General features: G+C 45.9%; 1 protein-coding gene and 1 long non-coding RNA gene across 14 annotated transcripts; one reads left to right on the forward strand and one right to left on the reverse strand.

Annotated features, from left to right (window-relative positions):
• The first annotated feature begins 10,422 nt into the window (after positions 1 to 10,422).
• On the forward strand, positions 10,423 to 70,947 carry Bin1 (bridging integrator 1). 13 transcript variants are annotated; one of them, XM_048345715.1, is made up of 19 exons: positions 10,423 to 10,648; positions 44,641 to 44,721; positions 49,636 to 49,690; positions 49,824 to 49,918; positions 50,359 to 50,454; positions 51,213 to 51,320; positions 51,918 to 52,010; positions 55,497 to 55,582; positions 55,685 to 55,760; positions 57,555 to 57,637; positions 61,500 to 61,647; positions 62,850 to 62,978; positions 65,650 to 65,757; positions 66,185 to 66,208; positions 67,387 to 67,494; positions 68,435 to 68,530; positions 68,776 to 68,886; positions 69,139 to 69,240; positions 70,341 to 70,947. In XM_048345715.1, the coding sequence occupies exons 1-19, from the start codon at positions 10,565 to 10,567 to the stop codon at positions 70,446 to 70,448; spliced, it is 1,791 nt and encodes a 596-aa protein (XP_048201672.1). In that variant the 5' UTR covers positions 10,423 to 10,564; the 3' UTR covers positions 70,449 to 70,947. The 13 variants fall into 13 exon arrangements, with proteins under 13 accessions (XP_048201672.1, XP_048201673.1, XP_048201674.1 ...); XM_048345716.1 differs by lacking the exon at positions 62,850 to 62,978 and having other exon boundaries at positions 10,424 to 10,648; XM_048345705.1 differs by lacking the exons at positions 51,918 to 52,010; positions 66,185 to 66,208 and having other exon boundaries at positions 10,426 to 10,648.
• Positions 52,498 to 65,255, reverse strand: LOC125350819. Its single transcript, XR_007210820.1, has 3 exons — positions 65,121 to 65,255; positions 60,010 to 60,013; positions 52,498 to 52,510 (listed from the first exon to the last, which is right to left on the reverse strand). It is a non-coding gene; the product is annotated as an uncharacterized LOC125350819 (long non-coding RNA).
• Positions 70,948 to 143,526: the final 72,579 nt, after the last annotated feature.

Consider the following 143,526-nt stretch of genomic DNA (forward strand, 5'->3'; position numbering starts at 1 on the left):
CCCAAAATCTGGAGGATCAAGGGGAAGAGGAATCAGCTTCAAGTAATCATTTTCTTCCAACTGAAGGTATTTAAAGGTCAAAGATCTGTAAAATGCTCTAGTCAAAATTGGGCTGAGACTAGAGTCAAGTACTGGGTGGGCTAAGTCCTACCTAGCTCAGGGAACCACCTCCCAGCTATCTTCAGTAGAAAAGTATTTAGTGTGCTAAAATGTCTTGCTAAAACTAACAAGCCCTGGTAAATGAGGCTGGAAAATACTAAAGTCATTTGTTAAAAGTTTTGTCTTAAATCTTGGATGGCTTTGCAAGAGTAAGATTGGCATAAATACCTCTTGCCACTGGAAAATGTATGGCCAATAGTTATTTTGCACGCTTTAAGATCTTTTACCTGTGTATGTGTGTGAATGTGTGAGTGTGAACATGTTCAAGATTAAAACTGTCAGTATAGTGTAAAAATGGGTGAATTTATGTTTAAACTCAAATGTCATCAGATTTGGGCCTTACCAAATGTTTTAAAGAATTAGTGCATAGTTTAAAAAAAAAACCACACAGTTAAAAGATATCTAAGGATTCTTTAATTTGCAGTTAAAAAAAATCTGGTATCTTAATGCATAAGGGTATTTACACTGTAATCAAGTTATTTTGTTTAGTAAAAGACATTGGAAATGTAAAATTTATTTTCCTCTACTGTTAAAATTCAGGGCTAAATGTCAGAAATTTAGATATTAATGTTTGTTTATCACTGTTAAAAAATTGCTTGGGTTTCTCAGTTAAAGATGGGGGGGGGGGCGGAAAGGACATAAAAAGTTAGGACGAGCCTGTGTGCCTATCCTTAGGAGTGAGGGGTGATCTGTCAAAGGTGCAGCTTAGCCAGTCCATGTCGTGGGACAGGCCCTGGGGGGAGTCCACACATGGTGAAAAAAGAGTAAACTGGCACAGAGGCAATTCAATCAAGCCCCAAGGAATAGGATGGGTAAATAGAGGCTTTTCTTTGTCCTGTATCTTTCCCTTACAGGTAGACATAAAAATCTGATGGTAAAATAGGTGATATGATGATGATATTGAAATCTAAAACTGCCCCTTGGGAGGTTTAAAAAAAATTTCAAAAGAGAGTTAAAAGTTTATCTGTACAATGTAATTTGATTTCTAGGCTATGTTGCAATTTGGATGTATCTTTTAAAGGGACAAAAATGCTAAGTCTAGATTCTTGTGTTTGTAATTCTGGTACTTGTAATTCTTACATTAAGGGAAAACTGTCATTTGAGTGCAGAGGTGTACTAGGCAGTAACTCAGAATGCAGGAAAAAAAAATGGCCCTTTTTAAACGGGCCACCCTGAGGCAATGGACTGTTACTAGTGCCTCTAGATTTCAGAGTTCTTCAAATACAAATGAAAGCTAAAGTGTAATTGTTAAAACAGAGGTTAATGTTAGACTTTAAAAAAATCTGGAATGGATTTCTAGATATGAGATTTAAAAATAAAGTGTCCTAAATGTTTGTTTTAAATTGGACAAAAATAATTAAGGCTGCCAAAATGATTGTTTAAATTGCTATTCCAGTTTGCCTTGCAGGTTTTATAACAGATTCCAGGTAGGACTACAGTAAAGGACAGATGATTCTTACAAGTTTATCAAATGTAACTTTGGCCTTTAATAAGTTCCAGGTAAGATCATGCTTAAAATCTACTTCTGTGTGGACCATCTTGTTGCTTTAACTGAAGTAAAGTGGCCTTTTGTAAGACTCATTGATCTGAAAACTGCGGTTCAAAGCCAGCCCGGTCAGGGAAAGGTCCCTGTGAGAGTCTCCATCTCTAATCAGCCAGCATAGTGCTGGGAACAGAGTTGTGTGGAGCTCAAAGTGGCAGAGTGCTAGCCTTGAACTGGAGAGCTGAGGGATAGCACTTAGGCCCTGAGTCCAAGTCCAGTGACAGATCAAGAGAAATGCTAAATGCATTTACCTCAGAATAAAAAAGTCACTCCTGGGACAAAAGTGATGGAGCATCCAGAGGCAGTAAGCCACTCCTTGGATGGCAGAGATGGTGTCAGATCCTAGAGTCATGTGTGCTTGGCCCTTAAAAAGTTAATCAGAGCCAGGAGGTCCTAGAAGAATAGTTTGTAAGCATGCCTTTCTAATACCCATGTCTGTCTACTGGGCAGGAACTTGCCAGTCATCTGTGATAGTGGGCAGTACAACTAAGATTGTCAAATGGGGGCATAGTTTAAAATCCCAACACCCTGCATCTGCTCAAAGCCCTAACTGGCAGTGAAAATTCTGAGTTGTCATATCTGTTCAGGAAAGGAAACTTGTGAACCTGAGATTGTGTCCTTATCGAGACCTACCTGAGGCCTACAAAGGTAATTTATGCATTGTTAGGTTATCAGAGATCAGTTTCCCCAGCCAGTGAGGAAAATGCTTTTGCAAACTAAAATGTTAAAAGGCTACATTGATGTAGCCCCCAAAAGTCTGTATAGTTGTTAAAAGTTAAATGTTGAATGTAATTTCCAGTTTGGAGTAAAGCTCCTAATAGACATCTAATCCTGCCACCTCTTGGTAAAGTAGACTAAGGTTATAGGTTCCTGGCTAGGTAAGGTCAACGCCCCTCAGCCAGCCTGAAGAAGTTACAGAAGATGAATGATCTTCGCCCATCAGCTCCCTTTAAAAGATGAGGCAGGATAAAGTAGGGAGCCCCCTTCTCCTCCTGCTGTACTCCCACTTCGACCCTCCTTTCTCAAAGAAGCCTCAGGCACTAGACGTCCTCTTCCCCACTGAATTCGTTGGCAGATAGGGAGTGGCTAAAGGTTTATCACCAGGCTCTTTTGGGGGGTCTCTGGGCCACTGGAAAGCGCCCAATCAATTTGTCTAAGGTGCTAGCTTTTGTAGACACTTTTTCAGGATGGACGGAAGCTTTCCCAACCAAGTGGGAAACAGCACAGACAGTAGCGAAGAAGCTGCTAGAGGAGATAATTCCCAGGTTTGGACTCCTGGTAGCCATAGTCTCAGACAATGGCCCCTCTTTTCATCACTCAGGTAACGCAGCTATTAGGTAAATCATTGGGGATTAATTGGAAATTACATTGTGCCTTTCACCCCCAAAGTTCAGGTCAGGTAGAGAGGAAAAGAGACCTTAACCAAATTAGCCCTTGAGACTGGTGAAAAGTGGATGGCCCTTCTACACCATACTTTAAGGGCATCACACCTTATGAAATAATGTTCAGGAGGCCTCCTCCCTTATGCCCTAAGCTTGGTTCTGAAGCAATAGCTAAATTGTCTAACCAACATTTGCAAAAAGGCAACCAGGAAAATATTAGGGGATTTCACTAGTCAGGCCTTAGGATAAACTTCTTTAACCAGTCTATGCAGAAAGTTGCAGGCAACCCAGCAGAAGGTGTGACATTCTACTGGAGCCACTGGGAGCCACTGCTGCCTGTTTCTGCCACATCCCCTCCCATACCATTTGGGTTAAGATCAAAGACAGTTTGACAATCATCTGGAGCCATCTATAAACTTCTCACTGCTCACGTAGATTTGGACATCAGGGAATACATGCACCCATTGATAAGCTGAAAGCATGAGATGATATGAGTCTTTGTTTAACTAGTCCCCTTGGCTGACATCGTTAATAACCTCAGTAGCAGGACCTTTGATGTTGGTAATATTTATTTTAATGGTTGGTCCTTGTATTCTTAACAGGCTCACTACATTTGTAAGAGATTGTGTCAGTACGGTACAGCTAATGATGCTCAGGTCTCAGTATTGGCCCCTGGACATGGAAGACATAGAAATGTATGATAATGAGGCCATGACTGGCCCCCTCAGTAACCAGTAGAAGAGGAGGAATGTTAGGGCTGACTTGAAAACTGGAGTAACTAAATATAAGTTTTTGTGTTAAAATTATAACAGCTTCTAAACTCTGGTGATGACTCCATGATAGAGGACTGCACCCCCACCTGTGAGACTAGTTTCTTATAGTTTGACATTTAAAAATGTAGGGAGCACTTGTTCACCTCTATACCTGGGTAACAACCATGGTAACAGACAGTAAAAAATGATCATAGTCATAGACTATAGAAATAACCATAATAGTAGTAGAAATGCCATGGTAACTGTTGGGTTGGTTTACTTATGAATGAGTACTGGATTGTTTTAGCCTGCTCAAGCTTGCTTAGTGGTAATGGGAAAACATGGTCGCAATTGTTAAAATAAAGTTGGTACTAGGTCATCCTGACTGCAATATTTTGCTTCTGTAAACGGCTTGCTTAACCCATTTGTGACTTGCTCTACCCCCTGCACAAACCCCCTGCATCAGTGTTACGTGACCACCTGTTGTCAATTCCTGATATGGAGGCCAGTTCCTGATATCAAAGCCAAAATAGATAACTGAACGGGTAGATAGCCAATAGATAACTGAAGGGTAGATAGCCAATAGAAATAGGACAAGACTTGCTTGCTAAATGCCGTCGAATCAAGTATCTGCCAAGTTGGAAATACCCTGCCCCTGTTGTAATCACAATAAAAACCCTGCCTATCTGAGGGTCAGGACTCTCAATCCAGATCCGATGTGTCAGTGACAGTTAGGAGTCCAGGCTCGAGCTTGCAATAAATACTCTCGTGCGTTTGCGTCAGTATCGGTTCTTTGGTCGTCTTTGGGAACCGGAAATGTAGGCATAACACAACAACCCAATAGCAGACTGAATTGCATACTTATGGCCTGTATCCACAAGTTTTCTCTTTACTTCTACCCCTAGCCCGAATACTCTTGGTTTATGCTTACCTTCTTTGTGCAATCATTTTTCCCTTTCACTCCCTATCTGTATAGATAGGCAAGATAGACAAGCTTGAAGCTATCTGTAAAATTAAGGATATGTTAGGGTTTTCTTTCAGAATGAGAGACCATATACTAATAGCGTATTGGTCCTGTCTCTTCATTACAAGTGTTCTCAAATTGGATTTAGCATAAAAAAATACATGATGTGGCTCAAGTGGTAGAATGCTAGCCTTGAGCATGAAAGCTCAGGACAGCTCTGAGGCCCCAAGTTCTGGTCCCAGGACCAACACACACACACATACACACACACACACACACACACACACACACACACACACACACACACGAGAGACTTGACAAATGAAATTACATCAAAATGAAAAGTGTCTGCACAGCAAAGGACATAGTTACTAAACTACAAAGATAGCCAACAGACTGGGAGAAAACGTTTACCAGCAATATATCTGATAAAGGCTTAATAGCCAAAATAGACAAGGAACTCAAGAAAATACACTCCCCTTCCCCATTCCCTAATAAATCAATCGATAAATGGGCAAAGGAGGTAAGGAGAGACCTCTTAGAAGAAGAAATAAGAATGACAAATAAACACATGAGGAATACATGAGGAAATGCTCAACATTCCTGATCATAAAGGAAATGCAAATCAAAGCAACTTTGATATTCCATCTCACTCCAGTTAGATTGGCCAATACTGAGAATTTGAAAAACAAATGATGTGGGGTAATGTAAACTAGTACAACCACTCTAGATGGCAATATGGAGGTTTCCCAGATAACAAAACAGAACTTCCCTGTGAGCCACCCATACCATTCTTGGGCATCTACAGAGAACATTGTAAGTCAGGAAATTGTGAGGACACTTGCACATCTATCTATGTTGCTGCACTATTCTTAATAGCCAAGTTATGGAAAAAGCCCAGATACCCTATAATAGATAAGTTGATAAAAATGTGGTATGGATACACAATGGAAATTTACTCATCCATTACAAAGAATAATATTATGACATTTGCAAGGAAATGGATGGAACTAAGCCAAATCATGGTAGGTGAGCTAAACCAAGCTCAGAGAGATAATGGTGTAGGTTTTCTCTTCTATGTGGAAGTTGGATCTAAAATACAAAACTGGACATGAAACATAAATTGACAACTTATACAGGGCATTAGGCATTCACACACAGACTAAAGGAAGAGACTCTGAGGGAGGAACTTAAAGACATAAATCCTCTGAATATCTAAATACTATTGATCAAAATTGAATTCTAAGAAATGGAAACATAATTTTTGTTATTTTTATTTTTTAGTGCCACAAAAGAGGGGCATGGAAATGGAAGGAAGAAAGGTGAACAAATGTAGTCATGGTATTCAAAATACACTATATGAAAAATGAACTATGCAACTTGTGGGCAGGACAGGTGGGGAAAGCTGGAGCAGAGCAAAGGAAGGGGAAGCATTGCCCAAGAACTGTACTCATTACTCAACTTATGGAATTGTAACTGTCCTGTGAGACATCTCAATGATGACAATAAATTATATTGTTTTAAAATCAAGTGTGTTAAAAACAAGCAAGTAAACAAATAAGCAAACAAACATCATTTCTTTCTTTTCTTTTTTTTTTTTTTTACAAACATCATTTCTTCAAAGCAGGCCTGCTCTGAGGCTGAGCTTTCTCTTTCTATTCTATCCTATATGGTTTCCCTCATAGTGTCCTAGAAAAATGAGTTTCCTCATTTCAATTTGCATTTTTAATACAATACTAGGTTTGTGTTCTATTTTGGTCTATTTTATTTACTAATTTTCATTAGCATACTACGTATAATTTACATGGACCCTCTTCAGTTCCTAGTACTCTCTGCCATCCCCCCTCCTCCCTTCTGCTGTTTCTTCTCTTTTATTAATATATTGTTTTCTTTGTATCTGTACTGAGGCTTGAACTCAGAGCCTGGATGCTGTATCTTAGCTTCTTTGCTTAAAGCTAGTGCTTTAACCACTGGAGCCACATTTCTGCTTCCAGCTTCTGGGGGTTAATTGGCCATAAGAGTCTCACAGACTTTCCTGACAGAGCTGGCTTTAAGTCTTGATCCTCAGATCTTAGCCTTGGAGTAACTAGGATCAACAGCCTTGAGCCACTGACACCAGGGTGACAGTGCCCCTTTTACACTTGTGTCTCATCAGCATCCTCCTCTTCCTTCTGTCATCATCATTTTAAGGTGTGCCTTAAGCATCTAGGCAAAAACATGTAATACTGTAGATTACTTTTTGAACACATTTATATCTAATGACAAAAAGAGGTCTATAATAGTTTGGAAAATTTAAAAAAGACACAGAAAAAGAACAAAAAGAAACCCTATTCTCACCTGCTCCACTCAGAGATGACAAGCACATTTTGGATAGTAGCTGGCATTATATTCTTATGTATAATATCTGGCATTATTCTAGGAAGGCCATATTTCTCTATCACCCAAAATGTCCCACACAGTATTATTTGATAAATATCCATAAATAGCAATATTGTAGTTTAAAAACTTAGCATTTAGATGGTAATATTTAGGATATTTTCATTGTTTTAAATAATGTGATGGACATCTTGGTGGTTAAAAGCTGAGCACCGGTGGCTCATGCCCATAATCCTAGTTACTCAGGAGGCTGAGATATGAGGATTGTGGTTCAAAGCCAGCCAGGGCAGGAAAGTCCATGAGACTCTTAATCTCTGATTAACCACCAGGAAACCAGAAGTGGCGCTGTGGCTCACTTTGAGCAAAGAAGCCCAGGGACAGTGCCCAGGCCCTGAGCCATGACTGACCAAAAAACAAAAAAGTTTGTTAAAAATTTAAGATTATTTCCAGAATTTGAGTTTATAACACTATAAGCACATAAGTGTTTTTCTTTTCTTTTTTCTTTTATTGGTGATTTTGATCCTTTTTGTTATTGTGCCAGTATTGGGAATTCAACTGAGTCTTGTACTCACACTTGGTTTTTGTTTTTTTTTTTCCTCTCATAAGTAGCATTTTTCCACTTAAGCCACACTTCCAAGTCTAGTATTTTTGCTGGCTAATTGGAGATAGAATCTTGCAGACTTTTCCTCAGGTTTGCCTGGAACTGAGAGGTTCAGTTCTCAGCTTCCTGAGTAGTTAAGACTACAGACATTAGTCACTGGTGCCTATCTTGACTACACTGATTGAATTTCAAAAATTTAATTTTTATGTACTTCAGAACAATCATTAAAACATTTCAATCTATCCTCCAATGTGTTTGTGCTTAGGAAATTATTCCTAACCTAAAAATCAGATCAAGAATCACTTTCTTTTAAAATAGTGCTTTGGTTCTTTTTATGAGGGCAGTGTGTCATATTATGGTACATTTAGGAAATTAAGGGGCAAAATCAGCCATACTATCTTGACCCTAATACATCTACATCCTTTCTTGATGTATAATTCCTCTGAGCCATTGAGCTGGAGCATTCAATTTATTTTCATGTGGCTGCACAGATAGTTCAAGTACATGGTCCTGGCTTCCCATCATTTACCACATTATGTTCCTATTTCTGCATAATCTTTGCAACGGTTGCTTTAAATGATTATGCCCCTCAATCCCTATGCTATCATGGTTGACTTTACCCTGCTAATGAACATTTCTGTTGCTTTCAATTTTTCTGTCAAGCATTTTATTTTAAGACACCAAAGTCCAGCATAGCATAGTCCTCTACTGTTCCCAGAGACTGACTGTAATAGGATTGGACGTCTGCTCCTTTCTCATTTTTCTCTGAGGGATGTTAGAAGAAATCGCTTGGAGATGATGGTTGACAGTCATAAAATAAGGAGTAAATTGTGGGGGTAAAAGCATGCTTAACTTTTAGGAGAAAGCTACATTAGAAACCCAGGGTATTTGGGGGACTCACAAATGGGACATGAGCGTATGATAATATTTTGACAGAACGTTTTCTATTTATGGAGTACTTAGTGTTTACAAGGGCTAGTTCTCTGCTTGCCATTCATTTATCCAGGCAGCTCTCAGTATTGACTGACTGCTGAGTATCAGCCTATCTTTTTACAGAATAAAAGAACAGGCCAGTAAAAAGTCCAGAGTAGACAACCCAGGAGTAGCCAGAGGACATACAGGGGGCCCTCCTGAGGAGGAGAGGGGAGGACTCCCAGAGAAGAGATAGCAACCTCTGTGAATTCAAGCTGGACCTGTCATTTTGAGGCCTCAAGTTGCTGGTTGCACTTGGAGCATGGTGGGAGGTCTGAAAGAGACCTTGTTCCTGTAAGAACCTTTTGTCCCCAGGTTGCCTCTGCTCTTCTGGATGTTGTGGAGGTCCTGCAGGTGACAGCCTTGGCTTCTGCATACATGCTAGACAGGGGCACTAGGAGAACTGGGAGCACTGTGCCTCAGCTGCACTCACTTCTTTTCAGCACAGCACACAGCTCCCAAGACACTTCCAAGGCATCCAAGCTCCCTAGTATCCTTCACCCCAGATAGGTTTTTGGGTGGTGGGGATGGGGAACCGCACACTGTTCACACCTATTAGAGTAGGCTCTCCTTTTCTGCCATTTTGTATTCCAGGATAAAACATATTTAGGGTGAAAACTTCACCTGTATTGCATATGTGTAAAGTTCTTCTTGTTAAAATCCCCAGAACACCACAACTATTTACAGAGAGCATTTGCATGTAAACCATGTACGATATGTCATCGAGAGACGATTCAAAGTACACAGGAGGCTAGGTGTAGGTTATATGCATATACCATGTCTTGTGGTATAATGGAACTTGAGCATCCACAAGTTTGGTATCCACTGGGGTCAGGAAGCAGAATTTATGATGCGTCATTGGTTTGTTCGCCAAGCTTCTCCTGTAATAAGGAGGAGAAGAGGAATCAGGAGATGATGCCGTGGTTTGTGAACAGCAGCCTCATGCCGGCCTCTGGATCTCATTTGTAAAATGGGGCTAATAGTGACATGGACCTCACATGTCTGGCTGTCTGCACAACAGATGAGATAAGGCATATACAGTCACAGCACAGTGCCAGGCACTCGCGCAGTGTGCGGCCCTGTGAGCCGGTTGTTGTGATAATTACAGGCTAACTAGAAAAGCCAAAAGCCGAGCTGGCACGGGGTGAGCGACGTGGGAAAGGACGAGGAGCCGCCTGGGGTGGGAGTCGGACTTGGTGCGTTGGCGGAGGTCTGGGCTTCTCCCGCAGCCCTCCAGTATTCCAGGGCCGCGCGACTCTCCCTCACGTTATCTTTGATTTTCAGAGTCTCCAGAGCCGCCCCTGGCCTCCACTTGGTTCCCTTGGCGTTGGGGAGGTGACTGGGAGGAGGACCCCGGCCCCGTCGGGTTCGGAACCAGGACTGCCTTACAAGTCCCCGCTGCCGGGCGGTGTGGCGGGCGTCTGGGGAGACCCGCCCGCCGTCGCCCGCGGCATCCGCGCGTGCAGTCCTCTCCCCCAGGGCACCGTGGACGCCCGTCCCGGGACTGGCCCTTTAAAAGGCAGGGTCTTGAACCGAGGGGGCGTGTCGGAGGCGCTGACTGCAGCCCGGGTCCCGCCCTCCTCCCGGGTCCCGCCCTCCTCCCGGCCGCCTCCCCGGGTCCCCGCGTCGCTCGCTCGCTCGCTCGCTCGCTCTCCGGCGCACGCTCCGCCTCCGCCAGTCGGCCGGGCTGTCTGGTGCGCGGCGCGGAGCGGGAGCCCAGGCCGGACGCGCGGCGGGGCTGGGGGCTGGGAGCGCGGCGCGCACGGCCTCCCCGTGCCAGGTCCGCGTCCGCCACCGGGCGAGACGGTCGCCGCGATGGCCGAGATGGGCAGCAAGGGGGTGACGGCGGGGAAGATCGCCAGCAACGTGCAGAAGAAGCTCACCCGCGCGCAGGAAAAGGTGAGCCAGCCGCAACCCCAGTCACCTGTCTCTCACATCCAGGGGCGGGCCCTGTCACCTCCGTACGGCAGCTGCCAAGGGGTCTCCGGGCCGCGTCCTCCCGCGCCGTAGACGCCCTCTCGGGTTCGCGCCCTCCGTCTCCCCCCCTGGGCCCCGCGGGGCGGGCGCCGCGGTCCCCTCCCCCAACCCGGCTGCTTTGTACGGTCGTCGCTCCATTGCGGACAAGTGGCGGCCCACGCTCCCGGCTCCTCCAGGGCCAGCGGTCCGGGCCAGGCCCACTCGGTTGGCCCGAGTCTGGGAGGAGAGGTGGCAACCTCGGCTTTCCTGGCCCTCACTGGCAGTCCGGGCGGGGGCCCGCGCCGGGGTGGACGGGAACCTCTCATTCTGGGGCCATCTGCGCCCGGGACTCCCGAGGCGACTTCACCGCCCACCCGTGCGGGCGCCCACGGCCCTGTCCTTCCCACTGCCTCTTCACCTTCGCTGCCCACAGGCTGAAGGAGGGATCGGGTTTCCTTTTCCGAGCGGTTCCTGCGGCCTGGAAGCTCCAGTTGGGGCTCCGCGTTTCCGGCGGCGGGGAGGGGGTGGCGGCGCGGACTTGGGGAGCCCCAGGCTGGCCATGTGGGAAGCTGGCCCACTGGAGGGGCGTGGAGGGCGCCGCGAGAAACCCGAGCTCTCCCAGCCCAGAGTGACTCTCGGCTGGCGAGGGGGTGGGGAATGGAGCTTCCTGGGACACCCTGACTATGCAGGAAATACAGGGATTGGGGGTGTGTGGGGGGGGGTCCTCGGGTTGGCTTTTTATCCCAAGAACCCACAACACCTCTGGTTTATTGAATTGGATCACGCCAGCTGCTGACGCCACTTCCCCTGCCAATTCAGACTCTGAAATCTGAGATTGCAGAATCTTTTAGGGTAGATCCCAGTACCCCTTGGAGGGGCTGGGTGGGGGCTTGGGGGTGGGGGTGGGGATAGGCCCGTCCTCCTCCCCTCCCTGCTGGTTTTGTGGTTGTTTATAAACAATGACTTTTGCAGCTGAGACCTGCCGACTCTCTAAGGATGCGGCCACGTGATGGGTGTGGGGGGGTTCCCCAGAGCCTCCCTCCCAGTCCTCTGCCTTGTGGTTTCTGGCTAAGGAGGTGGGTTAGAATGGTGGAAGTACTTTTCTTCTAGCTCCAGATCTGGTCAGATTTCCCCCCACCCCCACCCCAGAAGGAGGGATTAGAGCCTCACTAATAACTGGCCGGGGCTAGGAAGGATTCATGCATCTAGCTTGTAGGGATAGCAGCAGATGCGGACCCTTGCTCCTTATCTCCCTATAACTGGGTAATCTTTCTAGGTGCCTGGAGCCAACAGCCCTGGCCTAAGCCTGTTTCCTCCTCCTAAGGAGCAGAAGGAGATGAATGAGAACTCACAGCTAGCTGATACCAGTTCCCTGCCCCCAGTCCACCGATGCCCTCCTCCCTGCTCCTGGTGTGTCTCTCTGCCTCGTTGCTGTGTCCTTTCCTTGTAAGTGGTCAAGTATCACTGGCCTGCTGAGCTATCATCTCTTTCTTCAATGCCCCTTTGTGGCCTTGGACAATTGGCTGACAGCTGGTAGTGTATGGATGACTTTGGCTGACAGCTAGCCTTCTCCAACTTCATGAACCGCAGTTGCTTAGTGTCACAGCTGCTCTCTCATGGATAGTAGTTAGGGACCCTCCCACCATGGGAAGCCAAGGCAGCATGACAGGCCTCTGGCTTTGAAAATTGCCTTCTTACCATCTCTTCCCTTCTTGGCCAGCTTCTTCTGTTCCCAGGAAGCCGGTGTTTCCCCATCCCTTCCTCTTCTGCTCTGCCTTCTTAGAATCTGCATTTGCAGTAGCCTGGGTATAATAACCAGGCTGCTTTCTCAGCATCTTCTGGGGGTGCTCAATACTGGTTGAACTCCCGTTGCTAATGGGACCTCAGTCCCACATCTTAAAAGCGGTCCTGACATTTTACCCATCCTGCCTTGGTCGAATCTGTGAGTTTCTGTTTCCCAATTGTTATAGGAGGCATTTTTTTTTTTTAACCAAGGAGAGAAGGAGCTTTCATAGAAGGCCTAGAGAGCATTTAGAGGAAGGCCCAGAAAACATTCATGAGGAAGAAGTGTTTTCATCCTTTATCATTTTTCTCCCCCTATCTAACTAGATTTACACTCAACCTCTATGAGATTCAGAGAGTGAAGCATGGTCAAGGGCACCTTGGGGTGCCACAGACCCAGCTCTTGCATCCCTCCATGGATCCTAAGTTGTTACTTGTTGATCCATCTGCTTCAACCATTGGTCTGAGCAGGTGCATGTGTGTATACTTAGGGCTTGCACCTGTCCCCAGCAGGGGCTTAATGAACAAAGGAGGGCATTTGGGGCCTGGGCTTTGGAGGTCTGGCACAGGCCTGTGGGTGGATGTATTTGGGTCCCGTGGTAGTCCACTCTCCCTTGTTCATCAGCTCCTGTCTGGACACTTTCTGAGTGCCTCATCCTAGGCCTGGCCCTCCCTTGTATGCTGTCTCAGGCAGCAAGCATGTTGCTCTGGCCTATATAGTGCTGCTTCTTGTAATGTCTCCTACTTCTGCTGTGGCTTCTCAGCTGCCTCCAGAGCACATGCCTGGAGCTTGGGCCTGTGGGTGCTATGAGATCATCTTCTCAATGCGTTTGGCTCATCAGACCCTCTATAAATGACTGTGTCCATTTTTGGGCCTTAGAAGGGTGTCTGGGCAAAGCCAATTTAGGGTGGAGCCTGGGTCAGATGACAGAGAGGATTAGAGGTTGATGAACTGGGCCCCTTGGGGGATGGAGTGGCTATGGGGAAGGACAGCTGTGATGGGGAGGGATTGGAATCTGGCCTGTGGCTTCTGAAGTTCCACAGCCCAAGAATCCTTGGGGGAGTGTGTAAGAGAGTCTGGGCCTTGTTCTGGTGGGCAGGGGCTGAGTATGAGAAGGCTCTAGCAGAGGTGTAAGTGTGCACTTTGTCTCCCCCTGACAGCTGTCTCTGAGCATGCTGAGTGCTTCAGGCTGGACAGTGGGAAGCACCAGCTGGGAGAAGAGGACCCAGGGCTGTCACTGCATAGCACAGTACTGACATGCTGAGCAGTCACTCAGTTAAATAATGGGCAATGCGTTTATTTATAGGATACTGACACGTGGCCATGAAGTTCACCATGTTCCTCTGCATAGCCTAGAGTCTAGGTCTCCTCACGAAGCAGCAGTTTGAGCCTCCTAAGTTTGAGCAGGGCCTGTCTACAAAAATCTATCCTTGTAGCCATTTTAAGAGTACCTAGGCTACACTGAAGAACAGTGCACAATGCTTGAACAGAGGGGGCAGCTTGGGTGCCAGCCTTACCACGTGCCTTTCTGATGGAGCTAGGAGCCCACCTGGATTACTGATTTTGTATGTGCCTCTCACTGTTCCCAGGCTGTTCCATCCTCCTCTCTCGACCTTGGTGGCCACCTCTGACCTTAAAGGTCTTAGAACTTTTCCTTGCTGCTCCCTCTCTGCCATTGAGTCATCTCTACCATTCTATGTATCTCTCAGCTCTAGGCCTTTCTCTGTGAGCTTTGCCAGGCTTTGCTATGCCTTCTAGCCTGATCTTTGGTTAGCTTTTTTACTCAAGGCTGGTTTTTACCACTTGCATCAATCAAACCCCCACTTCTGACTGTTTTGTTGGTTAATTGGTGATAAGATTCTCTTGGATTAATCTGCTGGGCTGGCTTGGAACTACAATTCTCAGATCTCAGCTTCCTGAGTAGTTTGGCTTATAGGTATGAGCCATCACTAGTACCTCACTTCTGAAAGTTTTTTTTGTTTTAATGTAAAATGATTCCTCTACCTTTTTGGAGGGAGAGATCCTGAGACATCTTCCTGTCTCTGTTTGTGTTCAGTGTCCATGAATGCTCTGTTGATATTTGACCTAGGGAGGTAGGCCTGGGTAGCTTAGAGGTGGGTCTGGGTAGCTCCCCGGGTAGCTTAGAGGTCTGCTGGCTTGTGCAGGTGCAAGCCAGGCAAGGGCTGCTTTGTCCATGGAGTCAGACTACAGGGAGCCTACAAGGGTTTAGGGAGGGAGAAGGTTTCTAGGAGGCCAGATATGGGCCAGGTGTTTATAGGGAGATATAACAGTGAGGGTGCCAAGTCTTAGAAAAAGAAGGGTGGTGGGGCTGGAGACAGGCCAGATTTGACAGTCTTGAATAAATCAGCACCTTAGCAATCTGAGAAGCCAAGGCTTGGCCTCTTCACAGATTACCCATTCAGGTGTCCTCTCACTTTCATTCTGAAGCACCTCACTTTTGCCTTGCCACTGGGTCATCCTGGCCTTCTGGTTTCTTACAAGTTGGGTGGTTGGGACAGAGGGAGGAGACTGCTTCCCACCCCTACTCCTGCTGTGACAGAAGGCAGGGACTCACATAGCTCTTCTGCCATGAGGTTCTAGAATCCTAGCATTTCACCTACTTCCTTGGGTCTTGTGTTCTGCACGTAACCATGAATGACAGGGACTAGCAAGGACTCTGGGTCCCCTGACTGGCGGAGGGAACTGAACTGAGATAGTGATGGCGTCTCTTCATGTATGTGTTGGGCAAAGAAGTGTTTGACAGGTGCCTGGAGCATAACAAATGCTCACCAAATGCCAGCTGTGTGGGCAGACCAGCACCATAGAGCATCACCCTCACATGTCTGCCTCTTTAGCTCCTTTCCCTGGGAGTGTCCATTACAGGCCTCTGTAGACAGCTAATCCCCGCTGAGCCCTTAGCTGATCAGGGCTTAGGATGTTGTCATAGCTCCTGGTCGAGCATGTGTATCTAAATGTATGAGTGTGTGTGTGTCCTCTGTGTGTGGGAATATACACATGTATACTATATACTATATGTATGTGTATGTATGTATGTATGTATGTATGTATGTATGTATGTATCTATCGTGGTGATCTGAAGAGGTGAAAGACTAGGACTTGAATCAAACTTCCTTGGGATGAATCTTGACTCTATGCACATAGGTTTCCTTCCTTTCTAGTTTTCACCTTTCACCCCCTATAAAGTGGTGGTGGGGTTTGTTATGTATTTATTTATCCACACAAGTGTTGGGGTGGGGATACAGGGGTGAATAGAGCCATACTGTGGTCCTGGAATCTGGCTGGAGGGCTGGTCAGTCCCCAAGTTACTATGGTGGCAGGTCACTAGAGGAGTGGGGAAGCAGGGGTGTGTGCTGTGTGTGAGACCTGTGTGGAGCTGAGAATTCAGATGTGATCTCAGGCATGGGTTGGTAGTCTTCGAAGGTCTTGGTCTCCAGGTGAGAAGACTCTGCAGTGGAAGGGAAGGCTTTCTATTAGATGTTAGTATGTTGTGGTTTTCTGCACTTGCTTCTTGGCCAAGTCTCTTTTGGTATTGAAAATGTAAGAACAACAGTTACTAACCCTAACACCATCATGACAGCATAGGCCTGGGCAGATGTGTAGTATCTTAGTGCAGGGCCAGGCCGGCAGGAGGCTCCTTCCCAGGATGGAGCATGGAGGAGGTGACACTGCTAAGGAACTGGGAGGAAGGTGCCCAAGATGGGCTAGATTGGAGATGGCCACCTGCAAGATTTCACATGGAGCAGTGACTCCTGGACATGCAATGGCACAGTGTGGAGAATTGGCAATGAATAATATTCCCATACATTCTTAAAACATAAAAAGAATATATAATTTATTTTTGTCAGTTACGGGGCTTGAACTTGAGGCTTTTTGCTTAGGACTAGTGCTCTGGCACTTTGAGCCAGGGCTTCACTTCCTGTTTTCTGGTGGTTAACTGGAGATAAGAGTTGCACAGACTTTCCTGCTTTGAATCTTGGTCATTGGAGCTTATCTTCCTGAGTAGCTAGGATTATAGGCATGGGCCACCAGTGCCTGGCTTCTATTTTTTAAAATTATCTTTAAGTAGTTGTACAAAGGGGTTTCAATTCAGAAAGTCAGTTTCTAAGTACACTACATCTTGATAAATGTCACCCTTTCCATCATTCCCTCTCACCTTTCCCAACTCCATCAATATCTTCAAGTTATACCTTCCCATATATTATTTACTTTGGGCAAATCATGTGGCTTCTCTGAGCCTCAGTTTCCTCCTCTGAAATGGGTCCTAACACCTGCCAACTAGGACCACAGTGAAGATGAAAGAAAAGATGCAAGGAGGCTGCCAGCCTAGGCAGGGCCCTGGAGCCACCAGAGGATCCAGCCTGGGCTGTGCTCTATCATGGAAAGGCCACGCCTCATGGGAATGCCTGGCATCTGCCTTCTGCCCCTCCCCAGGAGGCTACCACTTCTAAGTCCACAAGGTTGTGTACATGCCAAGGATTGGCAGGGGTCAGGACTGGGGAACCAAGAAGAGAAAGGTAGGCTCCTCCTGTCCCCAGGGAAGCTTTGTCAAATATTAACTGAATAATAATAATAATAATAGCCTTGGGTTACTGCATGCTTATCTGTTGTGTGTTAACACTTCTGGAAAGAGGTGAGCCCCTTTCTGCCCAGGAACCAGTGGAGTGACTCTTCCACACACTGTTAGGGTTACCACCTCTCTTGTGATTTGGCCTCAGGGAAAGTCCAAGGATCTCTCAAGACTCTTCCTCTCCAACAAGACTTGGGGATTTCCCCCACCCTCCCCCAAAAAAGCTATACCCATTTTACTTTAAAGAAGGTTTAAAAAAATAATAACAATTATTATTATTTTTATTATGTAGTACAAAGGGGTTACAGTTCCATAAATCAGGTCATACTTTTTATAAAGCAGGTGAGATTGATTGGAACACATTATAAATATGGAAATGCAACAATGAGAATCCTCCTTGTTTAACCATCATAAGTTAATAAAAACTTTTTTTTAAAAAAAGAAAATACATTTTCTTTTTCCATTTTGTACATGCTGGTACTAGGGCTAGAAATCAGAGCTTCAAACTGTCACTTGGCTTTCTTGCTTGTGGTTGATGTTCTACCACTTGAGCCATGCCATGCCTTCAGTCTAGCACTTTGTGCTAGCTAATTGGAGATGGAGTCTTGATAACTTTTCTGTTGGGATGGCTTTGAACTGTGATCCTCAGAGATCAAATATTCTTTATTCTGAAATTATATCCTGTCTACTTTCGCTTTAGTGTTTTGCTACAATATTTATTTTATGAAATTATGGTAATGCTAGATGTTTAAAAATATTCTTAGGGAGGAAATAGCCTTGCTGCCAATCACACACATAGGGAAGACTTCCTGGTATGGGTTCCCTGCTCTTATTTCTTCCCAGCCCACCCTGTGGCCTGAGGGCAGAGCCCTGCCTTCTGCAATCTGGGACACCCACATCTCCAGCTTGGCACACAATAGGTGCTCTGGGTGCATAGTCATCTATTGATATCTTGAAGATATGAAAATCCTCCAGTGTTCAAGGGCCTTATATAAATTGTGTGCTTAGAGTCATCTCTTTTTTTTTTTTTTTTTGGCCAGTCCTGGGCCTTGGACTCAGGGCCTGAGCACTGTCCCTGGCTTCTTCCCGCTCAAGGCTAGCACTCTGCCACTTGAGCCACAGCGCCGCTTCTGGCCGTTTTCTGTATATGTGGTGCTGGGGAACCGAACCTAGGGCCTCATGTATCCGAGGCAGGCACTCTTGCCACTAGGCTATATCCCCAGCCCTAGAGTCATCTCTTGATGACTTATAATACCTTATATACTATGACCACAATGAATGCAGTTGTTATACTATATTGTTTAGGGCATAATGATGAGTAAAACAGTCAGTCCACCTATTCAGACACAATTTTTCCTGTTGAATATTTTCCCTGTGCATTGTGTTGAATCTATAGATGTGGATACAACAGGCTGACTATACTTGCAGGCACCCTGTATGGCTTCTTCAGGCAGAGAGACACAGTGCTAGTGACTGGCAGAGGCCTCGGAAACTCTAAATTTCAGGATAGGAGGGAGGGGGATTCTGCAGTGGCAGGATTTGGGTTGGGGTTAGCCTAGAGAGAGTGTGATTCTACCCTGAGGTGATCCAGTCTCCTCCCACCCACCAGCTGTCTCCCCAGTAAGATAGTGTGATAAATACACAGCCCAGGGCTGTGGTAGGGCTTAAACCTCCTGCTAGTAGCTGTGCATTTGGTGCTGGAGAATAGGATTCATGTGGTTGGCCAAGGGCCTCCTGGGGAGTGCTGCCTGGATTTAGGCCAGCTGACTAAAAGGGCTTGGCTTAGGTCCTCTGCAGAGGGTTGTCCCTAATTGACAGTTATTGGGGTTCACTAAGGCTTGGGGACTCAGTGTGATTTGCTGGACCTGAGAAGATGTCACTTTTAGAGCCAGTGAGTGTCTGCCCACATACATTGCCCTCAGATTCCTTGTAGAGTTTCTTTTCTCTTCTTCCTGGGTCTGCACCTTCACCCAAGTCCCTGACCCAGATCCTGTGTGTCAGAGCAGATGGGGTGGGATTGGAGTCATGGCACAAGCTGAGGGATAGTGGGCCTTAGAGCCAGCAGGGACTGGGCTTGGTGGTGATGAAGAGTGTCCTGGGTGTCCCTGGGAGTGGGTGGTTGTGCCTCTGCATCTCTTGGAAGAATAGTGAGCTGCTGACATCCCCCTCTGCAGCCTGAGGGCTATGTGTGGCTGAGCTGGCGGCCATCATGGGGAGTGAGTGGGTGGCGCAGGCCGCAGCTGCCTCAGTAGGCTGGGGAGGAATTCTGCTTGCCAGACCTTCCAGAATACTGCAGGCTCCTCTCCTCAGAGCATTCCCCACCCCCCTATATCTTGTCAGGGCACTGTCCCTTGTTCTGTTGGCTGACTTAGACACCCTGGAGGATTGCATTTCACTTGGGCATGGGCTGTGGTGGTTTTATAATCTTATTAGTCTTTTCATGTAGGGCACCTGTGTGGACAGGATGCTGAGATGTTGATGCTGGTCCTGAGCAGAGACGTGTTTTCCCCTCTTGTCTCTGCCCCCTCCCTTTCACATAGTGCCTATCCCAGGTCTGGGGGCCCAAGAGGCTGTGTACCAGCTCAGGCCTCATACTCCCTCATCAGGGTGGCAGTCATGTTTTTGGTAGTTGTGGGGCCCCTATTCCCAAGGTCTGTTTTGGGGCTTACAAAGTGTGTGTTAGAGTGGGGGGTAGGGTGAGGGGTTGAATCTGATTGGAATATCAGCAGAGACCAGGCTATGGGTATAGCCTGTGTCCTTAGGCCATGTTAGGTGGGTCAGGCTCTTTCTTCCCTGAAGCAATCTCCTTTGGTCTCCCAGTTTGGGTCCAACTGTCTAGGTTCTGAATATTCAGACTGGGAAAGAGAGTCAAGCTCTGATCCCCAGAGGCGGTGGCCTGGGCTAAAGTATAACCTACCCATTTCCCAGAGGACACAGGGCCTGGGACAGGGTGAGGCAACTTTTCTAGAGTCCACCTGTCAGCCTTGGGGTAACAGGGCTGAGTGATACTTGTTGGAAGGACTGGTGAACACAGCATTTTATAACTGTTCTGCCTGCCTGTTTCCCTGCTTCATGGTCCAGAGTAATATGAAGAGAAGGTGACACTGATGGGCTGGACAGCAGGTGTGTCAGCTAGGAGGGCTATCTGTGGGTCTGTTCTTCCTAGAACCACCTCCTATGGTGTTGCCATGGGCCTAGGTGGGCATGGGGCATACATCCCTTTCTCCTGGGTCAGAGTTCAAGAGGGTGTATAGGGATCAAGTGGTCCTGCAGATGTGGACACCTCTAGCTGAGGCTTAGACCACTGATGAGGCTGTTGGGGTTCCCACTGTGGCCTGTGGCCAGGAACTTTGCTGGGCCTTTGGGATGGAAGGGGGATGGGATGGCAGGAGAGCCTTTGCTAGCCCAGCCCCTTTTTCCAACAGCTGTCGTTGCTTTTTTTGGACCTTTTGCTCAGCTCTCCCTCACCCTGTGGCTTTGGTCAAAATGCCTGAGCCCTGGCTGGGTCTGGACCCACCACTGAGCCCTGGAGTACAATCTTGTACCCAGGATGCCTAAGGCTACCTCTAGAGGCTCCATACATCCCATTTCTTTACATCCTGCTCAATATGGCTCCTGTTTTGCTGTCGCTCTCTTTTTCCATGTCACCACTATGGACCACTATCAAAGCATGGTCCACTATCTTAGGGACTAGATACCAGGGCTGAGGTTGATGGGGTGCTGTCCTGGGCCCAGGACCACTGGCAAGTGGGCTAGGGCCATGGAGACTGAGTGGGAGGAAGGGGAAGAAAGCTGAGAAACATCTTTAAGGGAGCTAGTGGCTTTAACTTCCAGAGAAACTGGAAGTTGTCCTGTGGCCTGGGCAATTCTCTTACCTTCTCTGAGTTTCTTGAGTGAAAGTGGCAGGGTGAGAGTTCCTGCCCCAGGGGTGTGTGTGAAGGTGAACTCATCCTGAGCCTGCTGCCTGTTGGAGGCTAGGAGAGCTTGTAAAAAGCCTTGACAGCCCACAGGCACATACCTTGTAGCTTTGTGTGTTTAGTTTGTGTGTATGACAGGTTTCTGGAAACTAAACCACAATGACCTTTCTAAGGTATGTGTGTATCTCTGCGTGTGTTTGTTTAGACTGAAAAAGCTAAATTGGGAGGTGGTGGTATCGCCTCCCTGAGGACGGAAGTTAGCTCCTCTGAGCTGGACCTGATTGAATGGAGGGGAGAGTGTCTTTCCTGGTGGGGATACAGATACTAGGGGCAAATTGAGGGGCAGGGATTCATTCATTCATTCAGCGAATGAGAACACAAAGACTTGAGGAAGCTCTGGGATTTCTTCTCTTTTGAGCTTCCTTTTACATTGCAGGCTGGCCTGACTGCTGTCTACTTCCCAGATGCCAGGGAGTGAGGAGGGGGAAGGGGATGTAACTATTTGAGCTATTACCTGCATTGGCTTCAGTGTTTGAAGATGAAAGCTGGGCGTGGGTTGCCTTTGTCACTGAGCAGCTAGTATGGATTTTGGGAATGTAGGTGGCAATGTTGGCTGACTGTAGGCTAGAACTGCAGTGGAGAAGGTGACACCATTGGGCTGGGGCCTAGGATCATGTTAGGGATTTTCCACTCCAGAATCCCCAAGCAACTCCAGGAGAGAGGTCAGGTGTCTCAGAAATCAAGGGGCTCCAGAGAGTTAGGAGTAGATAGGAACAAACCTGGTCTGATGGTGATCCCAGAATCCTCAGTGTGGTGGGGAGAGCTGGGGCCAGATTGTACACCCACCACCTCCCATGAAGAAAGGACTGGGAGATATTAGCAGCCTGGGAGGCAATTTAAGGACAAATTTATACCAAAGATTATGAGCTGAATCTTGTTCTAAACTGAGAAACTATCCACAATTAATTGGATCGTTTGCTGACCCTGGGACAGGACCCAAATATTGTTCTTCTTCTGAAATTGAGAAGCTAAGCTAAGCCAAGAGTACATTTCTTGGTGTCCCCCCTTCCCTTCAAGGACAATGAAGCAGTGTGTCTGGGAAGCAGGCCTGGATTATCTGGAATGTCACCTCCTGTCCTGTCCATGTTGACCAGCGTCTCTGTCCTCTTGGCTGAGTGAACTGGGGCATCTAGAGGGGGCTGCAGCTTAGGGGTTCCTAGCCCTTCCTGAGAACTTTCTTGGTGAGCTAATTGGGGCTGATTCCAGGTTTACCTGGGGCAGAAGCATCCCTTTGAAGACATGTGGGCTGTAGGGCCTGGAGGGAAAGCTGAGTCAGTGCGGCAGGCAAGCTGTGCTTGCAGAGAGACACAGCCTCTACCCTTAAGGATCACCCTGCCCACTGCTGCTCCCAGAGCCCACTCCTAAACCTGCAGTGGCTCCACCTCCTGGCTTCCTAGCTCTGAGTACTACCTTGAAGCTTCTTGAGCCATTACTTCTGCAGTGGTCCCATGCTCTTGCTCCTGTTCTGCCTCTTCCATTCCCTGGGCCAGTTGCTAAACCCTCCTGGCTGCTTCGGGGCCTCTGTAAATGAAGTCATAGTCCACTCAGTCTTCAAAGAGGAGACAAGGCCTGCTATGTGTCTCTGTTTCTGGTATGGCTGCAAGGAGTGTGAGACTGGAGGGGCAAGGGACAGGGAAATGTGACAGAGTGAGACAAAGTGGACTGAGTGGGTTTTGAGTCTTGGAGCCCCTGGCTCAAATCCCAGCCCTGTATCTCCCGAGCCTTTACACCTTGTACAAGTTGCTTGTCCCCTGTGCGCCCTTGATTTCCTGTTTGGGAAATAGGGGTAATATCTGCGGGAGGGTGGCCGTGAGGATTCAGTGGGAGAACCAGTCTTTTCTCATAGTTGATAAAAACTGAAGGTTGAGGACTCAGCCCTGTTCTGGGGCAAGAAGTTGTGCCTTAGGCTGCTGTTGGGACATTAGAGCCGCACTATGCCCATCCTGTGTGACTTTTTGGTCATCATGCCCAGCTGGTGATCCAGATGGCAGAGCCTGAAACCTCAGTGTGAGGGAAAGAAGGAGAGAGGATGGTCCTAGACATCCTGTGGGACTCTTGGCCTTCCAACCATGACCCCTTTCCCAGTGGGATGGTTAGGGGGTAGCCTCTAGGACATGTGGGGTACAGATGCCCCCCTCCAGACTCACCCTATTTTCCTGGCCTCCTTTTGCTCATTCCTGTGATTGGCATACTAGCTGCCTGCTTGAGACCTCTTAACTGGGGTGCTGTTTGTGGTAAGAGGCCTTATGGGGAAGTTCAAGAAAGCTGAGCCAAGGCAGCAATCTCAGAGGACAGTCTTGGCTCTGCGTGGAGGTCCTGTTAGGGGGTCCTTGCCACCCCTCCATGAACTCAGCACTTTAGCCCATCTTCTGGAGTCTTTTGGAGAGGCCTGGGCTGTTGAGCAGAGGGTGGAGGATGACAAGAGGACCTTCCCTTCTCTGGAGGGCTGTGAAATGCCTATACTTTAGGTTAATGATTGTCTTTGGCTGCGCCTTCTCTTGGCCTGCCTCTCCTTCCCACTCCTCCAGCTGTGTGGCCTCCTCAAGGGCCAAGTCTTGTGGCTCTGGGGGCTCTAGACAGAACAGTCATCAGCAGCACTGTCCCCGTGCTAGGCAGCAGCAGGCATTGGTTGATCTCTCCAGAAGTATGGCCCAGAGAGTGGGTGCTGCAAAGTCACACAGGCTATCAGAGCCTCTCCTGCCCCACCTCTCTGCATCATGTCGATCTGGGAGGGTGGTGACTTCCCCTGTCCTCTTCCTCCACTTCAGTCTTCTTGCTTCAGTAGTGCTGCCCTGCCAGTAGCACGGGGATGCTGAGAGAGCAGAATGAGGTCTAGAGAAGCCACTCGTCTCCCTTAGACATTCAGCCCAACATCCAGGACCAGGGATGGGCAGGGCCAGGGGCCAAGGTGGGCTAGGGAAGGAGGGTCGATTAGAGGGCCAAGAGAGGGATCAGGGGCAGCATTAAGAAGGTAGGGGCCAGCAAAGGCTACCAGGCAATTCTTTCAAGTTCTCCTTCATTGTGTGTGTGTGTGTGTGTGTGTGTGTGTGTGTGTGTGTGTGTGTGTGTGTGTGTAATTTGAACTCTGGGTCTCCTTTTGTTAGGTTTCTTTCCTCAAGGCTGAGGCTTTGCCACTTGAGTTACAACTCTTCTCCACTTTCTGCTTTTTGCTGGTTAATTGGTGTTATCAGTCTGATAGACTTTTCTATCCAGGCTGTCTTTGAGCCTCAGTCATCACATTGAGTAGTTGTGATTACAGACATAAGTCATGGGTGCCCAGCTTGTTCTCTCTCTGTGTGTGTGTGTGTGTGTGTGTGTGTGTGTGTATGTGTGTGTGTGTGTGTGTACTAGGGCTTGAACTTAGGATTTCATACTTTGGTTTGCTTGTTTGCTCTACCACTTGACCCATACTGCCAATGTGGCATTTTGTTGGTTAATAGGAGATAAAATACTTTAGACTTTTCTGCTCAGGTTGGCTTCAAACTATGATTCTCTGAATCTCAGTCTCATAATAAATTACAGATGTGAACCATCAGCACTCTGCTACTTTTTTTCCCTTTTAATTTTATTGGAGATATAGGGATTTGAACTCAGGACCTCACTCTTGCTAGGATGGCCCTTTACCACTTGAGTCATATTCCCAGCCTTCTTCTATCTTGCTTTTCTTCTCCCTACTCTTACTCTCTCTGACCCCACCCATCCTGTTCCTTCCTAGCTCTCCTTGGGCCTCCACTTCCAGACTGCTGAGATCAAAGGCAATGGGACTAGGGTAGAATCAATGTCCCTTAGGGACAGCCCAGGATGGAGCAAGAGGCCCTGTGTCTGTATTTTGGTGATAGGGCCCTGGGCCATGTGGCTTCATGGCTTCCCAATGCCTGGAACAGAGGGAGAGCCACCATACCCACCCAAGTGGTAGCTATTTGAAGCCTTGTCTGGACATTCACTCCAAAAACACAATGACAAAAAACACAAGTAATACTCAAAACAGTAGCATGGTTGTGGGCTGGGAATATGGCCTAGTGGTAGAGCGCTTGCCTTGCAACAATAGCATGGTTGTGTTGGAAGTAAACACATCTTACCTCTATCAGGTCTCCCTCAGCAGTTTCAGTGTCTCAGGGTGGAAACCCAGGCCTCTGGTGAATGAGGGGATAACCTGGTCACACATCTAGATCAAGACTTTCTGATAGGAACTGACACAAAAACGGTTAAGGGCATTCAGAATGACCAGTGAGTCCTTATGCCTGGGCTGGAGTCAGTGGAGGCTGCCTGGAAGAGGTGACAGTGCTAGGGAGTTAGGGCTTCCTGGTGAGGGTGAAGGGGTGCCTATAGATTGGTGGCTTGTTACTTTTCCACCAGGCTTACACCTTTGCCTGGCCTGGAGGCAGGTGGATGCTGATAGGACCTGCCCCTGACCTCTCTGGGCCCTGAGCTCTGATACAGCTATAGCCACTGCTCAGCCTCTTAAGCCCAGCATGGAGGAGCAGGTCCCTCCTTTCCCCCACCCCCTGCAACTTCACTCCTGTTTATGGCCAGCATCCTGGCTAGGCTGGGAATAGCACTGGGCCTATGTGGGGGCATAGGTGGGGCAGTTCAGTTCAGCTGATGTCTCAGGACAGATGGTCAGGGCTGTGGCCAAGAATATCTATGGACATGGGCATGCACAGTATGCCCCATTGTGCATGATTGAAGAGGGCTGGGTGTGGCCTGGATGGCCCTGTCACATTCTGCCAGCTCCCATCCAGCTGCCAGCTCCGGGCTGTGGCAGTGGGGCTGGACTGTGTAAGCTCAGCCAGGTGCTCTTGTAGTAGTCATTGCCTCACCTATTTTGAATGGATATCTGGCTGATCTACCCTGTGACCTTTTTAATAAAGAAGACCAGGGAAATGGTACAGGGTGCCTGCAGAGCTCTAGCCTAGCAGCTGCTGAATAGAACCTGGTGAAAGCCTTGGGCTTGGTTGGTCTCTGTCCCCTTGAAGAAGAGCCCTCATGAGTCATAGGGCAGGTGCTTGAGCAGCAACAGGTGCCAAGGCAAGTGTTCTAGGTGTGGAGGGGCTGGACAGGGTGGGGACTAGGTGGGCTGGGCTATCCAAGATTTGTGGCCTGTGTGGAAGGGACTCTAGTCTGCGTAGGGCCAAAGGGACAGAAATGGGATGGGTCACCATTCCATGTTAGGCCCTTGTGTTTACCCACCCATACTTTATCCTACCACCCCCCTGGTTGAATTGGGGCTCATTTTACGGATGAGACCCAATGGTTTAGAGAGGTGGAGTTACTACCCAGGATTGTACAGCCTAGGCCTGCTGCCTGCATCTCCTGTCTTAACCCCTCCACCCCCAAGTTCCCAGATCACTCTCCAGATAAGTCACTCTAAGCTGGCCAATACCCTGAGCTGTTTACCTGGATGGGAGGGGTTGAGGGGCAGGTGAGTGCTGGGAATGGGAACATCCCAATAGGGTTGGTGTCTGTGGGCATTGTTACTGTGTCCCCACCTCACTCCATGGCATCCTTGGACACCCACCAGGTGTCCCCATCAAAGTGATGGCAACTCTTTTCTTCTGGTTGCTTAAACCTGGAGTTCACTGCTTTCTCTTTTGTGGTCTTGTGTTGGAGTATGTCTTGTCATCTCCTGTCCTTGCCCTAGTCTGTGTTGCCTTCTGCCTGGGACACTGCAGTGACTGCTTGAGCTGCCTCGCTGCAGTGAGCTCAAGTTGTGGCTCCAAGTTCTCTAGGGCCTCTTGCTCTATGCTGGATCTCTGTGCCATGTGTGGCCTGGCTGCCAAGTCTGGTCATGTAATGGTTACAGGGTTTCGACACTGGTACCAGGCTCCTGGGGGATCTGTGGCTCTGGGTGCTTTTAAAACGTTGCTTTGGTTTCGTTGTCTGCAATGTGGTGATAGAATAGTATTTCCTTTTTGAGGTTTTAAGGGGATTCATTCATGAACCCTGCCAAGGGCTCACCCCAAAGCCTGGCAGCCAGTGTTTCAAGGCCTCTTGATCCTACACTCTTGCTGACCTGTGAACACTCCTTGCCTATTTTGATCTCCAGACCTTTATGCTGGCTGCATTGTCTCTAGCATGTTCTTCCTCTGTGTGGCCTTTGTCCCCTCTTTCTACAGGTCTCTGCCTAGGTGTCACTTCCTGAACCCCTTCCTAAAAGTGTTTCTCCGTTGCCTGCTCTACACCCTCCATGGCCTCCTACGATGTTTTTCAGCCATATGCATCCTCAACATCCTTTCCATCCCTTCCCTTCCGAGCATTGGTTCCAAGCCCTGGACCTTGCTTGTACCCTACAGCACAGTATCAAGCACACAGTGGTCCCCAGGACACCAGGACACACTTGCAGTTTCCAGCTGCCAGCCCTTGGCTGTGGGGAGTTTTCACTGAATCTGAGACATGAGTCTGGCAGTAAGGGGTGAAATTAAGCAGAAGCCCTGGGTTGGTAAGATGGGAGGGCAAGTGTGGAGGGCTAGCTGGGCATCCTTCATTCTTTATATTCATAAACTGGGCCAACTGTCTTTGAGCTGGGTAGTCCTGAAGATGAATGTCAGTCACAACAGGCCTAGTCCCTGAAGCCTGCTTTGCTTTGGTGTTCCATACCTCTTGGCTGACCTCAAACTGCAGGTGTGTGTGTGTGTGTGTGTGTGTGTGTGTGTGTGTGTGTGTGTGTGTGCACGCGAGTGCGTGCGTGTGCAGCGCAGCACCCATAAGAACAGTAGATTTGGGAGCCTAGGAACCATATGCACAGGTAAGCTCATCACTTGTAACTGCTGAGCTTGTTTCCTCCTTGTAGACCTTCCTCTGCAGGATTTCGACTTGACTTTGGAATTTTTTTCAGGGAGCTACTGTCTTGTGCCCATCCATCTCACCAGCCCCTTTGAGTTCACTCCTGAGCCCTCTTCCCCATCCTGGCCCCTGGGCTCCCTGGGTACTCCCAGCCCATTCTGTCCTCCTTTGGGGTTCTCTTGGCTCCACCCTGTCCACCTCATCTGCTCAACTGGCTGGAATTTCAGTCACTCTGGGAAGAATAAGAGGAGAGAGGAGAGGAAGGGGCTTTCTGGCTCTCAGAACCAATGGAACACTCTTTCCTGGGATACTGAGGGTCTTTCCAGCTGAGGAGACACACTTGTGGAGGAGCTGACCCTCTAATTCCCCACCCCCATCTCCCTTCCCTGCACTGCCCCTCTCCCTTCTTCAGGGTGAGTTTAGGCTGCTGCCTTCTACTTTGATTTCTGCCAGGGCAGTTACATTTAATGTTTTAAGCTGCTGTTGGGGGCTAACATAGGTGGTCAAGGGGTTCTTCAGTCATTTCAGGACATGGAAAAGGCCAGCTATCACTTTCAGTTCTTGTCAGTGTCTCACTAAGGAAAGGGCAAGTCACCAAAGAGGAAGGAGGTGGTCATCCTAGAGTGACAGCCTCCCCAGAGAGGCCAGCTGGCTTCCGCAGTCAACAGCTCTCGTGTCAGAGATGGCAAGAGGTTTCTAAGGGCCAGGATTGGCTCAAAAGGCAGGTAGTCTCATGGGTGGAGAGATGCTGGGAGCTTCCTGGGGAGAGGGCATCCAGGCTCAGGTGGCCAGCAGGAACTTGGATGTGTTGTTCTGGTTTTGAATTTCATTGCAAGAAAATCTTTGCAAATCATGCATTCTAATCCATAACCAGTCTGTGCTGGTCATGTCACAGCAATGTTTTCTTTGCTAGTTAGATCCTCAGAATGTAGCAAGATGGAATGTGAATCATATGCAGTGGATCCCACACCCACTGCCCACTGCTCCCTGGTATCTGTGTCCTCCTACTTAAGAAACATAAGTTGAGTTTGCTCTGTGGGTTTAAATAGCATTAGGGGCCTGGCTATGCCAACAGTAATTCCCTGGGTCTCAGTTTCTTTACCTATATGGTGAGGTCAACAGTCACCCCTCTGGGTGACCTAGTGGTATAAGCCCAACTGTGGGAGGTGCCTAGGGTGGTGGGTGTCCCTTAGCTAGTCCTAGGTCCTGAAACTGCCTGGGATCATGCCTGGCACTGAGCACTTTGTGGAGCTCAGGGGGTGGGACTGAGTCTTTAGCTGGGACCCACATGGCTTATATATGGTTGAGGGCTGGAGTGTAGTAGGGAGGGGTCCCCCCACAGTGTAAGCTCAGCTCGTAATTATCACCAAGCCTGTGCTTCATGCCAGCCTGGAGAAGCAGGAGCTCTGAGAATGGGGACAAGGGACCCCATGGGAGTGGAATGAGGGGGTGAGACTGAGGTCAGGGCTTATGCCCTTCTTTTGAGCAGCCATAAATATATGGGTAGGGATGAGCTGCTCCTGCACTGCCCCTTCAGTGGTGCTGTGGGTTTCTTCTTGCTGGTGCTCAGCCTCCCCTCCCCCCCCCCCCGGCCAGTCTCACTGTTAATTTTCCCTTCCTCTGGGCTCTGTCTAGCTTTCTTTCCTCATTCCAAGTTTTCCTTCCCCTGCCCCATCTTGCCCAGCTCTGTGGCCTCTTGGTGGTTCCTGTTACTTTTCTACTGTGCCCAAAGGTGCCTAGAAGCAGAATTTCCTGCTGGGAGGGAGCACCTGCTATAAATGCTGCCCAATCTTTCACTTCCTGGGACAAGAGATCTGGAACCTTCTTGTCTCCTGGGGTGATTGTTGTCTCTGGCTCTTACTGATGGGCCTGTAGCTCTTTAGGGAGGCCAGGACCTCATTGGAGCCCCTCTTTCTTTATGGCTGCCCCTTCTTCTGATCGGGGCATAGCAGCAACTTGAGGTCTGCTTGCTATTCCTAATTTGTCACCATTGGAGTTGGAGCCTTGGACCGATCATTGCCACTCTATAGGGGCAGAGCAGCTGACACTCCAGGGGCTCTGAGGAGGAACAGACAGAGCTTTCTTTGGCTGAAGGATATGGGGAAGGTGCCCCTTGAGCAGTCACTGTCTGGGCCAACAGCCACATCCCTGAGCCACTCACTAACAGCTGAGAGAGTAGTGGGCTCCTTCCTTGGTCTTGGCCCAGGTCACTTCCACATGTGTGCTCTTGACCTCTACTTCCCAAAGTGGGTCTGCTTGCAGTCTTGTATATGTCTGAAATGAGGACAAAGAGGAAGGTTCTGGCCAGGAGCTCAGATGTGACACAGCCCAGGAGAATGCTGTGGTCAAGCCAATGGGCATCTGCAATCCAGAGTCTTCCTGTCCAAATCTGGCCAGGGCAGTCTTCTGATGCTCCTGTCTCAGCCCAGCATAGCCATGGCCCTGTGTGTGTGTGTGTGTGTGTGTGTGTGTGTGTGTGTGTGTGTGTGTGTGTGTGTGCACATGCATGTATGTTCACACATGTGTATGTGTATTTCACATCTGTCTTGGACAGATCTGACCAGCCCGTAGTCATGGACATCACAAAATAACAGAATCATGGCCCCCATTTCTGTTCTGCAGTATGCCCAAATCCTTTAGTGTTTTTGCCTAGCTTTCCTTATCTCTAGGGTGGGACAATACTCTGTAGTTTAAGATACAGAACCAGAAGCAATATGCTTACCCTTCCTCTGTTAAAGGGAGTTGGGGCTCCTAGAAAAAATGGCCAATTCCAGAGTGGAGAAAGGAGCCTGCAGCATCTTGTTCTATAAAGGAAGGAAGTATAGGAAGATTAATGGGGACATGTCCAGAGGCTCCCATGGGCCATATTTGGCATATTCGATCATCTAAAAGAATGATGGGAATAGATAATAATGCAAAAGAAAGGCTCATGTTCATATCTTTCCCATACTCCCTGCAAAGACCAGACCCCAGGGCTGGTGACAGAATGCCAAACACATGGGACAGGCTGGACATCAGTGGGGTCTGGCACAGATGGAAATGCTTTTCAGTTACTAGTGCCTGTGGCACACCAGGGGACTTGAAGTGGATTGTAATCCTGTAGATCAGGGCTGGAGCCTGGAATTCTTTTGTTGAGTAACAAAGTATGGATGCTTAGTGCATCAGGCAAAAAGTTGGCCTTGGACATGTATCCCACAACCACCCTGCTGATGACTAGTTACAAGAGAAAAGTTACCTTTATCTTAGGTGCTCTGTCAAACACAACTAAGACTAGGTGTCAAGCTGAGCCTCACAGGCAGGGACCTTCATGGGGGAGCAGTTGAAGAATTCAGTAACTCTGTAGTATTGTGGCCAAAACACAAACCCTCACCTCGAGACCAGGAAAGGAATAATTAGAGTGTATGATAGTTTCCCAAGGAACTATTTTTTTTCCTTCTTACAAACAGTCAAATTTGCTGGATGCCAGTGGCTCACACCTATAATCCTAGCTACCCAGGAGATCTGAGATCTGAGATCTGAGGATCATGGTTCAAAGCCAGCCCAGGCAGGAAAGTCCATGAGAGTCTTATCTCCAATTAACCACCAGAAAACTGGAGGTGGTGCTATGGCTCAAGTGGTAGAGCTCTAGCTTTGAGCTGAAGAGCTCAAGGACAGTGCTCATGCCCAGAGTTCAAGCCCCATGACCACCCCCTCTCCCCCGAGAAAAAAATCTGGAAGTAAATCTTTCTTTTACCTAGTAGAACTCAGCCTCCAGCAAAATAGCTCAGGGACAAGGCCCAGGCCCTGAGTTCAAGCCCCAGGACTGACACAAAACAAAAACAAAAACTTTAGCCAAAAGCAGGAAGCTGGTAGAGGGGATGCAGTATGTATTTCTCTATGTTGCCTGCATGTATGGAAATGTCAACCATGAATGTACAACTGACATATGCCAATAAGAGAGGTTTTATTTAGATATATAACCCATTTTTTATTTAGTTCATAAATTACAAGTCAAAAGTCAGGATCCAACTTCCTCCCTTCCTCCATTCCTCCCTCCCTTTCTTTTTTCCCCCCCTTTATTATCAAAGTGAAATACAGAGGGGTTACAGTTTCATATGTAAAGCAGTGAGTACATTTCTGTTCAAACAAAGTACATGATAAATAGGCATGTGTGTGTGCATGTCTGTGTGTATGTGTGAGAATAATCTGAACATGGCAATGAGGAGCAAAGTGTAAATCATGTTTGGATCCCTCATCAAAAAACAAACCAACTGTGTGGCAAATGTTTGTAATCCTAGCTATTTAGGAGGCTGAAGTCTGAGGACAGTGTTGGTTGAAAGTCAGCCTAAGCAGAAAAGTTCATGAGACCTTTATGTCTAATTAACCACCAAACAGTTGGAAGTGGAGGAGTGGCTCAAATGATAGAGTGCCAGCCTTGAGCAAAACAGTGTTCAGGTCCTGAGTTCAAGTCCCAATACAAATGGGCAATCAAACCACCCAGACATGAGGGTCATTTTAGTGGACAGCTTGACCTATCTGAATGTGGTATATTAGATAATGCTGAATAAATTACTAAAGGTATTGGACCTGCTCATGATATTTCATATATTTAGAAGAATGCTTTTGTTCTTAGGAACTAAGCTGAAGTGTTAAGGGCAAGTATTTTAGGGTGAATGGTCACTCCAGCTAACTTTACATTGGTTGGGAAAACATACAAACATATAGACCAAACTACTTTTTATAGACAGATTAGAAGATATGGTTCAGTGGGAGCAATCTTCTGAGGAGCTCAGGAAAAGCAAGATGGCTGGGATAGCTGTATGTTGTACTATTTGTGGAATCCTTTCAACTCCACCCCCCCCCCCGACTTTGTGTGTTGGTATTAGGGCTTGAATTCAGAGCCATTTGCTCTCCTTTAGCCTTTTTGCTCAAGGCTGGCACTCTGTCACTTTCAACTTTTCAATGGTTAATTGGAGATAAAGGGTCTTTGCTTTCCCTTGACTGGCTTTGAGATCACAGCATCCTAATTAGCAAGGATATAGCATTTCAACCTTTTTAAAAGAAGCTGGGTGGCTGTGGCTCATGCCTGTATTCCTAGATACTCAGGAGGCTGAGATCTGAGGATCCACGGTTTAAATGCAGCCTGGGCAGGAAAGTCTGTGAGACTCTCTAATCCCCACCAGAAAAGTGGGGAGTGGTGCTATGGCTCAAGTGGTAGTGCACTCGCCTTGAGCACAAAGGCACAGCATTACCCTGAGTTCAAGCCCTAGGAAAGAACTGTTTCTCTTTAGAGAGGATTTGAGAAGGACCTATGAAATGTGTCAGGGAGTGGTTGCTTTGAGCCCCTCTCTGCCCTCCTGGCACATACTATTTGGATTCCTGGAGGTTCACACCTCAGACCTGCTCCGGGGCAGTGTGGGAACCAGCCTAGGCCATTCAAGTGTCGAGCAAATCATAGGGAGATAGAAGAGAATCAGTCTCCCGAGCCAGTATAGCCAGGAGAGAGGAATCCAGGGAGCAGAGTAGCTTGTATGGGAGAGAAGGAGGTGGCTGCGAGGAGTTTGGGGATCCACCTCTGCCCTCCCCTCAGGCCTTTATGTGGGCTTGGCCTTCTGAATCCTGCATCTCTCTAGTCCTGTCCCTGCAAGTATTATAGCTGACTGCCTTGCAGTCTTGTATCCTGGGCGGTCCTTTGAGCATAGAGGTGGGGGACAGGAAAGGAGCCTACTCTCTTTAAGAATTAGTTCCCATCATAGACCCCAACACAATAATAGTGGGAGATTTTAATACTCTTCTCTTGCCAAATGATAGGTCAACCAAACAAAAGTTAAGCAAAGAATCCTCTGAATTAAATGTTACCATAACCCAAAGGGACTTAACAGATATCTACAGAGTATTCCACCTAACGGACCCAATTTACATTCTTCTCAGCAGCCCATGGAACGTTCTCCAAAATTGACCACATCATAGGACACACAAAGAACCTAAACAAATACAAGAGGATTGAGATAACTTCTTGCATCCTATCTGACCACGGTGGAATCCACTAGTTGTCAACAATGAAACATATTACAGAAAACACTGAAACACATGGGGACTGAGTAACACCTGGGTCATAGAAGAAATTAGAAAGTTTTTACAATTCCGTTAATGTTGAAAGTTAAGATTGAGAGATGATCATTTGTTCCTTTCATTATAGCTATCTTGTTAAAAGCTGTGTCTTCCCAATTCTTGATCTAATATTCTGGTTTTCTATTTAGGGTGCATTTCTCGGTCTGTATTGTGATCTTGATTATTTTCCCTGTATAGTACATTTTTGAGGATTTTCTGTAAAGCTGGTTTGGTGGAGATATATTGTTTCAGTTTTTCCTTACTGTGGAAGACTTTGATTTGACCTTTGGCTATGAATGAGAGTTTAGCTGGGTACACTATTCTTGGTTGGTAGTTATTTTTATTTAGGGTTTGGTATACCTCGTTCCAGGCTCTCCTTGCTTTCATGGTCTCTGCTGAGAAGTCTGGGGTAATTCTGATTGGTTTTCCGTTATATGTGATTATTTTCTTCTCCCTAACAGCTTTAAGGATTCTCTCCTTGGACCCTATCGATCCTGTTTTGATCACAATGTGTTGATGGGTTGTCCTATTCTGGTCAGGTCAGTTTGGGGTTCTAAATGCTTCTTGTATCTGTATAGGCCTATCCTTCTGGATATTTGGGAAGTTCTCGGCTTATATTCTGTTAAATAGGTTGCCTATTCCATTAACTTCTTTCTCTAGATTTTCCTCAATACCTATTAGCCTTAAATTGGGCTTCCTGATTGTATCTTGGAGCTCCTGGAGTGATCTGTTTTGTCAATTGGATTGGTTTTGTATTGAATTTTGATCTTTCTCCATAGATTCTAGGGAATCTTCAGCTCCTGAGGTTCGATCCTCTGCTTCAGCTAGTTGGGACTGTAGGATAGCTACTTGATTTCAAATCTCTTTTCCTTCTGACTGGTCTTTCCTGATGATTTCCATGTCCTTGGTATAATTATCTCTTAGGTCCTGCATGGACTTCTTTACTTCATTAACTTCATTAATTTGGTTTTGAGTGCTGTCTCTCAAATCTTTTAGCTGGTTAGCTATCTTTTCATTTGACTCTTGAAGTTCATTTATCTTTCTATTTGTCGAGGCCATGAAATCGTTTATTACTTCATGTATTGATTCAAACTTATCATTTATCATATTTATCAGCAAACTTTGTAGAGCATTTTGGGGGTTCTCTTCTATGTCTTTGATTGACTGCTCTGCTTCCTGCTTGTTTTAAGTGGGAGCTAAGACTCCATTGTTTGCCATCTTTCTTGTGTTTCTTCTGCCCATTTGGATTGGGAATGCCAATCTACAAACACCTGTGAGCACCGTTTTAGATCCAAAGCAGAGCTTACCAAGCACTGTTGTGTAAATCTTAGAAATTCACTATTATATATAGATACCTTTTATACCTGTATATAAAATTAGATTTGGTGTACCTAAAGAATGAATACAATTTCGATATAACAACCCATCCCAAGCCCTGTATTCAGTAGTTACTTATTAACTGTTACAAACCTATCAGCAATTTTTGTTCTTATATTAAGTTCTTTTGAGACTGGCTTTCTCTATGAACCCCTTTGATTCACTCTGATTGGGCAGGGATTTCCTCTCTCCAATAACTAGGGGTAAATGGAATCTGGAGGTCCTGGAAGTAAATCAGGAGGGTAGGTTAGAGGTAGTGAAGAGAATAGAGTAAAATGTAATGGGGGGGGTGATGATTTTGGTTTAGTTTCAGTGGCGTGGAAATGTGGAGAAGAGTAGAATCAGTCGAAAGAACAGGTTAAAATGATAGACAATGGAGAGTTAGCAGAAAAGAGTGAAGGTGTTATTCCTAGGAAAGTAATTTTAAAGAAAGAGAACGTGAAGAGAGAAACAAAGAAAAAATACTGGAAGACAAATGCACAAAACAGAGAGAAAATATTTTTTAAAAACCCAGAAAAACAAACAACCCCCCCAAAACCTGATAAAACAAACAAATAAAAATGGCAAACAGGAAACCAACGACGTCTCAGAAATGAAAATAAAAAGAAGTTTAAAAAATGACAAAAAAATGGAGTCTTCCTTGTTTGGGTGAACTTTCTATGGTCTCTGGTTTCCTTGTGATGGTCTGCAGTCTATTTTGCTGTTTGGCTGGTTTGATTTGCTTTCAGTTTGCAGGGGTGGATCTGCTTTGACCCTCCTCCCCTGTTAATGAAATCGTGGAGCTCTGTGGTTCGCACAGCTTGCAGGTAGGCCTTGGGTGTCCTCTGTAGATGGGGCACGTGAATAGTCTTGGGAACCATGGCACCTCCCGTCTGCTGTGGGGCCGCTGCTTTTAATGCCTGGCTTTGAATAGGCTGTGGACTCAGCAGGGCAGGGCACCTCTGACCTGGTTTACCCAGCTGAGAGTTGCTTGCCTGGGGGAGGTTCCTCCCTCCTGGGCGGGGCAGCGTCCTGGGCGGAGCTGGCTATGGAATTCAGCTCTCTTTCAGGCTGGGAACTGGCCTTCCTCTGTTTTTTTTGGCCAGTCCTGGGGCTTGAACTCAGGGCCTGGGCACTGTCCCTGGCTTCTTTTTGCTCAAGGCTAGCGCTCTGCCACTTGAGCCACAGTGCCACTTCTGGCCGTTTTCTGTATATGTGGTGCTGGGGAATCGAACCAAGGGCTTCATGTATACGAGGCAAGCACTCTTACCACTAGGCCATATTCCCAGCCCTGGCCTTCCTCTGTGATGGGACCATTTATCTGTCCTGCGAACTGTTTGTTCTCCCATTGGGTTGTTCCGTGCCGCTGGTGGCTGCTCGCTGTTTTCGGTTTTAATTTAGAAATTCTGGCAGGCATAGCGGGGCACCTCTGGCTGAGTTTATCTGAGTCTGTGAGCCTCGGCCTGGGACGAGCCTCCCGCCTGGGCAGGGGTCCTTCTTCTAGGCGGAGCTGGCTCTCACTGGTTGGTCCCTCTTGCCCTTTTCAAAGATGGCCCCTTTGTCTTTGCTTTCCCCAGGCCTGCTTTAGTTCCAGTCTGGTCTGACCCTATGCCAGTGTCAAAGATGGTGCTTTGCTCTGGTGGTGGGGGAAGGGCTACCTCCCAGAAGCTGCTTTGTGGGCATGAGTGAGAATGTCTTTTGTGGGATACTCATGCTTTCTCTGTGATTTCAGCCTGTCCATGCTCAGCCTGTGATCCGCCTCTGTCTGCTGCCATCTGGAGGATTTCTTCCTGGTCGCCACTGTGTGCTTTAGGTGTGAGGAGTGCGGGGCGCTATGCCAGTGCTGGCACTGGAGTGGCGGCGGGACGCCCCCGGAAGCTCAAATCTGTGTTTTTAGGCCAGCAAAAGTCGATATTTCCCTCCTGGCCAGAATCCCTGTAGTGTTATAACTTAGTTGGGCTGTCTTTCTAGGAGTAAAAGTTTCTCTGGAGTGGTAAAACTAGGATGTTGGAGGGAGCTCAGCTAGGGCTCTGCTGCTTCTCCACCTTCTTCCCGAAGTCTCCAAATTCTTACAATTCAATGAAAAAAAACAACACATCACAACAGAACCTCTGGGATACAGTAAAAGCAGTGCTGAGGACTAGCTTTAAGTGCACTCATAAGGGAAACAGCTCAAGTAAATAACCTCACGATGCAATTAAAACTGCTGGAAAAACAAGAACAAACCAAGCCCCAAACTACTAGAGAGAGAGATAGCAAAGATTAGGGAAGAAATTAATGAAATAGAGACTTGAAAAACTATACATAAAATTGATGAAACAAAAAGCTGTTTTTTCTTTTTAAAAAGTAATAGAAATGATGGACTACTGGTGAGATTAATGAAGAAAAGAGACAAGATTCAAATAAATAAAATCAGAGATGTCACAGGAAACATTACAACAAACATCCAAGAAATCTGAACAGTTACAAAGGACTATTTTCAAAACATATACTCAGAAAAGAAGGAAAGACTAAAAGAAATGGACAAATTTCTAGAGACATACAAACTGCCTAAACAGAACCAAGAAGATGTAAACCAGTTAAACAGGACAATACCATGACATTCCATGAGATTGAGGAAGCTATCAGAAGTCTTCCAACAAGGAAAAGCCCAGGCCCAGATAGATTCACTGCAAATTCTGTAAGATTTTTTTTTTGTTGTTGTTGTTGATCATGGGGCTTGAACTCTGGGCCTGAGCACTGTCTCTGAGCTCTATCAGCTTAAAGCTAGCACTCTACCAACTTGAGCCAAAGAGCCACTTCCTGTAAGACTTTTAAAGATGAACTAATACTAATACTCCTCAAGCTTTTCCATGGAATAGAAACAGAGAGCAATTCCAAACTCATTCTATGAAGCAAATACCACACTCATTCCCAAACCAGGTAAGGATCCAAAAAAAAAAAAAAAAAAAAAAAAAAAGAACTACAGATCAGTTTTCTGATTAACACAGATGCAAAGCTCTATAATAAAATACTAGCCAACAGAATCCAGAAAAAAAAATCATACATTATGACCAAGTAAGCTTCATCTCACAGATGCAAGGCTGGTTTAACCTATGCAGATCATACATATACATACATATTTATTTCACCACATCAGAAGAGCCAAAGACAAGAACCACATTGATCATCTCAATAGATGCAGTTGCCTTCAACAAAATATTACATCCATTCATTTAAATGCTTTGGGGAAGCTAGGAATAGAAAGAACATTCCTTAAAATAATAAATGCTTTATATGACAGACAAACTGCCAACATCATATGGAACAACTAAAACCATATCCCCTAAAATCAGGAACAAGGAAAAGATGTCTCCTCTCCTCTCCTCTTCAATATAGTTCCAGATTCCTAGCCAGAGCAATAGGGCAAGAAAAGGACAAAAAAAAAAAAAAAAAGAATTTACGTAGGGAAAGAAGAAATCAAACTATTCCTATTTGCAGATGACATGACTTAAAGGACCTAAAACTCCATCCTCAAGCTTCTAGAGCTCATCAACCACTTTGGCCAAAAAAAAAAAAAAGCAGGATACAAAATTAATCCACAATAATCAATAGCCTTTCTGTATGCTAACAGTGTACAAGTAGGAAGGGAAATCATGAAAACAAGCTCCCTTTGCAATAGTCTTAGAAAATAAACAGTCAAAAACCTAGCCAAAAGACATCAAAGATCTTGATAGTAAAAACTGAAAATCTGAAGAAAAAAATCAAAGAGGATACCAGGAAATGCAAAAACCTTCCATGTTCATGGATAGGTAGAATCAATATTGTGAAAATGGCCATACTGCCAAAAATGATATATAAATTCAACATCAAAACCCCAATGATGTTCTTTACCGAGATAGTGAAAGCAATCCAAAAATCAGGTGGAAAAACAAAAAAATCTAGAGTAGCCAAAGCAAATGAAAACCAAAGCAAAGAAAGTGCAAATCAAAACAGCTCTGAGATCCTACCTCATCCCAGTAAGATTGACTATCATTGTGAATTGGAACAACAAATGTTGGCAGGGATGTGGGGAGAAAGGAACCCTACTCACTGCTGGTGGGAATGTAAACTAGTACAACTACTTTGGACAGCAGTTTGGAGGTTCCTCAAAAATGAAACAGACCTTCCCTACCCAGCCATACCACTCCTGGGCATCTGCCCTGCACATCCATATTCATTGCCACACTATTCACAATAGCCAAGATATGGAAAGAACCCACCTGCCACACAGTAGATGAGTGGATCTGTAAAATGTGGTACCTCAACACAATGGAATTTTACACAGCCATTAGGAGGAATGTCATTTGCAGGGAAATTGATGGAATTAGAACAAATCATGTTAAGTGAGGTAAGCCAAGCTCAGACAAATGGCCCATGCTCTCTCTGATATGCAGAAGTTAGATCTAAAAGACATTGGGATATGATAAATTATATAGGATTCTAATACACAGCGAGACCAAAAGAGAATATTCTTAGGAGAGAAACACGAAGGTGCAATGCCTAAGTGCATACTTACATAAAATAATATACATATTTAAATGAACACCAAGATATGGAAACAAGAGACTCCCCCCCCCCCTTTTTTTGATGATTGTCTTCTTTAAGGGTTGGAGGGAAGATACACAACTTGAGGGAAAAAGGGTGAAACCTGCAGCAGTAGAGCTCACTGGACATTGATGAAAGTGAAACAGGAGGGAGAGACTGGGAGGAAATGGGGGAACAGAAGACACGATGAAAGGAAGAATACTCATTACCTGACTTATGTAACTAATCCTGTACATTGCCTCTACAATAACAATAAAGTTATTTATTAAATTGTAAGTAAATGTAAAAAGTCAGTTCCTAGCAGAGCTGGCCCCAGTCCTCTGTGATGGGGCAGGATGTGTGTGTGAGGAGTATGAAGTGTGTGTGGGCAGGGTAAAGAAGGTGGGAGGGGCACACATAGGGAAACCCCAGGATTGTGAAAGCCAGCCCCAAATCTAGAGGCACCAGTCCTTTGGCCTGATTCTGGGGTCCTCTTCTCACTTTTTCCTCTGAGATGCCTTCCTGAGATCAGGGCTCAGGGAGAATCTGACTAGTGCTTTACTGTGGCCTTTGCTTGCCTGCTGTGCATCTCAGTGCCTTGCGAAGCTGTGAGAGCTCAAGAGTGTGAAGGCTCAAGAGCATACATCTTGTTGCTGTGGTCCCCCAACCACAGCCTCTGCTGGGAGGAAGAATGTGGGGGGCAACAGCCAGCTGTTGGGTGTGGCTTCCTCCTTCCAACCATTCTTTCTGAGGCTGCAACTGGAAAGGTACAGGAAGAGATGAGGAAGGTGAATGCTGAGTGTCTTCTCTGGGGTCTTCGCAGTGGAATGGTGGGTGCCTGGGAAGGAGGTGTGTGTGTGTGTGTGTGTGTGTGTGTGTGTGTGTGTGTACGCGCATGTGTGTCAATGAATGTGATGGGTGCACATGCAATGTGAGGTGCTGGGAAAATTGATGAGATGTAGGGATTTCTGGCTCCTGTGAGCAGGTGGGAAAAAGGTACTTCATGGGTTAAGGGGCTTTCAGCTTTTCTGCTTGGTGTGGATCCTGAGATGAGGCTAACTAGCTTTTTGCCTGCTGTTCCCTCCCTGACTCTTCTCACTAGTCTTGGGTTCTGCAAAGTATTGGTCTCCATGTGAGTAGTAACAGACTGAGTCAGCTAGAGCCATCAGAAGCTGCTGGGGGATGGGGGTGGGTCCAAGGCTCATCTAGGTGAGCCACAGAGGTATGTGGGGCAGGGCAGTGCTCTCCTGGATGACCTCTGCCCCTCCCCAGTTCATGTCCAGTCCTGGATGGTGACTTCTGGTTCTGTGTCCTAAATTGTCTGGACCCACATGCCATCTGTTATGTGGAAGGAGTAATTTGTAGGGGTGGGAGAAATAGAAAGTGATGAGATTCCTGGCCTGGGGGACTTTCCTTCTCTTTGGGATGGTGGCTATGGGACTCACCTCTGTTGCAGAAGTTTGCCAGTTTCCTGCCTGGTCCCAGGGTTCCAGGTTCCAGGTTCCTGCCAGGTTCCAGGGTTGATAGTAGATTCTGGGTACCAATGGGACATAGGCTGACCCCAGCACCTCTATGATGAAGGGTACATTGTAGGTCAGGGAGAGAGCCTCCAATGCACACAAGACTCTCCCACCAAGGTCCTGCTGGCCATGGTACCCAGGGACATTGCTGTGTTTGAGAACCTCCTGCTTACCAGGGGGAAGGAGACTATCTCCTTCTGCAGCCGCAGAGAGCTTCTGGAGCTGGCCAAGTGGGCAGTCATTGTCAGGTACTTCAGCTCTGCTCACTTCTGGCCTTGGGCTGAGGACGTGGGGACAGGAAGCTGATATGAGGTGACACTGAGCGGCTGATAAGGCTGCCTAGACTTGTTGGCTCATGCTTGGCTGCCTCCCCCTCCCTTCCTCCCTATGCTGTCTGGGACTCCTGTGCTCACACAGCCTGAGACCCATTGTCTGTCCCACGTCAAGAGCTCCACTTTGTCTAGTACAAAGTGAGGCTTGGTTGGTTAATTGTGCGATAAGTTTGAGTGCTGCCATAGTCTGGGGCTTCCCTCCCCACCCCGTATGTAACACTGGACATAGTGTTACCTATGCCTGCCACCAGTCTTCCTCATCCAACTCCTGTTTACGCTTCTTCAGAGCTTAATTAAGTCTGAACATCCAATTTAGGTAGCTTACCTGTTTTCCCAGATTTTTATAGACAGATCATTAGGGTCACAGACCATCCTGGAAAAAAAACAGTTTATGAGATTCCATCTCAACAGAAAAATCTAGGCTTGGTAATACATTCCTCTCAGCTACAGTGAGAAACATAAAATTGTGTGATTGAGTTCTAAGGCACAGGCCCAGGGGAAAAAAGTGAAGCCTTATCTCAGTATAACCAGTGCCAAAAAGGGATAGAGGCATGGTTCAGCAGTAGAACATCTACTTAGCAAGTGTAAAGTCCTGAGTTCAAATGCCAGTACTGAAATAACAAAAATCAGAAACAATTCAGTTGTCCTCTATCTCTGGTTCTTCTGCTGTGCCAGGCCCTTCTTGGACTCCCAGTTTTCCACTTCCTCCAATGGTCCATCTGTCTGTGAGTTCAGCACCGGTGCACCCACTCACTTGCATTGAATGGATGGTGTGGATAGACCCTGTGTGCATGTAGTGGGTCGAGTTTGTATGCACATGTGCAGGCATGTGAGTATATCTCTTGCTTGGTAAAGGCTTCAGTGTCCCAACCCCAGATGAGGACAGGTGCTAGTGTGGCTGAACAACATTTAGGGGTGGGGAGGGGACAAGATGGGACCAAAGGTGCCAGGATGGTGAGGATGGCTTCTCCTAGCAGCCAGGTTATGGCAGGAATCTCAGTATAAGTATTATAAACAGGAAGCTGGCCTTGAAGTGATGGCTATTTTCTTAGTCCCTGCCCTGACTTGATTTGTCCTCTATAAGCCACACTTGTATTCCTTGAACATTCCTTGAGCTCAGCCATGTGCCCTGGTTCCTGCTTTTTTGAGATGGGAGAATGTAATGAGACAGAAACGGGGTAACTTCCCCAAGACTTTGGCATGCTGTTGACTACAGCATTGCTTGTTGCCTATCTCAGTGCCTGGGGAACCTCAGTGTGAAGCTATGGGGCACAGGAGTGTATATCCTGTCCCTGTTCTCACTGTAGTTGTGAGGTCTCGAAGTTACTGGTCGCTGTTCCTCAGTGCTTGCCTGCACCATTATTGCATACCACATATCTTCTGTTCCATCCTCCAGCCTTGAACCATTTGAAAGTTCCCTAATGTGCCCCTCTCTTGGGTCTTCTTTGTCTGAGCTGCTACCCCCCCCAGAAAGTCTTCCCTGACTGCCCAGCTGTGTATAGTCTCCACTCTAGCTCTGTCTCCAGCAGAGATGTCCAAGGCACAAAGCAGGTGCTTAGTGAGAGATGCTTATGAGTGACTGGCTTTCTCTGGGGGCCAGAGAAGGTGTGGTAGGGCAGTGCTAGTGCATGTGAGGGCAGTCAATGCTGGCTAGGGTCCTGACTTGGTTCTGTGTGTGCAAAGTTGGAATTCTAGGAAGCGTGACCTACAGGCGGGGTTTTAAAGGGAGGCCATGTCTGAGCATATGCTGCTGGACATGGTAGCTGCTGGTTGCTCCTTAGAATGGGAGTCCCTGACCTGCCTTCTCTCTCTCTCTCTTAAAATCTCTCTCCCTAGAGTGTTCTGGATAAGAGGGAACGGCCTGGAGCACAAGATCAGGGAAGACTTGCTGGGCCAGCCCTCTTGTCCAGGGCTTCCTCTTAGCCCCCTGGTCCAGCTCTCATCTTTTTCTAGGTTTTATAGGCTGAGAAGTCCAAGATCAAGGGGCTATAACTAGTGAGGGTTTTCTTGGTGTGTCCTAACATGGCAAAAGGTACCATGTGGTAAGAGAGAGTGTGTCTGAGAGCCAGAGAGGGCCACACTTTGCTTTTACAGTCTGTGTCTTTGGGTTCTACATGCACAGACGCAACCAATCTTTGGTTGAAAATATTTGAAAAATAAAGTTCCAGAAAGTTCCAGAAAGCAGAACTTGAATTTTCTATGCAATGAGTACTTCATAGAATCTGTGCATGATACTCTACTGTTGTTTCCCACCACTTCAGAGACCCCAGTCTCTTCAATATGTCTTGAGTACTGTTTATAAGCCTCTCTCTCATCTCACTCATGTACTCTGGCTAGGCCAGTGGTTGTTGTGTCTGTACTAAATATATGCAGAATTTTCATTGTCATTATTCCCTTAACAGTTCAGGCCAGCGGTTATTTATATAACCTATACTATATGTTGTATGCTGTAAGCAATCTAGAGATGATTTAAAGTCTATGCAAAGATATGTGTGGGCTATAGTAAATACTAAGGCATTTTATGGAGGAGATTAGAAATTTCATAGATTTTGATATCTGACAGAGGTGGATCCTGGCACCAATCTGATATGGATAACAAAGTACATCTATCTGTCTATGAATCCAACTGTTATGATGAACCTACTCTCAATATGATCATATTAATTCATCTACAAGGGCAGCGCTCTCTTGGTTGTCTCCTTCATCATGCCCCACTCCTCCGAACTTCCAGAGGCTGCATAGGGACTGAGTTTCCATCACAGGAACTGTGGGGGACACACCAGGACCATGGCTCCCTGCCTGGGGATCACAGAAGCTGGGAGACCTTCTGCTAGTTCAGTGTCCTGGGCTGGGTGATGGGGGTCACAGATGCTCCAGACCCTGCTGTGTGGTGTTGGGGACTGAGAACTCTTTCATTGGGTCACTTTGCTTTCCAAGGTAACTCTTTCTCTGCTTTGTCAGGTCCTGCAGAAACTGGGGAAGGCAGATGAGACGAAGGATGAGCAGTTTGAACAGTGTGTCCAGAATTTTAACAAGCAGCTGGTAAGTGTGGGTAGCCCTTGGCCCGGAGGCACTTGTAGCTGCCAGGTAGGAAATGTGGAGTAGGAGGGCTCAGTCCAAGCTGGGGATCAGCTTGGACTGGTGAGGTGGCCGAGATTCCCTGGAGGCAGGACTACATGTCAGGGTAGAAGGGGGACCTTGGGAAGAATGATGGAACGACAGCTCTACTTCTGGCTTTTTTTTTTCTGGGGAATTAGAGATAAGAATCTCACAGATATTCCTTCCTGGGCTGCTTTGAACTATGATACTCAACTCTCAGCCTCCTGAACAGCTAGGATTATGGGTGTGAGCTATTAGTGCCTAATCATTGTTCCTTTTTGTAGGTGAACCCATTGAGGCTTGGAGAAGTGGGTGATCTGAGCAAGGCTTTGGAAGTAGATTTAGAATCTATTTGTTTACTCCTCAAGCCTAGATACGACTAACAGGGCATCCTTACAAAGGCCTGAGTTACAGACTGGGGGTCAGTGACAGGAAGTGGCTTCCTCATGTAGTCAGCAGTCTGGGAACAGTGGTTAGATACAAGGGAGGGAGGTCCCTGAATATCTTGACTGGGCTGTCTCTGAAGATCTCCTATCACCCATCCAGAGATATGTTAAGTTTGGAATAAGCCTGCATCTGAGCACAGTGGATGAAGGAGGGTGAGATGACCCTGGTCATTTGCCTCTTACTGAGGCGGTCAAAGTAGCAGGAGGGAGGGAGAATAGACCATGGCTCCACGGCATCTACAGGCCAGTCACAATAGAGTGACAGATGGGAATGTGGCCAGGGAAAGAGGCCACGAGGGATGGGGTTGGGCATGAGAAGTGAGATCAGGGTCTAAGCTCTGCTCAGAATGGATCAGGGTGGGCCTAGGTTGGGGGCTCCAGACCTCTGGTTTCTCTTTGTCCATGTCTGAGGCTTTGGAAAGCACTGAAGGAGGCCAAGAAAGTCTCTGCAGCTAGAGTGGAGCCCTGGGAGGAGAGTCTCACTCAAAAAACCCTGATAGCTCCCCAGCTATGGAGAAGGGCCAGAGGGAGCTGAAGAGTACAGGGGAGCAGCTGGGATAGGGCTGGAGAGCATACTGAGAGAGGCTTCCAAAGAGACTTGGCTGGGCAGCAGTGGGAATCATCATGGCTACATGTCTTCCAGGCCAGCAATGAGAGGTATTTCAAGCCCTGCACAGGTCCCCTCACAGAGCACATCTACTGCCTCAGTTTCTTCATCTGGAAATCTCATTCTCTGACTGTCTCCTGGAAGCTCTGGGTCTATTTCTTACTCAGCTGGCTTCCTTTAGACTGTAGGCACCTCTGAAATCATTTCAGAAATTGCTGTTACTTGGGTATTACTCAGTGTGTTTTACATTAGATCCTTGAAATGGGTTCTGGTATTTTCTTCATTTTATGGTTGTAGCACTTGAGGCTCAAAGAGGTTAAGCACTTCTTCTAAGGACACATAGCTGGTTCGAGAGCTTACAGACCCTCCCTCCTCAACTGAGCCCTGCTCTCTACCTGCTGTCCAACACTCTACATGGATGCTGCCTTTTCAATATCACTACCTCCACCCAATGAGGAAGGAAAGAGGGCCAAGGACTATTTCAGAAACACAGAGAGACCCAGAAAGCCAGGGACAGTACCAGGAGCCTGGAAAGCAAGTGCAGTTTGCTAAATGGGTAACAGTGTGCCCTGCCCCCCGACCTAAAGAGCTGTCTATTGTGACAAATGCTCCCACCTGACAGTGGGGACACCTGGCAGTGAGGGTTTCAGAACAGCACATAAAGACATGTAATACAAGGAATAAAGAAAGCCTTCTCTAAAACACCTTCAGATACACATGCATACACAATCAAACTGACTAAACTATGGTGTATGCAGGGGTGGATTCCAATGGTGTAGCTGCTTTGAACACTTAACTGACAGTTTAACAAAATGAGTACTAGGGAAATAAAACTTGTTTTTGTCTGAGGGAGTTGGGGAAGGGCGGAAAAATGGAGAGGAAGGGTGGGCAAATACAGTCTTGAAAATAGAACCAGGTAACTTGATGGGATGGGTAGGATTAGGACAGATGGGGGAACATGATGGAAGGGATGGTATTGATCAAGAACCATTGTACTCATAGATTAGCATGCTGAATTGAAATCCTCATGTACAACTACTTAAAGATAGTATTTATTTATTTATTTAATTAATTTCAGTCTTGGGGCTTGGACTCAGCCTGAGCACTGTTCTTGGCTTCTTTTTTGCTCAAGGCTAGCACACTACCACTTGAGCCACAGTGCCACTTCCAGCTTTTTCTGTTTATGTGGTGCTGAGGAATCAAACCCAGGGCTTCATGCATGCAAGGCAAGCACTCTACCGCTAAGCCATATTCTCAGCCCAAGATAGTATTTTTTTAAGAAGGACTACCTCAAAACTCAAAAAATTAATTCATAAATTAAATGAAACACCTTCGGGTTTCCGAGTAGACACCTGTCCTTTGGGATGGAAGAGAATATTACTGGAACCCCCACAGATGCCCATATGTGAGGTCCCTTACATAAAATAACTTTATGTTGCATATAACCCACACACACATTATGCCCACTACTCGAAATTATGTCTAGATTATTCAACACCTAATATAAATGCTGTGGAAATAGGTTCTATACTGCGGTGTTTAAATTTGTAATGTTTGGTTTTTTTTACAAATGCTTTTGCTGTATTTCCCCTTGCTGCCACCTATCTTCACTCTGTAACTTGTTGAGTTCTCAGAATTCAAATAAGGAAAGGTGAACCATTCTGTATACAACCCTGGTCAAATACAAGTCTATGAATATTTAATCTATCTAAATAAGTCTATGAATATCTAATCTGGAGGCTCACTGATTAAAGATTAAAGGAAGAAGAAAATGGCTCACCCAGGCATATTTGGACTGAATTCAGCAGGGAATGGGAATCAGACACTGAAAAAAAGGCACTAACGGGTGTGGAAGTGGGGGTGTGTGCGTGCTGGTAAGGGGGCTTGAACTCAGGGGCTGGGTGCTGTCCCTTAGCTTTTTTGTTCCAGGCTGTCACTTTACCACTTGAGCCACAGCTCTACTTCCAGCTTTTTGCTGGATAACTGGAGACAAGGGTCTCACAGTATTTTCTGCCTGGGCTCTCTCTGAACCATGATCCTCATATCTCAGCCTCCTTAGTAGCTGGCATTACAGACATGAGCAACTGACACCAAACCTGAGAAGGGCATACTTCCTTTTTATTCAAGACTAGGACTTGAACTCTTGATCAGATACTTTTGCTCCACTACTTGAACCGTATTTCTAACTCCTTGAGAAGGGCACTCTTGACATAGTCGCTCTAGTCTAACAGTTAAATGCTTTATTGGTTGAGAGGCAATGCTACGGTATCAGCTGATGTCACAGAATCCCCCACACCCAGTTTCTCTCCCTGCCAAGCTTCCCTCATCCTGACAACACTGCTAGAACAGTCCCTCAGTTCCACGCTCACAAAGGGTGCCCGTGAAGTGGACTGTGTATTCACCCAGGCTGCAGGCCGTACCAAGGCCCCTTGTGCTTACCCAATAACACCAGGCACGTGGCACGCAGATGCTGGAGGGGCTACCCAGACAGAACTCTGCCTTCCCTGTGCCAGCTACAGCTGGGCTTCTAAGCCATGTCCCCCGGCCTGTGTAGACACAGCCATACTCTATTTGGAATAACATCCAGTTGCCCCTGAAGGTCAACAGTGAGCCAGCTTATACAAAGCCCTATGCTCGCTTGAAAACTTTTCTACCAAAGCAGGATACTAAAGAAATGGTTCTTTGGAAGTTCCTTGGGTCTTAAGCCAACCCTGCAGAGCCCAGCTGGGGGAGGATATTCTGGGCCACTGCCCAACTTGGTCCTTGGTGGTCAGTGAGGGCCTGGTGTGATGTCAGAGAGGGCCAAGCTCAGTGGCATCTCCACACCCTGTTGCACCTCCCTCGACAACAATTGCCAGCTTCCTAGTGGGACTATGGGCAAGGACATCTCCTCCCTAGTTCCTGCTCTAGCCCTTGCCCCTAAGCAGTCAAGGCCTGGGAGTGCATTTTTATCCAATAGCCAAGGTGCCCATGGTAAGCAGAGCCCCAGGTGGGCTTGGGAAAAGAGGGAAGCCGATCTGCCCTCACCCCTATTAGCCTAGGGTCCTGGGGGCTTTAGGAGCCCTAAGAGCAAAATGCCAATGTGAAGAACCAGGAGGGCTTCCAGGAGGGCTTGAGCTGGGCTTTCCAACAGAAAGCAGCAGAGGCCCAGGTTTCCAACTTCTTGTTCAATCTTTCTGGGGTGAAGGGCCAAGTGGGGCTCCAGGACCACTCCATGCAGAGGTAGAAGGCAAGGACACCAATGACCACTACCAAGTGAGCCCCAGAGAAGCCATGCACCTGGGTCATTTTGAGAGCAGGTGACAGCAAGGTGACCTACCCCCTCTCCTAGGGTCACAGGAAGGGCTGGCTCTAATGGCTGAGTCAGGAAAGAAAAGGTGTAATTTCAGCTCTGGTACTAAGACAAGGAGCTCCCACATCTGTGCTGTCTTCACCTCCCTCAAGTACTCCAGTGTACTCTGGGGACACTCTACCACCCCACCCTACCTCGGGCAGTGCACTTTCTTGCCAGTGCAAACAGCCAACCTCAAGACTCCAGAGAGAGAATGCAGGAGCAAATTAAAGGGTCCACAGTGAGTACATGACTGGTGTACTAGGGTTCAGGGCTTCTAAAGAGGACCAGTACTGAGAGCACAGTGCTGCTCAGTACACTGAAGCATGCTCCATGGTAGTTTGTGGGGAGGACAGCTGGCCTGTAACTGCTGTCATGGAGCAGCCAGATTTGTCATGCAGCATTGACAGGAAGGAAAGGGTCAGGTACTGGAACCCTTCAGGTTCTGATCTAGTCCTAATCTTTCTCTGCAGACTGAGGGCACCCGGCTGCAGAAGGACCTCCGGACCTACCTGGCCTCGGTCAAAGGTAAGGGGCAGGCAGGGGAGCCAATGCAAGATGCTGGTGTATGCGGAACTGCAAAAGGGCCATGCTGGCAGGGTGATGGTGGGAAAGGCTGTTGGTGGGGAGAGGCCACATAGACCTTTCCTCTGCCTCTCAGCTATGCACGAGGCCTCCAAGAAGCTGAATGAGTGTCTGCAGGAAGTATATGAGCCCGAATGGCCTGGCAGGGATGAGGCAAACAAGATCGCTGAGGTGAGTGTAGGGAGATGGTCATAGCCACTCCCAGAGGGCCCCTGTGGCTTCAATGCCTAGTCCCACCCCAATGCCTCAGCTTTGTGACAAACCCCCAGTGCTCATGTGCCCTTCCAGTACTTACATGCGGTGCACTTGCTGCTAACTTTTCTTCTCTCTGAGGTTCACGCTGCTTTTTATACTATCCTTATACAGTGGATTATGGCTGTCTCTGTGTTATGGCTATGGGTTACAAAGTCTCCCATGTTGCATGCCTTGATCCTGGCTGCACTGTTACCCCAGAAGAGTCTTCAGGGCAAGGGCTATTGCCCCTACTCTATTTAGGTGGGGAAACTGAGGCTTTTAGAATCCACTGAGCTTTGAGATGTAATCTAAGGGAGGAGTGCTGAGGCTGTGTGACCTGGCTCCCTGTATGTGGCACATGCTTGTTCCTATTTCAGAATAACGACCTGCTGTGGATGGATTACCATCAGAAGCTGGTGGACCAGGCACTACTGACCATGGATACTTACCTAGGCCAGTTCCCTGACATCAAGGTAAGAGGCTCCTGTAGCCTTTGGCAGGAGTGGGAGAGGAGGGAGTTGGGGGCCTAGCACCAGGCAGGCTCAGGTGCAGAGGTTATTGGTTGCCTAATGGGCAGACCATTTGGCTGGGCATCTTATTTATCCAGGTCTGCTTCCGCTGGGACTAGCCTGCCAGCCTTTCTACTCCCCAGAGCTGGGTTTCCTTGGACCTTTGGATCTGAGGGCTTTGGAGGCCCCATGTGTGTGTGACTGTGGAGTGAGTGGTTGTCAGAGGTGTGAGGGTGTGTCAGGGCCTGTTGTTGCCTGTATTTATGTTGTGTTTGCTTGGGAGTGCATATATATATAGTTGTGCATGTCATCTGTTAACTATCTAGATGTCTGAGGGAGGAATTGTGATGCTGTGTGTTTCGAAGCCAGCTGCCACTGCTGGGCCTGGGTGTGCACTTGGAGCCCTGTGCATGTATTATGGTCTTCACTGAGGCACACTGGGGAATTATGGGCTTGATCCTTATAATACCAGCTAGCAGATCCCAACAAATGGGGTCATGTTGCAAGAAACCAGGACACAGAGGGGTCTGAAGGGTGAACCCTGCCCCCATAAGGCTCCCACCCCAGGGCTTCACCTGCCTCAGATGGAATTCTGGGCACAGGCGCTACTGCTCCAGGTCCTTCATGTTTATCCAGCTCAGTTTCCCTAGGCCCAGCCTGACTGGGTACCTCAGCTTGGGTACCAGGCCCACTGAACCCTGCTTTCTCTATCTGCTCCCCAGTCACGCATTGCCAAGCGAGGGCGTAAGCTGGTGGACTATGACAGTGCCCGCCATCACTATGAGTCTCTCCAAACAGCCAAAAAGAAGGACGAAGCCAAAATTGCCAAGGTAAAAACTGGGACCAGGGCTGGGAGTCTGCAGAGGCCAGTGCCTGAGGTTAGTGGGTGGCTAGTCCCAGGTCCTAAGGTAGGGGTGCCAAGCTGAGGGTTCTCTGGGCCCCTCCCTGTCCTCAGCAGCCCCCTGTCTCTCTGAGGCTACTTTCCAGAATGAGAATAGACCTGGCTTGGGTTTCCCAGGAATGGTGCCAGGCCATTCCAGTGAGTGTCATGGGATCTGAGCCTGTCTCACTGGAACAAGCTGGTAGGCCGGCCACATGGCCACACTGTAGGGACCCCCTCATGGGCAGAACCTTGCTTGCTGAGCCCCTCTGCCCTGCTAACAACTTTGACTGTATGTCTTTACAGTTGGAGATCATGCTGCTCTCCGTGTCCCTTGCCCCTTGGGTCCCCTTATTTCTTGCAGACCTAGAGGTCCTCTGCTTGCTGCCAAGGCTGGCCCCTGGTGGGAGGTCTGGGAGGAGACTGACTATATGTCTCTGCCTCGGGCAATAGGCTTGTTGTTTAATATCTGTGTCTCTGTTTCTCTCTCCCATCTCCCTCTTGTTTCTCCACTCTTCCTTGGCCTTGATTGGCCTCCCTGCCCTAGCCTGTCTCGCTGCTTGAGAAAGCCGCCCCCCAGTGGTGTCAAGGCAAACTGCAGGCTCATCTCGTAGCTCAAACTAACCTGCTCCGAAATCAGGTGACACTTGCTTCTAACCTTGCATGTGCTGGCGCCTTCTGGTCTGTCTTCCTGTTCTCTTGCTGGGCACCTGTATGCCCAGCAACCTTTCTGGGGTTGGGTGGCAGGATTAGCTGGTGGCTGGCCGGCTGTACTAGGCAAGAGGTTGAGGACAGGGAGGACTTTCAGATACTTTTGTGAGGCCAGCTACTATTTTAGGTGATGCCTGAGACCAGATGTTGGGGCACACTCATACTGAGGGACCGTGGTTAATCTGGGCCAGGCACTGGCTCTGTCATCCAGGGTCTCTGGAACCAAGAATGACTTTCAGCCATATGTTCTCCCTGAAGGTTCCTGGGTATGGCGGGGGCGGGGGGGGGGCAGGGGCGGAGGGGGGGCAGGGGGTGGAATTAGGGCTTCCTTCCCAGCATGCACTGTCCTCCAGATCTTGTAGAACCTCAAGATTATCTAGAATGTATTGAGACAAACATGCCTAGAGAGGCTGTCTCTGGCCCTGAGCCCTGGAGCTGGTTAGTGGCAGTTGGGACTTTTGACTCAAGCTCCAAGGTGTCAACCTCGTTTCTGGATGGGATGCTATGTGGTTAGGCCCCACCAGAGCATGTCCAGGACCAAGGTCCCAGAAATGACTCTAGGCAGACCATAGGAGAGTTTTTTTGGTCTGGCAAGGATACTGAATTTGTGGAAAAACCTAGGTCTTGGAGGGTTGGTCCTTTGGAGTTTTTATGGAGGGAAGTGGCCCAGAAAGCTTCCTGGAGTCTTTTTGTATAAAATTCCTGGTTGTCCGTGACTGAGAAGATTGTTACCCACTCTTCTCAGTGCCCTGTCCTTGCAGTGGGATATGGTATGGTTGGGGGCTGGGCGGCTGGGGGCAGTACCAGTATTAGGTGGGCCACAGTTTGTTCTCTGTGTTTCAGGTCAGTATTAGCCCAGTCTGATGAGATCCTGGGATCCATCATAGTGAGATGAGGGTTGGTGGGGAAGTTGTGCATGACCTGGAAGGTCGAATTTCTCCTGGGCTGCTGTCCCATTTTTCCTGGGCCACTTCCTTGTTTCATCTTCAACCCACATATATTGGTTGCCTTAAATAGGGGAGCTCCAGCTTATCGTGGCTTGATGCCCAGTTTCTTACCTGACCTTTTAGCTTGACTTCTTTCAGGCCAGGGCTTGGGGCTGAAGTTGGAAATCCTATCTTTGGAGGTTGGGGTTGGGATGGTTTTGGCTCACTAGGACCTATGGAGGTGATGTGGAGGGTGGAAGGAGTCTTGGAACGGCCTGGCCTGAGTCAGCTTTTGGAGGTAGAGCAGGAGTGAGGGATTGGGGGTGGTGTGGGGCTACTAACTCTGAGCCAGGCTTTCTTCATCTTGTCTGACAAACTGGAACATTTTTATTGAGTAGTAAGAGCCCCCAGGGGAACTGTAGGGCTGGGGTGGAGCTTTCCTGCTGCTTTTGGGCTCCTGGGGTGGACATAGTTGGCAGTTTTTCTGGGAGGGCCCTGTAGTTTTAGGCTGGAGAGCAGCAGGGAAGGTGGAGGCTGTATAATCACATCTTCAAATATTGCTCTGTGGATGTTTTGCCTTTCTACCAAATTGGTCTTTCCTTAGTTCCCATTTTATTTGAATATATCTCCCTCTTCTCCATGCCTGGCTTGAAGCTGGGGAGACTTTGGGTTGCCCACACTATGTGACTGAGCCTGGCACTTGGGGCCTTGGGGCTGCCCTGCTGTTAGACTTTGGGGAGACTTTCCATGCTCCTGGGCTGTGCTGGCAATGATGATTGACTCCATGTATCTTTGTGTTAGTTCCTTGGTGCTCTCTAGAGTGGAAGCAGCCTCTTGCACCCAGCCTGAGAATCCAGGTGGGTCTCTACTCAGCTCCATCATCTGTTAAGTGTGTAAGGCAGTTGGGGGCTATAAGGCCTCCTTCACTTCTGACAGTCACACCCCCTTCCACTTATCTGACAGCCAACTGCTTCCGAAGCAGTCAGAATTTAGAGAGTGTGACTCAAAGGAAAGAGCAGGACCTGATTTCTGGCAGCTTTAAATGCCCATTCTTTACAGTGTCTCTGGAACCTGTGAGTAAGACCTGAGAGGACCATCCATGCCATAAAGTGTGTGTGTCTAGACATTTTTCCTTTTCCCTCCCTCCCTCCAACTCTCCCTCTTTCCCTTCCTTCCTTTCTTTTTGTGCCAGTACTGGGACTTGAATTCAGGGCTTGAGTGCTTTTTCTATTCAAAGATGGTGCTCTACCACTTGAATCTCCACTTCTGGCTTTGTGTGTGGTGGTGGGGGGGGCGGTATACCTTGGAGATGATTCTTAAGGACTTTTCTTCCTAGGCTGGCTTTGAACTGTGGTCCTAAGATCTCCTGAGTAGCTAGGATTACAGGTGTGAACCACTGGTGCCAGTCTCTACTCCACTTTTAAATTTGATTAGAGTTTAAAAAGTCAGATAAGGAGCTATGTATATGTAAGGAATACTGGAGGTGACTAGTCTGAAGCCAAGGCTGCCCTCTTCCAGCTCCACCCACAGGTTGCCAGGTGCACTGGGGTTACCACTTCACCTTGGCTGCTCCTGGTGCCCAAAGCTGGGTGGAAGAGCTAGCTGGGCATAGGGAAATCGTGTGCATTGGCAGCTGGTGGCCTTGCCAGGAGGGGAGTCCAGTCCCAGCAGGAGAACGTGAACATGAGCTGAGAAAGTGAAGTGGCTGGTGAGAAATTCTCTCCTGGGCCGGCCGCTGCGTTCCTGGGCTATGACTCAGACTGAATCTGAGTCACTTCCCTGAGTCACTCCCCAGAAGAGGTGCCAACAGAGTCCTTTCACACTGGCCATATCTGTGATTCTCACTTCTGGCTGCGTACTGGGACCTAGCGCCACCACCTGGTAGATATGAGCAGTGGTGCAATGCAAGGAGGGTTCTGGGCATAGAGCCACCAACTCCTCCTCACAGCTTTCTGCCCCTTTAACCTTCCCTAGTGGTGCCTGAGCTGCTGCCTCTGGGCACAACAGGTCACAGAAGATATGAGGAAGACTCTCATAGAGACCAAGGGAGGCTGGTGACAGAGGCTGAGTAGGTGCTGTCCCTTAGGAAAGAACAAGTCTTCAGATGGGTCCATGGAACTGGATGTCTGGGCTGAAACTTTACCCAGGGGAGTTCTTGTGGAAGTGGGCAGGGTCCCCACCTGTTGGTCACCAAGGTCTTCCTCTGTTGCTTAGCTTTCCAGGCCCCCTACCTCTAATCGCCTTGTTATGTCCTCCCTCCTGGCACATTGAAGCCCTATCAGGTGGCCTTGTTTCAGTGGCTGCTCTGCCTCTTCTTCCTGGAGCAGTCCCTTAAGCCCAGCTATCCTGGGTAGATGTCCAGGCTAGGGATTGAATCCTGTACCTCAGGCATGAGGTTGGGGTGGGCTTTGGGATTGGTCCTGGCTAGGGCTGGCTGGGACCAGGGTTCAAAGAGGATGATGACCCTTCCTGCCTGCTCCTCATCCCAGGCGGAGGAGGAGCTCATCAAAGCCCAGAAGGTGTTTGAGGAGATGAACGTGGACCTGCAGGAGGAGCTGCCGTCTCTGTGGAACAGGTGAGGTGATGAGAATTCTGAGTGCCCAATGGTCTTTATGTCTGCCTTTGAGGGTGGGTGTGTGTTCTTATGTGGTTTTCATCACATCTCTCCCTCTGACAGCCGAGTAGGTTTCTATGTCAACACGTTCCAGAGCATCGCAGGACTGGAGGAAAACTTCCACAAAGAGATGAGTAAGGTAGGCCAGGTGACCCTGGGACCTTGGGGCTGTGACACTGGGGCTGAAGGTTGCAGTCAGAGGCATGGGTGGGGCAGCTGAGCCCCACCTCCCTGCATGGGTTGGGCATACCGGTGACCATAGCATCCCCTTTGGGCCTGGGTTGAGCTGATCTCAACCCAGCTGTGGGTGGTCCCTATCCAGCCCTCTACCTTCTTCAGTCTTCTTGCCTGGAAGGGTTGGCAAGTGAGGCCCAGCTCCTTTCAGACTGTAAATGTGTTCTCAGGTTACTCTGACAAGGGAGCTCAGGCTAGAAATAATGTTTTCCCAATCCCTAGGGAAATAAGTAAATTACTGGCACTGTCTGTCTGTCTCTACCTCTATCTCCTTCCCCTCTCATTCCCCCCTCCCTCCCTCTCTCTTTCTCTCTCTCCTATATTTCTCCCATCTCTCCCTCTTTCCCTTCCTTCCTCCTTCCTTCCCTCTTTCTCTCTTTGTAATGGGGTTTGAACTTAATGACTGGTATGTGTTAGGTTGGTTCTCTACCACTTGAACCACTTTTTTCTGGCTGTTTTCACAATAGAGATTCTGGAACTTTTCTGTCTCAGCTAGCCTCCAACCATGGTCTTTTCCATTGTCAGCTTTTGGAGTGGTTATCACAGGCATGAGTCACTGGTCCCTAGCTTCAGTTTAATTTATTCTTCTTAAGATATTGAAACAGGCTTGTTTCATTGGTCAGAATTTGCTATAATGTGATCAGCTTAAATTTCTGTGTTGTGTTAGTTTCATTTCATTGTAACTTTTCAGCTTGAAGTGCCCTGTGTAGCTGGTTCCCTGATCCATGCAGTGGGTGGCTTTGATTTTGTCTCCTGGGCCTAGAGGAATGGGGGGATGATAGATTCTAGGTCCTAGGCAGGGGAGGAAATGCCAGCTTGGGGCCTTTCCCGACTCATGATCCTAAGTAGGATTTCCTGCTTTTTAAGGCTTTTCTCCCCTTCCTGTTTTTCCCTCTTCCCTTCAGAGAGCTCAGGAAACATATGAAAGGTTTAAAAAACAGAAAGGGATGTTTTATGGAGGGTTCCTTTTATGTAGAGTCAGTCTATGGAAATATATGCCCACAAGACAGAGTTGTGTATCTTTGAGAGGAAAATTCAGCTCAGAGCTTCTGAGTGGCCAAAACAAAGAGAAAATACTCTAATTATTGAGAAGCAAAATCTCCTTTTCTGTGCTTGGGGTAAAATTTCTGGCAGTTGTCATGTGGTCTGACGACATCTTGGCAGAGTTAGGGTCAACAGTAAATTTGCAAGCACAGTTTTTTTTTTTCTTTCTGATTGTGGAGCTTGAACACAGGGCTTGGGCACTGTCCCTGAGCTTTTTTACCCAAAGTTAGCACTCTAGCACTTTGAACCATAGCTCCACTTCGAGTTTTAAGGTGGTTAGTTGGAGATAAGAGTCTCACAGCTTTTCCTGCCTGATCTTGCTTTGAACTGTGATCCTCAGATTTCAGCCTCCTGAGTAGCTAGTATTATAGGCATGAGCCACTAGTGCCCAGCTGCAAGCACAATTTTTAGGAAAAAAAAAAAAGTGCAACCAGGACAAGCTATGTGTGGAGTGCTGGGTTAGCTTTAGAAGTAGCAAGAAAAGGTTCCCCTCCCCACTTGGACTGCTGGGTGTGGCATGCTGATCCCAGCTCCTGATGGTGATGAGGCATGGTTGGGAAAGGGAGAAATAGAGGTATTCTTGGGGGAAGGTATGGCTTCTTGGTGGCCCTGAAGTCCCCCACCAGGTCTTTCCTGATCACTGTTTTTCCTGCAGCTCAACCAGAACCTCAACGATGTGCTGGTCAGCCTGGAGAAGCAGCATGGGAGCAACACCTTCACAGTCAAGGCCCAGCCTAGGTGTGTGAGCACCCACAGGTGGGGAGGTGGGCCTACAGCATGCCTTCCTTTCCTGTGAGTTGGCTCCAGAGCTCTGGGGACATTCCCATACTGACCTTCAAGTGGCAGAGGAGGCCAGTTTGCTGTGTTCTGAAGTCTCACTCCTAGGTGGTTTTGCTAGAGGCAGGGTTTTCTCTGGGGAGCCTGCAGGTCCCTAAGCCAGTGCCTCCTGTCTGGGTGAAAGGAACTTTAGCTCTGTGTAGCCAAGGCTGCATGTTCCTGGCAGGGGCAGTCTTCCAGCTAGCTTGAAGGAACTCTCCAGAGCTGGTTGGAGACTCTGCCTCTCCTCTAGAGGCCCCAGTTCCAGAGTGGTGTTCTGAGCCCTGGCTTTGGTCCTGCTCAGCCCCTCAGGAGCAGCTGCCAGGAGGTTCCCGCTTCCTGAAGGGAAACCACAAGGAGCTGGGCATGCCTTCTGCTTCTGGCTGAGACCCAAGGGAACACAGGGTTTCCCTTCCTTTCTCTGTGTGTGTGTGTGTGTATGTGTGTGTGTGTGTGTGTGTGTGTGAGAGAGAGAGAGAGAGAAAATAGTATTGTGATATAATATTGCTATGAAAATGAGTGCAAGTAACAGTGGATGTGAGTGTACATATGAATATGTTTGTGAAATTGAGTATGTGTGGAGTGTAAGTGTCCTCATGTCATAGTGTGTGTGCGTAAGCACATATGGTATCTGTGTATAGGGGTGTGACTGTGGGTAGGGTATGGTGGAGGAGTGAGTGCTTATGTGAGTGTATACACAGGGGTTTAAGTATGTAGGTATATATCTATGTGTTTATGGGTATATATGACCATGTATGGGGTATGTGAAATATGTGGAGTGTGTGTATGGATGAATGTGTCGGTATATGTGTTATGTGTATGAGGGAGTGTGTGTGGAGAGTGTGGGGTGAGGGTAAACACGAATCAGGTGTGTGTATGTGTATGAGTGTATAGATGTGTATATGAGGGGAAAATGTAGGTGTGTGAGTAGACACAGGGTATGTGGGGTGTGTATGTGTGGGTGGGTGTTGAGTGCCTGCGATATATGGATGTATGCACACATTGCAGAGTGCCAAGAGCATTGTAAGTCTAGCCTTCCTGTTTGTTTGTAGAATGGAGTGATGGCCATTTGCTTGAGGGACTACTGACATGCTGCCCAGGACTAAGGATTTCAGTGACCATTGCCATTCCCGTGTCCCGTGAAAATAAAATAAGTGTGACAGAGGGGCCTATAGGGCCCTGAGGCAGCATAGTAGAAGGGTGGGGTGGAATAGGGCAAAAGTGAGTCTGTAGTCACTGAGGAGTAATGGGAAGAATGAGCAGACTGGGTGGGGGAAAGGCATCCAGAGCAGTGGCAGCTGCTCCAGCAGGAAAGGAGTCCAAGGGAGGGAGGCCAGGCAGGCTCCTCATCCCACTTCCCACCAAGGTGGCCCAAGATGCTGCCTGCTTCATCTGGTGGCCTCCTCTTCCAGGCCTGTCACTGGCTCTCTGGCCTGTAGGCAGGGTACCCGTCCCATACCTCAACCTCTGGGAACTCCACAGGCTCTGTTTGCACCTGGCAGGTTCAGGGCAGGTGAGCACAAGTCCTGGCTTGTGTGGCTTTTGCCCTTTGCCCTCCTTTTCACAGAAGAGAGGGAGATGAAGGGCCTAGCATGGAGCTGGCCACCCCCATGCCCATATGCCATCCATCCCCACAGAAAGAAAACTAAACTGTTCTCTCGGCTGCGCAGAAAGAAGAACAGGTACCGCAGAGAGTGCAGTGCCACCCTGGCCTCTGGGCCCTGCCCTGCTCTGCCTGTGCATGTGCCCCACTGCCAGGGCCCACTAACTCCTAACCCTCCCCTACCTACCCCTCCCCCCCGCACGTGGGTGTGTGTGTGTGTGTGTGGGGTTGCTGGGGGACAGGCTGTGTGGTGTGTGTGTGGGAGGGGCCTGAGAAGAGGGCTGCCAGGAAGGAGGAGGTGCAGAGCAGGCACCTGTGAGCCTGCTCCAGTGTGGCACAGGGGTCTGCAGACACTGGTATCCATGTCCTGCTCTGGCTGGTTGCCTGATGACCAGTGACCTACAGGTGGAGTTTGTGTTGCAGTGTGTTCCTGAGGGAGGCAAATGTATTCCCATAAAGCACTACTGAACTTTTTGTGTGTGAGTGCTTGACCTCAGGGCTAGGGAACTTTCTCTTAGCGTTTTTTTGTTCCAGGCTGATGCCCTAGCACTTGAGCTCCACTTTTGGCTTTTTGGTGATTAACTGGAGATAAACCACCTGCCCCCCCCCCCCGCCCAGAGGGTTTTGAATATTGAATATACAGTCCTTAGATCTCAACTTCCTGAGTAGCTAAGCTAAGACCAGCTCCTACTGTGCTGTCAGTTCCTATTGTCCTCCTAGATCTATACCACCAGCATTATAGTCAGCTGCATAGGCTCACTTTTTTTTTTTTGCCAGTCCTGGGCCTTGGACTCAGGGCCTGAGCACTGTCCCTGGCTTCTTTTTGCTCAAGGCTAGCACTCTGCCACTTGAGTCACAGTGCCACTTCTGGCCATTTTCTGTATATGTCGTGCTGGGGAATCGAACCCAGGGCTTCATGTATACGAGGCAAGCACTCTTGCCACTAGGCCATATTCCCAGCCCTCACTTTTTTTTAATCTATTGTGGGGCTTGAATTTAGTGCTGTCCTTGACCTTTTATCCTCAAGGCTAGAGCTCTACCACTTTCAGCCACAGCTCCAGTTCCAATTTTCTGTTGGTTAATTGGAGATGAGTATCTCACAGATTTTCCTGCCCTACCTTGCTTTGAATGGTGATCCTCAGATCTCAGCCTTCTAAGTAGCTAGGATTAGAGGCCTGAGCCACCAGTGCATGGTCCCTCTTGAGTTCTTGAATGTGGCCTTGTGACTGAGAGGCTGAGCCTGTAGTGAAATGGGCTCCTGGCTGGTGGCTACTGTTTTGGTTGCACTGTTCTACAGCTGTCTTATATATAAGTGCAGAATTGTGTCCTCTGTACACCCTTGGCCCTGTGGTTTTCCAAGAGGACCCTGTCCTCTTCACTAGCACCTGCCACCCCTCCTCTGTGAAGCTGCAGCTTTTTGATCATCCTGTCCCTGCCCAGGGCCTCCTGTGGTTTTTTTGATGGTTCCCAGGGTGTATAGTTAGAAATAGTTACTGGGCTGAGGGAACCAGGGAGTGAAAGTCTGGAGATCATGAGGGTGCTGGGTGATGGGCTGTGGTCTATCTGAGTCAATGGGTAGAGATTGATATAGAGGCATCCCAGAAGGCTGTGAGGCATTTGGAGGAGTGGCCTGAGTGGAGGGATTGCTGAGTGATATGGTAGAGACTTACTTTGCTTCTAGAATGTAGAGTATTAGCTTGTTACTGCTGTGGCTTTCAGTCCTGTGACATTGGGTAAAGTCCAGTGAGACCTAGGTGGGGGGCGGGAGAGGGGAGGGGGAAGAGGGAGGGAAGGGATGGTTCCTAGGGACCACAAGATCCCTTCAGCCTGCATTCCTGGGTGGCTGTCCCCGGTACATATCCCGCCTTTCATTACTGCCTCTTTCACAAATAGAAACACAATTTACACAAGGGTCCATGGGCTCACACATACTCACACATAAACATTTCCATTGTGCATTTATAAGATGTGGACATACACATGTGCAGTGTTGGTATTCACAAGGCTTGCACATGTACACAGTTTCATACATGGAGCCCCAGGGTTCATACATGTCCACCCATTACTTATTACAGGTATCCATGGATGCCTGTGCACAGTTGTATTTGCACAAACCTTGCTCATCCCTTCTCACACCATGAGCTTCTGACTTTGGTGTGCTTTTCCTGTTTGCTTCCATAGTGACGATGCCCCTGCAAAAGGGAACAAGAGCCCTTCACCTCCTCCAGATGGCTCTCCTGTGGCCAACCCAGAGATCAGAGTGAATCATGAGCCAGAGCCAGCCAGTGGGGCCACACCTGGGGGCACCATCCCCAAGTCCCCATCTCAGGTAGGCATGATGTCTTGGTGGTTTGTTTCCTCTTTTCCTCTGCCTCCTCTGTCAGCTCTTGTGGGGTCTAGACAAGTTTGGAGAGGAGCCCGGATCTGGGTCACCATGAGCTTTGCCCAGCCCAGTCTGGCTCAGTGGCCCTTGTGTACCTTGGAGGGCATACATATCTGTGCCTTTCCAAATGCCCCTATGTCTCTCCTTCATAGCAGTGCCCTTCTGTCTCTCTTCTTGGCCTCTTGGCTGCCTGAAAGTTCTCCCATCTTCCTTTCCCTAAACAGATTCTCTGGGCCTTTGGCCCCCAGAGCATTCAGACTGTCAGCATGGGTGCCGGCCTTTCCTCTTTGGAGGGGATCGAGGGAGGACCCTCATCTGGTGGCTGTGCAGGACCTTGAAAAGGACACAGAGAGGAAAGGCTCAGTGAGGAATGTGGGGGTAGGGGCCAGGTTTAGGTCTCCATATTGTCTAGTTTCTACCCTGCCCTGCCTCTTGGGACTTTCCAGGTTCCAGCAAACACCCTGGGAGCTGGCGGCCGGGTGGCGTTGAAAGGGACATGCCCTGTAGGTTGAGGATGACCGTGCTAAGGGCAGTGATGAGAGTCTTGCACCTGGATGGCTTGTGGAGGCTGAACTTGGTGCCAGCCGATGCCTTCTACTCCTTTAACCAGCTAGTGAAGAGGGACTGTTAGCATTGCATTCCACCTGGGAGAGAGCCCAGGCTTGAGGCTGAGGTCCCAACATGTCTGGCATGGGCCAGCTTCATGATGGCTTCCTCCAGGACAGTAAGAGACACAGCCAACTTCCTGGCACAGGACGGTGGAGGGAGGTCCTGTGGGAGGACTGAGATGGGCAGGGGGAGGGGTGCTTTGTCTGCCTCTCACCCTGGAGTTGCCTCCCAAATGGGTGGGGCCAGGCCCTCCCCTAGTGTGCCCTTGAGAGGTCCTTGTTTTCCCTTCTCTTCTCTTTCCCTTCTGTCTTCTCTCCTTTCTTTCTGCACAACCTCTCTGGATCTCCTGCCTCAGTGTCTCCCTCCTGGGGGTCGCTTGCAGTGTCTATCTCCTCTTTAGAGACTTGGGTAGAGCCATGACCTGGGGTGTGACTAACCTTGGCTTTGTCTCTGTCTCCCTGCCCCCACGGTCTGCTGTGCCTCCGAACCCCTCTCCCCCCCCCCCCCCCACCCTGCCCCCTTGCCCTGCCAACCCACAGCTCCGGAAAGGCCCACCTGTTCCTCCGCCTCCCAAACATACCCCATCCAAGGAGGTCAAGCAGGAGCAGATCCTCAGCCTGTTTGATGACGCATTTGTCCCCGAGATCAGCGTGACCACCCCCTCCCAGGTCAGCCGCGGCCACCGCGGCCCCGTCTTCCCCTTCTTGCTCTCTTAGAGCGTGCATGGCCTTCACCCATCCATGGCCTGTGCTTCTGTCTCAAGAGCCAAGAATCTGGCCAGAGAGATTGGCCTGAGCCTCCTTCCTTGACCCATCTGTCCTTCCCACATTTCATTGGTTCTTCCTCATCATTCATCATCCATCTCTGAGCATTCACTGTGGCTACATTCAGGGACAGAGATGAAGGGTGGTGACAGCTTTCAGATGCCCTAATGCTGTTATTCATGCCACGGAGAGCTCAGGACTGGGTCCTGCTCCTGCTTGCCCTGTTGTTGTTTACATAGCTTTAGCCCGAGGGAGCAGTGGTGGGCAAGGTGGGCTCAAGTGACTGCAGTGACTGCTGTTCATCTCCTTGAGAGGCAGATCATGCCCACTCACAGATGGATCAGAGGAGAGCTGAGTAGAGGGGACAGCATTCAGGGTAAAACAGCCTGTTAGCACCAGAGTGAGTGCACACACGGTCAGATCAGTTCAGGGATGATAAGGTTTCCTGGGGCCTGTGGAGGCTCACCTTCTGTGGAGGACTGTGGAGGACTTGGCCAGGTATCCTGGGGGCTTCCTGGGCTCTGCATCATACCCTGCCCAGTGGTCTCTAGCTTTCTTTCAGCAGGTTTATGTTCTCAGAGACCTAGAAAGGAAGAATAGATAGGGTTTGAGGGCATATGTGGGAGTTGGGGGGTAGGGTGGGCTTCTAGTCCTCATGAAAAGACTTTGGGTTGGAAATAAGAATGTCAAACACAGAGCTGCCTGAGGGGATGGGGCCTCTCTCAGAGGTCCTGAGGGCAGGTGCCACAGAGGTGTACAGGAAGAGCAGTGTAGGGACAGAGCCTTGCCTGTGCCTCTGGGACACCTGGGCATGTGATCAGTGTGTGTTCAGACAGGGAAGAGAAGGAGGGCTAGCAGATGATGAGGAGCACAGCAAGAGGCTAGCAAATATGAGCAGGACATTGCTGGCTACTTACTTGTTCTACTGTGGTTGGCTTTCAAATACCCTGTGGTAGAGTAATTGCTCCCATTTTACCGTGACTATAGGGAAAGGCCAAAGACCAGGCTCCATGTGTGTCATCCCCTCATGTCACCACAAGCATGCTTTGCTCCTGTGCCTGTCCTTAGTGAGCTCTCTGGAGTGGGAAAGCCATCTATCTTGGGTGGTGTTGCATGGGCCGAGGGTGGGCTTGTCCTCCATGCCCATGTCTGTGCCAACAGGCTTCTGTGCTGGGTTGTGGTGAGTAGCTTTCGTCCTTGTGAGGAAGGAGTCTCAGTCCTATGTGGTGAGGGGTCCTTGCCTGGGTGAGGCCGAAGGGGATGGGTCTGGGCTCTGCTGATGACCCTTCCTTACAGCGCCTTGGATGCTGCTATCTGAGTTTGTCTGAGTTCAGAGAAGGGAGGGAGGGTTTGGCAGGCAGGGTGGGAGAGACGCCTGCCTTCAGTGGGTGGGAGACACTTGGTGGTGGACTGGCATCTGAGGGTTCGGAACACTTAGTCTTTAGCCCCCTGGTTCTGGGGAAATGTGTCTGCTTGACCTGGGCTCTAATGGAAGGCTTGTTGCTAAGGGTCCCCTAGTCCCCAGTATTCCCAGGGAGCTGCTGGCCCCACTTCAAGGCCTTGGATACTTCTTGATAGAGACCATTTGGGTGATACAAACCTAGGGCATCCTCTTTCCCTCAGTGCTGGGTACCCATCCAGAACATGTGGAGATGGGAAGTTGCCAGCCTGGGCACACAGGAGTTGTGCCTCCCAGCACCACATGATAGCTGGAGTGGGACAGCCTGAGCCACACCTCTCCTTGGGGCCTGGGGAGAGTCTTCCCTGGCCCTGAAAAGGGAAAGTACATAAAATATGGAGGCTCTTTCCCACCAGCTTCCCTCCATTGAGTTAATCATTACTGCCTCCTCCTGGGCTTCCCCTTCTGGCTCTGGGACAGGCCTTTCCTCCCATGATTGTCTGACCTGGCCTACATGAGGCTCTGTCTACCATGTGTGCCCTGCTGGGTTGTATTCATTGTGAAGGAGAGTCTGGATAGCTGCCCTGGGAGGTGGTGGTGCTGCAGTGTCTGAAGCCTTCAGACACTGGGGGCCCAACTTTGAAGACTAGGCTGCTCAGTCTCTTCCTCATTGCTGGTCCTCTGTGGTGGGTGGATGTTCTCAGCACAAGGTGAATTGGCTGAGGAGCCCAGGAAAGGCCAGTGCAAAGACCCCCAGGGTCTTCTGGTTGGGGGACCAAGGTAGTCATGTCTAGCCCAGACTGTAGCCTGGTACTGCTCTTGGAGTTCGAGGACAAGGACAGTGGGGCTTGTGGGGGGCAGAGGGCAGAGAAGGGTATGTGTTTGGGGAGGCTACGCAGCCACTGACAAAGGTGGGAGAGGGCTGGAGACTGGCACAGGCCTGGCAGAGTGGCTGCCCACAGCAGACATGCTGCCACGAATGTCGCAGGTGAGAACCCTGTGACATGCTTGTCCATGTGTGGCCATGGACAGCCCTTGTGTGTATGTGTGTGTTTGTGTATGTGTATGTGTGCACACACCAGAGCCTGGGGTGTGCATTCATGTGTGTCTGCTGCATGTGTTGAAGCTGCCAGCCTGTTACTAATGGCTTTCCTCCTCTGTTGCTGATGCCACAAGTTTGAGGCCCCAGGGCCTTTCTCGGAGCAGGCCAGCCTGCTGGACCTCGACTTTGACCCCCTTCCGCCTGTGGCCAGCCCCGTGAAGGCATCCACACCCTCTGGTCAGGTTGGTTGTGCCCAACACTGCCCAACACAGTCCACCAACCTCAAGACTGGGCCCTGCAGGCCCAAACCAGGCCAAATCCCACTCATTGCCCTCCATCTGTTTTCCTGCTTGTCTGTCCTCATCACTCTTTCAGGTGTAGGGCATACAGCAGTCCCAGACAAGTCAGTGACCCTCAGGAGAGGGTTAACTGAGTGTGTTCTGCCCCTTCTGGTCACCTCAGATCTTGCCCCTCTGGGCAGCCACCTTGTATCTGCTGGTAGTCCCTTGGGGAACTGGGCCATGGGTAATCCTCATAGCCTAGCCAGACCACACTGCTCTGGGCCTGCTGTGCTGGAGTGGGGAGAGGGGTATTGGTGGTAGGACTGCCTGTGCCCTGTCTAACTTAATCCACGTGCTGCCTCTGTCCTTCTCCCTACCTGCTGCCCAGTCTATTCCATGGGACCTCTGGGAGGTAAGCTGTTCTTGGTTCCCCACTATGCCCCTTAGGTGGCTCGTCTGCATGCCCAGCCCTTCCCCCAACCTGGGTGATCCACTCACATGACACCCTCACACATGGGGAGCCCACTAGGCTCACCTCTCCTGTTGATCTGCTGCTTTACAGTGTCAAGACTAGGGTCCTAAGAAAAGCACTGCTAATCCTGGCTTCTCGGGAGGCTGAGATCTAAGGGTCTTGATTTGAAGCTAGCCCGGGCAGACACTTACCTTCAATTTAATTAGCAAAAACAGCATAAGTAGAGGTGCTGCTCAAGTGGTAAAATGGTAGCCTTGAGCGAAAAGGTCCAAGAAAAAGCACAAGGCCTTGAGCTCAAGACTCAATACTGGCCAAAAAAACCCCAAACAAACCCACAACCCCCCCCCCCCCCAAACAAAACAACAACAACAACAAAGAAACAGCCTCAGGGCCTACTTGCTGTGGCCCAGTTGCAGGGCCTACAGGTATTTATCTGGAGAGGGTAGCCAGCTTGTCCATGGAGCATCCCCATGTTGGGCCAAGGCCCATGAGGCAAGAGGGCCTCTGGGGGAGGGTGTTTGGTGGCAGGATGCACAAGATGGGGTCACAGAGCAGTCTGGCAGTGTGTGGGAGAGTGGCTTGGGTGGCAGGAGAGAAAGGGCAGAGGTGTAAGTCCATCCATGCAGGCCAGTGGCTACCATCCTCCAACATCTCAGGACAAGAGGCTCAGGGATTGCTGGGAATGTACTCAGCCACTTGTGCTGGTGGACCTGGAATTCCTTGTCTGGCTCATGGGGGCCAGTGCATGGGCAAGACAGGATCTGAGAGACCCTGGGGGGAGCTCAGGAAGTTCCATGAGAGCTATTTACTTGGAGGAGCCAGAGAAAGCAAGGCGAGCATGAGCTAACAGGGCCATAGATGAGGAATGGATTTCTGCCCGTGCTTAGTGTGTATTTGCTGTCTCAGCCGCCTGTCTGTCCCCTTGGCCATCACCAGGAATGAGGGATCGGGAAGGAGGTGACCCCGCTGATTTCTGATCAAGTATACCTCAGGTCCCCATATTCCCTGCCAACACTGGCCACTCATGCCAGTCTTCTCTTGTCTCGTCCCCCTGCCCAATTTCTTTTCCACCTGGCCTCCCACTCCTCCCTTGCTCTCTCCTGGTGGCCTGTCAATAGCCCACAGAGAGTCCGGCTGGCAGCCTGTCTTCCAGGGAGCCCAGCGTTGCTGAGGGCACCTTTGCTGTGGCGTGGCCCAGCCAGACAGCCGAGCCGGGGCCTGCCCAAGTAAGTGCCTCTGCCCTTTGCCTCTCCATCTGGATTTGTCCTCGTCTCTGGCTGTGTAGCAAGGGTGAAGGGCCAGAGGAAGGAGTGCAGGATGTGGCCAGGCAGCTGTGGGCCTGAGAGTGCATAGCCGAGCCAGGAGGCCACAGTACAGATGTTACTAGAAGTTCCCAGGGCAAGCGAGCCAGGATGTAGTCGCATCCACCCTTTCCTGTCCCCGCCCCCCCCCCCCCACCCCAGTGCAGGCACCTGTGGGTTGAGAGAAGCACTTTTTGGCTTGTGCTAGGCACTTTCCAGAATTTTCTCCTTTAGTCTTCAGCATAACCTTATCAGCTAGAGACTTGCTCCCTTTCCAGATGAGGATATAAAGGCTAGGAAGCTTGGGGGACTAGGATCCAGTCCTCAGAAGTGGCCACGTCAGAATGGTGACCTAGCTGTGGAGTCCTTGCTGGGGTACCATGACAACTGCCATGGTTTCGGGTTCTCGGGGGAGAAGGCATTAGCTCAGGCTAGGTAGAACCACTGAATGTACAGGGTGGGAACAGGGGTATGATGCAAGTCCCCACCAACCTGTGAGGGAAACTGGGCTGGAAGGATGGGCAAGAGGAGGCCTGGTGAGTTCTTGGGGTTTAGAGGACAGGGCCTGTGAAGCAAGGTTGGGGAGGTGATATGATAGTCCAGGGGCCTCTTGAGGGGTTTTCCTGCACTTTACTTGGTGTGCCTGTGTCTGCCAGCAACTTTTCTCCAGCCACTGTCTCTGCTGGACAGGTCTGTCTTTCAAGGGCTCCCTGGATTGTGTGAGGTACTTGTCAACTCTACACCTCCACGCTGGCCATGCCAATGTCCCTGACCTTCCCACTTGTACTCTTGTGGCCCGTCTCCGGTGTCATGGCCAGCGTGTCCTTTCCTGTGTCATGACCCCTTACTGGCGTTTATGTTGCAGCCAGCAGATGCCTCTGAGGTGGCGGGTGGGACTCACCCTGCGGCTGGAGCCCAGGAGCCCGGGGAGACGGCAGCGGCAGCAAGTGAAGCAGCCTCTGTAAGACAGCAGGGACCAAGCCCTGTCTTTTCTTCCTTGCTGTCTGTCTGTCTACCTGCCATCTGTCCAGTGCCTGCCTGTGGCTCCCCTGTGTTCCTCACCCATGCTGGTGCAGGCTGTGGCTCCCTCCAGGAGACTGGGGCAGGCTCACCTGGCACCAGGCACAGATAACCCCCCTTCTTCTCCTATGCCCCTGGCCCTCCCTTCACTGCCACCTGTACAGCTGACCTGTTCCCTCTCCGCAGAGCTCTCTTCCGGCTGTGGTGGTGGAGACCTTCCCAGCAACTGTGAATGGCACTGTAGAGGGCAGCAGCGGGGTTGGGCGCCTGGACATGCCCCCAGGCTTCATGTTCAAGGTGAGCCCAGACTAGCCCACCCCACAGCCACTGGCCTAGGTACCTTGAGGGTTGAAGTCACCACTGTTTACAGTGAAAATGCCTAGGGGATCCAATAATTTGCTTGTGCAGTTCTACTCCACCATTGCAATTTCCCAGCTGGCCATGAGCCTTTATAGCCATGCTACACTAGGATATCTTACAAGACCTCCTTCTCTATGCGTGCTGGAGTGGGACACAGGGCCCCTGATGTGCTCCCCACAACTTCTGTAGGTGCAGGCTCAGCATGACTACACGGCCACTGACACAGATGAGCTGCAGCTCAAGGCTGGTGATGTGGTGCTGGTGATCCCTTTCCAGAATCCTGAGGAGCAGGTGAGCAGGGAACGGTCTCAGCATCTGGGCTACACTTGAAGATATGACCAGCAGGTGGCAGCAGAGGCCCACCTATAGCCTTCGGTGCCCTGGCCCATCCATCCCTTTTCTTTCACTCTCATCCTGGCCTCTCTTCTCTCTGTCTCCCTTTCCTTATTTCCAACTGGTGGCCTCTGTCACATCGATGGTGTCCTTTCTGCCTCCTCCTTTCTTTGGACTCTGTCAGTTTTCTGCATCTACCTTCTCCTTTCCTTGCCCCTGCCCCAAGATATGCTTACCTCCCAGGACAGAGTTCCAGGTCCCTCCCTGAGGTGCTTTGTCTTCAGGGGATAGAGGAAAGGCTGAGTGTTGGCCTCTTGCTGGCTCACATCAGCCCAGCTGCTGTTTCTACCTGGCCCTGCTCTACCTACACAGGTCCGTGGGCTTCCCACTGTGGCCCCAGACTAGCCTCCACACACCTAGACCATTCTGGCTGCTGGCCTCTTCATGTTAGGTAACTTCTAAGGGTGGCCCCTGCTGGGCCCGAGTTGGCAGTAAGTGTGGTCCTGCTAGGTTTGGGCCTGCTGTTCTGCCCTTGTGGCACTGTAAGTATCCACGGGGTTTTGTGGGGTATTAGTGGTGCCCACATGGATGCCTGGGTTCCCTTCCTCCCTCTGGGGTTCAGTGGAGACCTAGCTGGCCTCCTGTCTCAGTTCATTGTGGATGGATGGTTGGATAGTCAGAGTGGCCAAGGGTGGGGCAGGTCCAGCTGGGTTTGGATGGTGCCATCTAGAATGGGGTTCCTGAGCTGGAGCTTGGCGATGTGGGGAGGGTGACCTACAGGATTTTGTGTTCACCTGGGGGAAGCCACTGGGCCTGGGATGGAGAGATCTGTTCAGACCAATGCAGTAGCCAGGCTACCTCTCCAAGAGAGGCAGACTCACCTACACAAGGCAGAGGGCTAAATCCATCGAGGGGAGCAGGCTGGCTTCTGCGAGGTGCTAGTAGTCTTGGTGGCCATGAGGGGCACTGGCTAGAGGAGGTGTTTGAAAGGTGTTCTTGGTGGGCTGCGGCACCATCGTCCTCCAGCCCACTGTGACTAGATGCTCTGCTTGCCCCAGGATGAAGGCTGGCTGATGGGCGTGAAAGAGAGTGACTGGAACCAGCACAAGGAGCTGGACAAATGCCGGGGCGTCTTCCCTGAGAACTTCACGGAACGTGTGCAGTGACAGCAGAGCTCTTGCAGCCACCAGGGCATGTGAAGAGCACCTTTCCTGAAAAATGTGTGTTTCTTTTTCTTTCCTTTTTCTTTTTTTCTCCTTTACCCCTTTTTTCTGTTTTTTGTTTTTAAACTTTTGAAATGAAAAGGGAAATTGAGAGAGGAGAGACCTAGACCAAGAGGTGTTCTCTCAAAGATTAGGTTGTTTTTCCAAAGAGCCCAGCCCTGGGCTAGTCCGGAGGAACCCGCCAGTGTTCCCTAGTTGAGTTCTGGTGTCCCCGCCCATACCCGCATGTGTGCCCGGCCGCGGGGCTGGGGGACCCTAAGCCACCGCTGTGCTTGCCTGAAGCTTTGGCCGTGCCACCTGGGCAAAGGTCCTCTTCTCCTGGCAGCTGCTGTGGACGGGCCGGGTGGCATCCCCATTGGGCCCTGCCCCGCAGAACATTCGTGTGCTGTTTGAAAATAAACCCTAGTGTTCCAAACAAAACAACACAAAAACAAGCAAAAACCTGACAAAACCATCCAGTAAGATGCACGTGTGTTCATTTTGCCGCTGGGATCTGGGATGTGAGTGGGAAGGGACCAGGTTGTCCCATGCTTTCTATTTGGCATCTTCTGCTGTGGTTGCTCTGCCTGGGCTGTGCTACAGGGCCAGCCATGGACCCCACACCTTGACCCAGAGCCTGGGCCCCCAGCAATCACTTCAGTCATCACTCAGAGCCTAGTGATCACTCTTCTGCTAAGGCTCTGAAAGGCCAGTTGTGTGCCCGGAAGCCCCCTGGGCTTGCCCTACGTGAGGGGTCTGTATTATAGAGCCCTGGCTCTATAATACAGATGGGAACGTTGAAGCCTAGGGAGGTTCAGGGGTCTGAGGTCTGGGCTCAGTGCTTTTCCCCAGACTCTAGGAGTAGCCTGGGTCTGTCTGGGAAAGCACACTGGGCCCGCTGTCCCATGTGCTCTCTTATGGCAACTCTCTCTATGGTTGCAGTCCTGGTCTGCATTCCATCAGGGACCTATGAGGGCACCACAGGCAGCAGCTGGAGCTTTCTGGAAGCTGAGGACATTGTGTGGGGTCAGGAACCAGCATGGATTTCCTGGTGGATGGAGGTTTTCTTCATCTCAGTCAGACAGGTGAAGCAGACAAATGTTAGGATCTGATCCTTGCTTTAGGCAGCAAGAGTGACCTTGTTATTGGCCCTGCCTTACTCTGTGGATGACGGACAGTGCTGGTTGTGCCACGCAGGCCTTCTGCTATAGGAGTTAGAGCAGTGAGAACTAGTCACCTGCTCTGGAAGCTGTGGCTCTTCTCCCTTTCTCCTTTCTGCCTGCTTCTCTCCTTGCGGCAGCTGGGTCTAGAGTTCAAACATGATCAGCTTTGTTCCTTCTGGACAGGGGATATATGTGCTGGGCTGGCCAAGTTGTGCAGCCAGGGAACCAAGGTGAGTCTCCACTGTTATTTCAGTGTGAAAATGAAAAAAAAATTCTTTCTTTCTTGTGTGGCATGAACTCATGGCCTGGGCATTGTCCCTTAGCTTATTTGCTCAAGGCTGGCACTCCTACCTCTTGAGCCACATTTCTGCTTCTGGCTTTTTGGTGGTTAATTGGAGATAAGAATCTCACAGACTTTTTTTTTTTTTTTGCCAGTCCTGGGGCTTGAACTCAGGGCCTGAGCACTGTCCCTGGCTTCTTTTTCCTCAAGGCTAGCTAGCACTCTGCCATTTGAGCCACAGCGCCACTTCTGGCTTTTTCTATATATGAACCCAAGGCTTCATGTATACGAGATGAGCACTTTACCACTAGGTCATTTTCCCAGCCCAAGAGTCTCACAGACTTTCCTAGGCTGGATTTGAATCCTTAGATCACAGCTTCCTGAGTAGCTGGGATTGCAGGTGTGAGCCAACTGTGTTCGACTTTCAATGTGTTTTCATTAAAAACATTATCTAGGAGAAATCATCTGCAAGACGAGAATATGTCAGATCGTGGCTTTGAACATCAACTGCAAAAGGATTCTGGCCCTTGAAGTTAGGATAATTGGGCAGGATATGCCTGCTCTGTATCTCTCCTTGACTGAGGGCTGCAGGAAGTGTCACACAGTGGGGACAAGGAACCTGAGAGCTCCCAGCAGCAGGAATCAGGGTGCTTGTGCCCTTGGGGACAGGGAGACAGGACTGAGCCTGGGCTAGGCTGTGTTCTGGAAACTGGGTGTTTCCAGGTTGCTGTCAGTTTAAGGGCAGGTCAGAGTCAGGCAGCCTGAACAAGTAGGGGAGTGAAGGGTAAAGGACAGAGCTAGGATTGAATGCATTTGTCAGACCCTGGTTTGATTTGGGCTGACTGTGGTTAAAGAGGCAAGGATACTGTCATAATGGAAGCCAGGGTTTTGGGTTCCAGGTCCATCCTAGAACTAGACTTTCTTACAAACCTCCTACTATGGAGGGCTACAGATTTGGAATGAGCCTGCCCTCCAGCCTCTGGAAGCCAGGAATGTATGGGGTAGGATTGTGATGATATAGCGCAGATTGGACACAGTGGAGCCATGGAAGGGAATTGTGACATTTCCTGAGCCCAAGGAAGGGCCAGGTCCTGAGTTCCAGCATCTCTATAGTTCATAGGCTGTCGATAGTTCCCTTGGTTTGGATTCTCAGTGAAGACCTCATCTTCTTGGACTTCACATCTGGAGAAAATCTATTACATCTCCACATGCTATGAGCCAATTTGCTAACAAGAGGCAGGTTTTAGTGTATGGGATGAGGTGCTGGAAACAACTCAGCTAGTGATAATGTCTCTTACCCATATCCAAGGCCACAAGCTCAGCACAAATGCTTCGCTATTGGCATCCTTATTGTTCAGAGCACCTGACTCCCTGCCTCTGGGTTTCAGCCTCACCTCTGGGCTAGGCCTGGTCTTTCTGGATTTCTGTCTGCACACGTCCTTCCCAGAAGCCCTCCAGCCAAGCTATTGCATGACATGGGCCTGCTCTGGCTTCTATCTCAGTCCTGAGCTAGTTGCTCTGGCTGGTGGTAGAACTCACTGCATGGCACAGGACAGATGGTCCAGGTTGCCAGTGGAGGGAGATCTAGGCTGAAGTAAAAACGGATTCCAAGAAGGAGATGGATGCTAGTAGCTCAGATTCAGCATGCACACACAATACTTCTAGAAAGTACCATGTGACTAAGGAGTCTGATTGTACATTAACTCTGTATGGGTGTACATATAAGTGTGCATGTGTACATGTATATGAAGGTGAGTTTGTGTTGCAAATGAGTGTGTACATGAGTGTGTATATATGGCTGTTTGTGCATGTGCGCATATGTACATGTGCATTGAGTGAGAGTATATGTACAGTATTTGAAAGACCCTTGCTTTATCCCCTCCATTCTCCTGGCTGGCCCCTGGAAGGTCAACATGCAGGTCAGTTTCTTCATTTCTGGGAGTACTACTCACTCAGATCCTCAGATCGTGGCCCACCACTGGAGAACACTGATTGGGGATTTACCTATGTCTGTATTGACCCAGACTTTTGGATATTCATTCGAATATTCACTCACTGGCCCACTTACTCATGAACAGACATTGCAGAAATTAAAATGCAGTTCCTATTCCCAGTACTCACCTTCTGGGGGAAACCTGACAAACCTGGGGATGGCCTCTGTGCTGTGTACTGGCTTCACATGGGTGGCTCTAGCTGAGCCTGTGTGTTACTTGGATGTTGAGTTTGGGTGTGATCAGTGCCCTCTAGAGCACATATTGAAGTTGGTGACAGCCCTGAGAGGTCTTTGGGTCAAGAGGCCTCTGTTCAGAGAACAGTACTGTTAACCTGTTAGTGAGTGAATGATTGGGTTCTCTGGAGAGAGGTGTGTTGTCTTGAGAGCAGGTTGTTCTGAAAGCAAGCAGCTTCCTGTTCTCTTCCCCTTACACATGTGCCCCTTGATGCTTTCCCCCACATTATAATGCACACTGTGGTGCCATGCCCTTGGACTTCACAGCCTCAAGAGAAAAGAGGGAAAACCTTGTTCCTTGTAAAGCACCTGGTGTCTGGTCTTGGTTGCAGCAACAGGAAATGTACAAAGACCTGGGAGTTTCAAGGATTTTCAGAGGGCTGGCGCAAGGCCATCTCAGGCTGGGAGGGGTGGCACACTGAAGAGGCAAGTCTAGGGTGAGAAGCTGAGTTGGAGATGCCTGAAGGGGTCTGAGCTCTTGCTAGGGAAACTGAGGGTCAGGAAAGAAACTGGGTGCAGGAGGAGGTGATCAGATGGAGATCATAGAGGAGGGGCAGGTACTCAGAGGGGTTAGGGAATTCAGCCATGAACAGGAGGAAGAAGAGGGTTCCTGGGCAAGTCCTACTTGGGAGCTCCTGGATTTCTTTCTGTTGGAAGAGCTTTCTCTTCTAGACGTGGTTTATAGTAGATAGTGGGACCCAGAGGAAAAGGAAGATGGCGCAGACAGCAAGTAACCTTTCTGGGCCTGCTCTGCTCCCTTTGGCCTAGGGTGAGGGTGGAGTGCTGAGGGCCAATCACATCACAGACTTTCTCTGACTATGGGGAGAGCCAATCACCTGTCACCACCAATTAACGAAGGTAATTAATGAAAAGCAAGAGGGCAGCCTTCCGGACTGGCTGATTACTGATGATCCCAGTGGTACCATGTGAGGCAGGCGCCTATACTTCTTCCAAATAGCCGAGTCCAGTGCACAGTTGCTGAGATGGTGTTTGTTAAAGGCAAGCTAAATTCAAGAGTGGCAGAGACTTTAAAGGCTCCATTTCCCCCATCTTTATCACTCCCAGGCATTTACCTGTTTTTCTGCATGTGCCCTGCTCGTGTGATCCTTATTTTGGTAGGTTAAGAGGATACAATTTTCACAGAGAAGTACCATGAAATGGGTTGAGAAATTTCTGAAAGGTCATCCTCCATTATGAGTTAATGAGCCAGATCTGTGGTTTCAGGGCAGATTTCTCACACAGTGAACAATCCTCACCGCCCACCTGTCTTTGTGGCCATTGGCACCTTGAATTTGAGGGGCTTTTAAGTAGGGATTTTTTTCCTGATTTCTCCATATTGCCAAATGCATGGTAGGCTTTTCTCAGCCTTGTCCTAATGTGGAATAGCTCACTAAGCCCAAGGCAGTAGAGAAACAACAGACCAGAGAGTAGCTCTACTCCACACAAGGACACAACCACCATACAACCCTTTCCATTTAAAGCCTCTTGAAATTGTTCTGAACAATATTTACCATTTTGTCTTGGAATCATAACAATCTCCAAAATTTGTTCTTGATCACAGAACATTGAGTCTTCTTAAGGTTGGCTGGGTTGTTTATGTGGGTACAGCAAGAATGTTGGTATTGCCCATCAGATATGGAGAACTAGGAAGAATGCAGCAACTTCTCAGGCCCTGGGGTAGTTGGTTCAGTGTTTGTGTAAAGAAGCTCAACTTGAGTGTTCTTGACTTGGGTGCTGGGAATGGGACCAATGGCATCCAGGCATGCTAGCCATGTGCTCTACCACTGAGCTATACCCCCAGCACCTCAACCTGGAAATTTGCTAGGAATCTGAGCCCAGGATTTCACTGCTTACCTACACTTCTGGATGATTTTCTTTCTTCTCAAAAAGTTCTCAACTTGAGAGATGTTCCTGGCCTGTGAGAAGCTGTGAACCTGGGACTTGAAGTCAGGATCCAGAGTGTTCTCCTTCAGGACCTTGTAACATCAAGTTTATATACACAGCGGCTTATCTTATGTTATCATCAGAATCATTTCCATCTAAGACTCTCAGGGATGCCCTTATTACATAGTTTACACCAGCAAAAAGAGGGCATTTGCCTTTTAGACTTATGAAAACGGGCTGGGAATATGGCCTAGTGGTAAAGTGCTCACCTCATGTACATGAAGCCCTGGGTTCGATTCCTCAGCACCACATATATAGAAAAAGCTGGAAGTGGCCTGTGGCTCAAGTGGTAGAGTGCTAGCCTTGAGCAAAAGGAAACCAGGGACAGTGCTCAGGCACTGAGTTCAAGCCCCAGGACTGGCAAAAAACAAAACAAAACCTATGAAAACAGCCTTATGTTGATGAAAATGGAAGGTGATTAAGTTTTGACCATAGCTCTACTTCTGGCTCATTGGTAATGAAGTGGAGATAGTGTCACACAGATGTTTCTGCCCAGGGTGATTTGAACCAGCTTTGAAATCTCAGATCTCAGCCTCCTGAGTAGCTAGACTTACAAGTGTGAGCCTCCAGTGCCTAGCTGTAATTTGCTATTACAGTATTTAACAAGTGAGCTAGGTCAAATACTTAAAATATTAAACTCACCTGTATTGGATGCCTTTTGTGTTATGGACAGAGAGCATCTACACCATCATTAATCCTCTGTAAGCTCTTCCACCACTACGGAGTTGCCAGATAGCCAACTACAACAGTGAAAGGCATGTTTCCCTGTAGAGTCAGTTTCTTTTTTTTTTTTTTTTTTTGGCCAGTCCTGGGCCTTGGACTCAGGGCCTGAGCACTGTCCCTGGCTTCTTCCCGCTCAAGGCTAGCACTCTGCCACTTGAGCCACAGCGCCGCTTCTGGCCATTTTCTGTATATGTGGTGCTGGGGAATCGAACCTAGGGCCTCGTGTATCTGAGGCAGGCACTCTTGCCACTAGGCTATATCCCCAGCCCTAGAGTCAGTTTCTTGAGAGTCCACTGGCAACAGCCAGAATTCCAGTGAAAAGGTATCCATCATCTTCATTCTTTGTCCCAAGTTGTTTTCCCGACAGGAGGCAGGAAGTGCATCTGTCACAGGCAGAATCTAGATAAATTCAACAACTTTTATTTATCCACTAAACAGGAGGGGTTAGTGTTGCTTAACAATTTTTTTCAGACAGGAGGAAAATTATAGACAGGAACAAATGAAGATAAGGTAAAGTATCTCTCCTATTCAGCCTTTCAACTTTGGAATCAAATGTTTGACTTATACCTTCTCTTGGTGTTAAAAGCCAAACAAAAAATAAAGCAAAATTAGTATGTTGTAAACTAAATCCCAGATAGCATATCATTTTACCTCTAATTACCACAATGTACATTTGTTATAGTTATTGAGAGTGTGTACCTAAAGGAGACATTGGAACCATGGTGCCTTCTTTTCTCTCCTTTTTGCTGACCAGCTGCCAAGAGATGAAGTTTACACCTAGTGCTTCCTTTGTGAACATTTTGCCTTGCCCTAGGTCCTTAAACTTGCTAGGAAGGACCTCCAGCACTTGAGCTCCACCCCTAGCCATCTTTTCTTTATTATTAAAAGAAATAGAAGTTTGCATTTATACTCAGTTTAGTCTGGCAGTAATTCTGCTATTTATGTTTCCTCAGTAGCTAGGATGACAACTAAGTACCATGGTGCCCAAGTTTTCATCAGCTGTGATGCAGTTTTGTGAACTTTTTGCCTGAAATGATTATCTTTTTCATTTCTGCTTCCTGAGTAGCTAGGATTACAAGGATGACCCGCTGTGTCCAGTCCCCTTTTCCTCTTTTTAGTTGATTGTATCAAGGACTTCATCACAATGATGGAAAGTTGAGGATCACATTTCCAACTAATAACAGCATTAAAAAAATAAGCATTACATATTATACCTATTAAAGTTAAAACTTGTATTCCTTAATATCACCTAGTTATGATCAAGTTCCCAAAAGTAGTTTTAGAGGTGATTTTCCTGAATCAGAATCAAAACAAGTCCACATGTTGTATTTTGGGAGCATATTAAATGTCCTGTGTTCTTTTTGTTTTGTTATTAAGATTTTCTTATTAAATTTCACTGACTCACTGATGGAAGTAATTCTTTGTCCTGTATTATACATTTGTCTTCTTGTTGCCTAGAGGGCTTTTACAATTTGTTCTGTCTTCTACATTTTCTTATTTGATTGAATCAAGTTCAAATTTTAAGGGAGGAACCCTTTGTAGATGATTTTGTGACTTTCTATTGGGCCCATTAGGGAAGCTCATTATATTTGTTCTACTATAAGTGATGACCAGATCAATCAGTGGATTCAGGTGAAGAGAAATGGAGGAACTCCATTATAAAGTTTTTCAATAAAATTTGCTCTATCAAATTTTGGTTTCTTGGAAATATAGTTCAAAAGGAAAAGAAAAATCTTTGATTTTTGTCCTTTTATTTATACATTTTCAGAGTAACAAGTTGGTGACCTAACAAATTTCAGTGATGACTGAAGAATTAACAATGTTATGAACTCATGTTATTTCTTTTTTTTTTTCAAATTTTTATTATCAAACTGATGTACAGAGAGCTTACAGTTTCATACGTTAGGCATTGGATACATTTCTTGTACTGTTTGTTACCTTGTCCCTCATACCCTCCTCCCTCCTCCCCCTCTCACTTCCTCCCCGAGGTGTTCAGTTCACTTACACCAAACAGTTTTGCAAGTATTGCTTTTGTAGTTGTTTGTCTTTTTTACCCTGTGTCTCTCGATTTTGGTATTCCCTTTCAATTTCCTAATTTTAATACCAGTATACATGGTTTCCAGTATACTCAGATAAGATTACAGAGATAGTGTAGGTACAATCACAGGAAGGTGATACAAGAACATCATCAATAATAGAAGCTACAGATACACATGGGACATTGAAAGTAGTTACAACTGTGATATAACAATTGTTTCCATAGCATGGAGTTCATTTCACTTAGCATCATCTTATGTGATCATAAGGGTATAGCTATTGGGCTCTTGTGATTCTCTGCTGTGGCTTGCCTAAACCTGTACTAATTATTCCCAATAAGGGAGACCATCAAGTCCATGTTTCTTTGGGTCTGGCTCACTTCACTTAGTATAATTTTTCCAAGTCCTTCCATTTCCTTACAAATGGGACAATGTCATTCTTTCTGATAGAGGCATAAAATTCCATTGTGTATATGTACCACATTCATGTTATTTCTTTAAATAGCATATTTGTTGTGCTGCATTTCATTTCAATCACTCAGTTTTTTTAGACCATCTCAGGGCAGTTGATGCTCTTTCAACTTGGCTCCCATACTTTCTTTTAATATAACATTTTATGAAGATATATTTAAGAGACACAAATAGTTATATGGTAAATTATCAGAGAAGGACTGAATCTTGGAATCTTTATTAGAGCATTAGCAGTCTGCAGGCAACCAGTTGTTACAAAGGCCTGAAGACTGCAAATACCCTTAACACTGTCAGGAAACAGGCCTTAAAGGAAAGAAAGAACAAAAAGAATACCAGCAAACCAATCCAGCTTCAATGGAGAACTGACTTGGGACGCCATGGTGACCGGAGATGAGACAGGGCACAGGACACAAAAATTGAGACACATGGCATGGCATCCTGGCACCTGGGCTGGCCTGACCCATAGGGTCAGGTCAGGGGGCAGGGTCATAGGAAGCTCCCAGTCCCAAACACTGGAATGACAGGTTCAGTAACCTATAGGCCAAGTCCCCACCCCTGTTTCCAGGGATTCAGGAGCACCTATCACCTGGGGGTGGAACTTCCCTTCCTCTAGTAATTCAGGCACACCCATGATGACAAGATGCCTGACAGTACAACTCACCTGTGGCCAATGATGGCTCTGGCTAGATCTGACCTCCTTACTTCAAAAATGAAGAGCTTAGGGGGCTGGGAATATGGCCTAGTGGCAAGAGAGCTCGCCTCGTATACATGAAGCCCTGGGTTCGATTCTCCAGCACCACATATCTAGAAAACGGCCAGAAGTGGCACTGTGGCTCAAGTGGCAGAGTGCTAGCCTTGAGCATAAAGAAGCCAGGGACAGTGCTCAGGCCCTGAGTCCAAGCCCCAGGACTGGCCAAAAAAACCCAAAAAAACCAAAAACCAAAATGAAGAGATTAATGTGTTTGTAGATTGAAAGCCATGTATACCCATTTCTCAAATGCCTTTTGATAGCAAATGCAATTCCATTTAAAATTCCAGTAGGGTTCTTAGTCCAACTTGGCAAACATATTCAAACCCGTATGACATACAGACGGTCAGACGGTCATTATTTAAAAAGAAAAGGCGGGAGGACTTGAGCCACAAAGGATTCAGAACTATTTTAAAGCTACAGTAATTAAGGTAGCATGTTATTTAAGGACAGACCTATAGACTATTGGCCCAAAGAGACTCCTATATGAATATACTTAATTTATGGCAAAATAAATAAAAACTTTTCAATAAATTGATTATTAGTAGTAAAAGAAAATAAGATTAGATAATCAGAATGTTGCCTCAAACCATTTATAATCTATTCCAGATATAGAGGCCTAAGAAGAGAAGGTAAAACTAAATATTTTAAGAAAAAAAAAGGATTTCTTCATAATGGTGAAATATTTCTTTTAAGATATAATTCTATTATTGTGTTAAATGTACAGAGTAGATGGAAGACCTCACATTTATATCATCTATAAACTTTTTTAGTTTGTACCTGAACAAGTAGATATATTGAAAGCCAATATTTATAAACTCCAATATCAACTTGGCAGTAGATTTTCTGTTTGTTAGATCTAGTAGTCCAGAAAGTAGCACTTACATTGTGAATGTTCTTAAATTTTTTTTTTCCAGTCCTGGGCCTTGGACTCAGGGCCTGACCACTGTCCCTGGCTTCTTTTTGCTCAAGGCTAGCACTCTGCCACTTGAGCCACAGTGCCACTTCTGGCCATTTTCTATTTATGTGGTGCTGGGGAATCAAACCCAGGGCTTCATGTATATGAGGCAAGCACTCTTGCCATTAGGCCATATTCTCAGCCCAATGTTCTTAAAAATTTTTTTTTTTTTGCCAGTCCTGGGGCTTAGACTCAGGGCCTGAGCACTGTCCCTGGCTTCTTTTTTTGCTCAAGGCTAGCACTCTGCCACTTGAGCCATAGCGCCACTTCTGGCCATTTTCCGTATATGTGGTGCTGGGGAATCGAACCCAGGGCCTCATGTATATGAGGCAGGCACTCTTGCCACTAGGCCATATCCCCAGCCCCAATGTTCTTAAAATTTTTAAATTATTTTACATAATTTTTACACAAATCACCATGAGCAAAAATAAAGAAGTACACTCATAAATCTTGTTCATTACACCAGGAGATTTAAGAAAACACTGAAACAAATACCATGAAAATCAAGAGCTCAAGAAACAAGGAATCTTCAGTGAAACATTTCCAACATAGTAATTGCCAATAAGTAATACAGCAATCAATTCAAGTAAATAAATGGGCAAACGAACAGATCATTCACATGACAATCTCTAATATCCTGTCACTGTATAAGAATTGTCCATATCCTCAAATATTCATTTGGGGCAATAAATATTCAAACCACAAAGAAACCACTGTCAGTGCCAACAAATCAGCAGAGGTTACAAAAGTCTCACATTAAGAATGCCGGCCAGCAAAAGGGAACCCTACTTCATTGCTGGTGGGAATGTAAACTGGTTCAGCCACTCTGGCAAGCAGTATGGAGATTCCTCAGAAGGCTAAATATAGAACTCCCCTATGACCCAGCAACCCCACTTTTGGGTATTTATCCAAAAAACCACAAACAAAATCACAGTAAAGCCACCAGCACAACAATGTTCATTGCAGCTCAATTTGTCATAGCGAGAAACTGGAACCAACCCAGATGCCCCTCTGTAGACTAATGGATCAGGAAAATGTGGTACATATACACAATGGAATTTTATGCCTCTGTCAGAAAGAATGACATTGCCCCATTTGTAAGGAAATGGAAGGACTTGGAAAAAATTATACTAAGTGAAGTGAGCCAGACCCAAAGAAACATGGACTTGATGGTCTCCCTTATTGGGAATAATTAGCACAGGTTTAGGCAAGCCACAGCAGAGAATCACAAGAGCCCAATAGCTATACCCTTATGATCACATAAGATGATGCTAAGTGAAATGAACTCCATTTTATGGAAATGATTGTTATATCACAGTTGTAACTACTTTCAACATCCCATGTGTATCTGTAGTTTATATGGTTGATGATGTTCTTGTATCACCTTCTTGTGATTGTATCTACACTATCTCTGTAATCTTATCTGAGTATATTGGAAACCGTGTATACTGGTATTAAAATTAGGAAATTGAAAGGGAATACCAAAATTGAGAGACAAAGGGTAAAATAAGAGAAACAACAACAAATCAATACTTGCAAAACTATATGGTGTAAGTGAACTGAACACCTCAGTGGGGGAAAGGGGAAGTGGGGAGGGGGGTATGAGGGACAAGGTAACAAACAATACAAGAAATGTATCCATTGCCTAACGTATGAAACTGTAACCTCTCTGTACATCAGTTTTATAATAAAAACTTAAAAAAACAAAACAAAACCTAACACATTGCCAGTTGCCAGTAGCTCACACCTGTAATCCTAGCTACTCAGGAGGCTGAGATCTGGGGATTGTGATTCAAAGGCAGCTTGAGCAGGAAAGGCTGTGAGACTCTTATTTTCACTTAAACACTCAAAAACCAGAAGTAGTGCTGTGGCTCAAAGTGGTAGAGTGTAATCCTTGAGGAAAAAAAGTTCAGCGACAGGGCCTAGGGTCCAAGTTCATGCCCCACAAATGACAAAACAAAACAAAAATAACACCCTAACATAAATAAGCAAATTTGAGTCTAAATTCTCCAATGTGTTTTGGGTTGCCTAGCAACCCAGGGACACCATGAACCACTGTGAAGACAATGTACTGAAATGGTGAGAAGGAACTGCTCACTTATTGCTTGTGTAGGATGGATAAACATGATATACAGTTTTTTTTTTGTGGGTATGTTTCTAGTTTCTGCTGGTCACTAACACCTTTACACAGAAAGAAGATGATTTATTACTTTCTTTATGAGCCTTGTCAGTTAGAATGATTTGGAAATGATTGATATAGTTATATAAAAATATGGATGTGATAATTTGAAATAAATAATCTGCGGCATTGCTAGAGTTAAGTGATGTCATCTACAGAAAGCTTTTGCAATGTATCTTCTGAATTATTGTTGCTGATAGGTAGAAAAGTTAAAGGGCAAGAGCAATGCATTTGATACATGATTTTCCAAAATGAAGATTTAAAAGATTTAGGTATCTTAAATGAGATTTGATTTTTTTCTGGATATCTCCCTCCATAAATGAGAATAATTGGTCTAACTTTCGTGATGTTTTCTGTATATTCCAGTGCATGCACTAAGGCGATGCATATGAAGTACATAGAGCAAAACTACCAATGAAAGGAAGGAAAAGACAGAAAACCAAAGCCAAGTGAGATAACTGAAATGTCATAGCAGAGAATAAATAATGAAGTTAATATCTTCCTACTCAGACCCAGCTAGTTTGGACTTCAACTCTGTTTTCTCCATTACACAGTGAAGGTCATTAAATACTATACCATGTAGCTATTTTGTTTAAATTTAAGTGCAAAGTTATCTGTGTAAAAGTTTTCTTTAGAAGCAAATTCCTAGATGCTATGCCCAATTATCTTAAATTCCAAAAGAAAAATTTAGGAAAATGAGTTTCTTTTAATGCATTGCCAGCTGAAACCCATTTCTAATGTTCAACATTTCTAATTTAATATGAGATTGCATCTCAACTACTAAAATAATCTGACCAAAGAACAACAGATGTATTTAACTCAGCAAACAATAACAACCTTGAGTTGGTACTTGAGCTCTACACTACAAATATATAAAAACCTTGAAGGACTTACACTTAAACTCCTTAGTAGTTACCAGTTCCTAATGTCAAATAAAACTGTTATTACTTTGTAGCAGTTACTATAATATTTCAATTAATAGACAACCCTGTTGCAATGTTGATATTGGCAATTAACTGGGTTTGCTCACTGGCAAAAGGGTGGCTGAAATTAAGAGTGCAGATTTCTGTCCTTACAGTTTCAAAGCAAATTAAGCTCTTCAATAATTTTTATAATTGTCTAAAGCTATTAGCTCTGTGGATTGTAAATTCTAAATCTATAAATTCCAAGTCCCTAATCATTACATTAGAATGTCAAACAGTTGAACATAACAAATCTCCCTGTATCATATTAAAAGGTATAAAAGAGGGTGAAGTAACTTACATATGCATAAATATAATAAATTTAGGTATATATATAAATGTATTATGGCCATAAAACTTATGGCAAATCAAGTCTCTGATGTGGGAATGATCCAGACCTAAAAGTAACTTGGTAGCCTATGCATGTATTTCCCAAGAGAGTTCTCAAATAAGACTGGCAGGGTAGCTTTATTAAAATTAAACATAGGTACAGATGTCAAGAATCCATAGGAAGTAGTTATCAAATTTAAAACAATTTGCATAAATATCTGACCCATTTTATTAACTATACAACACCAAATGTATTTTATCTTAGAATAGTTTTCATAGTCAATCATAAGTTTTGCCTAGAAGGTTTCTTAAGATGTTAGAAACACAATTTTGTACTATAACCAAATAGAGTTAAAAAATAAATAAAAACCTTTTTGCTTCACTGTTAAAAAAAAAAAAAAAGAATGCCGGCCAGCAAGAGTTCTCAGAGAACATCATTGGTTCCAGAGTCAGCCTGCTGAGCCCTCTAGATAGTTCTGGCAGCATCCACAAACTCTAAATCCTCCAGCTCTTGTGGGTTGAACAGAGAAAGTCCCCTCCAGATTCAGTAGAAGTCTTTCCCACAAGGCACAAAGGTTGGCCTTGTTTGGGGCCAGGGTTTGTGGGGAAGAAGGGTCAAATAGTGAGAGAACCTTTTAAGGTTATTAGATGAGGCAAGGTCCATAGTGGCAAAGAATGTTTGAGTCCAGGCTCAGTTTGTGGCAACCCAAGTGCAGTGATTGGCTGCCTTGGGCAGGGCTGTGGGACCACAGGTGGTGGGCTCTGCTGCTGCTGGGAAGATTCTCACAGGCCAGAGGAAAGGGGCCTACAGACCTCTGGGACCCTGGGGAGTTTGGACTCCTGGCTGCTGACTACTGCTGTGTGGATCTTGAGCCACAGCTGCACTTGGGACTTGTTCAGGCTAGTGCTCCTCCATAGCTGGTGCCTGTTCTTCTCAGTGAGTTTCCAGTTCCAGCTACTGTTCTTCCTGGTGGATGCATGGCCTTTCTTCCTATCATAGGAGGCTCTGATGGCGAGGTGCTGAGGGCCAAGAGGTATTCAGTTTCCTTCATCCTGGTGGGGTTCTGTTCCCTGAATATGAGGCTCTGCCCACCTGTGCTCTCTCAGGGTGGCCAGGTGCCACCTTGCCTTTCCTCAACCCAATATTATTTTCCTTATTGACAGCATTTACAGAGGGACCCTGTGCTCTTCTTTGTCTTCTTCTAACCCAACCATTGTCAGTCCTTTGTTTTCTGCTGCAATAACAGGATCCAGTTTCATTTAGTACATTTTAGCCCTAAAGTTGGGATTTTCCAGTTTCCTGGATAAATGATACCCAGAGTGCAGCTTTGGCATAGTCATGCTCATCTTTATTCTATTGGCATGGTTACTAGGTCTGTTCAGTAGACAGAGTTAGGACAGGAGTATCTTATGTATGAGTGTCTGTATTGATATTTGTGCCAGTACTAGTGCTTGAACTCAGGGCCCCACTTGCTTATGGCTGGTGCTTTACCACTTAAACCATATCTTCCTTCTAGCTATTTTTCTGGTTAATGGGTAATAGAATCTCACTGGTTGGCTTTGAACTTTGATTCTTAGATTTGAGCCTCCTGTGGAGCAAGGATTACAGGTGTGAGCCTGCAGCATCTGCCTGGATACAGGTTTGGGTTTTTGTTGTTTGTTTGTTGGTGCTGCTTCTAGAGCTTGTACTCAGGGCTTAGGCACTGTCCCTGAGCTTTGTGCTTAAGGCTAGTGCTCTTCTTCTTGAGCCACAACTTCACTTCCATTTTTTGTTGGTTAATTAGAGCTAGAAGCCTCACAGATTTTCCTGCCTGAGATGGCTTGGCACTGTGATCCTCAGATCTAACCCTCTTGAGTAGCTAGGATTACAGACATGAGCTACAGAAGCCCAGCTGGACACAGGTATCATTTAAAGAGAAAAACTCAATGAATTTACAGTATTTGCAATTCACTTTTGAGTTTATAGGATTCTTACTTAAACACCTTGGTTTTGTACTATGTCATTTTTATGCTGAAAATTATGTGTCCTAATGGTGGAAACATAATCATTTAATAAAAATATCAATAGTAATAATGTGACTACTGAGTGCAGTTTATGATTTCTTTCTGTTTTTATTTTCAACAGAGTATCTCCCATTTGGGAGGCATAGTCAAGTGCTATATTTGAAATCCACTTCACACTATTGTTTTCCTTATGTGGTTACACTGCATAGGTTATGTTGCAGTTAGGCTCATTTGATTTGGTTTACTCTCAAAATTTTTGTGACTTAGGCATAGAACATTTATTATTCACCCAGAAAACACTGTCTATTAAGTTCTATGCACAAAAGTTTTATATCCGTAGTTTCTTTTTTACTCCCAATAGAAAATAATAAAAAAAAAAGAAATTAGGTTTTGGCTTATCCCTCCATTATTTCTTTTAATAATCTATCTGCTGTGAATTGAATTGTATCTCCAGGTTCCAGATATATATGTAAAAACTCTAAATCACCTCTCCCATGTTGGTATTGTAGATGAGGTTTTATAAAGAGTATTAGGTCCAGGTTATGTCATTAGAGTGAGGTCCTCATGAAAGAATTGGTGTCATAGGAAGAGATACCAGGGAGCCTGTTAGCTCTCTCTGCTCTGAGAAGCTCTGAGTTTTCATCAGGGGACTGAATTAGTTGACTCTTGGATTTTGAGCATCTATCCCCCAGTAATGTGAGAAATAAATCCCTGTTGTTTAAATTACTCAGTTTGTGGTATTTTGTCACAACAGCTAGAGCTGATAAACTGTCATTCCCTATTGATTATCTGTCATGTATTAATTTCCCCTTTCCTCCCTCCCTCCCTCCTTCCTCCCTTCTTCCTTCTTTCCTTCCTCCTTCCCTGCCTCCCTCCTTCCCTTCTTCCCTGCCTTCCTGCCTCTATTCCTTCCTTCCTTCCTTTTTTTAATTTAAATTTTATTGTAAAGGTGAATTACAGAGGGGTTACAGTTTCATAAGTAAAGTAATGAGTACACTTCTTTTTGAACAGTGTTACCCCTTCCCTCATTTTCTTCCACTTTTTATCCTCCTGACATCTCCCCCTCCCAAGTTGTAAGTTTCCAGTAGTGTCTTGTGTGTATCACCGTTGAATTTGTTCACCCTTTGTCCCACCATTTCTGTTTTCCCTTCCCTTGCTCAAATAAAATAAACTTATATACAAGATAAAGGGAACAAAAATAAAAAACAGTGACAACAGAGAATAAAGCAAAGGATAAAAAAAGAAAGAAAAAAGAAATAACTGCAATCCCCCTATTTACATTTCCTTGTAGCTAGGATGGAAGGTATGTGACACCATATCCAGCTTTTTAAAAAAGATTGACTGAGACAAATCTTTGGACCTTTTCCCACCTGGCCTCAAGCCAGTTTTTTTTTTTCCTTTCTTTTTAGCTTTTATGTCAACTTTATTCTCAGAGTCAACCTGTGTGATATAACAAAGCCCTACATTGCCATCTATTTTAGAAATCACATTGCCCCATTTGTAAGGAAAGGGAAAGACCTGGAAAAAAAATTGTAGTAAGCAAAGTAAGCCAGGCCCAAAGGAACACAGGCGGCATGGTTTCCCTCTCTCTCATTTGTAATAACTAGACTATGTCTATAAATCTACCAGTTAATCCAATGGATAGTAAAAGGCAAATAATTACACTTGGACATGACTAATTAAACAACACTCTAAGCATTGGCACACCTGAGAACGAAGGAGGATATTCTTAGGAGAGGATCCCAATGGCTCAATAGCAATGTGCATATGACCATATAAAATGAAGCTTATCAAAATGAACTTCAAGAAATGGAAACAAGGGCTGGGGATATAGCCTAGTGGCAAGAGTGCCTGCCTCGGATACACAAGGCCCTAGGTTCGATTCCCCAGCACCACATATACAGAAAACGGCCAGAAGTGGCGCTGTGGCTCAAGGGGCAGAGTACTAGCCTTGAGCGGGAAGAAGCCAGGGACAGTGCTCAGGCCCTGAGTCCAAGGCCCAGGACTGGCCAAAAAAAAAAAAAAAAAAAAAAAAAAAAAAAAAAAAAAAGAAATGGAAACAAGACAAGAGGCATTTTTCTTATTTATTTCTTTATTTTCTTATTTATTGTCAAAGTGATGTACAGAGAGGTTACAGTTTCATACATTAAGCATTGTACATTTCTTGTACTGTTTGTTACCTCCTCCCTCATTCCCCCATCCCCCCTCCCCTTTTCCCTCTCCTCCCATGAGTTGTTCAGTTGTTTTACACCAAACAGTTTTGCAAGTATTGCTTTTGTAGTTGTTTGTCTTTTATCCTGTGTCTCTCAATTTTGGTATTCCCTTTCACTTTCCTAGTTTTAATACCAGTATATACAGTTTCCAATGTACTCAGATAAGATACAGTGTTAGTGCAGGTATAACCACAGCAAGGAGATACAAGAGGATCATCAACAATAGAAGCTACAGTTTCACATGACATGTTGAAAGTAATTGCAACAGTGATATATCACTCATTTCCTTAATATGGAGTTCATTTCACTTAGCATTATCTTATGCATTCATAGGGGCATAGCTATTAGGCTCTTGTGATCCTCTGCTGTGACTAGCCTAAACCTGTGCTAATTATTCCCTATGAAGGAGACCACAGAGTCCATGTTTCTTTGGGTCTGGCTCACTTCACTTAGTATAACTGCAGAGCTTCTGCAGGGCAAAGGACATAGCTCACAAGATAAACAGAAAGCCCACAGATTGGGAAAAGATCTTTACCGGCCATACAACGGACAAAGGCCTCATATCTAAAATATATACAGAACTAAAAAAATTAAATTCCTCCAAAACGAAACCGCAAAGAACCAACAGTCCCCTCAACAAGTGGGATAAAGACTTAAAGAGAGACTTCTCTGATGAGGAAATGAGAATGGCCAAGAGACATATGAAAAAGTGCTCTACATCACTGGCCATAAAAGCAATGCAAATCAAAACAACATTGAGATTTCATCTCACCCCAGTAAGAATGTCCTATATCAAGAAAACTAACAATAATAAATGTTGGAGGAGATATGGCCAAAAGGGAAGCCTACTTCATTGTTGGTGGGAATGTAAACTGTTTCAGCCACTCTGGAAAGCGGAATGGAGATTCCTCAGAAGGCTAAACATAGAGTTACCCTATGATCCAGCAGCCCCACTTTTGGGCATCTACCCAAAGACCACAAACAAGAACACACTAAAGCCACCAGCACAACAATGTTCATCGCAGCACAATTTGTCATAGCTAAAATATGGAACCAACCCAAATGCCCCTCAGTAGATGAATGGATCAGGAAAATGTGGTACATATACACAATGGAATTTTATGTCTCTATTAGAAAGAATGACATTGCCCCATTTGTAAGGAAATGGAAGGACTTGGAAAAAATTATACTAAGTCAAACCAGTTTTGAACTCCTGAGTAGTCAGGATTGGCTCTTAGGATAGGTTATCCTAGGTAACTTCAATGGTTAAATAAACTTCAATGGCCACATGTGGCCAGTGTTCACCATTTCAGTAGTCCAATATCTAAACTAAAAGTGGCTGGGGAGGTCTTGCACTACATATGCAAGAAGTGGTTCTTGGTTGACAGTTTGAATCAATGGTAAGTCATTTTTTATGATAGTTTGGGGAAATTTAAATGTGGTCCAGGTATTAGATGATATTAGGGAATTTCTTTAACTTTTTTAGGTTTGAAATGGCACAGTGTTTATGTAGGTAAATGCTTTTAAAAGCTTCATATTAAAATGTCATAGATCAGGCTAAAAGAAAATATTTTTAAAAAAGACTGGAAGCTGGGTGCTGGTGGCTCACACCTGTGATCCTAGCTACTCAGGAGGCTGAGATCTGAGGATCATGCATGGTTCAAAGCCATCCCAGGCAGGAAAGTCCACTGAGACTCTTATCTTCAATTATCCATCAGAGAAGTGGCACTGTGGCTCAAGTCCTAGAGTGCTAGCCTTCAGCTGAAGAGCTCATGGACAGCACTCAGGCCCAGAGTGAAAGCCCCATGACCAACATAAAAAAAAAGACTTGAAATCTGAATGATATTTGGAAATTAACTATAATATTCTTTTTGCTGTTTTGGCTGAAGTTTTTCATAATGCAAAGTGTGAAAAACAAAATAAGACTCAGAGGGATTTTTATAATAAACTTTCATTTGGTGCATCATGAAATAATACATTAAAAATTTGTACTTATATTTTTCAAAATGAAGTCTAAATAGAAACTTTCCTCACCATTCTCATGTAAATTTGAGTTCCTGCTTTAAAAAGCTTTTTGGGGGGGTGGAATTTAATTTTATTTTTTGCCAATGCTTTTGCATAACAAGGACTACTATATATCTGGGTGAAGGGTTCATGTCTCATACAAGTTAAAAATTCTGAAAAATTCCCTTTGAAATGAAAGCTGCCTTGGAGCTGTCTTGCTCAGGCCCACTCCCATGCTGTGGAGTGAACGTTCACCTTCATAAATCTACTAGCATCACATCCAGTTCTTTGCTGGAGACTCCAAGCTCTTAGCAGAATTCCAAATGGAGACTACTTCTTGATAAAAATGGAAGGGAATAGATGCGTCAATTAATGATGCTTGGCTCAAAGAGGAGTTCAGGAGAGGGAGGATGAAGAGCTGAACAAAGGCACTGGAGTACCACATGAAGAAGCTGAAGATGGAGGCACTGGAGATTCTTCAGGAGCTGAAGGACCTCACATGGCATCAGGTGTACGTATACCTTGATGTCATGCTGCAGCAACAGGAGGAGGAGGAGTGAGGGTGAGACCGAGGCTTGCTGGAGGAGGCAAGGTAAGGCCAGCTTGCTTGGAGGACCCAGGTTTGGAAGATGAGGCTGCTCCCATCCCATCCCTGCTGGTGTTCAAGCCCATCCTCACAGGCCTCCTGCATGACTCTCTGGAAGTTGGAGGACATGGGCAGCAGGACACAGCAGGCTGGCCTGGTAATGGTGATGAAGAGGAAGACTCAAGTGGATGGTACCATTGAACAGGGCTGGGAACATGCTACAGGTAGTCCAGAGGGCAGAAAGGCAGCTGATCCTCTTACTCAGATGCCTGGAATTTCCACCTCAAGTCAGCTGGGTGGTGAAGATTGAGTCAGCACCACATGAACCCAGGCTCTTGTCAGGCCAAGGGCCATCATTCTAGTCACTGTCACTGGAGCTGGAGGAAGCCAAGCCTCAACACCAACACAACTCATTGTCCAAGGCCAGGGGCCAGTGAGGGCACCTGGAGTCTTGGCTTCTATGTCTCTCTAACAAGTCCTTAGCCCCTCATAGCCCTCCAGCACCCTCCAGCCTTGGTACACTTCTGTCAAATGGGATAACTGTGCTCATCTAATGAGGAGGACTGAGCTGATACTGCAAACCCCAGCACCTTACCCCTTAGCTGGCTAGTACTGAGAGACCCTCAGTGGAGGTGTCTGTGTTACCCACAGATACTCTATATACCTTCTCCCAAGTATTATCTGCCCCCAGGTTCAGTAGGGACACTTTGAAGATGAAGGCTTACTGGAGGAACTTTAAAGAGATGAATGGGGGCATAGGAGTCTGGTTGTCCGGAGGAGCCAGTGGTATATGGTACATGATATATAGCTAATGGAGTATTTGATGATATTATTTTGAGATTATTCCCTGGACCAGCTGTATTTTCATGAAAAAGATGATCCAAACTCTATCCTTATCTGAACTCTACTAGAGGCTGTAGCCTTCAGCAGACCTGCAACAGAGAGCTGTTATAAAATAAGATGACCATGTGTAGTGATTTTTACTTAGAATTTTTGACTCTATAGTGTCGGGAGCTGAGCTAGCAGCTAAGCTCATCCTGACCTCTGGCTGTGCTGTTATCACAAGGAATGTGGTAAGATTTGGCTTAATTGACAGCCAGCACTTACCAAGATGTTTTACTGTGTCCATAGGCGCCTGGTTTATGTTTACCATTCAGCCTTGTCTTGTTTTATTGCCTCCTGTTATTTACCGACCTAAAAGCTTTCTTATTTTCTTAAACTTTGGTAACCCTATGCCATTCCCTGGTTCCCAAACTGCATAAAAGCTGGATGTTAAGAATAAACGGGGCTTCAGTCTTGAGTTTCAATCTCAAGATGCAGACCTCCCGTACCTCATCTTTGCCTCTTGTCTTTTTTCTCTTGTCTTGTATTTTTCCTTTTCTTTAATCCTCGCCCCCCCTCATTCAGGATTCCTTTTCACTGCCGGCTGGCTCGGCAGGCTATAGTGGTGCAGAAGCAATACCATTCAGTAAAACATACACTGTGTGTGTATTTGTGTGTGAGGGGGGGCATGTATGTGTGCCAGTCATGGGGCTTCAATGAAGGGTCTGCACACTGTTTCTGAGCTTCTTTGGCTCAAGGCTAGTACTCTACCATGTGAGCTACAGCTCCACTTCCAGTGTTTTGGTGGTTAATTGGAGATAAGGGTCTCATCGACTTTCCTGCCTGGGCTGGCTTTGAACTGCAATCCTCAGATCTTAGCCTTCGGGGTAGCTAGGATTAAAGACATGAGCCACCTGTGCCGGCTGAGCTGTATATTTTAATTTTTCCTCCAGCTAGTGGTACTGAGATATGATCCGCTGAAGACAGTGGGCAACAGCAACAAGCCACAGCTCTCAGTCAGCCTCCTGATCAGGGTAAATAACCCCTATCCTACCAGGGTGAAAATCCTGTTTTCTGCCAAGGGCCTGATTGCTTACTTTTCTACTAACTCATATCACTGTGATATTTGGAAGGCTAGGTTTATTCCATTCATTTTCCACTTAGGATATTTTCAGCTGAAGTTGAGTATATTGGGACATTGCTCTTTTATGCCACACTTCCACTTCCATCAAAACTCAAGGAACAGTGCGGATGAGTCACCATTTCTCTGGTCTCCAGCTGTCTTTTTCCTGAGCTTTATGGTTGCTCACTTGGCTATTGCCAGGAGTCTCTCAAGGGTGCCACATGTAAAATGGAATGCATGGCTGGAGGCCTTCCAAAACCTTCATCCCTTTCAGTGAGAGGCATTATTTTCCACATGAAGTCAACAATCATTTTGATTCTTGTTGTTTTCTTCTCTCTGTCAGCCAATCAAAACCAGGTATAAGCAGCTGTATCTCCATTGCTAGAATACTATACTTCAGTTCCATTTGAACGTCTGCTGTTGTCTCCAAGCATTTGGATCATCTTATATCCCTTCTGCACACAGCTGTTGGTTGTTTGTATTGAAAACCATATCTCTTAATAGGGTCAAGGATTTAGAAGATGTAACTTTTCCCACTGCTCCTGCCTTGTCTGCTCTGGTAGTTCAACAGGGGGAAGGGTCTTGATCAGGCAGGAGGTTATTTAGTGCCAGGCTACTGGATCACTCATCCTAGTGTACAAATTTTTCCTGGTTGATTGTCACAAATCTACCTCTTTGGAAACAAGATACCACCACAATGGGAATATTGGATTTCAACAAACTAAACTGGCTCATTTAGCTGCCAGTTTCTTACTTTTCCCTGGTTTGCAAAGTCTAGGAGCCATCGGCACCATTGGTGCCTTAGGTTGAAATTGTCAGTTGGCATGGGAAACAGAATTATTTGAAACTGTCCTTTGCATTCCCTCACTTCTTTGTTGCTTCTCCCCCCGCCCCCCGCCCCCGGGCAATCCCCAATCGTTTCAGTGGAAGCCCTTCCTCAGGGTCTGGCTAGCTACTACATGGAAGCCAAAGGAAAATCCATCACAGAGATCCCAGCAGAGAGCAGGAAAGAAGATACCCATGGGCGATACAGAGCCTGCCTCAGTGCATAGGCTTCCTCCCCACTGTCTCTTTCCTTCCATAGAAACTCTGTGCCTTAAGGCCCCACAAAATAGAGATTTGGAATGAGAAACTTCCATCAGCTATGAGTAAGCTTATATCTTTCCATGAATTTCTGCTTCCTAGGTCTTTGATAAATCAGTGAGCAATTTGATCTTAGATTCTGATTAGAGTTTGGCCTGGTTGTGAACTATTTTGGCTTTAAGTTGATCTTTAAACCTGGGTGGCAGTTGCATGTTGCTGGGTAGCACCCTGAACTGTTCTATGAACTGGTTAGTGGTTGATAGTAAGTCAGTTTTCAAGTCCTGGCTACTTCATTAGTAGTTCTACAAGTTTGGCTGCCATAATAACTTTCTGACCCTCATTTGCTTCATCTGCAAAGGACAGACATCCTACAATGATGGCTGGCATGGGCATGGTGATGTATATCTGTAATGCCAATATTCTGAATGATTATGTGGTTAGATTTTAAATTTTAAGTCAGCCTGGGATACCTAAGAAGACTCTCTCAACATTTTTTTTTTGGTATGTACTACTGGGGGGAAAAGAAACCACTTTCCCTATAGCATATCTCTGTGACCAGGTGAGTGTATTTTTTTCTTATATACTATGTACTTAACTGTTTTGTTTTGTTTTAGCAGACATCAGCCGAGCATCCTCTAATTTGATTCAAGTCTGATATTGTCTCCATGGAGAAAGATCAGATCCCACAGGTTGAGGGTTCAGTCCTTAAAAATATCGATTCCCACTTCTGCCCTAAAACAGATAATTAGAAACTGCTTTTGCCTCAAAGCACTGACTTCATGCGTGGGATGGCAAAATAACTGAAAGCAGGAGAAAAGCTAGGCCTCCTTGCATCCATTTTGAAATGTTCTTTGTTCTGAATTTGTTGCTTTTGCAACCACCTTGGAATCCAGGAAGAACTGTTCAGTAATATGTGTATATAAATGTATATGTATGTGTGTGCCACTATTGGGGCTTAAGCTCAGGGTCTTGTTTTTTTGTTTTTTGTTTTTGCCAGTCCTGGGGCTTGAACTCAGTGCCTGAGCACTATCCCTGGCTTCTTTTTTTTATCAAAGCTAGCACTCTACCACTTGAGCCACAGCGTCACTTCCAGCTTTTTCTATATATGTGGTGCTGAGGAATCGAACCCAGGGCTTCATGTATCTGAGGTGATCACTTTATCACTAGGCCATATTCCCAGCCCTGGGTCTTGTGTTTTAATAAAGATCTAATGGCAATCATTATCAAACTTCTCTAATAAATTGAAAAAGAAGGAACACTTTCTCACTTATTCTCTGAGGCTAACACTGTTCAGATCTCAAAATTAGATGAAAATACCCCAAGCAAAGGAAACTACTCAGACTGATAACCCTAGGAACATTGATATAAATGTCCTCAACACAACTTTTGCAACCCAAACTCACCATCATACTAAAAGGATTATACAACACGACCAAGTAGGATTCATGCCTGGAGTACAAGGAGAGTGCAATATATAAAAATTAACCAACATAATATACCGTGTCAGCATCATGAAGGGAAAAGGGGCATGCTAATCTTCATTAATACAGAAAAAAGCATTTGACAAGACTCAACAACTTCTCATGATAAAAACAAACAAAAAATAACCCAGGAGTAGAAGGAAACTGTCTCACCAGAGTAAATATGTTGAAAACTCCACAACTAGCATTATACTCTGCAGTAAAAGTTTGAAAGCTTTTCAATTAAGATAATGAATAAGCAAGAATGCCACTTTTGCCACTTCTATTCAGTGTACTTCTTGACATTTTAGCCAGAATGATTGATTAGATTAGAAAGAGAAATAGAAGTCATTAAAATCAAAAGAGAAGTAAAATTACCTAAAAGATGAAAAAGTCTTATATGTGGAAAATCCTGAAGATTCCACAAAAGGTATTATAATGGAAAAATTTAACAAAATAGCAAAGTTACATTTCTATGTAATGACAATGAAATATGCATAAGGGAAAGTAAGAAAATATTTCATTCACAATAACATCAAGAATAAAATATTAAGGAATTAACTTATTCAGGGAGATGAAAGACTTGTATACTGAAAATTATAAACTAGCAATGAAAGAAATTGAAGAAGACATATATAAATGGGAAAAATCCTAGGTATAGATAGAAAGATTTAATTATGTAAAGATTTCAGTACAACCCGATGTAATCTACAGATCCAATGCAATCCCTATCAAAATCCCAAGAAATCCATCTTAAAGTTCATAATGAATAAATGAGATCTCAGGGGAATTCAAAACATCATAAACAATCTTGACAAGAGGGACAGAATCAGAAAACTCATAGTTCTTTGTTTCAAAATGTATTACATTGCTACACTCATTAAAGCAGTTTGGTGCTGAACTAAGGCAGATGTATATGGAAATGCAATTATACAGAGATCCCAGAAATAAATATATGTAAAAAGACATGCAAATGATATATGACAAGGTGTCAAGACCAATTAATGAGGCAAAAGTTTCTTCAGCACATGGTCCTGCAAAAACTGGATATTCACATGCAGAAGAATCAATTTGGACTCTTTAGTTTTGCTTTAATGCTTTATCTTTACTAACTCAAAAATGTTTTTATTATCTTTCAGTAATTGTACAAAAAAAGTTTCATTTCAATATGTTAGTTTGTGAGTACAATGCATCTGGATCACTGTTACCCCTTTGTTGGACCCAGGTAACTGCAGCCGAAAGTCAGGACATGGTTGATGCAGAGGCGAGTGAACTAATGCACACTTTATTGTAGCAGGGCCAGGGTTTATATAGGGTTAGAAATCAATTCACAACTTCAAGAGTAAAATTAATACAGAAAGATATCCATATCAATACAAAAGTTTCTGATGTCTACAACAAAGGGGTCAACACTACAACAAAGGATCAACCTGTCAAGGCAAAACTCTAGCACCTAGCTACTATTTCCTCAAGACTAATTATCTTAGACAACTGACTTCCCTATTAACTGTAAAAAGTTTTCCCTGGAGCAGCTGGGCAAACAATTCTCTCCCCAGGGACTTTCTATTCAGGGGAGAAGAGTCTCATGACAAAGTGGCTTCCTTTGGCCAACAAACACAGGAGTCTCTTTAATAGAGATGTTTCCCCATTGGCCTATTAGTTTGCTATTAAGGCATCAGAATATATGTGCGGAGGCTAAGTCCCCCACTGGTCAGAGAAATCATTCTCCCACACCCCTTCATCATTCTCCCCCATCCCTCCCAATTCTTACTTTCCCCTCCATTTTCTTTATCTTGTAGGATGTACATTGGACAGTATGACTTCATTCTTTACCCCCTCTCATTCATCCACCACCCTCCCCTTGGCTCCCTCCCTTTCATCTTTCTTTGTGCACCTGTACCTGGACTCAGCTTTTATGCTCATAGCTGGCTTCCTATCACTTGAGTACCACCGACAGCCCAGATTTTTATGCAAAATTGGAAACTGAGACTTTCTTCTTGGGTTAGCTTTGAGCCATGATCCTTCAGGTCTCAGCCTCCTGAGTACCTAGGATTATAGGCAGGGGCCATCCATGCTCAGCTGCTTTTCTCCTTTCTAATGAGTGTCCTGGTTACTTTGGTTCTTTGCATTCTGATGCACCTTCAATGTCTATCTACAATGCTTTGTGATTTTAGTGGTGAAGGTACTTCTCATCTTTCTTTCCTCTGTGAAAATCTTCCACCCTCGTGGCCTTGTGGTGGTCTCAGCACTAGACATAAGCTCCAAGGAGATATACAGGCTGTCTTTTCTCTCTGTGTTGCTGGCACCTAACACAAGCTTGGCTCACTATAGCTGTGGAACAAATATTCTTGCATAGTTAATTGATTTTATTATTTAGAGAGGGTGACTAACATCACCAAAACATTGCTAATGCAGCAGCGAAACATCAGATGTTCCTTGCACGTGTATCTCAGGCAAGGATGCATGTAGAACACATCCTTCCAGGTTGTTAAGCAACCATCCCAGCACTGGAAGCAGCACCAGCATGAATCTCCAGCTGCACAGCTACTAATGCCTTTCTGTCCCTACCTTCAGGTGCTTTCTGGGAAGCAGCTGACACACGATGATCATGCCATTGGAGTCACTTCTCATCTCCCTCAGTCCTTTCTGAGATGAGAACCAGGTCATATGGGAGACAGTCAGGCCTGAGGGTCCCTGCCAGGCCTGCATCTCAGAGTTCCTCTCTCCTGCATCTTCATTCCATACCTGCCCACCCCACCCTGCAATTTTCCCTCTGTCCCCTCCCCTTTTCCCTCTGCTAAAACTCTATTTGCATCTTGATGAAGATGAATAATTAGAACCCTCCAGCATGAATAATTCTAGGCAAATTAATTTTTATGCCAATCAGGCAAAATTAATTGGCTTCATAACAGGAGGGGCTCAGCAGCTGCCACCCCCCACCTCATCTCAATCTCTGTCTCTTCTTCCCTGTCATTTTGCAGAAGATTGCTTGTTAAGTTTATTGTTTGTGTGTTTGTTTGTTCCTAAATGGCTTCCACAGGCAACAATTTTATACCTCCTTGCAGCTAAATGACCCATTTAACAAGCATGATAAAAACCTTAGAATCACTCCTGGCTGAGTAAAATCCACCTGGTCTTTACAGCTCAATTTGATTTTTTGACTTTTTAATTTGCTATTATAAAATACAAAAACACACTGAGGTGTACATTAAAATATAAATACACAGACCAATTAATTATTATAAATTCATAATATTGTGAATACCTTCTTTCATTCTGTGTTGTATCATTTCTCACTGTTAATGCTATTTTTTTTTTTGCCAGTCCTGGGGCTTGAACTCAGGGCATGAGCACTGTCCTTGGCTTCTTTTTGCTCAAGGCTAGCACTCTACCACTTGAGCCACAGAACCACTTCCAGATTTTTCTGCTTACGTGGTGCTGAGGAATTGAACCCAGGGCTTCATGAATGCTGGGCAAGCACACTACTGCTAAGCCACATTCCCAGACCTCATGCTATTTTTTGATGAAGGGTGTGTGTGTGTGTGTGTGTGTGTGTGTGTGTGTGTGTGTGTGTATACTGATGCTTGATTGAACTTAGGGATTTTTACTGTCCCTTAGCTTTGAGCCACCAGTGCCTGGCTAATAAGCATTTTTAACTGTGAAGGAGTTATCAATTTATTTCTTCTTGGTGCTTTTGGTGTCTAAGGAACTGGATGCTACTGATAGTTATCACACTCCCACCCCCTGTGGGGAGGGCATGGGAACAGGTGGCTCTTCTAGGGTCACAAGTGTCCATAATGGAGTGAAAATGTGGTCAGGACTTACACGTCATCAGAAGCTTTACCCACACCCAGTTTAGATATTTGATATGATTTTTGGCATTGTATTGAAAGATGAGTTGGGTGGGTCTGACTTTGCCATACAGAACTGTTAAATGGAAATATTATAAGTCTAATCCTTGCAATCAAGGTTATCTGCATTACTCCTCCCCCACCAGGAATTATCAATACATATACTTAAGCCATTTGGAAGTAAAATGCATGATTTCTTTTTAGACTTTATCCCTTCTATTTCTTTTTCTTTGAGTGAGTAGGGCTTCTGTACAATGTGGAATAAAAGGGGTAAGATGACCCCTCTTTCCTGTGTCCCCAAAGGTAGACTGTGGAGCCACAGACCTGCTCTCCACAGGGCTCAGAGTCTAGACTGCTGAGAGGCTAGGGTGAGGGCTCTGTCCTGTGGCAGGGCTGCCTGGCAGGGACACCGTTCTCCTGGAGAGGAGTGAATAAGCAGCACTGGGAAGAGGCCTCTTGTTCCCTTTGTCACCTGGAAGCCACCCCAGGGACAGTATTTGCTCTTCTATTCAGAGCTGGCTCTAGGGAAGGCTGTGGACTTGGTGTAACTTGGGCTGGCTCAGGCTGGGATTACCTGACATGAGTATTCTTCACCATATAGTCCTTGCAGGAAGGAAAGGACTTCAAAGTAAGGACAAAGATGAAAAATGGAGAAAGGTATTAATATTCAAGATTGGAAGGCAAGAAGGCATCACAGAGGATGGGCACCTCATGTTTAGTGTAGAACAGTTGTGAGGGTGTAGGATCCCATGGGCTCTGCTACTTACTAGCTGGTCTCAACAGCAAGCTATATTCCTTCCCAGAACCTCAGTTTCTTTGTGAGGGAGGAAAATAAGAATACCTACATCTTACTGTGGTTGTAAATGGAAGTGTCTGGAGCAGGGACAAGTGGAGCTTGCTCTGAGTGATTTGTGGGAAAGGGCAGAGGTTGAGGAGACAGGGTGTGAGGAAAGCATCAGCTCTAGTTAGCTCCTTTTTTCCTGGCTGAACAGCTGAATAGGCAGGCTTATAATACGTTAAGAAATGTTCACCCTAGCTGAGCTCCCTCCAACAGCGCAGTTTTCCCACCTCAGAGAAACTTTTACCGCTAGATAGACAGCTCAAATAAGTTCTAACAGTACAGGGATTCCGGACAGGAAGGAAAAAATCAACTTAGCTGGTTTGAAAACACAAATTTGAGTCCGGGTGGAGTCCCAATGCCACACCAGTGCCGGTGCCGGTGCTGTGCTGCGTACCCCGCGCAACTCAATGGAGACCAGGGAGAAATTCTCCAGATGGCAGCGTACTTACAGATCGCAGGCTGAGCACGGACAGGCTGAAATCGCAGAGACAGTGTGAGTACTCCCACGAAAGATAGTCTCAATCGCGCCCAAAGAGCAGCTCCTAGTTTCTGTGGGTCTGGATTTCAGGCAGCTGTAAGATGGGGCCTCTGGGTTTCATTGGTTCCTGCAAGGGGTGAGATGAGAGACAACAGTGCTGCACTAGCCATTGGCTGGAGACTATGCAGTTCCCTGTCCATAGCTTATAAGACAGAAAATTGCTTCTTCAAAGTAGCAAAGGAAAGGAAAGACTAGTATGGCAAGTGTTAGAATTTTGCATAAATAATCACATGCAGTAACTGTGACACATTTCCTGTAAATCCCATTGCTTGTGGCTTAGAAACAATCACAGAGTACTCTTTCAGAGGAGGAGCACAGAAGGGCATGCACATTAAGAAGCTGAGATACCTGGGGTCCTCTTATGCTATTCTCACCACACCACTTACAGTGAGCAATAATAAAATGGAACAAATATTTGAAGTGACTATTTTCAGGCACAAAACAAAGGACTGCATTGGGCCTCACACCTGGGAGAGGTGAGCTGCACACTTACCCTGGCATTCTTGCTGAGGGCAGTTTTCAAGGGCTAGCTCAGGAAAGTAGATCTCACGTAGAAGCAGAGGACACAGGTGGGAGCAGGTTTGCAGGGTGACTGGAATTTGATGAACTGGGTGCAGGGGATGACCCACAGAGATGGCGTCCCAGAGGACACCCCCACCCCCACCCCAGTGGGAACCTGGCTAAGTCCCAACTCCTGCAGATTCAGTGAATGGCATTGAGAAGCATGTGACAGCTGCTGCAGGACTGTAGCAGACTGTATTTTGTAAACATGGTCAAGCAATAGCTGATAATCCACATGCTCTTCCAAAATGTGATGTTGGCATGTTCCTAGCAAGCAACGAGACAATTTCTCTTCCCTGAGTCTTGATGTGCTGTGACTGTTTCCACCAAAGGGGCAGCAGAAAGTGAGACTGTGTGCTTTATGAAGCTGGTTAACAAACATCATTAAGTCTGTATACTTCTCAGTGAACTTCTGTGTTTGTAGCCTTGAGTAGCTATGCGTGCAACTGGCTATGCCAAGTCTGTAACCGAGAAAGCCATGGAGAGGCCATGGTTGGCACTGTGGTCAGGAAGCCTGGACTTCAAGTCATTGGAGGCCAGCACCAGCTAGAGATCAGAGCCACAGAGTGGGACCTATTTTTTTTTTTTTAAATCTTCCCAGCTGAAGCTCGAGGCATTGCTGAGCAGGCACAAGTCAACACTGATTGCTCTACATAAATTCCCTGCTGAGAATATGAGAGTGTACTAATGTGGTTTTAAGTTGATAAATTTGGGGAGTAATTTGTTACACAGCAACCGAAACTGGAATGTGCAATTAGAGAGCTAAGAAGAGTTTTCTGAAGTGGCATAGGGATGGGGAGACATTGCAGCTCTGATCCAGGCCCAGAAATCTTTATGAACACACTGGACATTTATCATAAATCCCAGAAAGACCATATATAGGAAGATCGTATCCCCAAAGGAAAATTTCTGGAATTAAAAATAACTCTGATACAGACTTTTTGTAAAAATTTAATTTTATTGTCAAGGTGATGTTCAGAAGGGTTACAGTTACATATGTAAGTTAGTGAGAACATTTCTTCTCAAACTTGTTATACCCTCCCTCATTTTTCCCCAACTTTCCCTCCCCTCACCATCTCCTCCCCTGCCTTGACTGCCTAATGGAACAAAACACTATTTAGAAGTCGATTACAAAACTTATAATCTTTATGAATAACACTGACAATGTCCATTATACAACCAAAACCAACCGGACTTGTGGCTGGAGGTGTGGTCTATCTACAAACTACAAGGCCCTGAGTTCAAACCCCGGTACTACAGACAAAACTTGCAAAGAAGGAGGAAAATTTAGCCTATAATAATGAGAATGAGATAAACACAAATAGACTTTAAAAATGATCCAAAGGTAGAAATCAGAAGAAACATATAAAATATCATGAGTACCTAAAATAACTATTATAAACATGGGAAATGAGTGTGTATATGAAAAATTTTATCAAAGAAATTTGAAAAAATTAGAAGCAGAAACTCTAAATCTGAAAAATATTTTCTTGAAATTAAGACTTCTTTTGTTACTTTAAAACTAGACTCAACAACTGGGTGCAAGTGGCTCACACCTGTAATCCTAGCTACTTAGGAGGCTGGAAGCTGGTTGCTGAGGATCATGATTCTAACCCAGTCCAGGCAGGCAAGTCTGTGGGATTCTTATCTTCAGTTAACCAGAAAAAATCCAGAAATGGAGTTGTGGCTCAAGTAGTAGAGTGCTAGCTTTGAGAGGGAAAAATAAAAAAGCTCTGAGACAGTGCGTAGGCCTAGAGTTCAAGCCCTAAAAAACAGAAGGAAACAGCCACGAACAATGTCTAAAATTGATTAGTAGATGTTAAGCATTCTACTGTATGAACAACTGGAGTCTCAGAAGTAGACAACAGAACCCTCCTGATAGTGGGAATGCAACTTAGTGCAACCACAGTGGAAAGCAATATGGAGATTCATCAAGAAAGTAAACATAGCCAAGTGCCAGTGGCTCACACCTGCAATCCTAGCTAAGGAAGAGGCTGAGATACTCTGGATCAGCATAGGCAGAAGATGCTGTGAGACTCCATTTCCAAAATAACCATTTAAAAGCCAGGCTAGAGTCATGGCTTACATGGTAGATCACCAGCTAAGCAAGTGAGCTGAGTGAGCATGAGGCTCTGAGTTCACACTCTGTTACTATAGTACTAATAATGTTATAATAATAATAGAAATGTTAAGGGAGGACTATCTGGGGGGAACAGTGGGAGGGAAGAGGGAGAGGACACTGAAAGATGAAGAACCTTGAAGTGCATTACATACATACATACGTACATACATATACATACATACATACATACATACATACATACATATAGATAGATAAACAGACATAGATAGGAGAATGGAGTACATCAAACAATGAAAAAGGAGAGAAAAGGCAGAGTGTAAAAGAATATAACAGAGGGATAAAGTTGTCCAAAATGTGCTGTATTGTGCTTCTGTGGAAATATCACAATGAAACTCGCTTGTGCTAGTAATTCATGTTAATAAAAATGCATGCCAGGTGCTGGTGGCTTATGCCTACAATCCTAGCTGTACAGGAGGCTAAGATCTGAGGACTGTGGGTCCGGCTCAGGCAAGAAAGTCCATGAATCTCCAATAAACTACTCAAAAAAAGCTGGAAGTAGCTCTGTGACTCAATTAATAGAGCATTAGCCTTGAGCACAAAGAGGCTCAGAGACAGCACCCAGACCCAGAGTTCAAGCCCCAGGACTGACAGAAAAAAATGCAATTAAAAAGTACATAATCAGGGCTGGGGATATGGCGCTGTGGCTCAAGTGGTTCTGTGGCTCAAGTGGCAGAGTACTAGCCTTGAGCAAAAAGAAGCCAGGGACAGTGCTCAGGCCCTGAGTCCAAGCCCCAGGACTGGCAAAAAAAAAAAAAAAAGTACATAATCCCACCTCACTAATCAGTAATAGCAAAAAAATTTACAAATGAACAAGCTCCAAAAATATAAAAGACAAAAGACAAGAAAATTCACAAGGGGCTGGGAATATGGCCTAGTGGCAAGAGTGCTTGCCTCACATGCATGAAGCCCTGGGTTCGATTCCTCAGCACAACATATATAGAAAATGGCCAGAAGTGGCGCTGTGGCTCAAGTGACAGAGTGCTAGCCTTGAGCAAAAGGAAGCCAGGGACAGTGCTCAGGCCCTGAGTTCAAGGCCTAGGACTGGCCAAAAAATAAAGAAAAAATATCAAAACTGTTGAAGTCAAACAAATGAAAACCTCCAATTTTTAAAATTAATTTATTTGTTGTCAAAGTGATGTACAGAGTGGTTACAGTTTCATACATAAGACAGTGAGTACATTTCTCATAAAGCTTGTTGCCTCCTCCCTCATTTTTCTCCCCTCTTACCCCCTCCCCCTTTCCCTCCCCCCATGAGTTGTCCAGTTGGATTACAGCATATAGTTTTGTAAGTATTGCTGTCTCCTTTTACCCTTTGTCTCTCTACTTTGATATTCTCCTTCCATTTTTTAGTTCCAATAAACATATATACAATACCCAGGGTACCAAAACCAGTAACAGTGACATCAGGGGTAAAATCCTGGAGAAGAAAGACAAAAGAAAATAGCTTAATTTCATATGGTAGTTGAAAGTAACAATGATAAACCACTTAATTTCCATAACCTGGAGTTCATTTCACTTAGCATCATCTTATGCATTCATATGTACATAGAGTACTATTGACTTACTGTGATCTTCTGCTAGGATTATCCTAGACATGAGCTAATTGTTACCAATGAGGTAACCCATAGAGTCTATGTTCCTTTGGGTCTGGCTCACTTTACTTAGTATGATTTTTTCCAAGTATTTCCTTATGAATGGGGCAATATTGTTCTTTCTGACAGAAGCATAGACTTCCATTGTGTATATGTACCAACCACATTTTCTTCATCCATTCATCTACTGAGGAGCCTCTGTATTGGTACCATATTTTAGCTATGACAAATTGTGCTGCTATGAACAGAGTTGTGCTGGTGGCTTTAGTGTGGTCTTACTTGTAATCTTTTGGGTAGATGCCCAAAAGCAGGGCTGCTGGGTCATAGGGGAGTTCTATGTTTAGCCTTTTGAGGAACCTCCATAGTGCTTTCCAGAGTGGAAACCCCAAATTTTATATCTGATAAAAATGTTTTATAAGAAGGAAGGAGAGAGGAACAGTTTAAGAGGCGGATTGCGAGCACACCCATTCTGTTTTCCTAGAGCTTGCAGAGTTGGAAGCAGCTATTTTCTAGATAAAAGGAAGACATTGTGGTTGGAGTGGTGTGATGCAGAGCTGCCCTCTGAAGCGAGAGTTCCATTACCAGGAAAGCAGCAGGGCCAGGAGACTCCTCTATGGCCAGTGGCAGAAGGGTCCAGGCTGTCTCTGAGGACTCTCTGGTCTCCCTCCTCATGAAACTGTGCCTTTTTAGTTTTCCTCAGTTGCAGCTGTGTGTTGGACTTGGATAAAAAATTACTTCTAGAAGCCTGAAAACAGTCAAGAATGACTTTAAGAGACATAAAAGCAGTTCCCAAAGGCTTCTTTGAGATGCTAAAGCATTATGTAAGCATTCTGGCTTTGGAACTCACAGCTATTCAATTCTTTCTACAGGTGATAGAAAGCATCCAACCTGGAGCAAAGATGTGTGAAAAGAGATTAGTCAGTGTGTGAAAACACTTCCTACCAGCCACTAGCTGGCTTTTGTGAAATGATAATGTCAGTCCCACAGAGCTGTTATTTTGAAATTCACACCTATCTAATTCTACCTCCAGGTAAATAAAGCATCCCCATGAGCACAGCCATGTGAAGGCAAACTGAGGCAAACTGGAAATCCTGGACTCATTTCATCCCAAGGGAACATGGAAAATACAATTAGTGTCTTTCTTCATTTAGTTTCATGTATTTTTGTGAACATTTCAAGTTTGAATAAATGGGCATAAGGGGGATAATCACCATTAATAGATGATGGATAATGATCTTCAAGCCATTGAGGGAAAGAAAGGGGAACCATTAGTTAGCTAGGGATAAAAAGGGGTGGACATAATATGTGGCTGATAATATTTGGTCCATCATAGTTTTTCGTGTTTTCAATAAGCCTCAGGCTCATGTATAAGCACTTCTTCCCATAATGGCCCAATTTCCCTCTCAATGTTTCTTCCCATAGTGCTCTGGGTGCTTGCTCTACCAATGGAAGGAACCAGCGTGACACATACATGAACCATTAAGCAATCAGTGCAAAGCCCAGAGGAGGAGATGTGGGAGGAAGCTGGTACAATAAAATCTTCCCTCCAAGAGTGTGGGGCATGCCTGGATACCTTGCATCAGAAAGAGGAAGTTCCAGCCGGCCCTGCCTGCTTCCCAGCTCTGGGGTCACGTGTGGCTATTATGCGGAACCCAGAAAGGTGGTTCTAGCTGGCCCCGCCTCCCAGCCTTGGGACCACGTGTGGCCAAATGGTGCCTGGTGGTGAACCCGGAGGTGGTCCTGTGGGCTGTGACATAGAATTAGACCACCTCTTAGGATTGGTCCCTCAGCCCTCCACTCTTGACGGACAGCTCAGGCCTCCCTTCACAGTCCCTAGATAGGTGTGCATACACCCCTCCCCTTCCTGCCACTCTTTGACCTATTTAAGAGTGGAGCTTATTTTAATAAAGCGAGATGTGTGCAAGGTATTCTCCCAGATGCGTCTGATTGTAATGCCCAAGTAGAGAGAAACCCACCAAGAAGAGCACTGAGAGCCAGACATTCCGAAATGCAAAAGCAAGGCTTTAATTAGGCGAGTTGCAACTCGGGCCTCGTCCCTTACACCGACGCAGCGGAGATAGGGAGGAAGCCCTGAGCTGGATTTTTACAGGGCTTATAAAGGCAAAAACTACGAAATTTACAGCAAGCAGGTGTTTGGGCAGAATTAGGGTATGGACCGAAGGCTGATTGGCTAGGGGCATTCTAGGACGGTCAAAGGTTATCAAGGGAGTTTCCCAGCTGTCTGGGTTTTTACAAGCTGTCCTTTTATCTTGTACTTTGTGCAGTCCTTCCCAAGGCCAGGCACAGCACAGAGTAGCTTCTTTAACTTGTAGATAGCATTGTTCTAGGAATTTACAAGCGCTGTAGGGAGTCTGGCTTTAAGGTTGTTAAAGAATTTGCAGCTTAACAGCTTTAGCACAAACAAACCAGTTCCTGAAACTTAAGCATACTCAGGGTCATTAAGATTTTGATATAGACAACAAACTAACACTTCAAAACAGAGTCACTTTAATTTAACCCTTCATGATTATCCTCTGGTGAGGCGGGGCTGGGTGCGGGCGGTCCATTGACCCTTCTCCTTTCTTGGCCCGCCCCAGTTGGGGCGTGCTTCCCCATCTCTCCCGCAGGTCAGGAGAGTGCTGGGGACTAAAGACCCCCACAACTGGAGCCCAATGTGGGGCACAAGGAAGCGTTAGGTTTAAAAGTGAAGCTATCAGCAAGCTAGGTCAAGCGAGTTCCGAGAGGTAAGGGTATCCCCGGAAAAGATGGGGCATTCAGCATGATGATCTGGTGCTTAGGGTGCTGAGGTTCATGCTTCAAAGCATAGGTTTAGACATCTCAGACCCCCAGGCCAAAAAGGTCTGGGAGACTTTGATGTGTGCCCCTCCCTGGCTGGTGGCCACCAATCTTTTCAACTGGGCTACTTGGGACCATGTAGAACAAGTGGTGAGGAAGAGGGAAATTAACTTGGGAGAGGACCCCCCTCTCGGGGTTTACCTGACCCTATCCCCCCTCAAGGCCTGTTTCTCCTCAGGCACCCCAACACCTGGGGACAGTAAAGGCCCCTTTAAGACTCTCACTCCTCTCACTTCTGAGGTGACCTTAAAGAGTGACTCGGCCTGGGAAGCATTTGCTAAGGAATGTCTTGGATGGAGGGGAGACAGCCCCCTTGCTGCCCAGGAGGAGAAGGGCTTATTTGCTTAACATCTGCTTTAAAGGTTTTCTGTTCTTGTTATTGATGTTTGCTAAGTTTGGAGTTTCAGTTCAATTCTGCTTGTTGTTGGCTAAGTCCTAAGTTTTCTCTAGTTTTGACCTCATGGTGGACAATAGAATGGATTTTAGCAAGCTCCTCCCACCCATGCCCCAGGTAATGGGCATGCCAAATTCCTTGAGGCTGGGCAGGGATGTGGAGACTCCAGCTCCCGGTAACCCTGCCCCCCCCTCCTAAAGTCTGAAACTGTGGCCTTAAAATTCAATGAATCTTGCAATTCAAATGTGCCCTGCAATTCAAATGCTGGAAGGCGAAGGTGTCTTGCTCTGAGCCTGCTGAGGCTCTGACCAGCTCCTCTGCCATTGTGTCTGTGTTCTGTTTGTGTCTTGTCTTCCATCTCCTGGACCTTCTCTGGTCATAGCATCCCACTTCAGCTCCCCATTGGAGCTCCAATGGGGAGCTGAAGTGGTTTCTCAAAATGTGGCTTCTTCATTTCCTCGCTGGATAATCTGTGAAAATTTTTGTTTGCTGAAAAGGTTTTTTGTTTCCTAACTGACCACGTGGTTCTAAAATATGGGCAAAATCTTATCATCTTGCCACTGGAATTCCAGAAAACTTACATGGCCAGTTCAAAAAAGTTTTTTTTCTAAGCACGCCCCAAAGCTTGTGCACAACTGTCTGTCTGTTGCTAAAACATGTAAAAACTGGCATCATGGTTTCAAAATTACTTGCTTTTGAATACTATTTTAACTTGCTTTTAAGTCTTGTGTTAAACTGATCTTTGCAGTCTGTGGGTGGAGTCACAGTGAACAGCCTGGAGGTAATCCTGACTCTTTATCACCAGACTCCAAGCCAAAAGGAAAAACAACAACAACAATTCTTTGGTATAGACTAAGATTTTACTTCTCCATTTTTTTTCTCTCCTGTGCTCTCATAAACTCTATAGCATCAAGAGACCAGAGTCATTTTGGAACGAGTGCGCAAATGTGGCTACTAACCTCTATTTTCTTGATTCAGGATTGATATTTTGCTTTATAGGATGTAGGTCGACATGTGTGCTAGCTGCATGGACTGTGGCTGTCCGTGAAGCTGCCTCCACAGTCTGCTCCCAAACTAATATCTTTAACCAGTCTGTATAGAAATTTGCAGGCAACCCAGCAGGAAGTGTCCAACCCATCTCTCCTGCCTGCCTCCATCACACATGACTAACGAGGCCTGCTGATTCAGGATGGAAGACACAGCCACTTCTGATCCGCTGAACCTGAGACTTTTACATTGTCCTGACCCTTTGACCTCTTGATTGTTATTCATTTGTGCTCTCTAACACCTGCCAGTAAGGTTAAATGATATATGATTTGATTTGATGGCACCTATACTTTGGTGGAGCTACAAAACTGTTAGGTGAGATTAACTAGTTAAAGCCTTGGATTCACCTGCCTACAGAAGATCTACTTCTGCTTTTTGACTCTTTAAGGGATAAAGCCCCCACTGATATTATTACAATAACTCCATCACATCAAGTAATATTTCAAAAAATTCAGACAGCCTTAAATACGGCACAATTGGCTTGCTATATGCCCCAATACCCCCTTTGTCTTTGGATCCTTCCTGGCTCAGTGCCATTACTCAGTTGGGCAAGCCTCTCCAATGGGTTCATGCATTGGTGGGAGGGGCTCCCAGGTTTTACTCCCAGCTAGACCAGCTAGCTGACCTGGTAATTATGGGCATGGATATTTCCCTGAGACACTATGGGGGGGGATCCTGATGTGCTAGTTATTCCCTACTGGCTTTCAGACTTTGAGTGGGTCAAAAGAAACCATATTTGGGTGTCTAATGCCTTGGAGGGTTTCATGGGGAGGTTGGACTGCCATTATGGCACTTCAAGATGGGTAACTTCATTTTCAAGGTTACAGTGGATTCCCCCCGTACTTTTCTCTACCAAGCCCCTTATTAAAGCTGTAAATATTTTTACTGATGGGGGAAAAGTGGGATCTGCCGTGGTGATATACTCCACCTCCTCCCCTGACAATAGAGAAGAGGGCACCCACTACTTTGAGCCAGTTACAGGGTCTGCACAGTTTAAGGAGCTATACACAGTTGCCCTGGCACTAAACCATGTTCAAAAAACGATAAACCTGTTTTCTGATAATTTGTATGTAGTCAATTTGTTACCAACTCTAATGTCATAGGTCAAGCTATAATCAAGAGACAATAAGACCCTACAGGACCAATTAATAAAACAAAAAGGGGGAAGCAACCCCCATGACCAGTTAAGGACAGCCATGCTTACATTAAATATTTTAAATTTTTCCAAAGACCAACCTCTGACGGCTTTTCAGAGGCATTGGTCAAATCAGACACCTTATTTAAAGGTGGAAGTCCGATGGAAGGACCCCCCTGGATCATGGCGAGGTCCTGACCCACTTATTAGTGTGGGAAGGGGCTTTGGACACATTTTCCTGATTGGGGAACCAAGCCCAATTTGGGTACCTGCTAGAGACCTAAAATACTTTTCACCAGAATAACTACCCAAGAGCACCCCTTCTTGAGGTATGATTCCTTGTTTGTTTCTCTCTAGGAATGAAAAGACTTTGGTGGATTTTTTCTGAAACTTGCCTGCATGTATCAGCAGTTGAGGGTAACAATGGAGGCAGCCAGCCTCCCTTCCTTCCAGTTGCCCAGCCCTACCCCCTGGTTCAGGGGTATCCACCCCTACCCTTTCTCTACTAAATGTTACTTGCTTTTTTGGATTCTACCTTGACGTCTTTATGGCACAATGTTTCTCCTTGGCGATACCACCTACAGCTTATTGTCAAAGAACTGGAATGGAGTTTGCACTATTGTTTTCCTTTTGCCCCTCCCCTGTTGCTGAGCTTAGGGTTTCCTGTTGGGGGGGAACAGGCGTTGGGGGCCTTGATACCTTGCTTCATGTTTATGATAAACTGTCTGCTAATGATATGCATCAAGTTGCTAGCACCATCCTAGATCTGCAGCCTCAACTCTACTCCTTGGCTGCTGGGGCCTGTACCTGCTCACTGCCAGAGAAGGGGGACTCTGCCTGCTTTTATCCTGAGTGGCGCTGAAACGGACTGAACTCCAATTTTCCCTAGACTGAGCTAAATGGGTGGCTCCCTTACCTTCTCACCCTGTGGGAGAGATCCCCCATGATCCTTGTGTTTACATTTGCCTTGTGTTTTCATTTGCCTCTGTGTTTACACAGAGTACAGAGTAACCCTTGTGTGGTTAATAGGCTTCCCCTATTTCTTAAGCAAAGAGCCAGAGCTGTCCAATTAATGGTGGCCCAACAGCAATATGCTGCCTTTAGCCGATTGGGAGCCCTATGAGGTTGGCCATGACCTCTACCAGGGTGTACAGGCGTGAGCCAAAAATAACAGGGCCTCCTCTTGAGTGTCAATTCCTCCCCCCGAGTCCTTCTACTGGGCTGGCAGGTCCTGCAGGTAGGGTTGCTTGAAGAGCTAGAGTGGTAGTCAATGACGGGTAAGATCCTCAGAGGGGGGCAACATAAGACAGGCACACTCTCAAGTAGGGTGGTCACCTGCTAATAAAACAAAAAGAGGGAGATGTGGGGCATGCCGGATGCCTTGCATCAGAAAGGGGAAGTTCTAGCCGGCCCCGCCTGTTTCCCAGCTCTGGGATCATGTGTGGCTATTACTTGGAACCCAGAAAGGTGGTTCTAGCTGGCCCCACCTCTCAGCCTTGGGACCACGTGTGGCCAAGATGGTGCCTGGTGGTGAACCCAGAGGTGGTCCTGTGGGCTGTGATATAGAATTAGGCCACCTCTTAGGATTGGTCCCTCAGCCCTCCACCCTTGACTCAGGCCTCCCTTCACAGTCCCTAGATAGGTGCATGTACACCCCTGCCCTTCCTGCCACTCTTAGACCTATTTAAGAGCAGAGCTTATTTCAATGAAGCGAGACATGCACAAGACATTCTCCTGGATGCATCTGATTGTCCTCTGGTGAGGGGGGGGCTGGGTGCAGGCGGTCCGTCGACCCTTCTCCTTTCTTGGCCCGCCCTGGTAGGGGCATGCTTCCCCATCTCTCCCACAGGTCAGGAGAGTGCTGGGGGCCAAAGACCCCAAAACAAGAGGACCCCACTGGGATCCTCTTTTGAAATGGAGAGTCTCACTACTTTCTTTTTTCACTTTTGCTTTCCTTTCACTTTCAAATAAATGTTCTCTGTCATCTTTAAACACTTTTCCTGTCTTTTAGTTCTTTACCTGGTAGAGAAATGAATCCCTAGACAGTATTACCATGGATGACAATTGAGCTTGTTAGATTTAACTCTTCTTTGCCTTATACCACTACTGTCTCTCTAGCTGGCATATTGGGCTGAGTGGCTGAGCTGGCAGGAGGGACCCCTTCCCCTTAGTATCCTCCTCTCCAGTTAGGCCTCTGGCATAGAATTCTGGTAATAGTGGTAACTGTGATGACAAATGGTTGCCAGTGTCAATTCCTATGACATGAGATAGATACTTGGGTAGAAGAGGTTGGTTGGTGGGTGATCTGTTTCAGGAAGTCTTTCAAGGACCATGCCACCGTTTTCAAAAGTCAAGAAGGGGAGAGGGTGGTGAGTTTTTCTGAAGCATGTTCGCATATGCTTTGTAAAATTACCCCTGCCTTCATTCTCTTTATCATAAGTCAGTCACATGTCTTTAGACTAACTCTCAGGGACTTAGAAATATATGCCATTCATTAATCCATTTTGTATGCTGGATGGGACACTGGATTTCACTCAAAGGAAACACCTATTATGTACCTTCAGAATCCATATACAAAAGAATAAAAGTCATAGTAATAACAGGCTCATTGGAAGCAAACCAGAAAGCCAAAGCCAGTTCATTAAAGTCAGTACTGATGTATCTTTCTAAATGAGTGGAAATTAGTAATGCTATCTAAATCAGCACAGTGCAATACTTTTGGTTGTTGTTTGTTTTTCTGTTCCTGGGGCTTGAACTCTGGGTTTGGGCACTGTCTCCGAGCTTCTTTTTGCCCAAGGATAGCACTCTACCACTTGAGCCACAGCACCACTTCCAGCTTTTTCTGAGTTTTATTGAAGATAAGAGCCTCACAGACTTTCCTGCCTGGGCTAGCTTTGAACTGTGATCCTCATATCTCAGCCTCCTGCATAGCTAGCATTACAGGCATGAGCCACCGGTGCCTGGCACAGTGTAATTCTTTAGTGATACAGCTGTAACCATTCAATGTGTTCAAGTCAGAAAACCAGTTTTTAATCCCTAACTTCCCAGTGAGGTGCCAGACTTTGAAGTCAGGCCCCACCACGTGAACCCCATTTTAGAATCGAACCCTGAGCCAATCAGATTTGTACCTGTGTTCTAATCTTGCTTGCACAGCTGATTGTTGTAACCTTGTTCTTTGCCTTTATAAGCCCTGTGTAATCACAGCTCGGGGCTCCCTCCTAACCTCCGCTGTGTCGGTGGGTAGGACGAGGCCTGAGTTGGCAGCTCGTTAAATAAAGCCTTGCCTTGCTTTTGCATTTCGGAGTGTCTGAATCTCGGTGGGCTTCTTGGGGGTGGTCTTGTGACTTGGCACAACACCAGTCAATGCATCAAATACATTACCAGGAAGTTAAGGGCAGCCAAACAGCCTAAGAAGAATTCAGGCAAGATGTGAACGTAAGTAAAGATGATCGAAAAGTTTATTATAAGAGAAGTATGACAGAGGAAGAGAGCACATGGCATAGACATGCCACTGGTAAGACAAAAGTGTAACCAATTTCTGCCATGCTGGCTGCCTTCCTTCTTTTTCTTCATTACAGGGCTGGCCTTGTGTTAAATAGTGACATTCAGATGGCCTTCTGGTTGGCGGTTTGATTTTCAATTTCCTGTAAGGTTGTGATACCAAGGATTTACTGTCCTGTCCTTATTTCCTCATTCTTTTGTTCTTACTTCCTCATTCTTTTGTGGCCTACTACTCCCATTTGATTGTCAGGCAGGTTTTGGTTTATCAGCTTATCCTACCAAGTTTTATAGGCTGTAATTCCCTGATTGGCTGCTTTTCTTCTTCTAACTTGAATCATAGCAATGTTACTACTGTAGTAGTAATATACTAAGAACAACATAATGGAAACAGACACTTAAGTGTGTTCACAACTGTAGTTTTAGCCCAGTGAGGAAAGTATTCACCAGCCAACCCGATTTGTTCAATTGCTCAAGTACTTTTTTCATTTCTTCATTCTTTTTCTTCCCTGTCTCATTCTTCCAGGCAGGGGTTTGAGATTAACATTATTCCATCCACCTGCTGGACAATCATGCCTCTGCCTCTTATCTCTTAAAGTACCACAGGAAAGAGGAAATTTTTATTATCAGGGCCTGCTGCTCCATCTTCTGAGATTGGTATCAGTGAAACAGGAGATACATGGGCCAGAAGTTTTCAAACTCATACTTTCCCTCAAAACCCAATTCTCCTTTTGGGAAGAGAGCTGGCACCATAGTTAATGTTTTTGGGTGGGGAGGGTCTGGCACATAAAGAACACTTTGCTTCCTTTTTGCCAGAATGCCACTCATTATTTGTGAGTTGGCATTGAGCACATAGTCTAAGCTTTCAGTATCAATAGGAATTCCAGTTTCAACTCACACAAAGAGGCAAGGTCAAGGTTAAATGAGTTAACAGAAGAGGCTGAGCACAGCCACTGGCACGCCGAAGTTGTCTCCACCAGCTGTTATGGGCTTGCACAGTCAGTAGGATGCTCCAATCTTAACTGGCTCCATCTGTTCTACCCTTTCTTGTCCAAATTCTGGCATGCTTCTTAGCAGAGAAGGAGCACCCTTCAACTGTCTCTCACAAAGGAGTTCTGGCTTTTTAAATCACATTTAGCACATTTTTGAAGGCAAGAGACTAATCAACATTGAACAAACTTATATTTCTCCTCCAAATATATAGGATGATGAAGCTGAAGATAGCCAGAAGTCAAGGGTACTTGCTGCCTTCTTTCTTTGCTAAAAGCAGCACATAGATTCTCAAAGACAATAGTTTTTCTAGCTCCTTTCCTTTCCCCATCTAAAAATGAGATGTACATTCTCTTCTTGCTTCTTCTTTCATCTCCTTTTGCTTCTTCTTCCCCTTCCTCCTTTGCAATGCAAACGCACTCTACCTTTGAGCTAATACTCTCAGCCTCTTTCTTTACAATACATTTGTATCAATTCAGAGCCATAAGTACCAAGGAATTGATGATTTGTGATGGATGACATTGTCTCTTCTAAAACTCTTGTCTCTCTGGAATGTGTCTACTCTTTAGTGTGGAATGCTGTGTATAAGTTTCACATTATCTTTCTCTTTAGGGGCTTGATTGTTAGGTTTTTAAAGTAGGTAGCCAGTAAAGGAGAACGCCACGCAGTATTCAGGCAGGAGAGAAAGTTTATTACCGAACTGCTGGCCTGTGGCCAAGATGATCCATGGCCGGAGAGAAGGGAGAGAGAGAGAGAGAGACCCCCACCCAGCCCCGCCTTATATCTAGGGCAGGGGCAAGGGGTGTGGCCAGGTGGATTAGGATGTCACCTCAGGGAAAGGGGAGGTAACTGCCTCCAGGTCTGCAGGTTACCCAGGTAACTGGGTGGAGACTTAATGAGGTGGGGGCATCTGCATGTAGCCCTCAGGGAGAGGACCTAACATTGATATGGTCTCTGCAGGAGAAAGAGATATGAGTTAGGGGTCTTGACCTTGGTTCTATGAGCAGAGGGAACCATTGAAGTTGTTTAAGCTACAGAGTGAATGATTAGATGTGTGCCTCATAAGGTACAACCAGCAGCTGAATTGCCAAACCCTCAAGAAATCTGGACTTGAGTGACCACATACAGGTGAATGAACTAAGGATGTATGTGTGGTTGTGGCTCAGAGAGAGAGAGGCAATGGAAAGTCACATTGTTGGTTAGAGCAGAAAAAGGTGGAATGACCATATAAGTCCCAGGGAAGACCTTTTCTCTATAGCTCTCCCCCCAACAGTGTTCAGGTTAGGGCAGTAGTTCCATGCACTCAACTGCAGGGCTTGTTAAACCAAGATTTCTGGGCATACCTAGAGGTTCTGATTAAAAATTCCCAGGGAGAAAGCACAGAATTAGCATTCATGGGAAGTTCCAAAGTGATGCAGATGTTGTGTGTCTGGAGGCAAATTTTGAGAACCACTGGGAAGAGATCAGCTTTGCTGAAGACCTGAAGATCATCTTTGTCAATTCCTCAGGCTTACAGGCTTTATAATGGGGTGTAAAAAACATCTCTCTGTCTGGGTTAAGTGCTCCAGCCATGTGCTATCTCTATGGCTCTTTCAGGTTGTCTATTGTCAGAACCCCATAAGAATGTAGCAGGCCACTCTGGAATGACTGAGAGGTAGCAGATAGCACAGACTTTTGGAAAAGGATGCATCCAGGTTTTGTGGAATTGTTGGTAGCACAAGGAGAGAAGGTTTTAAGGACAGAGCATGGTACTAGAAGCAAACATGGCTTATTAACAAGTTCCTGGGATTCAAGCCTCAGGTAGTGGGGGGAGGGGTGGAGGAGGGAAAGTAGGAAAGGAATGAGGAAAAGAGGACATGGATTTAGTGAGAGCAGGAGAGCCATGAGAAGAGAAGGACAAGGATGGAGGAAGAGAAGAGATGGGCAGAGAGAGGAGAGAGGGAAAGTGGAAGATGAGATGTTTGCATAAACATTGAATTCCTTAAGTATAAAGTCATCTGTCTCTGTCATCACACCAATATTAACATAAGAGTTTAGAGGATGTTTTGCTTTGTTCAGGACTTCACATATTTTCTTCATAAATGTCTCATACATCCTATAAGAAAGTTCCATTTCTTATACTTTGTATTAAAGAAATCTAAAACCTAGGATGATGAAGCTGAAGATAGCCAGAAGGCAAGAATCTAAATCTAAGGCTTTAAATACTAGATGAGAACATTTTTTTCTGGACACTAGAACTTTCTCTCTCACCTCCTACCCACTTCCACAGGGCTGAGGTAGTGAGAATGGGTAAGGATTGCCTGACAGCAACATGGACTGCAGCACCCTTACTTGGAATGACCTTGGTTCCCAGATGCAGTGGGAGACCAGGATTGAATACAGGCAACATGTCTACAATATACCTGGTCAGTGTGGGATAGAAGCCCTGGAGTCATAGGCTACAGTTGTCTCCTTGGTGACACTGTTGAGATTGCTTTGATGACATTTTGTGGTCAGCATACCCTGTGTTTTAGGAGAGTCCCCCATTCTAGTCTCACTGACTCAATCTCTTAAGAGTTTACTCTTAGCTTCTATACTCCATTTTGGTGACTCCATGCTAGAGGGCTGCACTCTCACCTGTGAGACTAGTTCCTTGTAGTTTGACATTTATATCTTTCCCTTGTTCCTCTCTGTATCTAGGTAGCAACCATAGTAGTAGTAGTTACAGAAATGCCATGGCGACTGTCAGGTTGGTTCACTTATGATTGAGTACTGGATTGTTTTAGCCTGCTCATGCTTGCCTAGTTGATATTAGAGAAACATAGTAACAATTGTTAAAATAAAGTTGATATTAGGTCAGCCTGACCATGAAATTCTGCTTCTGTAAATGGCTTGCTTAACCCATTTGTGACTTGCTCTACCCCCTGCATTAACCCCCTGCATCTGTGCTACATGACCACCTGTTGTAGAAAGCTTAGCTTCTACCTTTAAAAACCCAGCCCTGTGATGGCTCATTGCTGACCTTTACTGTCCTAATGGTGGAGAGCAGATGATGCTGGGCACAGCTAAATAAAGACTCCCAGCCAGATTGACTGAGTTCTGGTGACTTCTTATTGTGGGTGCGAGTCCTGAGTGGCCAGGATACTGCATGCTTACTAAATCATGTTTCTTAATGTTTTCTAATATCCTTTTCTAGGGACTATTCTTTTTCTGGGCTCTCTTCTGTTTGAGGTACACATTGAAAGTTACTGCCTTGACCTACTTTTAAGGAAGGATGTTTTCTATGCTGTTGTAAGTGCTGTTGGCATGGAACTTTGAACAGTTTTTAGCAATTTCCCTTGGCTGTGGAGGTCCTTGCTGGGCAACATGCTGGAAATGCTTGGATGAGGAGAAAGGCCTAGCTATTTAAGATCCCATCTACAATATACATGTTGACAGAACATTTTAGCTCCAAGTGCCTCAGTATTGGCCTGCACGCTCTGCAGACTCCTCCTTCACATGTATTTGATCCTCTCTTCTCTAGATTTGCATTCCAAGGGCCATTCATTTGTAAGAAATTTACTTCTTAGATTCTGTTCAGAATCTACTCTGGATAACTGTTGGGGCATCAGCATGGCAGGTCCTGAGAAACTGCCCCTTTCCCGCCCTGGGGCTGCGTGGCTGTTAGTCACTCCTACCCCATTCTGTGTCAGAACCAGAAGAGGCCCAAACCAGCCCTGCCTCTCATCTCAGAGCACGAGTCTCAAAATGGTGCCGGGCAGAGGGGGGGAGGGGGGTGCGGTTCTGTGGGCTGTGATCTCCGCCTCTGGGGGAAGTTCCGTGACATCACTGTGATGGACAGTTCATCAGCCTATCGCTAGTGTACAGTTAGTCCCTCCCCTTCCTGCCGCCATTACTGTCATATAAACCCCTCCCCTGAATAAAAGGACGGATTTCCCAGAAGTTTTCCCTGAGACAGCCCGCTTGTCCTACCTCCTTATTCTTAGCGAGTGTGGCGGGAGGAGGGGGGGGGGCGTCTCGAGGCCACAAATGCGAAGGCTTGCATGTAGCCCTCACTCCAGCTTTGCTGTCTGCGGGATGGGCGGCTTACGCTTGAGGGTGAAAGGGGACTACACAGGAGGTAACAAGGCCCAACAGATAACTGGAGCTTCTGTAGTCATCCATTCACTGTCAGTTCTCTGCCTCTCCAGTGATCTAACTCCAGCTAACTTTGGAAAATCAGATCACAAGTGTGATCCATCTCAACCCTGGTCTTTTGTCATTCCTTCTCTTCTAGCACTTCTCTGCTAGAATAAAGATGTGCTGGTCCATCTCTTGGTGGCATTTGAGAGAAGGCTCCACGTCAGCCACATTTTGGTGTGATGGAGGGTGATGGCACACATGTGGGAAATGACATCTAAGCAGTGTCATGACTCATAGCAGTGTCAGTAACAGCAAAATAGGGGCCAACCATTAAGGTAGTAAGGAACTAGTTACACACATGAGCCTGCTGATACAGCCCTTATCTCTGAATGGAATGCCCTCTGAGCCTATCTAGAATATAGCATGACACACTGAAGAGTCAAGGTGCAGAGCAGTGCATGTAGCCCTCTGGCGTTACTGGTGTAGGATTTGTGTAAGCTGTTGTGTGCAGGTCAAAATATGCATGTGGGGCTGTACATAGCTGGATCAGGGAGCTAGGGGTCAGAAGATAGGGTGGAAAGAATTTTTCCTTATCTTTTCCTTTTGTACTTTCAGAATTTTAAATTATGTGGACTTTGTGATTTATTAGTTTATTTGAGAAATAAATCTAGCTCATCGATAATAAGCCTTGTTAGGTCTGAAGGGCCAAGTGTCCTTATCTTGAGACCCCAGACCAGTGTCTTGATTTATGATCACTTGTCACTTTATCCTCTGTCTTTGACAAGCTGTAACTTTATGTGGCTGGCTCCAGATCAGAATGTACTACTGCTTTAACAGTTCAGAGCCTTAAAGAGATACCTACCTAATCCCTTTCTCCCTTGCTTCTGCTGTAGTCAAACTATCTATGACCCATCATTAGTTATTTTTGTATGAATCCTCACAAGTGCTAGCTTGTATGCAGGAGTGAGTCTCTAGCTTTGTCTGGAGGTTCCCAGGAGGCTGCAGGATTTTCTCCCCGATAAACTGTGCTAGTGTTGAGTCATCTCTGTCTATTCTCTGTGTCTTTTGAACCCAACAAGCCCTAGACACAATTACTGTTGTATCAGAAAGGGAGGAATGGATATTTCCCATGTCTTGGGATATTGAGAGGGCTTCTGTTATGCCTCCTGTGGAGTGGAGGCCTGAGCTCTCTCAGACCAGGAGGGGCCGCTGGCATTGGGCTTGTCCTGGAAGCAAGGACCCCAGGTGTATGTACCTCCCTCAGAAACAGTGCAGAGAAGGGACAGTTCTCACAGTTACCACAGCTCTTGCCACATTGTTCAGAGAGTTGACCGTCTCCCTTTTGGTCTGTGGGAGCCACTGGGTTTCTTGAATGGTGGAGACAGGGGGAGAAGACTCAGGGGTGTGATGCTGCATGTCTGATGGCCTGACAGTGCTGAGGGACAATGTGTTCACACTAAGGTCGAGGCTGTCAGCTCTGTATTTTTCAGCCCAGAGGTTTCTCTCCTGAGTTTTATAATTAGACATTCAGTTATGTCCAGAACACCTTTCTGGTACCTTGCTGAAACCACAATGTCTACAATGTCCTGAACTAATATCATTACCACCCCAGCCTCCTCCTATCCTGCTGCTGGCCCATTCCTCTTTCTTGGTAATGGCTGCAGTGTCATTATGTACTTTCTTCTGGCTGTCTTTTTGCTATAGTGTTTATCGGATTGTGCCACATCTTTGCTTCAAGCTATTCTTGCCAGTGGGACAAATTCTAGGTGACTAGCCTGTCATGGGAGGGCATCCTGCCTCTCCCTTGCCATTCTACCCTATCTCTAGCCTCTCCATAACTTAACTCTGCTTGATTTCTCATCTACCCCAACACTAGGGGCTCCTGTTCACCTTTACAAATGCAATAAATGCATGTACCACATTTGTGTGCACTTCCTTTCTTTCTGGCTGGACTTAATGTCCCACATCCTTCCACAGCCCCTCCTCCCCTCCATGTGCCTTTTTTCTATCTCTGGCCAGTGGGGTCTCAATAGAAATATATCTTACCTCCAAGGGCCGGGGGGAGTCAAGCAGGGTAGGATCCATGATTGGTTCATTTTTGTGTTCCTAATGTTTAAAAATGTGCGAGATACAAGGTAAAACAAGGAACATTAGTAGATGAAGCTAATGTAATGTGAAGGAGGCTCCTTTTTAATTGTTATTATAAAGGTGATGTACAGATGGGTTACAGTTACATAAATCAGGTAAAGAGTACATTTCTTTTTGGACAATGTCACCCCTTCCTTCACACTCTCTCCTGTCACCCCCTCTGCCAGGAGTTTCATAGTTCATTTTTAACATAGTGTCTAGTGAGTACCACTGCTGCTTTTGTTCACCCTCTGTTCCTCCACGTCTGTGACTCTCCGTACCCTCCCAATGACAGATAAATGAACAAATAAGACAGAAAGAAAAGAAAATGAAAACAGAAACAAAGAAACAAACCTCTTGTTTTCATTTTGATAAATATTATTTTGTGTTCCTCAAAGAGGACTCTGTTTAGGGGTGCATGGCAGATAGAGAAATACCAAGGTCTGTGTGGAATCAAGGTAAGCCAAGTGAGTGAAGTGGTGGAGGTGAAATAAGGAAATAAGTCAAGCCTTTGACTTGTCTAGCTGGAAACAGCTATGAAAACAGAACATTCAAGCTTTTTCTGTATGAGGAAATTCTGAATTATGGGCTAAAAAAGACAGCCAATCAATAGAGGGCCTACAAAAAGAGATATAGCCAATCAACAAAATTCCCACTAGCCCCATAAAGGCCTTCTCCCCAGTCCCTATGTGGACAGCAGCAAAAAATAGCACTGTGCCCCTTTGCCCAGCTGCCTGTTGGGTCTTTTGGACTGGTATCCTAATAAAACTCTGTTTTGTCTCCTCTCCTGACTAGGTAAATCATTTACCACCTGTGGCTCCAGAAATAAGTTTACTTACATCTAACTTAGGTTTTCTTGCCCTGTTAGAGAGTAAGAGACCCAAGCCTGGAGGGGAAGAACCCCCAAATCATACAGCCGGGTCACACGCTTATCCTGGAATGCTTAAGCCCGGACTCTGTAGGCTGCAGGATGGGACTTGGCTTATTTGATTCTCCGTGTTCAGAGAAGAACTCTATAAAAGTATTTTATCTGGTACTTTATGGGTAATTTCTTCCCCTTTCCAGCAGCTCTCCCCGAGTTCACCACATGTCTACTGTTATACCATTAGGGAGGAAGAAAGAGAGTTGGAATTCCCCCATGATCCTGACTTGGAAGAAAAGTCTCTCTTTCCCTCTTAACATCATGGGAAGAATAGCAAACCTCTTGTGTATGCAGCTTGAAACATATTTCCTGGCCAAATAAGCCTTTTCTTATTTCTGGGACAGATTTAACAACTAATTAAAGATCTTTGTGGCTGAACTCTTCCCACGCAGCTCTCTCATACTGACAGGGCTGGCCACAAGTGAAAGCAAGGACTTGAGGCAATTAGAGGAGTCAGAAAACCTGTAAGCATGTCCATAAGATAGCTGCCAGCCCCTCCCCCACTTGGGGCCTCGACTGAGACAGGTGGGATGTGGAGGCAGGAAGCTTCCCGAGCTTTGCTTCTTCAACTATCCTTTTCCACAGCGATCTGACTCCTCTAATTGCCTCAAGTCCTTGCCGGTCAGGGTCATGGGTTCCAGCTCAGTAGGATGATGTTTGATGGCACATGGGTCTGTTGTTTCCTCACTTTCTCAGCGAATCCTGAGTCTCTCTACACAGGCACACTGGTCAGTGAGGCAGAAGTCAGGGCAGAGACTGTGCGGGAGCCAGTTCCATCAGATGTAATGAAATTCATACAGGGAGGGGCTTAGACAGCAATGTGCCCATGGCCTTTCCTGGGCATGTGCATTCAAGAAGTCCCTTCACTCTGTTTTCTGTCTGTCTGTCTGGCTGTCTGTCTGTCTGTCTGTCTCCCTCTCTCTCTCTCTCTCTTTAAGGGTACAAATCCTATTGGATTAAGACTCCATACGTTGACTTCATTTAACATTAATTACTTTACTAGTTAGAACTCTTTCTCAGGTACAGCTATTACTTGGAGTTAGGGTGTCAACATATGAACTTTGGGTAGAGGCACAATTCAATCCATACCACATTCATTTGTGGGGAGTCTTAGGGATGCTGCTGACTGGGAAGCATCCAAAGGAGCTCACTGAAGTGCTGGAATGTTCTCTGCCTTATTTGTGGATTTATTGCATGTGACTAAAGTTCAAAAAACACAACTAAATAAATAAATAAAATCAAAGGAGCGTTTATAAACAAAAATAAAATGTCCACAAATGCACAAATGCATTAAGTAGTTCAGTAGATGCAGAGGAGCTCTTGCTGGATGCTGGGTGTTAGTTATGTTTAAATCATTGAGTAATCTGCTGAGTTTCCCTGCCTTTTATTTGTTGATACTCTGCCTCCCCAAAGTGAATGGTTCCAAAAAGCAAGGAAAGAGTGAAGGTGCTTATTTTAAGTGAGAAAGTGAAAATTTGAGATTTGTTGAAAACCATCATGTGTTTTGTGGAAGTGGGTGGAAGCTGTGAGAAAAATGAATCAAGTGTCCACAGTGTATCACATGAGCTTGTACATCCTGAGAGGTCCTGGTGTTTCCTCATGCCACAGTCCCCTTAGAACACATACGTGTGGTGACCAAGGGACTACTGTGTAGCTTATTAAGAGAAGGGCTAACACGACTATAAACTGTATTAAAACCTAAGATTGGGCTTCTTCTTTCTATGTAAATCATAGCTTAAATACTACAGAACGTAAAGAAAGTTTTCAGTTACATTCAGAACATTGGTATATCATCAGCTTGTCTTATAGATAGACTTTTAAAGAATACTTTTAAAATAAAGTGCTATGTATACCATCTCACTCATTTAGACAGGTTATCACCAAAAAACCCAAACCCCAAACAAAACAACAATAAAGACAAATGCTGGCCAGGATTTGGATACAAAGAAATTTTAGACATGATTGGTAGAGAGACTTGAAGAATTCCAAGTGCCAATGAAGGGAATATGTATCAGTTTTTGCTGATGTTAAGAATCAGACTGATTGTCTAGTGAGCAGGAAAGGTACTTCAGCGTTTTACACCCAGGCATTCCATTATTTGTATTAATGTGTTGGGCACCTCTTAAGAAACCGGATTTGGGTTGATGTGGAACTATTTTTCCCCCATTTTCTTACTTACCTCACAAGTTTCTTGAGAGAATGAGAACTTGACTGAGGTAGTTGTCTGAGGAATCCAGTCCCAAGTCAGCACAAGGCAGGTGCTCAGTAGATAACATACTACTTCCTAAGGAAAGTCCTCAGATGAGATGGCCCTGAGGATAGCTGAGCACTAGGGGAATGAGAGGAGAAGGTGAGTGGGGCAAGATATAGGGATACACTGTAAGCATGAAGTCCTGAGTCTGGTGCAGACTAGGCCAGTGGAGTTTTGCCTATGGAGGCTGATCCTAGAATCAGGAGTGAGCTTGGTCAGAAACCTAGATGCCAGGCCTAGCACAATTCAGGTGTGAGGCCAGTTGTAGGGTCTGACTCTGTCCATCTTATTTCATTTAGAGGCTGACTGGAATAAAGCCAGCACCTGGTACCACTAGTAGCCTCCAAGGATAAGTGGTTGGACCAATCATTGATTCCATTAAAAAATTTTTTTTAAAGCATATATAGTGGATGCCAAGCTGGAGCAATGAACTTTTCTCCCAATTATGAGTACAAGTATACAAAGAGGACAAGATTATTTGCTGCAAACTTTGAGTTCTAAATACACAATGAAACAACTGTTTATCCCTGTTGTATGTCAGGTGCTGTGCTGAACACTGCATTTTATTGTTAAGGATTTTCAGAGCAGACATGGGAGTGTTCAGCACCCAGAAGAGGAAACTGAAGAGCAGAGAAGTCCTATCACTTCTCTAGTCATACGGCTTGGATTTTGAGTCCCAAAAGTCTAACTCAGTCCTTGTAACAACTCTACTAACTCATCCTATGCACAGCCCATGGCCATTATAGAAACATCAAACTATATACAGTGCCAATATGTACACCTAATCGGAGCTAATATTAACAAATCCATGTCATCATGTTTTATTGGCGAGTATGGTATTGGAGTTGTGTCAAATATCTACTTTTACAGATTGCAACTGCTCTTTTTCATGGCTATAATAATACAGCAATAATGTTATAATGATGTTGTATCATTTTCTAATTACTTAAGCTAAATTCTTACAAATAGTAAGTAAAAATTATGCAGGTTTTATAATACATGATGAAATCCAAGGGCATTTCAAGAACAACAATTTTGAATTACTGAGCTATGGTTCAGTGGTTATGTTCGAGTGTTCAATCAGTCCTTTGTTAGCTGTGTGGGATATGTGGGGTTTCCCTATTCATAATTTTGTGAAACCATATCACATCTCTACAAAAGCAAATGATGTCCTAAAAGCAAAGTGAAAGTGAATGTGTGTAACTGAAGAGATAAACTAAAAAAATTAGAGATTTATTGAAATGTAGCATGTCTTTAGAAGGAGTTAGGTAGTTTTTCAGGAAAAATGAATTAAACATCTACTATATTCAAGATGAAGAGCATGAAATAAGATTTAGTTTTTGGTGAACACTACTAATTTGTACAACAGTACATTTTGTATCAATAATGTAGTCTATCCATGGAGGTACAAGTTGTGAATGCTCAGCTGTACTGTATGTACAGTATAAGTAAGCTGAGTAATTTTAGATTATGGGTATAGATAAACTGAATAATTTTGGAGTACTTATTTCTCTATCCTAAGCATGCTCATTTTTTTCAGTAGTCTCTTTGCAATCATATTTTCTTGGATACCAAGATTTATTATATATTGTCTAATTGTTTTCCAGGGATTATCAGCAAAAAGTTCCCACTTTTAATTTTTTAGTCTCAGAACTGTGATCTTCCCTGTCTTAGCCTCCTGAGTAGCTAGGATTATAGGTGTAAGCCACTGTGCCTGGCTTGGAAAAAGGTTGAAGTTAATTATTGGCTGAGGGGTAAACAGATGTTGAGAGAGTGACCAGTTCCTCCCCCAAATCCTCCCAAGGTTTAGCCTCTGAGTTTCCTGTGCCCAAGGAACTCTTCTTGATATAGGCAAACCAGGAGAGTGGGTTTCCTGATGCTAGGTCGGGTGTAGCCATGTGGGACAGTCCTGAACTCGGATGGGGTACAGCTTTCTGGGATCAGGTATGTTCTGAGGCTCTCATGTTCTGTGCTTTCTGCTTGAGTCAACCTTTCCCCTTCTATCTTTGCAATAATTAACAATGCTTGTCTGCTGTCAGGCACCAGCCCCAGCAGCTGTGTTCAAGTCTGGCCCGAGGGTCCTTTCTCATGAAATCGGTCATTTCAAAACTCCATTGCTGCACAGCTGTTGGACCCGGGTAACTGCAACCATAGTCAGGACACGGTGGATGCAGAGGTGAGTGGACCAATGCACACTTTATTTCAGGAGGGCCAGGGTTTATATAGGGTTAGAAATAAATTCACAACTTCAAATTAATACAGCATGATATCCATTTCAAATACAAAAGTTGAGGATGTTGCTACTGCTAGGGAGGAAACTAATACAAAAGTTTTCCTATTACAAAGGGTGGTTACTACAAAGATTGTTGATATCAAAACAAGGGATTAAATCCTAGTCAAGGCAAAACTCTAATTATCACCTAGCTACTATTTTCTCTTTGACCATGACTTCTCTATTTACTGTGAAAAGTCTTTCCTATCTACAGGTCAAATAAGTCTCCCTAGGGAGGCTCTATACAGGGGGGAAAAGTCTCATGACAAAGGTAGCTTCCTTAGGCCATCAAACACAGCAGATCCTTAAAGGAGATTTTCCCCATAGGCCTATTAGTTTGCTAATAAGGCATTAGAACTTCTGTGCTGAGGCTGAGTTTCCCACTGGTCAGAGAAGTTATTCTCCCACACACAGTCTCATTGGGCTCCCAGGCAGGAGATGTATTTCCTTACAGCAAGAGGGTGAGGGGTGCAGAGACCAGATGCACCTACACTGGGGTCCTAGTGCAATGCTGGTGGACTTCCAGCACCTGCTGACCCCTCTGGAACAGCAGAGTCTTCACCCTAGGGACCCCCACAGGCAGCAGCATCCAGTCGGCTCAGCTGCCTGGGCCTCAGGCTCAGTTATGGTTCTCTCCATTCTTTCATGGGGACATATCTTGCCCTCTGAAGTGAGTGGAAGTTATCAAAGGAAAGTTGTTATTTATTTATATGAATATTAATCAGTCCTATTGCTGGGTAGGAGTGACTGACAGTAGATGTAAAATGTCACTCTGCCTCATTAAGAAATTTTAACATTGGGGATCTTCTTCCTTTCCCCATGCTAAAGCTAAAAATGAAGTCTGTTCTGATTGACAGAGGGGTGCTCACAGTAGTGGGTGTCAAAGACCCCTCTTCCCTGTCTTGCAGGCTGTAAGAAAGCTGATGGAGGTAGAGAAGGCCAGGGCAGCTATTCTATGGCAGATATGGGCCTCAGAATATTTGTAGCTGGGAATGTTTGCCAGCATGGCTCCTCCACTATATGGCCAGGCCTTTGGAGCCAGACAGCCCTGCCCTAGGCATTCACCAACACATTAGGAGACAGAACTGAGAGCCGAGAATATTGTATCACCCATCACCACTTTGCCTAAACTCAAGCTGCATGTCACACTAGGTTGTGTTACCCAGCTGCATGTTACAGGGATTGCCAAAGAAACCTGATCTTGTTATAAAATGCTATTGTCTTGGGAAGCCCTGAAAGAAAGCTGCTCACAGAGGCCCTGGCATACCCACACCTTCAGAGTGTCCTTCCTTTGGCAGATTTTCATTCTGTTTGTATAAGGAGAGGAGTGGTAGAGCTGCTAAATGATCCCCAGTGGTTGTATAATTCTTGTCCTTGGTGGCTGGAACCTGTGGATAAGACTTCCCTCCCATGATGGGCTTCTAAGGCAAAGAGGCAGATGCTTTTTAGATGTAGCCAAAAGGAACACTAATCCAAGTGGGCCTGGCCTAATCACATACCACTTCACTCATACTCACATACACACATACAGTCACACATATGTACACACACCATACTCACACTCACACATACTCATAGTCATGTACACATACTTATGGACATGCATTCATCTCACACACAGTCACACTTAAAAACACATACTCAGCCACACACTCATACATATGCACATAGACACTCACAGACACACATACTCACAGACACACAAACACACACTCACCCTTCCCACACTTAAACACAATCATCCACATTCAGATCACCCACTAAACTCACAGTCTCACACACAATCATATACATAGATAAACATTCATATAGACACACTCTTACATACACATGTGTAAATTCACTGTGTACATACACATTTCTTCAGATGCTACGTGGGGTAGCCTATAAGGAGTATATACCCCTCAGGCATCTGTTAACACAGCCCCTGCTGCTGGCTTGTCTCAGATCCCTTTGATCCCCTCTGCCTGTCTGTCCACTCCTTCTCACTTGAACCCTCACCTGAACATGGTACCTCAGAAGCCCTTCATGCCTTTCCTCCTCCTCTCAGCATGGACAATCTATGGAGCTGATCTCTTCCTCACTCTTCCTCTCTTAGTGGGTGCCAGGCCCTTGGGAGACACCAACAGGCTTGACTCACACACAATGGCTTTTCCAAACTTCACATGCCTTTCCCTGGTCTGTGCCTCCTGTGGCTTGGCCTCCCCATCCTTATCTCTTTGAGCAGAGGGATTCCTGAACTTCCTTGAAGAGTCCATCTGGCTGCCTGTTAGCTGTAGAGAGGAAGAAACCTCTTCTGGAAGTGGCACCTGTGTGTCTGTCTGTCTTTCATGGAAGTGAGATTCCCTTATATGACTGTGTGGCTGGGATTCCCTCAGGTTATGGTGGCAATAGCTCAGCCCTCTGTAGATTTGTCAGGAGATGAGGGGCTGACTCAGGAAGGGGCTGGATACCTGAAGAGAGAATTGAAAGGAAATGAAGACACTCAAGGGCATCCATGGGTACAACATAAGACCAATTCTCATTGGTAGCCAATTTAGCCAATGAAAGTTTCTCAAACATAAGACAGTTTGCAGCAGTGTGAATCAATAGACAAGCAAGATAACTGCTTGCCTATGTTTATTGAAGCTTTGTCAAATGGTGCAATCAGTGCTTGTGTCCAATAGGAGATAAATGGATAGAGAATATATGGTACATATATTCATGAAATATTAAAGCCATAAGGAAAAGTGAAATCATGTGATTTGCAGGAAAAATGGTGGAATTGGAGAACATCATGTTGAGTGAGATAAACCAAGCCCCAAAGCCAAATATCCTGTGTTCTGCTCTTATATGGAAGCTAGGCTTAAAAACACACACATATTTACAAATGCACACACATATACATGCTTATATATATAAATTCATGTGTATGCACACAAAGCATTATTCTAAATATGGTTCTATTTAGGCAAGTGGGGGAAGGGAGAGTGAAAAGAAAGATGGAGGATATGTACAATGCAACAATGTATGAAGTGGGCATAGAGTTTCAATGAAAGCTGCTGCTCAATGGAGGTGGAGGTTTGAGAAAAATATAGAATATGCACCGTAGAAACCATGGTAGAACCTCTGGGTGCATTTAATACACACTATAAAAGATGACACAATGAATGACACAAAGGTGGCACAGGCTCTGCTGAGTGATGGTGGGTGACACTGGTAAGAGGAGGGTTGGGGGAGGGGTGAAAGGGGATGAACATGGTTGAGTAGTTTGCATGTTTGAAATAAAACAATGAAACTTGTTACAGTTGATTGGGAAGATGGAGTAGACAGGGAAGAAGGATAGAAGGGGTAAGGTTGATTGGGATGCATTGTATGAATGTGTGGAAATGTCACAATGGGACCCCTTTTGTACAACAATGGGTGCTAATAGAAAATGATAAAAAAAAATACAGCCATGTACTTCTAAAGCAGGTGTGATTAAGTATAGAGAGAAAAATGCCCCCTAAAAGACTAAAAAACTCTGGGTGTGGTAGTTGTCAGCAGGAGGTAGCCAGAATCAAGTCCATGTGTAAGGATTCAGTTTGAAAGCTTTGTGTTGTCAGTGTTTGGAGCCTGGCTGAAAAGAGAACAAGAGTCTTCAGAATATGAAGACTTCTGAGCTCCCAATTTTCCCCAGGAGGAGAGGCTGTGAGAACTGTTCAGGACTGTCAGAGGGTATGATCTGTTTTCTAAAGGCCCCACCCCAAGAGACCACAGAGGATGATGGGAAGGTGCAACCTCCCAGGGGTGCCCCCAAGGGTGATGGACAGGGGAGCCGAGGAGCAGACCCAGTGCCTAACCAAAGTCAATGTTTTCCCAGGATTCTTTCTTTTCTTTTCTTCCCTTTTCCACAGTGAAAAAGAAATTATTGACTAGGCTGAAAAAAGAAAAAAGTCAGTCTCAGGCAAATCTCCTAGGATTATTTCTAATTTCTCTGAAACAAGTGGAGTTCTAAATCTCTAGACTAAAGGAGACCTGTGGGTCTCAGATGATCACACGGTGCTGGGCTCAGGAAGGATGCTGTGATTAGTGTCTTGGGAAATGCTTTCATACATTTAACATGTGTAAAGAAGAATGGGAAGATTATTAGGTTATTATTTGAAAATCTCTACTCCTTTTCCTCTCCTGCTCCAGCTCCAAAGATATATGTCAACCTTGTCCTATGAGTCGTGTTATCTGTGATTTATTGGGTGACTTGTGTTGACTGTGGAACACTGACAGCAAGGGGGAACAAAGGCGTGGGGTGTGTCTGTGGGACTGGGTTTGCATCCTGCCACTTTCACTCCACTTCATCTTTCTATTGGCAGTTGCTGTCTCTTCCTGAGGGAGGGAGATGTGTAAGCCATACAGATCTCGCACTCAGTCCAGCCCACTAGTGACCCCTGATGCTCCTAAGTAGCCAGCACTCATGGGAGCAGTTTGAATTGTTGAGACAAAGCTTTGAAAATGTTTGTTATATACCAATAGCTGACTAATGCACCTTCCTGAAAGTGAGCACAGATAGTAAAGAAAGAAATGAGAGGTTATGTTCTGGGATAGGAGAGAGCAGTCAGAACAATAGGCAAGAATCACAGCATGGGGTGGTGTCCCAGGAGCCCAGCAATATCTAACTTTGGTCCTGGGTGAGTGCCTGCCTCTGAGGTTGGTTTTACCTGGCCTATACAGCTGTACTTGGAGGCCCAGCAAGCTGCTTCAAGTGAATAAGAAAAAAAATGGGCACTACTGTACATAATACCAGAACAGGATCATCTTCCTTCAATGAAGATGGAATGTATGTTGTTCCTTTCAATGATAGAAATAACAAGCATTCATCTCTCTTAATCAGCTTCCCTGACTAGAGGCCACACACACTGTTTACTGTAAAGTCCTGTCTCATTACAGAACCAGAAAACCACCATCTGCCTTTCTAGAACACAACGAGATTTGATTTGCCCCCTCCCCACGCTGCAAAGTGATTTATTGCAATTCAGGGAACATCTTTTTAATGAAGATTAGAACTCTAAATGTGGCTCAGAAAATAGCCTCATTTAATTTCATGCCAGATCACATCTTTAAACACAATTTAAGTGGGCCATTGTCTTTCTTTTCCTTTGTGATAATTAACCAGATGAAGGATGGTCTTTAAAATGAACTTAGTAAGGGACTTGAAAGCTCCAAATCCTTCATTCTTTTCCCCAGCCTGTCCACTCTCGTCTATCCATGAACTCTGGTTGCTCTCCTAGGCTGGTGGTAGGTTTTCTGATTTGGTGGAATGGGGGGTTTACAGGGCCATAGCTAATTCTGAAGTCTTCCATACTAGACAGAAACATCCTCCCGCTGCCCCCTGTGGGGCAATTCACTGCTGCAGCCTCATGCTGCTAAGAATAATGAAGCTGGTGACAGGAAGTGGCCAGAGAGGAAGAAAGGAAGTGCTTGATGATATCCATCTCACCTGGGCAGGTTTAGGATTGGCTCTTGTTTACTGTGATGTTGGTGACTTAACTTTACTGGAAACACATGCCTTCAATATTAGCAATCGAGAATGTGTGTGCTCAGAGGCTTGAGTGTCTTTCTCTGCTGTGGTTATTACTGGCATGAACAACCTGCCTGGGGAATAACTGGTGGGAGGTCTGCTATTGGGTCCAGTCTCAGGTGGGGATGGAGAATCAGTATGTGCTTTCCGTACCCCCAGTGCCCTGTGTCTCCTGGCTACTCAAATGTTGGCCCCTTTTCCCCTTTGCCATTTGTTGTGGTTTGAAGATGGGCACAGGCTCCTCGAGGTCCCATGTGTTTCCTTGGTGATTCTTGGGGTGAGCTGGTTTTATTATTTGATAGCTTCCACTTTTTTTCCCTCTGTATTTAGAAACTGAAATTCAGCTGGGTGCTGGTGGCTCAAGCCTCTAATCCTAACTGCTCAGGAGGCTGAGATCTGAGAAGTGCAGTTCAAAGCCAGCCTGGGCAGGAAAGCCCTTGAGACTCTATCTGTAATTAACCACTAGGAAACTGAAAGTGGTGCTGTAGCTCAGAGTAGTAGAGTGCTAGCCTTGAGCAGAACAGGTCAGGGACAGCACCCAGGTCATAAGTTCAAGCTCCATGACAAACAAAAACAATAATAAAAAAACACTGAAATTCAATGAAAGGTGACTTGGTTAAGTATGTTTTCTCCTTTTGTACTGGGCCTATAGGTTTCCCTTTTAATGTAGAAATTTATGAATGATGATGATGATGGTTATGATTACAGTAATGAGTTCGGACTCAGGCCCTCATTCTTGCAAGGCAGTCTACATAGTCTCACGTTTATTCTCAGGCCAACCTGGAGTATGATACTCCGATTTATGCTTCCCACATAGCTGGAATGAAAGGCATGAACTACTGCACCCAGCTTTTTATTGGTTGAGTTGGAGGTTGCATGATATTATTTCCCCAATCTTCTCTTTTCTGTTAGCAATTCTCATTTACTGTTGGGGTCTCTAGCCTCCTGTACTCCCCCGACCTGCAGGAGAGACGGGGAAGGCATGCCCCGACCGGACAAGCCAAGAAAGGAAAGGGTCGGCGGGCCGCCCGCACCCAGCCCTCCCTCACCGGAGGACAATCAGACGGCCTGGGAGTCAAGTCAGCGCAAGATCTCGTTGGTTGAGGAAGTACGTGCCACTAATATAAGGTACAGGAGCCAATCAGGTCTAAGATCGGCAGGAAGGGGAGGGATGAGCTGTACATCAAGGGCAGAAGAGCCAGGGCGTCACAGCCCACAGAACGGCCTCTGGGTTATAACCAAAGACACTTGTAGCAGCTGTGCATTGTTGTTAGGTGCTGCCATCTTAGTCACACGTGGCCCCAAGACTGAGATCAGGCGGGGCCAGCTAGTTGACTTCCAGGTGTGCCCCACAATTTACATGTTGTCTCCATTAATTCACTAGTTTCCTTCCTGTTTACAAGGCTTTTCTTTATATTCTCAGAGATTTCAATTATTGTTTTTTTTTTTACTTTCACTGTCATGTTTTTAATGTCCTAGGAGTTATTTTTTGGATAACTAAAAATTTCCCCTTTTATAGTATCCTATTCTTCTTTTGTAAACGCAGATTTAATTATAGCATTTTAAAATTAATTTAATTTTCTTAATTATAAAGGGGTTTCAACTTGGACATGTCAATTTATGAGTACATCTCAACTAATATCCCTTTCCCTCCTTTTCTCCCATCGTTCTCAACTTCATCCTTCCCCTTAAGGTGCCTGCTTCCAATTTCATTTGTGCATTGAGTATAATGACTGTGTTTAGCCACCAGTACTCCCTTTTCCTCCTCCCTCCTCCTTCTTTTCTTCTCCTCCTTCTTCTTTCTTCCTTCTTCCCCCTTCTTTTTGTGCCAGTACTGGGGTTTGAGCTTCAGATCTGGGCAACATCCCTTATTTTTTTGTTCGAGGTGGATGCTAAACCACTTGAGCCACAGCTCTACTTCTGGCTTATTGATGGTTAGACTCTCATGGACTTTCCTGCCTGGGCCAGATTTAAACCTTGATCCTCAGATATCAATCTCCTGAGTAGCTAGGATTACAGGCATGAGACACCAGAGCCCAGCTTCTTTCTTATCTTTGGGAAGGTTTTCCTTACCTTGGATGATCATCTATTCATGATAAGATGGGAGCATAAATAGGAGATAGGAATCTGAGGGCTGCGGTGAGGCTTTGCCATCGAACTCCGACCTAGGTTTTGGCATCCTTATGTCTTTCTCTTAGGCTGGACTAAGCCCACAGAGAAGTCTTTTAGTTCCGTATTGGGGAGAGGAGTCATATTCTCATTTTCAGGATTGGTAGAGTCAACAGATGAGGAGATGTATGCAATCATTATATTCATAGACCCCAAGACATGCAACATCACGGTGGTGATGCTAGTGGGGTACTTGCAGAAGACCCAGGTATGGGCAGGAGACAGAGCAAGTGGGGAGACCAGCAACAGATGGTAGACAGTGCCGGGAAGCAGCTGTGCAGGCCCAGGTGATCCAGAAGGCCTGGAGCCATTCCAGGCAGTAATGCCTGCCTACTGAGTCCAGTTAGTGAGCCAAGCACAGTCTAGAGACATATCATCTCCATCTGTTCATGGTGCCAAGAGCTTTGAAGGCACCTTGGTTTTTCATCAGATGTAGTGATACATACATAGGAATGACATCATCACGAATGGATTTGTTTTTTAAATCACAATGTCCTGGAAATGGGAGGCAGACATGCCAGGAGGGCCCTGCAGGAAGCACTGAGGAGGCTGGGATGGAAAGGAACTGAGGGAAGATGGGACCAAGGCCAATTGAGATTTGTCCTAGCAGGAATAAATGAAGCATTGAAAGCATGCTAAGCACACATAATTTGAGCACTTCTGGTGTCTCTGTGGCTTAGGGCTGGCCCCACGCTGGGGCCTGGCCCTCTGGCGGATCATAGCGAGTGTTCAGTGGGAGTCTGAGAGCTCATCTGAAAGGTGGTTGGGATGTAGGATCTGCCTTTGTTGGATTGTGCTGAAAGGCACATTCTAGCTGGGTGATGGTGCTCACACCTGCAATACTAGCTACTCAGGATATCTTTTTTTTTTTTTGTCTTTTCTTTTTTGGTACTGGGGATCAAACCCAGGATGATGCAAGTGCTTTGCCACTGAGCTACAGCCCAGCCCTGCTACTCAGGATATCTGAGGATCAAGGCAAGGAAGGCAATTGTTGGCCAGCTGTAGGAATTAAAATAGCTTCCCTGGAAAGGGACAAGTTTTTCAGGGCCAGCAGGGCCCCACATAGCAAAATAGAGTACAGAAAATTGAGAGATGGTTGGTATAAAGGCCAGACACTCACTGACAGCAGTGTGGGCAAGGGGGAGTTAGAACCTCTAATAAATCATCCCAGCTGGCTGGGTGCCATGGTTCACGCCTCTAATCCTAGCTCAGGAGACTGAGGAGACTAAGATCTGAGGATTATGCTCAATAATTTAAGGAAGCACCTTAATTTCCTTGAGAGAGAACAACAAGCCAAACCCCAAGTCAATAGACGGAAGCAAATAATTAAAATCAAATCAGAATTAAATCAATTAGAGACAAAAAAAATCAAGAGAATCAACAAAACAAAGAGTTGGTTCTTTGAAAAAAATCAACAAGATAGACAGACCCCTGGCAAACCTGACCAAAAAACGAAGGCAGCACACACAAATAAACAAGATAAGAGATGAAACAGGTAACATCACCACAGAAATAACCGAAATTCAGAAAAAAAGGGACTATTTTGCAAACCTTTATGCTAACAAATTCGAGAACTGAGAAGAAATGGATGATTTCCTAGAAAAAATTCATATTCCCAAACTCAACCATGAAGATTTAAACCTTCTAAACAGACCCATATCCAGTATTGAAATAGAAACGGCAATAAATGATCTCCCATCCAAGAAAAGCCCAGGTCCAGACGGATTCACTGCAGAATTCTACAAGGCTTGGGGCTGGGGATATGGCCTAGTGGCAAGAGTGCTTGCCTCGTATACATGAGGCCCTAGGTTCGATTCCCCAGCACCACATATACAGAAAATGGCCAGAAGTGGCGCTGTGGCTCAAGTGGCAGAGTGTTAGCCTTGAGCAAGAAGAAGCCAGGGACAGTGCTCAGGCCCTGAGTCCAAGCCCCAGGACTGGCCCCCCCCCAAAAAAAAAATTCTACAAGGCCTTCAAAACAGAACTCACACCAATATTTATCAAACTCTTCAATAAAATTGAAAGGGAACATTCACTACCAGACTCATTCTATGAAGCCAGTATAAGCCTCATCCCAAAACGAGGCAGGGACTCATCACGGAAAGAGGACTACAGACCGATTTCCCTGATGAACATAGACGCAAAAATTCTCAACAAAATTCTGGCCAATCGACTTCAACAGGTCATCAAAAAAATCATACACCACGATCAAATTGGATTCATACCAGGGATGCAAAGTTGGTTTAATATTCGCAAGTCAATTAATGTAATCAACCACATCAACCGGAGCAAGGTAAATAACCACATGGTTTTATCTCTGGATGCGGAAAAAGCATTCAATAAAATCCAGCACCCATTTATGCTAAAAGCCCTGGAAAAAACTGGAATTCCAGGGAACATTCCTGAATATAATCAAGGCAGTTTATGAAAAACCAATAGCAAGCATAACTCTAAATGGTGAAAAACTAAAGCCATTCCCTTTAAAATCAGGAACAAGGCAGGGATGTCCACTCTCTCCCCTGCTTGTCAACATAGTACTAGAATTCCTAGCCAGAGCAATTAGTCAAGAAGAAAATATAAAGGGAATCCAAATAGGAAAAGATGAAGTTACACTTTCTCTCTTCGCAGATGACATGATCCTATACCTAAAGAATCCCATAGACTCTACCCCCAAGCTACTAGAGCTGATCCAAAACTTTGGCAAAGTTGCAGGATATAAAATAAGCCTTCAAAAATCAACGGCCTTTCTCTATGCTAACGACCCGAAGACCAAGGCTGAAATCAGGAAAGCAACTCCTTTTGCAATAGTCCCCCAAACCATAAAATACCTAGGGATAACCTTAACCAAAGAAGTGAAAGACCTCTTTGATGAGAACTTTAAAAGCTTGAAAAATGAAATTAAGTCAGAACTAAGGAAATGGAAAAACCTCCCAAGCTCCTGGATTTTGAGGATTAATATAATCAAAATGGCAATATTGCCAAAGGCTATCTACAAATTCAATGCAATACCCATTAATATCCCAACACCATTTTTTAAGGAAATAGAGGAAGCAATCCAGAAATTCATATGGAACAATAAAACAATCCTAAGCAAAAACAATCCTAAGCAGAAAGAACAGTGCTGGAGGAATTACAATACCCAACTTCAGGCTGTATTATTAAGCTATAGTAATAAAAACAGCTTGGTATTGGCACCGGAACAGGCCTGAAGACCAATGGAACAGAATTGAAGACCCAGAAAAGAACCCACAGAACTATGCCTACTTAATCTTTGATAAAGGATCTAAAACAATAGTTTGGAAGAAAGATAGCCTCTTTAGAAATGGTGCTGGCAAAACTGGCTCAACACATGCAACAAACTAAAACTAGATCCTTATATATCACCCTGCACCAAAATCAATTCCAAATGGATTAAAGACCTTGAAATCAAAACAGACACCCTGAAAACACTAAAGGAAGGAGTAGGAGAAACACTTGGGCTCCTTGGCACAGGACAGAACTTCCTGAACAAAGACCCAGAAAGGCTACAAATCAAAGAAAGGTTGGACAAATGGGACTGCATCAAACTGCAGAGCTTCTGCATGGCAAAGGACATAGCTCACAAGATAAACAGAAAGCCCACAGACTGGGAGAAGATCTTTACTGGCCATTCAACAGACAAAGGCCTTATATCTAAAATATATGCAGAACTAAAAAAATTACCTTCTTCCAAAACAAAACCACAAGGAACCAATAGCCCCCTCATCAAGTGGGCTAAAGACTTACAAAGAGACTTCTCTGATGAGGAAATGAGAATGGCCAGGAGACATATGAAAAAGTACTCTACATCACTGGCCATAAAAGAAATGCAAATCAAAACAACATTGAGATTCCATCTCACCCCAGTAAGAATGTCATATATCAAGAAAACTAACAATAACAATTGTTGGAGGGGATGTGGCCAAAAGGGAACCCTACTTCATTGTTGGTGGGAATGTAAACTGGTTCAGCCACTCTGGAAAGCAATATGGAAATTCCTCAGAAGGCTAAATATAGAACTCCCCTATGACCCAGCAGCCCCACTTTTGGGTATCTATCCAAAAGACCACAAACAAAATCACAGTAATGCCACCAGCACACTAATGTTCATCGCAGCACAGTTTGTTATAGCTAGAATCTGGAACCAACCCAGATGCCCCTCAGTAGTTGAATGGATCAGGAAAATGTGGTACATATACACAATGGAATTTTATGCCTCTATCAGAAAGAATGACATTGTCCCATTTGTAAGGAAATGGAAGGACTTGGAAAAATTATACTAAGTGAAGTGAGCCAGACCCAAAGAAACATGGACTTGATGGTCTCCCTTATTGGGTATAATTAGTACAGGTATAGGCAAGTCATAGCAGAGCATCACAAGGCCCAATAGCTATACCCTTATGAACACCTAAGATGATGCTGTGAAATGAACTCCATGTTATGGAGACAATTGTTATATCACAGTTGTAACTACTTTCAATGTCCCATGTGTATCTGTAGCTTCTATTATTGATGATGTTCTTGTATCACCTTCCTGTGGTTATACTTACACTATCTCTGTAATCTTATCTGAGTATATTGGAAACCGTGTATACTGGTATTAGAACTAGGAAATTGAAAGGGAATACCAAAATTGAGAGACACAGGGTAAAAAAAGACAAACAACTACAAAAGCGATACTTGCAAAACTGTTTGGTGTAAGTGAACTGAACACCTCAGGGGGGGAAAGGGAAAGGGAGAGGAGTGAGGGGGGGTATGAGGGACAAGGTAACAGACAGTACAAGAAATGTATCCAATGCGTAACGTATGAAACTGTAACCTCTCTGTACATCAGTTTGATAATAAAAATTTGAAAAAAAAAAAAAAGATCTGAGGATTATGGTTGGAAGGCAGTCCAGTCAGCAAAGTCCATGAGAATCTTATCTTCAATTAACCATCTGAAAGCCAGATGTGGTGCTGGGGCTCTAAGTGGTTGAGCACTAGCCCTGAGGGAAAAAGCTCAGGGATAGGGCCCAGGGCCTGAGTTCATGCCCTACAACCTCCCCTTATCCCTTACCCCTGCCCGGAGCCATCCCAGCTGCATAGCAGCCAGAAGCCACCTGATTGGTTCTGCATTCACAGTCTCAAACAGCCTGTCCTTGAAGGACAGGATGTCCTCAGCCTCACCCATGTGGTGCAGAGGGCTCTGGAGCTGCCAGTGCCTGGAGTGTTTGGGCAGTGGTGGACAGGTGAGGCTAGTAGGAGAATTCCATCAGTTCTATTTTTCATGCTGCCCATTCATGGTGGTAATGATAATGGGTTGAATGCTTGTCAGTCAGCCATTAAGGCCATTGTGGGAACCAACATTTTCTCTCCACTTGTCTGCTTTCACTGTCTGTGGAGGGCAATACTGCAATATTAGAGCTTTGAAGGCATTTAAGATGCCAGAATCTAGGTTGGATAGATCTTTTTTCTTCTTCTTTTTCCCCCCACTGTGTGTGTGTGTGTGTGTTTGTGTGTGTGTGTGTGTGTGTGTGTGTGTGTGTGTGTGTGTGGTGTCCATACTGGGGTTTGAACTCAGGGTCTCTTACTTATTTTGTTCATGACTGATTCTTTGCCATTTGAGCTACTCCTCCAGTTCTGGCTTTCTGTTAGAATTGGAGCTAAGAGTCTCCAGGATTTTTCTTCTTGGGCTGGGCTGGCTAGCCTCCTGAGTAGCTAGGATTAGAGGTGTGAGCCACCAGAGCCTGGCTCATTGCTGGCTTCTGATTTGTGTTTTCAGGTTTATTAATTCACTTACCTCCAAGCAACCAAAACTTAATTGCTGCAGTCTTTCCTGTATTCTTCATATCTTTCTGGGTTTATGATTAAAAAAAAACTTCTTAGTTTAGTTTTAATGAAGTCTCAGGAGAAAATAAAATAGATAAATGCCTTCAATCCTCCACTGGAAACCAGAGGACATTTTAACAGTTGTTTCTTGATGAGCACACTCGTATTTCTAATTCTCTGCAGCCATGTAGATCCATAGATACTAAGCGAAGACGAAACCAGCTCATGAGGGTTTTCAATTCACAGCTTGGGTCCTGAGCCACCCGCATGTAGATACCTGGGAGGTGAGAGTGACTCACACAGTGCTGGAGTCTCCCAGGGCCACAGCCCTTTCTGTGCTGTGTGTCTCATAATTCAGACAAAAGAAGGTGCTCACTGGGGTTCAGGAAGCTATGGCATGCTCATCTTCCACATACTTATCTTCCTATTTTCATGTCTTCCATTGTAACTTAAGGCACAAATCACATCTTATTGTTCTTCAGTTTGCAAACCTCCAGGGCTGTCTCATCTCCCACAAAACTCCCAAGTTCCCAACATGGACCACACTGCCCTGCACTGTCTGGTCTCTGGCCCCCTCATGCTCTTCTTCTCTTGTCTCTGTGGGAGAGGAAATGCATGGTATCCATGCTCACTCATTTAAGGTCCATGGCTGACACCTCATAGCAAAAGATAGGTTAACAAGTAAAGGGCATAACATACTTATCAAGATTTTATGTGTACAGTGTTAGAATCAAGACAAAGATATAGAAAATTATCCTAGTTTTTATGTGTATATTTGATGAATGGGTAGCCATGTCACCGGGAGGGGACACAATGAATATAAACTGGCCTTTTGGGTATACTGTGCATTGACATGCTTACTCAGGAGGCTCCTATGGGGACCTGCAAAGGTAGGAGCTCTCGCATTATTGTTTTTGACGGTACTAGGGTTTGAACTCGAGGCCTTGTGCTTTCTAGTCTGATGCTCTACAGATTGAGCCATACTCTAGTCAGCCTCTAGAGCTCAATGCTATGACATGTGAACTTGCCTTTTGTGTGTGTGTGTGTGTGTGTGTGTGTGTTAGTGCTAGAGTTTGAACACAGAGTCTTGCTCTCTTAGCTTTTTTGCTCATGGTTGGTATTCTACTATTTGAGCCATACTTTATTTAGTCTGGCTTTTTGCTATTCAATTGGAGATGGAATCTCACGAACTCTTCTGTCTTAGCTGGCATGGTGAGTAGACCTTCCAAACCTCAGCCTCTTGAGTAGCTAGGATTACAAACATGAGCCAGTGGTGCCTGGTTTATTTTCTGTTGCTAATAACATGTTATCACAGAGTAGGTATTTTAGGAAAAGAGGTTATTTTGGCTCAGTTCTGGAGGTTCAAAGTCCAAGAATCTATCTGCTGATAGACCTTTGTCCAAAGTGGTCCAAGGCAGCACAAGGTGAGGGACAGGCAATGCATCTGTGGGGTGTGTGTGTGTGTGTGTGTGTGTGTGTGTGTGTGTGTGTTCTAGTCTTTCCTTCTTATAAGGCAAGTCACCAGGATATAATCATAGGGGCTCAACCTGATGACCTAATCTAATTCTTTTCACATCCCAAAGTTTCTGCCTTTCAGCACCACGAGATTCCATTTTTACCCTCTTCATATTTCACAATGACACTTCTGGTGTCATCACCAGAAACCTTTAGGGTTTCTTGACCAAGAGTAAAAGGTCATTCTGTGTGACATAAACTATACTCTTCTTTTTGGGAACTCCATCCTGGGAGAGGATCAGAGTAGGAGGAGGGGTGGCTACCTTCACTAAACAGGCAGCAGCTTGGTCACGAAGCTTAGTAGTTCAGGCTAACACATGGCCAAGAGTCTATTTTATCTCCAAAAAACTATTTAGAAAAATTCCAAAGTGTTTCTGTGGCTCAAGAGGTAGTATGCTAGCCTTGAGCACAGAGGCTTAGGGATAGGGCCAAGGACCTGATATAAGCTCCAAGACAGGCAAAAATAAATAAATAAAATAAAGCAGGGGTTGTAGTTGCTATAGTTAAGGGTCTGTCTTCATTGTCCTTTCCTGAGTCAGTTGTATGAATTGCCCAAAGCATTTAAAAGCTCACCTAGTCCTGAAAGGTGGCCAGGGCACATAATTTTCTAGTAGTATGAGGAAAACACTGAGGATGTCCTGGCCAGTACTTGGTGGCCTTGCTGGCCGTGGGGCTTGAATCCTGGTTGCTGATGTCCACCTGCTAGTCTCTGTGCTTGCCTGACTCTCAGCAGGCCTCTTGCCTTGCCTGCTCTACTTCTAGAGACAGGGGCCCTGTGAGGCTTCCAGTTACCCTGCTTTTCTCTCTGGTGTTAAAATTAAGTGAGGCTGGCATGAGTCTATGATGCTACCACTTTGGGGACCAGGACAGAAGAGAGTATTTCTAGAGTGGACTGTACCAAGTTGTGAGGAAGGGAGAAAAGACAAGAGAGTGGTACAGGGTTGAGGTCAGGGGATCTTGTCCTTATTAGGTAGCTTTCAATGGCTGTAACAACTACTTGAGAAAACAGCATAAATGGGTGGAAAGACATTTTGGCTCAGAGTTTGAGGTTTCAGTTCATGATTGGATGGCTCTATTTTCTTTAGGCCACTGGTAAGGCAGGCATGTTGGTAGAATGGGGTGGAGCACAGCAGCTCATGTATGGTGGTGAGATAGGCAGGAAAGGGCCCCAGGACAAGATGGTAGGCCTCATCCCCAGTCCCACTTCTTCCAGAAATTCAGTATGGACCCATTAATTGATGAATCCATTGATGAATTCAGAGCCACCACAATCGATTCACCTCTCAGTGATTGGATCAGCTGGGGACCAAGCCTCCAATGCAGAAGTCTTTTGGAGGATGCTTCATACACGACATATCCAAACAATGCCATTGTCTCAGTGCTGGTCTCAGCAGGAAGTGGAAAGGACAATTAGGATAGGAAGAGATATTTTAATGGAGTGCCTATTTGCAAAGGCAAATATGTGTGAGTAGGGAAACGGAAGAGAGAAAAAGAGAGAGGGAGAGGGAGAGGGGATTGAGAGAGTGGTTGAACACGTAGTCTCCTGGGCCTCAAACCTCAGAGT

Source organism: Perognathus longimembris, chromosome 4 (genome assembly GCF_023159225.1).
Source record: "Perognathus longimembris pacificus isolate PPM17 chromosome 4, ASM2315922v1, whole genome shotgun sequence".
Lineage (NCBI taxonomy): Eukaryota > Metazoa > Chordata > Mammalia > Rodentia > Heteromyidae > Perognathus > Perognathus longimembris.

Excerpts from the sequence above, each read along its gene's own strand:
- Bin1 (XM_048345715.1), top strand. The coding sequence starts at position 10,565 with ATGGCCGAGATGGGCAGCAAGGGGGTGACGGCGGGGAAGATCGCCAGC. Across the intron at positions 61,648-62,849 it reads TCCCCAAGTCCCCATCTCAG|CTCCGGAAAGGCCCACCTGT; the intron begins GTAGGCATGATG and ends GCCAACCCACAG. Across the intron at positions 69,241-70,340 it reads TCCAGAATCCTGAGGAGCAG|GATGAAGGCTGGCTGATGGG; the intron begins GTGAGCAGGGAA and ends TGCTTGCCCCAG.